This window comes from Colletotrichum siamense, assembly GCF_013390195.1.
Source record: "Colletotrichum siamense strain Cg363 chromosome Unknown KSG_Cg363_contig05, whole genome shotgun sequence".
Lineage (NCBI taxonomy): Eukaryota > Fungi > Ascomycota > Sordariomycetes > Glomerellales > Glomerellaceae > Colletotrichum > Colletotrichum siamense.
This window is the reverse complement of record NW_023501018.1, coordinates 1,481,053-1,584,690: the sequence shown is the minus strand read 5'-3', so window position 1 is coordinate 1,584,690 and position 103,638 is coordinate 1,481,053. Positions and strand designations below refer to the sequence as shown.

At 51.6% G+C, this 103,638-nt stretch overlaps 29 protein-coding genes across 29 annotated transcripts; 17 read left to right on the top strand and 12 right to left on the bottom strand.

Moving 5' to 3' along the window:
• Positions 1-7,620: 7,620 nt before the first annotated feature.
• Positions 7,621-8,082, bottom strand: CGCS363_v008050 (uncharacterized protein; the record flags this gene model as incomplete). Its single annotated transcript, XM_036639899.1, has 1 exon — positions 7,621-8,082. The coding sequence occupies one exon, from the start codon at positions 8,080-8,082 to the stop codon at positions 7,621-7,623; it is 462 nt and encodes a 153-aa protein (XP_036494438.1).
• Positions 8,083-9,375: 1,293 nt separating this feature from the next.
• Positions 9,376-11,748, top strand: CGCS363_v008049 (uncharacterized protein; the record flags this gene model as incomplete). Its single annotated transcript, XM_036639898.1, has 1 exon — positions 9,376-11,748. One exon carries the CDS (start codon positions 9,376-9,378, stop codon positions 11,746-11,748), a length of 2,373 nt encoding a protein of 790 aa, XP_036495079.1.
• Positions 11,749-12,000: 252 nt separating this feature from the next.
• CGCS363_v008048 (uncharacterized protein) lies at positions 12,001-13,722 on the bottom strand (the record flags this gene model as incomplete). Its single annotated transcript, XM_036639897.1, has 2 exons — positions 12,001-13,331; positions 13,389-13,722. 2 exons carry the CDS (start codon positions 13,720-13,722, stop codon positions 12,001-12,003), a joined length of 1,665 nt encoding a protein of 554 aa, XP_036495078.1.
• A 339-nt stretch (positions 13,723-14,061) lies between these two features.
• Positions 14,062-15,046, top strand: clpP (ATP-dependent Clp protease proteolytic subunit; the record flags this gene model as incomplete). The annotated part of the gene is made up of 5 exons (XM_036639896.1): positions 14,062-14,214; positions 14,270-14,288; positions 14,340-14,365; positions 14,421-14,562; positions 14,610-15,046. The coding sequence occupies 5 exons, from the start codon at positions 14,062-14,064 to the stop codon at positions 15,044-15,046; spliced, it is 777 nt and encodes a 258-aa protein (XP_036494412.1).
• Positions 15,047-15,918: 872 nt separating this feature from the next.
• CGCS363_v008046 (putative dihydroxy-acid dehydratase) lies at positions 15,919-17,790 on the top strand (the record flags this gene model as incomplete). Its single annotated transcript, XM_036639895.1, has 2 exons — positions 15,919-15,995; positions 16,059-17,790. 2 exons carry the CDS (start codon positions 15,919-15,921, stop codon positions 17,788-17,790), a joined length of 1,809 nt encoding a protein of 602 aa, XP_036494411.1.
• A 526-nt stretch (positions 17,791-18,316) lies between these two features.
• On the bottom strand, positions 18,317-19,369 carry vps66 (putative lysophosphatidic acid:oleoyl-CoA acyltransferase; the record flags this gene model as incomplete). The annotated part of the gene is made up of 2 exons (XM_036639894.1): positions 18,317-19,272; positions 19,339-19,369. 2 exons carry the CDS (start codon positions 19,367-19,369, stop codon positions 18,317-18,319), a joined length of 987 nt encoding a protein of 328 aa, XP_036495112.1.
• A 1,124-nt stretch (positions 19,370-20,493) lies between these two features.
• On the top strand, positions 20,494-21,140 carry CGCS363_v008044 (uncharacterized protein; the record flags this gene model as incomplete). Its single annotated transcript, XM_036639893.1, has 4 exons — positions 20,494-20,514; positions 20,589-20,811; positions 20,901-21,061; positions 21,138-21,140. The coding sequence occupies 4 exons, from the start codon at positions 20,494-20,496 to the stop codon at positions 21,138-21,140; spliced, it is 408 nt and encodes a 135-aa protein (XP_036494413.1).
• Positions 21,141-21,347: 207 nt separating this feature from the next.
• Positions 21,348-24,588, top strand: klpA (Kinesin-like protein klpA; the record flags this gene model as incomplete). The annotated part of the gene is made up of 4 exons (XM_036639892.1): positions 21,348-21,803; positions 21,860-22,772; positions 22,821-24,487; positions 24,541-24,588. The coding sequence occupies 4 exons, from the start codon at positions 21,348-21,350 to the stop codon at positions 24,586-24,588; spliced, it is 3,084 nt and encodes a 1,027-aa protein (XP_036494408.1).
• Positions 24,589-25,401: 813 nt separating this feature from the next.
• On the top strand, positions 25,402-26,373 carry CGCS363_v008042 (uncharacterized protein; the record flags this gene model as incomplete). The annotated part of the gene is made up of 1 exon (XM_036639891.1): positions 25,402-26,373. One exon carries the CDS (start codon positions 25,402-25,404, stop codon positions 26,371-26,373), a length of 972 nt encoding a protein of 323 aa, XP_036494407.1.
• Positions 26,374-28,438: 2,065 nt separating this feature from the next.
• CYP51G1 (Sterol 14-demethylase) lies at positions 28,439-30,154 on the top strand (the record flags this gene model as incomplete). The annotated part of the gene is made up of 3 exons (XM_036639890.1): positions 28,439-28,773; positions 28,850-29,864; positions 29,960-30,154. The coding sequence occupies 3 exons, from the start codon at positions 28,439-28,441 to the stop codon at positions 30,152-30,154; spliced, it is 1,545 nt and encodes a 514-aa protein (XP_036494410.1).
• Positions 30,155-30,885: 731 nt separating this feature from the next.
• On the top strand, positions 30,886-31,845 carry BOA10 (putative thioesterase BOA10; the record flags this gene model as incomplete). Its single annotated transcript, XM_036639889.1, has 1 exon — positions 30,886-31,845. The coding sequence occupies one exon, from the start codon at positions 30,886-30,888 to the stop codon at positions 31,843-31,845; it is 960 nt and encodes a 319-aa protein (XP_036494409.1).
• A 676-nt stretch (positions 31,846-32,521) lies between these two features.
• CGCS363_v008039 (uncharacterized protein) lies at positions 32,522-33,304 on the bottom strand (the record flags this gene model as incomplete). The annotated part of the gene is made up of 1 exon (XM_036639888.1): positions 32,522-33,304. The coding sequence occupies one exon, from the start codon at positions 33,302-33,304 to the stop codon at positions 32,522-32,524; it is 783 nt and encodes a 260-aa protein (XP_036494744.1).
• A 3,295-nt stretch (positions 33,305-36,599) lies between these two features.
• isp (Major intracellular serine protease) lies at positions 36,600-40,109 on the bottom strand (the record flags this gene model as incomplete). The annotated part of the gene is made up of 5 exons (XM_036639887.1): positions 36,600-37,595; positions 37,650-37,916; positions 37,974-38,160; positions 38,224-38,626; positions 38,684-40,109. 5 exons carry the CDS (start codon positions 40,107-40,109, stop codon positions 36,600-36,602), a joined length of 3,279 nt encoding a protein of 1,092 aa, XP_036494745.1.
• Positions 40,110-40,678: 569 nt separating this feature from the next.
• On the bottom strand, positions 40,679-41,746 carry CGCS363_v008037 (uncharacterized protein; the record flags this gene model as incomplete). Its single annotated transcript, XM_036639886.1, has 2 exons — positions 40,679-41,559; positions 41,626-41,746. The coding sequence occupies 2 exons, from the start codon at positions 41,744-41,746 to the stop codon at positions 40,679-40,681; spliced, it is 1,002 nt and encodes a 333-aa protein (XP_036494738.1).
• Positions 41,747-42,402: 656 nt separating this feature from the next.
• Positions 42,403-48,318, top strand: CGCS363_v008036 (putative ankyrin repeat protein; the record flags this gene model as incomplete). The annotated part of the gene is made up of 10 exons (XM_036639885.1): positions 42,403-42,572; positions 42,636-42,846; positions 42,892-42,963; positions 43,038-43,103; positions 43,158-43,397; positions 43,457-43,598; positions 43,661-44,083; positions 44,149-44,457; positions 44,692-47,759; positions 48,004-48,318. The coding sequence occupies 10 exons, from the start codon at positions 42,403-42,405 to the stop codon at positions 48,316-48,318; spliced, it is 5,016 nt and encodes a 1,671-aa protein (XP_036494854.1).
• Positions 48,319-50,106: 1,788 nt separating this feature from the next.
• Positions 50,107-52,091, top strand: MFS2-4 (MFS siderochrome iron transporter 1; the record flags this gene model as incomplete). Its single annotated transcript, XM_036639884.1, has 5 exons — positions 50,107-50,318; positions 50,383-50,653; positions 50,713-51,058; positions 51,111-51,486; positions 51,536-52,091. 5 exons carry the CDS (start codon positions 50,107-50,109, stop codon positions 52,089-52,091), a joined length of 1,761 nt encoding a protein of 586 aa, XP_036494240.1.
• A 4,194-nt stretch (positions 52,092-56,285) lies between these two features.
• Positions 56,286-57,467, top strand: CGCS363_v008034 (Zinc-type alcohol dehydrogenase-like protein; the record flags this gene model as incomplete). Its single annotated transcript, XM_036639883.1, has 3 exons — positions 56,286-56,876; positions 56,933-57,236; positions 57,286-57,467. 3 exons carry the CDS (start codon positions 56,286-56,288, stop codon positions 57,465-57,467), a joined length of 1,077 nt encoding a protein of 358 aa, XP_036494241.1.
• Positions 57,468-58,067: 600 nt separating this feature from the next.
• Positions 58,068-59,375, top strand: CGCS363_v008033 (Uncharacterized protein; the record flags this gene model as incomplete). The annotated part of the gene is made up of 1 exon (XM_036639882.1): positions 58,068-59,375. One exon carries the CDS (start codon positions 58,068-58,070, stop codon positions 59,373-59,375), a length of 1,308 nt encoding a protein of 435 aa, XP_036494242.1.
• Positions 59,376-60,536: 1,161 nt separating this feature from the next.
• CGCS363_v008032 (uncharacterized protein) lies at positions 60,537-61,763 on the top strand (the record flags this gene model as incomplete). The annotated part of the gene is made up of 4 exons (XM_036639881.1): positions 60,537-60,688; positions 60,745-61,102; positions 61,161-61,477; positions 61,592-61,763. The coding sequence occupies 4 exons, from the start codon at positions 60,537-60,539 to the stop codon at positions 61,761-61,763; spliced, it is 999 nt and encodes a 332-aa protein (XP_036494243.1).
• A 669-nt stretch (positions 61,764-62,432) lies between these two features.
• Positions 62,433-65,233, top strand: CGCS363_v008031 (putative transcriptional regulatory protein; the record flags this gene model as incomplete). The annotated part of the gene is made up of 7 exons (XM_036639880.1): positions 62,433-62,506; positions 62,559-62,582; positions 62,961-63,457; positions 63,513-63,805; positions 63,859-64,314; positions 64,367-64,617; positions 64,669-65,233. The coding sequence occupies 7 exons, from the start codon at positions 62,433-62,435 to the stop codon at positions 65,231-65,233; spliced, it is 2,160 nt and encodes a 719-aa protein (XP_036494244.1).
• Positions 65,234-68,118: 2,885 nt separating this feature from the next.
• hsdA-0 (3-alpha-hydroxysteroid dehydrogenase/carbonyl reductase) lies at positions 68,119-68,937 on the bottom strand (the record flags this gene model as incomplete). Its single annotated transcript, XM_036639879.1, has 1 exon — positions 68,119-68,937. One exon carries the CDS (start codon positions 68,935-68,937, stop codon positions 68,119-68,121), a length of 819 nt encoding a protein of 272 aa, XP_036494245.1.
• A 719-nt stretch (positions 68,938-69,656) lies between these two features.
• On the bottom strand, positions 69,657-70,823 carry CGCS363_v008029 (uncharacterized protein; the record flags this gene model as incomplete). Its single annotated transcript, XM_036639878.1, has 1 exon — positions 69,657-70,823. The coding sequence occupies one exon, from the start codon at positions 70,821-70,823 to the stop codon at positions 69,657-69,659; it is 1,167 nt and encodes a 388-aa protein (XP_036494916.1).
• A 1,351-nt stretch (positions 70,824-72,174) lies between these two features.
• CGCS363_v008028 (uncharacterized protein) lies at positions 72,175-72,573 on the bottom strand (the record flags this gene model as incomplete). The annotated part of the gene is made up of 1 exon (XM_036639877.1): positions 72,175-72,573. The coding sequence occupies one exon, from the start codon at positions 72,571-72,573 to the stop codon at positions 72,175-72,177; it is 399 nt and encodes a 132-aa protein (XP_036494915.1).
• A 1,212-nt stretch (positions 72,574-73,785) lies between these two features.
• On the top strand, positions 73,786-74,897 carry CGCS363_v008027 (uncharacterized protein; the record flags this gene model as incomplete). Its single annotated transcript, XM_036639876.1, has 4 exons — positions 73,786-73,845; positions 74,157-74,444; positions 74,508-74,533; positions 74,585-74,897. 4 exons carry the CDS (start codon positions 73,786-73,788, stop codon positions 74,895-74,897), a joined length of 687 nt encoding a protein of 228 aa, XP_036494895.1.
• Positions 74,898-75,132: 235 nt separating this feature from the next.
• Positions 75,133-77,275, bottom strand: CGCS363_v008026 (Uncharacterized protein; the record flags this gene model as incomplete). The annotated part of the gene is made up of 4 exons (XM_036639875.1): positions 75,133-75,566; positions 75,629-76,766; positions 76,823-76,983; positions 77,035-77,275. The coding sequence occupies 4 exons, from the start codon at positions 77,273-77,275 to the stop codon at positions 75,133-75,135; spliced, it is 1,974 nt and encodes a 657-aa protein (XP_036494894.1).
• A 5,145-nt stretch (positions 77,276-82,420) lies between these two features.
• On the top strand, positions 82,421-83,455 carry rntB (Ribonuclease T2; the record flags this gene model as incomplete). Its single annotated transcript, XM_036639874.1, has 2 exons — positions 82,421-82,719; positions 82,855-83,455. The coding sequence occupies 2 exons, from the start codon at positions 82,421-82,423 to the stop codon at positions 83,453-83,455; spliced, it is 900 nt and encodes a 299-aa protein (XP_036494893.1).
• A 4,944-nt stretch (positions 83,456-88,399) lies between these two features.
• On the top strand, positions 88,400-90,735 carry CGCS363_v008024 (putative sucrose utilization protein SUC1; the record flags this gene model as incomplete). The annotated part of the gene is made up of 3 exons (XM_036639873.1): positions 88,400-89,199; positions 89,262-89,703; positions 89,755-90,735. The coding sequence occupies 3 exons, from the start codon at positions 88,400-88,402 to the stop codon at positions 90,733-90,735; spliced, it is 2,223 nt and encodes a 740-aa protein (XP_036494892.1).
• Positions 90,736-97,049: 6,314 nt separating this feature from the next.
• On the bottom strand, positions 97,050-97,289 carry CGCS363_v008023 (uncharacterized protein; the record flags this gene model as incomplete). The annotated part of the gene is made up of 1 exon (XM_036639872.1): positions 97,050-97,289. The coding sequence occupies one exon, from the start codon at positions 97,287-97,289 to the stop codon at positions 97,050-97,052; it is 240 nt and encodes a 79-aa protein (XP_036494898.1).
• Positions 97,290-98,304: 1,015 nt separating this feature from the next.
• Mfsd1-1 (Major facilitator superfamily domain-containing protein 1) lies at positions 98,305-100,016 on the bottom strand (the record flags this gene model as incomplete). The annotated part of the gene is made up of 4 exons (XM_036639871.1): positions 98,305-98,653; positions 98,706-98,910; positions 98,961-99,614; positions 99,671-100,016. The coding sequence occupies 4 exons, from the start codon at positions 100,014-100,016 to the stop codon at positions 98,305-98,307; spliced, it is 1,554 nt and encodes a 517-aa protein (XP_036494897.1).
• Positions 100,017-103,638: the final 3,622 nt, after the last annotated feature.

The window sequence follows — 103,638 nt, the reverse complement described above, 5'->3', positions numbered from 1 at the left end:
ACCAAGCCCGTGTTTGTGGCCGGCCTGGGCTCCCAAATGATATCAGTCTCTGCTGCCACCAGCCAAAGAAACGTCGCCAGCAAAGTCATGGGTGCGCTATCCCGGGTCGATATGCCATACGAGGCTAGCCGTAGCTGGCCTTTAGCAGCTGCCATTGCCTATTATTTGTCCTTTCCCGCCGGGAACGCGCAAGATGCCATGCCATGCCATGCCACACTACCTACAGCAGCACTTCGGATGAGAACACTGGCCGTTCGACACATGGCCCTCCATTGTCCATTCAGGTCTGGCCTGGCCGGCCCTTCGTCACCTTACCTTCTCCGGACTGACCAAGGACAACATCCCACTCCTCGTTAGCTTGCAGCGCCCAGAAGGGGCAGAGGAACCGCAAACCTGTCTGCCCATCGCATCGTCTGTCTTGCTCCAGTCGCTCCCATCGCTCCAGAACAACGTCACTGTCGCAGACTGAGAAACTGGCTGCCGTGAGCGTCATCGGCTAGAGCCCTACGAAGGATTGCTCTCTTGAGTCCCCTTCACACCCTTTTGCTCGGCCTTGTCTCAAAAAAATGCCTCGGAGACGTTCATCACAGGCTTCCATGCGCTTCTCGAGCCTTGCATCTTGTCAAGCTTGGTTCGCATCCACCAACCGTGTTGCCTCTACCATGCATCCCAAGGGGGAATAATGGGCACGCATCTACCTTACTCGCAAGCGGCCGATGCATCTCGCCAGTGGCCAATGGAGGCCGCCTGCTTTGACACCGACTGTGGAGTCTGACTCCTGTCGCTCGAATTGTCCCGTTATCCGTCGCCGGCATGCCTGCGAGAGCTCCGAATTCGCCCTCCGCCGTCCAATGTCTACGGCGGCCGGCAATAAAGGCAGCAACAGATGGTTTTTCAGGGTCGCAGTCGACCACTGACGGCGGCCACGGCAGAGTGCGTGCATGACACCATTCAGAATCCCAGACGGGCTTCCTGCATCCCCCATCACACAATATCACAAACCGTCCGACTTTCAGGGCCATTCGACTCTCGGGACATGTGCCTCAGCATGCCATCCCACTCTCCCATACTCGTGATGGGATCGCCCGTCACCACACAAGGTCGCGTGTCAGCGGCCACACGAAGATCGGAAGCAGGTACGAACTCTCGTAATCACAGCCCCCAAACTCAAGCACCCACCAGAGATTTGTGTGGACGGGGCTTCAACATGTGCAAAAAGCCGGCACCCATCTCGCCGTCTCCTCCACGTGAAATATCTCACGCCGTTGTGTGGGATGGGAGGTTTGCATGCAGCTGCCATTGGGCCAGAAGACCCCGCCATTCAGGACCAGAACACAAGACGGCCTCCCGCGCCAGCAAATCAGACGAAACATGGCACGCCGTGACGACCAGTCAGAGAGGCTCAGCTGCAGCTAACTCCCAGCGAATGGAGACCTAGACCACGGGAGATTTTCTCAGCGGCTGCCGCATTGAAAGATACAGTGCTCGAATCATGTCGACCCGAGATATCCTGGCGTGAGGCAAGCTTAACAGATAGTAGCTCTCGGTCACGAAGCTTCTTCCAGGACATAACAGCTCGGAGCTATCACCAAGTACATGGGCAAGCTTACAAGTTACCCCTCAGCAGCACCTCACGACACCGTCGCCGCCGTTTCTGACTGGCGCTTGGCTGCCAACGGGGTTTCACGTTTTAGCGGTCAGCGGCGTCTGGGCCAATGGTTCGAGGGCGACCTAATCGTCCCGTCTCGTCTTGTCTCGTGCGCCCAGCGGGGTCAGGTCCGTTTTCTCCACCGCGGATGATCAGCTGGCTGGCGCCGCAATCGCGCGGGTTTAACAGCTGCTGTTAAGGCATCGCCCTGCGAGGCCTCAGCAAGGCCATCCCACGCTGTCTTCTGCCCACCTTTGCCTTAGCACCGCCGGTATCTCAGCTATCGGTCGATCATGGACTTTTCGTCCGTACTTGGTAGGGTTGCAGCTCGATCAGATTGGTGCGGGGGGTGTCGATCGGCCGTCTGAGATGCAGCAGGCTGCTCGCTTGTCACAGGTCAGTCGCTCACCCGTCTGTTCAGGGTGAGCAGTAAGACGGGCTGTGAGTGAACGGCGTGAGTGAGAGTGAGAACTGAGCAGCCAACGAGTGTGAAGCCGTGGACGACGAGAGGTGACTTGGCTGCACCACGTCTTCAGAGGTGATCCCTTCTTCAGAAGTGCCGACGTAGAATTCACCAGGGAAAACCCTCTTTCCTCCCGTGCAAATCATCAGAGAAAACCACTCAAAGTTGGCACCTCAAAACCAGGTCTTCCCAGCACACACTCACACGCACGGCGGAAACGGCGGTCGATGGCCTATCATTGAAAAGATTCGGCAAGGTATGCAGGTCAGTTGGATGGGAATTTTTTTCCGTTTCTTACCGCAGAGCGGGGACTCCGCCAACTGCCGTCGTCGCCAATCGAAGCCGCCGTTTCCCGCCCGGTCCAGAGCGAGTGTTCGTGAGGGGGGGAGCATGGATGCCATCCCATCTTTTCCGCCCAGAATCCAGGAACTCTGGGTGAAGCCGCTGCATCTTGGAAGCCAGAGCCGACGATCTCTCCAAGGAAAGAGCTTCCAGAAGAGCACAGAGGCATTTTATCAATGGGGCTTTCTGGGAGTGCCATTCTTGCTAGTGCCAGACTTTGCGATGTGTAGCGGTCGTTTCCTGGCTAGGACATCGCTGCCAGGTCCATGGCGGTGAACGTTCCTGACAAGCTTGGACGGAGGGGCTTTGGTAGAGCTTCGCTCAAGCTTCCATCCATGCGACTTCATGCGTTGTTCAATTGAGATTTTTTCGCAGTTGCCTCATGATGAGCCATGTGTTTTTTCGCAGGTCGCATCTCGATGGACTGATATCCTCGTGAGCAGACAGTCAGGCAGGGTCTCAGGTTCGCATTGCGAGCACACACACACACGCACACACGACCCCGCGATTCCGATCACATCACACTGGGCACCATGATCCCACTGCCCGCCGTCCTGGGCTCACCCACTCACACACGCACTCACTCGCAGAGACCCAGCACCCCTCCTCAGAGACACTCCGGGCCCCGCAGATGAGCTCATTGGCCGCGCAGCAAGCGCCGGCTGCAACCAACCCTTTTTGGGGAGGGAGGGGTGGTGGTGGTGCCTCTTCGCTTTTGGCGCCGCAGCCCGAACGGAAGGGCTGATGTCTGGGAATGTGTGCTATGTGAAATGTGCAGTTCTTGCCTTATACAGCCGCAGAGCCTGCTTGATGCATACGCCGTACAGCGCGTTAGGAGCAGTTCGAGTAGGCGGGAGGGGAAGCGTGGGCCATTGAGGGGAGGTTAGGTAGGTAGGTATGGCGCCGCCCCGACCAACCGGCTCGGGGCCGCGGGTATGTTGTGTATGCTTGGTATGTAGGTGCTATGTGCTGACGGGATATCTGTTTGAGTAAGCACACCCGAGAGGTTGATTATCCCGCTTCGTGAGAGTGGCTTTTTTGGCCTATTAGAGATGGGGGTGGGAGTGTGCCTGGGGAATCTGGCACTTTTCGGAGAGAGAGGGAGGGAAGATGTATCGTGGAGGGGGCGCCGTGGTTCTTTCTTGGGGGTGTTGGTTGGGCTGGTCGGTTTGTATGCGGCCTGAGGCTTTTGGAGAGGTAAGTTGTGAGAATTGATATAATTGTTTGTTGTCCCCTCGCGGCCTTTGGAATGGTCACCTTTGTGATTGATTGTGAGGGTTCAATGGATGTGGCCGTGTTCGCGGCCTGGATTAGGATATACAGTAAAGGAGGGGGAGGGGCCATCCGCGGAGTACAGGATCGAAGATGCGGGTTTGGGGCGTGGCGGGCAGTCCAAGTCGGGTCAGATCAGGCCAGGCACGGGTGGTTTGGATGCCTGATGGGATGGGTGGATGGATGGTGATGGCGGATGCGGGCTGGATTGGTTGGAATTCCCTGTGCTTTTGGATTGGTTCGGGGATGGGGTGAGATTTGGTTGGATGGAACGTTGTAGGAGGAGGACAGAGATGGACGGGGGCGGTGGGTGGGAGAGGCTCTGTTGCTTTCTGTCTGTCTGTCTGCGGCTGGGAAACTTATTTGGGGATAAGGGAGGCAAAGGCAAATGTCTGGCTTACATCAGATGGGTATGTGAGGTAAGCATGAGTGTCCTTTCGGAGGCGCCGTTGCAGGTCGTGGGGGTGTTTGAGGTTTGGGTAGGAGTTGGTGAGGACAGTCGAACTTGATACATGCTGTTGCCTTATGGGTCTAGAGGGTCATTGGCATCTGCGGTTGTTCCTCCTTGTCTCGGAGTTGTGAAGTCTTGAACGGATGCCTGCTGTTGAGAACTCTTGATGTTTCTTGATTAGGCAGGAGGAAAGTGAGGTTGTGTGGAGTGGTATGGGTTGAGGCTCATTAACATCTGTGGTTATCACTCCTTGTCTTGGAGTTGTGAAATCTCGCATGACTGCCTGCTGTTGGGAGGGTTGTCGTCTCTCGGATAGGCAGGAGAGGGAGGTTGTGTAGGGTAGGGTGGTATGGGTTGAGGCTCGGTGCAGATCATTGAGGCGCGACGAGGCTGCGGATGAGGGTGGTTTGCCTCGTTGCCTTTTCTCAGGGGTTGCAGTTTCGTTAGGTTCGGTGAGTTGGGTTTTTGCGCGGTTGCGCGGACGACTTTTGTGATTGTGATTGTGATTGAGGTTGGAAATGCTGTGCAGTTGAGATTGGAAGCTTGGAGGGGATGTTTTTGAGGTGAGGTAGAGGAATGAAGGGTGTGTTGGTGTGGTAGAGGATATTCCAGGTACCACTGATTGGATTGTTGGGTTGGTAAGCTTCTGGGTACTTTCGAGGTCCGCAAAGAGTGATGAGGATGGCGATTCTGGTATCGAAACTGGATGGCTTACTGGATGAATAGTTGATCCGGTGTGCGAGATGCACGTATCCCTCGGGCGGTTGAATGAGGAAGGGGGTTGAAGATGGGCTGATGTGGATGATTTGGTAGTTTATGAAGTGATCCCAGGTGATCGGGGGGGGGGGGGGGGGGGGGGGGTGATGTGTAAGATGACAGCTGCTAATCGGAAACCACTATAGCAATGACATCTTTGCTGATTATAATATAGCGATGTCAACGAGCATAGAGATAGTAGAGATGATGATAGGAGAAATCATAGCAAAGATAATGATGATGATGGTAGCAACGACGATAGTAGTGAACAAGCCAAGATGATTTTGATGAGGAGCGGATATTGGCTTTGTGAACGCTGTCCCAAGATAGCTCATATTTCTTTCGAATCCTTTCTTATCTTCCACGCTGTAGATATAAGATCGCAGATTTCGAACCGAAGAAGTTGATGTCTTCTCCGTCTAATTGCGTTTCTTTATCAATACTAGATGCAAAGTTACATATGACTGTCTAAACGTCATGGCGAGCTGGCCATTGTTTGGAATTGGCACGCCGAGACCCTATTCATCCCTCCTCGATGCTGGGGTTTTCGAGATGGGCAACCATTAGACGTCACGGATTATATACTGAGGATATCAAATCGTATCTTATAGTCTCGTCTCGTATCAAACTATGTGAATTCGCGACTCTAACCCCACCACAACACTGTTACCAACGCGATGAATGCTATGATGTCTCTGGTGTTCATCATTTGCCTTGAGATCTCCGGGATCCGTCATGCTAGGATAAACAGCCCTCGCATAGAGCAATTCCCCCCAGGATCCCTTGGGATTGCGAAAACCGATGGACCGCCAGATGCTGGTGATACATAGTTCGCGGTCTATTCTGAGAAGAAGTTTGTGGACGTTGGGAAGTTCACATTCGACGTACATCGCCTCCTTGTGCCTAAATATTTCAGGGAGATCCCAACAACTGCGAGCGTAGACAGGGTTCCATTCCTCGCTCTCGGGAGGATTGTCGTTGCACTGGAAAGTCGTTCCTTCATCATCAAGCCGGTTTTTGTCCATGGTGTAAAAAGCCTCAACACCTTCCCAGTAAGATTTGCTGAATTTAAATGTGAGATAGGAAATCGTTTTTCCATATCTTACGAATTTTTCGTTCGTCTTGATGTTGGCGTCAAATCTCCGGGCGGCGTCGTTGTCTAGCAGCAGTTGGATATCATAGCTGCGTGGGGCGCTGATGTCCAGCGGCCATTGGACATCATTGCTGCTTAAGATGACCGCCAGCAAGACATGAAACGGAGTGTCTTCATTTCCTGGAAACGTTCTTTGTAGACCTCGACCAAGGAATCCACCGGTGTGCATGTCTTCGTCAAATATGTACATTGGACGATGCCAGAGTTCTTGAAGCTCGTCTACCGCCAGTGACCGGTCGACTCGCGTTTCTTCCAGCGACTCCCACACCGGACAACGTTTGAAGTAAACCATTGGCTCACACAGAATAAGCGTGTGCATTCGATTCGCAACCTTCCGTAAGAAGAGATAAACTAGTGGTTCGTGCTTGTCTTGCCCCCCAGGAGTAGATGGACTAAGAAGGTATATTTCATCACCCTCTTTGACAATACCGGCTATGTTTTTGGAAGTCTGGACATGGAGACAGCACCGTGATGACCACACATTATCGCTAGGGTCCGTGTCTCGCTTTTGCAAATCAAATTGCATGACGTGTATCTTGATTGCGACCAAGGAGAGTGCGCCAGTGTTGTGGTCGACTGTGATCCGAGACTGACGCCAGGGTCGGCCGTATGGTGGGCCGAGTTCCCCATTGTTATACGTCATGTTCTTGACAGGGAAAGTCAAACCTGGGGGCTTGACCTGATTCCTGGAAGAAACGTTGATGAACCACTGCCAAAAGTTGTGCGTCCTCCAAGGTGGTATCCATGACGGTAAGGGATCTTCATACTCTGCAAAGGAAATACATTTTGCAGCAAGGAGAACGTTAAGATCATGCTCATGGATCAGAAGCCAGGCGAACATGCCTATCATCATGTGCTGGTAAGAAATTGCGTAACTTGGGGTGGGCAAACTGCCGCCGGATGCCCACAGCCCGAGTACACCGTACAGACTGTCTCGAGCGTCTGAACATTTTGACTGCGAGGTCATCCTCATGACTTCTGTCCAAGAATGATTGTGTGATAACCCTCGCGTGGCAAGATTGAGCCATGGCGCCGGGGATGTTGCCAGGTTTTCTGCCATGTTCTCAATGCTTTGAGGGTACACCTCAAAAACGTCGTTACCATAAGGCATGCTGATGCGAGGTGACAGAACCAGCTCCTGAATGACCCACACTCGAGTAAAGTAGTTTCGCAAGAGAATCTGATGGAGGCCTTGAAGATGTTCGAGAGGACGGCGAGACGGTAGAGCGGCTTGGTCATGAGACACAGCGTCTTGTCCAAGCCATAAGAACACTTGGTTACAATGGGAGTATATGTGACCCATCTTCAAAATTTGCTTGGTTTTCTCGTTCATGTCGGATTGGTTGATGCAAACGAAGTCTAGCCAGACTAATCTGGTGCCCCTCCAGGGACGAAGGTATCGCAGAACAGCCCAGCAATTTCGGGTTGTGTATAAAATGTCCCAGTAGTCGCCAATATAGATAAGACAGTTGCTGCGAGTTCAAACAGGTTAGTTGATTCCCGCAGTATGAGACTCAGAGTTTAATCAGGCATGCCTACTGGTCCCTGTTGTTATCTTCACCGCCCCAGGCGTAGGAGACTGTGTCGTAATCGGGATAGTGATCGTCCTCGAAAACTTCGAATGAAAGGTGAATTGGGTACGTGGTATCGGATTTGCTAGGCGTTGCAGAAATACATGCGAGTCGGAACTCGTTCGGCATTAAGGATCTCTCGTAGATCTGATTCCCGTGGCCTGCTGGGGAAACTGGCGGCACTACTGAAGCTTCTGGGATGTCGAACTTTGTGCCATCATTCGACGTATATGATACCGAAGGTGGCCACCATAGATTGAGACGTCTTTCCGGCTCGTCTGGAGGCAGCGGTTCCAATGAAGAGTGCGTATCCTCGCGACGGTGTCGCATCTCTTGTGCTGACTTGCCGCATCCTCTGCAAAACGGGAAGCCATCGTCTGCGACATGTACGTCCGGCTGGTGACAGGTGGGTGCGTGCCATCTCATGTTGAAGATGGTCGCCAAGTATGATGAGAACAAGAGGAGTCAGGTGTTGCGAGAGGTCAAGCGGGGTAATGTGCAAGATTCCTAGGGGTTCAACAAGACCAACAGAACCAACAAGACCAATTAGAAACCATGGAAGTCAATAAGCGATACGCAGTGGGGAATCTTGCAGGTTCACCTGATGCTTATGTTGGTTCTGTGATCAGGTGTTTTGTAGCCTTGCGACTGTGGGAATTCCCCAATCGTCTCATACACAGCGGAGACAAACACCACAAAAGGATTCATAGGATACAAGTGTGTCATATTCAGACGAACAATTAGAAACCTGGTACTCATAACTCTAACATCGGTGTTCTTTTTGATGATAAATTGGCCTCATTTTTAATATGTTGTGCTGGGTTTCTGAACACAAAGTGGCTCACTGTTTCGCATGGAAGTTAGAAAAGACACCGATGACGTGTTATTTTTTTTTTTTTTAAAAAAAACCTTCTAATCCATCAGATATCATACAAAGACAGAATTCTTTTCAGCTTGGGCAACTTGCACAAAGGATGGATGTCGATTTGATGAAGAATGTTTGCAATGCCTAATTCGAAAACACTGTTGCGATCAGAACTCGCAACACCATGCCGTTGACTATAGTCGCCGCTAATTCAGCCTTCAATATTCCTTTTGTGAGCCGCCAATTCTACGGCTACACAGTATGCCCATCAAAAGTGCATGTGTTTCTTTTTGGTTTCTCATCCGGCCGGAACAACCGGATAACTGGATACGGCTTGTCTGCCTTTCAGGGGTAGTCGCAATTTCACTGTAAGTTAAGACGTTTGCCGAGATAACCGAATACTGAATCTAGTAGTTAGCCCCCAAGGAAAGTTCTCGAGCGAGGTCAGTGTAGGGTGCGGCTTTGGAAGTCGGCGCGGACGGCCAAGCGCGCGCGAGAGCTTCTTGATCGCCCCGGATGCCGAAGCCGATACCACCCTTCCGAATTCATTCTCTCGCCCTTCAACTTCGTTGGTTGTAGGGCCTTGGTGCAGTCATTACTGGAGCCAAGTGAACAAAGCTTTTCCGCCCAATTACAAACAATCAATTAACCTTCTTTAGTGTAATGACTCGACTCAGGTGCACCCCTGTCCAACTCGCACATGGCCAGACACCAATGAACTATCGTCGCCCCTTCATCTCACTATGAAAGGTCCAAAAACTACATGAAGCGATGAGTTCCTTGGCCAAATGGTGTTCTCTCATTAGTATCGACACTTCGGTCCTCTACAAGTCCTGACAGGCACAGGTACCAAGATGCCTCGACACTCCTTTCTAAAGTCAATCGTTTTTTCTTCATTCGTTATCACAGCTCTGGCTGGCAGAGGCGACGTCAAGCACCCCAAGCCTTATCATGAGGTGCCGCAACTAGCCAGACATGAATCTTTTGAGCCTTTCAGCGCGCCCACCCTGGACCATCTGAACCCGCGCCAGGAGAAGACGGCCGATGGTCTCACCGCCATCGACACCTTCACTTACAACAGCGAGACATGGACGGCCTACGAAGACCTCACACGGTTCGACGGCCCTCTGGTTCTGGTCTCAGCTTCCGGCACACGCCGCGAGATCAAGCGATACGTCGAGGCCTCAAGCGACGAGGCCGTCTCGCTCAACAGGACCGTTGACGCGTACTTTGGTCTAGACCCCGCCAACGATGTGAATCTCAAGCAGAACGACGTTCTGGCGGAGCGCCTCCTCAAGGACGGCGAGCCTGTCGAGACACATGTCCGCGATGTTATTGATCTGTCCTTCCTCCCGTGGGACACGTACCTCGGCAACGTACAGGCGAACGACACCATGGCGCTGGACTGGCAGTCCACGACGAAGAATTACGCCCCGTGGAACGACCTGCTCGAGGCCGCGGATGGGACACACTCAAACTACAGCTTTGATGGGCTCCTCAGTGGCTGGATGCCCGCGTGCCGCAAGATCTACCGCGGGCTCAACGACGCAACGGACTGGGTCGACATCACCGCCTTCGCCGACGTCGACTCGCCCGACCCGGAGATCGTCCACGTCTGGTTCTCCATGACGTACATCAAGGGCGGCGTCGTCCGCGCCCACAAGTTCGCTCTGGACTACAAGCAATTCCTGCCCCTGAAGGCACACCCCACCGCCAACGACTTCTACCCGGCGCTCATCCGCTTTACGGACTACTGGACCTCCCACGTCAAGGACGGCCTCTCCCTCACCCTGCCCGACGAAACCTGGGCAGACATGGGCAAGCACGCCTTCGCAGCGGAGCTCGTCAACCGCGGCGGCGGCGTGTCCCCACGCTACGGCGCCTTCGAGCGCGACTACGGCGGCTCGGAGTATGACGGCTTCCAGGACATCCTGACCAGCTCGCTCACGGCGAACCTCGTATGGGGCCGTTTTGACCAGGCCAAGGCCGTGCTCGAGAATTACATGGACTGGTACGTCTACGACAACGGCGCGATCAAGATGCGCGGGCCCGCGGTGCCGCAGTTCGGCCTGTCGCTGTCCCTGATCGCGCGCTACGTGCAGTACACCGGCGATGCGGCCTTTGTGGATAAGTACAAGGCCAAGATCCTCGCGTGGGTGGGCATGCTCACGACGCGCCAGGACAAGAATCTGAAGCTGCCGGCGACGGACCCGTACTACGGCCTCATCTCCGGCTGGAGCGAGTCCGATGCGGCGCTGCGGAGCGACGCGTGGCGGTTTGAGAAGCCGTACTGGAACAATGCTGCCTTTGCCGCGCGCGGGTTGCGGGATCTGAGCAAGATTGAGGCGTTCGCGGAGCAGGCCAAGGACTGGAACGAGCGCGCGGATAAGCTGGTTAACCAGACGGCAGTGACTCTTGATAGATATGTACAGCGCAACTTCACTCCGCCGTATGTGCCTGTGCTCCCGAACGAGACGACGCACGTGCTGGAAGACCTGGCGGAGAAGGGGGATGCGTCGTCGCAGTGGTGGCCTCACCGTGTGTACTCTGAGCTGCTACAGGCGTCTGTTCTTTCGTCGAACCAGACGGACATGGTGATCGACTCGATGCGGGCATACGGCATCACGAGTCTGGGTGTCGTGGCGAACGTGACGCCCTTGAAGTCCGACACGCGAGATATTCTGGGCTTCATCTCGTACGGCTACGCGTTGAGCCTCCTGCTCCAGGACCGCATCGACGAGTTCGTGCTGTTCTTGTACACACACAGATACCACGTGCACAACCGCGGCTTGTGGCTAGCCGCCGAGGTCGCCGGCACCGGGGGCGGTTCGAGCACGTACTGCCAGCCGTCCGAGTTCACCATCCCTATCCTGCTGAGAGCCGCGCTGCTGCTGGACCACCCGGACGACGACGCCTTGTTGGTTGGACGGGGCGTGCCGAGGAAGTGGCTCAGTGAGGGCAAAGTCGCGGTGCAGAGGGCCCCGACGAAATGGGGACTCGTCGATCTGGATATGCAGCTGGACGAGAAGGCGAGCACTGTCACGACGACCTTGGGCTTTGATAAGGCGCCCCCGACGGAGGTGAGAGTCAAGATGAGGGTGCCGGAGGGTCGTCAGCTGAAGAATGTTACGGTTGGTGGTGCGGCGACGGAGTTCAAGGGAGAGGAGGTTACGCTGCGTCTTGGGCCGGATGCCCGCAATGTTACTGTCGTGGGAAGCTTTTCGTAGACACCCGCAGACCTGTGATCACGCTTACCTTTCCTTCAAGTTAGTCTCGAAACAATTTTCAGCTCGCATGTGGCCGTGAAAGCAGTGGGCTCTATCAAAGCACACTGTAGAACATGACCTCCCCTGACTGGGTTCGCGTCTTCCCAAAATGACGCAGAGATGCTTAGAGAGATGAGATGGGAATGTTGGGCGGTCAGGCCAAATGTATTCGTGCGTGTTGTGAACTTCTTGTCATCCCCAACTTGAATATGCTCATTCATCGGACCACCTGCCCCTCTCAATATCTCTGTGCAGCCTCATGTGTGTAGCTAATTCCTCCGTCGCTTCCCGTGCTCGCTGGTGTTTCTTTTCGAGAATTGCGTTTATCGCTTCCCTATCAGCTTCGTCCAATTTAGATAAATTGACACCCTTGGGGTTTCTTTTTGAGACTTTCTTCGGTTCGTCCTCTGTGGGATCGCGCCCTTTGGCTTTGTCCTTTTTAGACACGGCGGCTTTGTTTTTCGAGCCTTTCTTCGATTTCTCCTTCGAGGGCTGGCTCTCTTTAGCCTCTGCCGCGAAATCCGTGCTTCGTGTACACATGCCGCGTCTTGGGGCGTTGCCATCCAACGGGCCTCTTCTGAGATGACCCCTTTCAGCTTGCGGTCTCTTTCCTCGTCCTTCGGAGTGGTCTCCTGCTGATGGCTTCCCTCCCGGCGCATCTCTTCGCGAGAAACCCCTGCCATCTTGACTTTTCTTCATTAGCCCGTCGTTCTTTGCTGTTGCTGGACCAGCCTCTTTGGGCAGCCGTGTCTTCGAAGGAGTTTCCCAGAAATCTTGAGGGAATTCTGCCAAATATCCCTGTAGCTTCCAGAGCACAAGCTGCAGAGCTATTGACCGTCGCTTGCCCAACAGGATCAGCGAGTTGTCCTTGAACAAGGAATACTGCCTTAAAGTTGCCATGTGTTCGGGTCCCAGCAGTTGGTTGAGGTCATGAACGGCCAGCTTCTTCTCCCACTTGACGTCCGGGACGTCAAAAGTAGCGAATTGCTCCAACGGCTCCGGGCCGTCTCCGTTTGGCGGCATCCACAGCAGACACCCACGCTTCTGCATTTCGTGTACGTCCCGGAAGCTGCATGGCCTCAGATATCCACGGTCAGCGTCTTCCGACAACCGCAAATAATACAAGATGGTGTTGACCGCTTGACGCCTCAGATTCTCCAGCACGAAGTTGTCCATGTCTTGGCGCCATACGATCTGGTTCCTTTCGGTTTTCAAGTTCGCCCGCCTGGCGAAGACAGCCTTGGAGGTTCCAGAATATGGGCTCGAACCCGGCTTCTGCAACATATTGTAGATTACCCGTTTCCTGGCCATAACGTAGCCCGAAGGCGACCCCATCATGGGTTTCTGCTCTTGCGCTCCTTCGCCAGCACCCGGCTCTTGGTCTGCTGTATCATTCTCTGGTGCCGCTGATTCAATATCCTCCGGGATTGCCCAAAACTTGCCGGTTTCCAAGTTCTGAACGGCCTTGAACTTTTGGTGGAAGTAGGAGGGGAGACGTTTTCTAAAGACCTGACATATTCGGACGGGAGATGCCAAGGCATGAGCTGGGAAAACCTCGTTAGCTTCGTGACCAGAATTCAAACCAGCTGGGCACAACAGACCATATGCATTTTCATCAAGTTTCCTCCTCGCTCTCTCCTTTAGGTCCTTGACTTCGCCTTTGTTCGCCCTTCCCTTGTGATGCCTCCACCTCTTGGTAGTCTCTACGAAGTCTGGATCCATGAGGGGTGACATGGGCAGCTCGCCAACCGACGTGCTGATCGTTTTCTCCTCGGCGTCAAGCCTGATCTTGTTGCCTTCACCATCTTCCCCCAGGCCGCGATCGAAGTCGGCAGCCAATTCGTTCCTCTTCGTTGCGATTCGCTCCAGATCTTTGGGGGAGAAGTTCGCGATAGTTCGACGACTGCCGAGGGCGGAGAGGAGGCGACGGTTCATGGCGACGCCTGTCCTGACTGGGCGGGAAGCCATTGGGAACCGTCGAATTTGGCGCAGGGTGATGCTGCGTTGCTCGATTGCGACAATGACGTCTGAAGATTTGGGGAATCGGGCAGCTTTACACGCCTCGGGACATTTTTTAGGCGAGAGGCGCGTTGAAGCTCGGAGCTCGGGGGTTCCCCGCAGGGGGGTCACAGCAGCAAGCTTCTGCCGCGCCGCCTGCACCGCTGGGCGCGCACAAACGTCACCTCCACTTGCCGCTGCCAGCCGCATCGCATTCAATTCCTTCAGCTTCAACACCTGCTTTTCAGTGTGCGCAGCAACCCTTTTTGCGCCGTCATGAACTGCCAGCGCACCCTATTTCGGTCTCTGCGGGCCGCAGCGCCCCTGCGACGACATGCGAGGGCATTCACCAACTTCCCCGTCCCCCCGATGATGGGAAGCTCGCCACCGGCCGGAAACATTCCCCTGCCGTACATCACCGAGGTCTCGGTTCGTAGCACATGGTCTTGATGGTTTGGATTCGAGGAGATGGCTAATCGAGTAGTCCAACGGCTGGAGGACATGTCAGTACTGCAACACCCGCGACTGAAGTTCAACGCTGACGGAGTAGGCAGACGACATCTTCTCCAAGCTTCTACAGGTACGATCCAGCGATTCCGCAATCTCCGAGGCGAGCGACGACTGACGGCGGACAGGAACGAATTGTGTGCCTTAATGGCGCGATCGACGACACGGTGTCCGCATCAATAGTTGCCCAGCTGCTGTGGCTCGAATCCGATAGCCCAGACAAGGCCATCACGATGTACATCAACTCGCCTGGAGGATCAGTCTCGTCAGGTTAGATGGCCGAGCCCCGGCGGGGAGAACAAGGCTGACGGACTTAGGACTTGCAATCTACGATACAATGACATACATCAAGTCGCCTGTCTCGACAGTATGCCTAGGCGCCGCGTCTTCCATGGCTGCGCTGCTCCTGACGGGAGGCGAGGCTGGCAAGCGTTACGCACTCCCTCACAGCTCCGTCATGATCCACCAGCCCCTCGGCGGCACCCAGGGCCAGGCGTCAGACATCCTCATCTACGCGAACCAGATCCAGCGCATCCGCAGACAGATCAACGAGATCATGAGGCGCCACATCAACCAGTCCTTTGGGCACGAAAAGTTCAACTTGGAGGAGGTCAACGACATGATGGAGCGCGACAAGTACCTGACCGCCGAGGAGGCCAAGGAGATTGGCGTGATTGACGAGATCCTGACGCGCAGGGAGGAGAAGGACAAGAAGGAGGAGGGGTCGGCGGAGGAGCAGAAGACGAAGCCATAGAGCCGCGAAGCACACATGGAATGAGCCGTCACGCTGTCTGTGTGAGCGCTCTGAAACAGACGTCATGCTCTGGATACCCACCCGACGAAACGATTACGGGATCGGATTATGAGGATTATGGAGGCCGTATGCGCGTTGCCGGGTAGCCATTACCCACATCGCGGACTTGGATTCGGCCTGAAAAGAGGGTCTGGTCCGGAACCGGAAGCGTAGCGGGCTTTAGCGGAAATAAGACGTGGAAGCTAGAGCAGGAGCTGAGAGAATTGCACAACAGGTGTGGCCTTGATGTAATTGAGTTATTGTGAGTGAATATGAGAAAAGTGGAAGGGAAACCGTATGGTTGAACCGGCGATTATGTCTCCAGGGCTGGCTGATGCTTGTCTCTTTCGCTCACCTTGCTCACCGTGTTCACCTTGACAGGCCACCGCCTCAGCTCCTACACCGGCCCCTCGGCGTGGGCCTCACCGGGGCCACCTCGGCCAGCCAATCAGCAATTTCCTATTTCAATGCGGGGAGTGCGCCGGCGGGGAGCTCCAGAAATTTTACGCAGCCGACATCGCCCCAAATTTCCTGGGGGGTGGGACATGGCCTACGGGTATGGACCTAGGTCAAACTATCTCCAACTTCGTGTGCGCCGTGTCCCTGTGACTGTCCCTGTGATCTCAGGTCTTTCTCTACACCGCACCAGCCTTTCCGTGACTCACCTCCTCACCCTCACACCACCATAAAAAGATCCTGAGTCGAGAAGACGGGCAATGAATTGAGGCCTGACTTACTTCAATCGACACGACTTACAACTCTTTTCTTCCCCTCTCCGCCCCTCCTCCTCCGCATTCGCTTGAATATTGGGCCGGCGGTCCCTTTTCGACGCAATGCTCTCCCGGTGCATCGCCCGCCAGTCGACAGCTCTCAGAGCTGCGACGAGGCATTCGTTCGCGAGCAGCCATGCGTATGTTACCCAATTGACCCTGTAACAAGACCCAATCGCTGACAATGACTCCCCCCGGACCAGCCGCCTCCTCTCCTCCACCGCCGCCCGTCGCGCCGACGACAGCAAGCTGAACAAGGTCTCGGCGACAATCACCCAGCCCAAGTCCCAGGGCGCCTCCCAGGCCATGCTCTACGCCACGGGCCTGACGGAGGACGACATGAACAAGGCCCAGGTCGGAATCTCCTCCGTCTGGTATGAGGGCAACCCCTGCAACATGCACCTGCTCGACCTGTCCAACCTCGTCCGCGACTCCGTCCGCAAGGCCGGCCTGATCCCCTACCAGTTCAACACCATCGGCGTCTCGGACGGCATCTCCATGGGCACCAAGGGCATGCGCTACTCGCTGCAGTCGCGCGAGATCATCGCCGACTCCATCGAGACGGTCATGAACGGCCAGTGGTACGACGGCAACATCTCCCTCCCCGGCTGCGACAAGAACATGCCCGGCGTCGCCATCGCCATGGGCCGCGTCAACCGCCCCTCCATCATGGTCTACGGCGGCACCATCCAGCCCGGCTGCAGCAAGGCCGGCGAGTCCATCGACATCGTCTCCGCCTTCCAGGCCTACGGCCAGTACATCACCGGCGAGATCACAGAGGAGCAGCGCTTCGACATCATCCGCAACGCCTGCCCCGGCTCCGGCGCCTGCGGTGGCATGTACACCGCGAACACCATGGCCACCGCCATCGAGACTCTCGGCCTGACCATGCCCGGCTCGTCGAGCAGCCCCGCCGAGCACCCCGCCAAGAAGGCCGAGTGCGAGACCATCGGCGCCGCGGTCCGCAACATCCTCAAGGAGGACATCCGCCCCCGCGACATCATGACCCGCCAGGCTTTCGAGAACGCCATGGTCGTCGTCAACATTCTTGGTGGCAGCACCAACGCCGTCCTGCATCTGCTTGCTATCGCTGACTCCGTCGGCATCAAGCTTACTGTCGACGACTTCCAGGCCGTCTCCGACCGCACCCCCTTCCTCGCCGACCTCAAGCCCTCGGGCAAGTACGTCATGGCTGACATGCACGACATCGGCGGCACCCCCGGCCTGCTCCAGTTCCTCCTCAAGGAGGGCCTGATCGACGGCTCGGGCATCACCGTCACCGGCAAGACGATGAAGGAGAACGTCGAGAACGTCAAGGGCTTCCCGGACAGCCAGCAGATCATCCGGCCCTTCAGCAACCCGATCAAGCCCACGGGCCACATCCAGATCCTGCGCGGGCAGCTCGCACCCGGCGGATCCGTCGGCAAGATCACGGGCAAGGAGGGCCTGCGCTTCGAGGGCAAGGCGCGCGTGTACGACGACGAGGACGACTTCATCGCGTCGCTGGAGCGCAACGAGATCAAGAAGGGCGAGAAGACGGTCGTCATCATCCGCTACGAGGGCCCCAAGGGCGGCCCCGGCATGCCGGAGATGCTGAAGCCCAGCTCTGCCATCATGGGCGCCGGGCTGGGCAAGGACGTCGCGCTGCTGACGGACGGCCGCTTCTCCGGCGGCTCGCACGGCTTCCTGATCGGGCACATTGTGCCGGAGGCCATGGAGGGCGGGCCGATTGGGCTGGTGCAGGACGGGGATGTGATTACGATTGATGCGGAGTCGCGCGTGATCGACACGAATGTGTCCGAGGAGGAGATGGCGAGGAGAAGGGCGGAGTGGAAGGCGCCGCCGCTGAAGTACAGCAAGGGCACGCTGAAGAAGTACTCTCTGCTCGTGAGCGACGCGTCCTCGGGCTGCATTACGGACGGCAAGCTGCAGTAAAGAAGAAGAGAGGGGGGGGGGGGAAGTGAACGGGTCAGGTTCAGGGGGGAGCAAATGGGGCGGTCTTCCACCACTAGAGATTTACGCTTTGTTATACCATCTTACTTGTACGGCTTCGGAAAAGGTAGTCCAAAATCGGAGTTTTGTTTACGGTTCGTCTCTGGTGGTTGTACATCACTGAAGTGTGTATATGGTGTGGGGTGTAGAGCAAACTTCCGCGCGCTCAAAAATAAGAATTGGAATCGTGGTATATGGAAGCTCGCCAACAAAAACGTACAAACGTAGACATTACACAGCGGCGCGCGTCTGTAAGAAGACGGGGCGCCCGCTCATGACCTGCTTTTCTTCATCTCTTCCCCCCTCCCAGTGCGTTGGTGATTTCGAAACATGACGCGTTCAAGGCAGCCCCGGCTCCTAGCTATGCAAATACCCGAACAAGTTGACATTAAATCACTGCTGGCCGCCTTTCCTGCACATCCTTTTTTGTGTGTGTTGTAATTGGGTTTACTGCGGTGACGGAGGGATTTCACTTTTTCCTTCCGCTCCATGCTTCGACGAAGGCAGCCTTGTCTCTCAACGTCAGGCCCACACGTTTGTTCCGGCACAGCCTGGCCAGCGCCTCGGCGACCTTGTCGAGCACGCGCTGCTCCTCGGCGGAAAGCCCCGTAGGCTCGCCGCCCATGCGTCGCTGCGCGGAGGAGCCGGTGTCGTGGGAGGATGACACGCCGTTGGTCTGGGCGGCGGAGGAGTTGAGAATGCTCTCGGCGACGCGGACGCGGATGCAGGTGGTTGGGCGAGAAAGAAGATCCCAGAGGAACTTGAACCAGCGGCCGGGGACGGGGGTGGTGACGTCGGCGGGGGTGTAGCGGATGCTGACGGGGAAGATGTGGACGTCGGGCTTGGCGGCGAGGAGGGACGGGGTGAAGGGGAGGACGCCCTTGCCGTTTGTGGTGGTTGCCTCGGGGAAGACGGCGACGACGCGGTCGGGGTAACGCTCGAGGAGGGCGGCGAGGTCGGTGAGCTTTGCGCCCTGGCGGGGGGCGAAGCGGACGGGGGAGAGGGCGTAGAGGACGGCGCGGAGGAGGGAGATGCGTTCGACGGAGCGGGTGTTGGGGTAGGAGACGGTAAAGATGGGGTCGAAGATGGCGGCGAGGTAGATGGCGTCGATGGGGGAGGTGAAGTTTGCGGCGATGACGGAGCCCGGGTGGGGGAAGCGCTGCGGGGGCTGCTCGGCGAGGGTGCCGCGGCGGACGCCGTCGAGCTGGAGGTCGACCCACCAGATGCCCGGGATGCCCATCATGCCCCAGAGGAGGATCTTGCGGGCGGCGACGGGCAGGAAGGGCAGGTGGTGGAGGACGAGGAAGTAGGTCGCGACGTAGGTGATGAAGAACGGGAGGCGGATGAGGAAGAGGAAGGCGTGGAAGACGGAGGAGAGCGCGGAGAGCGGCGTCTTGACGGGGATGAAGGGCGAGATGCCGGAGCCTGGGTTGGGTGCGTGTTAGCGACGGCGATTTGAAAATAGTCGTGATCATGGGTAGGGGTGCTAACCTTTATCGCGGAACTGGCTGAACTTCTCCATGGCTGCGTTTGTGGTTTGGGATATGTGGTCGAGGATCGTGTAAGTCGGAGCAGGAGGCCGGAAGCGGGAGGTTCGGGGTGTAGATCACGGCGGCATGTGGCTCCGTTGCAATGCGATTCGTGAAGGGATGCGCTGCCGAGGGAGGGGGCGTCGCGGTCCGAGTCGAGCTTCGTCAATATCGGGATTGATGGCTAGCAATGAAGGATAGCCTTGCGAGAGAGGATGGGCAGAAAACGGCGTCGACAGAACAACAGCAGTGATACGCGTGCCTCTGCACGGCAGCCTTCGTGTCCTGTATGATCGGGCAGATTCCTCGTCGTCGGCGGGGGGGCGTCAAGACACAAATCTCTGGCGGGAGCTGGCGAATGAGCTTTCCAACGTCATGGTGCGACAGGCTGGTCTTCGTGACATGTGAAAAGGCCACACTGCGACCTTGTCTGCGCTGGGCGGTTGGCGGCGCAAGAAAGCTGCTGCTGGTCTGACCGCTCTGGCGACCGCTTTCCGTATTGGGTGTACTGCCCCGCTTTGTGACGGTAGAAATTCTGGCCTGACATTTAAGTCGGGAGGGCGTCGGCCTTAGGCAGGAACAAGGAGCTTCAGTTGGCGGGTGGCACCGGCGTCCCTTACCTAAGCGGCTCTCCTGGAGAGGTGTTCCTGGGTGGCTGGGATTAAGTAGCTTAGGTAAGGTACCTGAGCGAGGTATCTAGCTTAGGTAAGGTGCACAACTTGCACAACTCCGTCGCCCAGACAACGACAGTCACAATCCAGTGTAAACAGGCGGCCCCCTGTGAAGGCCTCCACAAATCCCAATCGGGAGGCGCAAACAAGCCGTCACAGCAAAAAGACAGCAGATTGGCACCTCGAGCTCGTGCACTCAAATCCACACCCCTCCCCATATTCAATCATAGCTGTGGACTTTTCGCGATTTGTATTTGCCATTTCGCATGTTTGCAGCTTCAACTCTACAACAATAACGAACGAACGAAGAAGACGTCGTCGCCGTCTCCCACCGCCAGCAGCGGCTGATCGCCACAGTACCTATCGCACATTAATCGTCCCAGTCGAGTCTGTCAACAAGCCCCGCCGCCGCATCGACGACGACAACACCACGACCGCCAGTCAACATGGACTCCTCGGAGAATACGGTGCGTTCTGCGCCTCCTGCGATGACATTCACGACAGGAAAAACAAAATTGGCTGACTCCCGACCGCAATGCAGCAGCACCAGTTCCGAACGTCCGTCATACGACCCCCCAGCGCTCTGCCCCGACCGGGGACGAGCATGTCGCACTCGTCGAGTATCCATTCGGGCGGCCTTTCAGAGATGAGCGATGCGCAAAACAACAGTCGGACGATGAACAACAATAGCAGCATGATTCCACCGCCATCATCGGCCAAGGTTGGCTCGTTGGTCGACCTCAAGCGACATGTCCCGCAGCCAGGTGGGTATTTTCCTGTTCCAGCTGTTCCAGTGCTGCAGGTGCTTGCCAGCGAAGTGTATCAAAGCCCGCTGACCGCTCTTTTGCTGCAGCCCAGATTTCGGACCCGAAGCGCGGCAAGACCCTCGCACAGCGCGCTGGCGAATACCCCGGCAGAGACGCCGCACACTCAACACACCCTTCAACGGCAGCAGCGGCTGGTGCTTCTGGCCTCACGAGAGCGGGTTCGGTGAGGGGTCAGACTCTCGCATCGGTAAGTCACCACCACCACCACAGGTGCACACACACTGTGACACCACTCGATTGATTGGACTCGTCACTCGCAGGAGTGAAATGGGTCCATTCTCTCTCTCTTTTTTTTTTCTGCCCTCTCATCCCGTCCACGTCCACGTCCACGTCCCGCCCCCATTCCCAACCAACCTTCAACCCACTTCAAGTCTTCCCCCCTCCCCCTCTTTGCTACTCCTACTCCCTGCGAACCCTCGTCAACCTTCGAATGTCCTTTACATGATCCCCCCCGAGCCGGCTCGGACGTCGCGATGGAGCTGTGTGCAACCAGCGTCGACGTCGACGTCCTCCGCATTGCTCACTGGATCTGTGTCCATCTTTACCGTGCCTCTCGACGAGCCCTGCGTACCATCATCTGCGTCGCCCCGCGGTTGTCTACCCTGCCGGGATTGCTGTTTGCCCTGTCGCTGCACTGGGACCACACCGACGTCCATCATCCAGGCCTGCACCAAGAGAGACAGCTCACCATGATCCGCCTCGACTCTCGACGACAGCTTCAGCCATTTCAACCGCTGCCACCTGGTCCTGGCCCGACCTACTTCCGCACCACCTCTGGCCGCTTCCAGCTATGTCTCGGCAGCCAGAGCGACAACGGCAGCTCCCGGGGCGTTCGTCTGTTGGTTGATGCAGAGGTGCACCAGGCGACTACTGAGGCGTGCATCACGGACATCACAGACGACATCGGGGACAGGGATGACATGCTTTCTGTACCACAGGCTGCTCGTCACAAAACCGACCTGTGCCTATGCTGACTCGTTAGCAGTTCAGAAACCCCGCCAGCAACGCCCTCGCGCGTCACAACTCGACCTCGTCGACGACTTCACGATACGGCCAAAACAACAACTTTTCCGCCAGCGTCGGCCCCGGCACCAGACAGCGCCATGAACGCTCACAGTCGTCGTTGGGCAATAGCCGGTCGGTACACGCACAGTCGGTCTCCGGACATCCGCGCTCCCGAAACGCAAACACCGCAAGACCTCGCACAGCTATCGGCAATCGAATTGAGGATGAATGTGATGGACCAATGGCACAACAGCATGGTACGACCAGTCAATTTCGTCAACTGAACTTTCAACGCAATTTTGAATTTCCGCACAACACGTCAAGACATGCCATTCCAGCACCCCAGATGAACCACTCGTCACGCAGAGAAGTATCTCTCACCAGCCGGTTCGGTGCACTGTCCATTAAGGACGACACCAGCTCGGATTCTGCCCAAGATGAAGATCAAGTGGTTTTCAGCCAAGAAAACAGCGTCAGCTCCGCGACAACGACTGCGAGCGGCGCTGCACAAATGGACAACGTCACCATGCGCTCCCCTCGCAAGCTCGCCATGAAACCGCCAGACCTGTCGCCGAAGAAGAGGCACGCCAGTCGCATGACTGACCCCGCCACGCCTTCGCCAGACTCTAAGCGCGTTAGAGCCGACATGAAAGTATTCGAAGAGGCGATTATGTCCACCATCAAAGAATCCAGATCCCCCGCCAGATGCCCCTCCCCTAGTAAACTCATGTTCTTGACCAAAGATTCTAACACAACTCAATTCGCAGCATGGGATGTCGAGGGACGCTTGGGAGAGCTAGACTCTCAGTTTAAGAAGGTGCAGGACTCGATGAACAGCATGATTTCCGACAAGGAGTTGATGGATGAGAGAGTTGAGATGTACAAGAAGAGAAGTGAGTCGGCCGATGAGAGATGAGATGAAAGTTGGCTGACGGTCGCAGTATCCGAGCTGGAAACCGAGCGAGACAAGTTCGCAGACCGAAATGAGAGCCTGCACTCGGAGCTCAACAGCATGCGGGAGCAGGTTTCTAAATTGACGATTGAATCAGAGACTGAGAAGCGCAGCCATAAGTATGAGCTCGAGGATGAGGCTCGCAAGCGCCGCCATGAGGTGGAGCAGCTCCGACGTGAATTGAGGGATGAAGTTGCACGACAGGAGAAGAGCCAGAGCGAGGCGTTGGCGGCCTTGGAGCGACATTACAAGGTCATGATTGAGGATGAGCGGGCCAAGCAGGGCAAGGAGATTGAGCACCTTCGCATGCGACTCGGAAACGAACAGCAGGACCTCCACCTCAACCTGCAGAAGAAGGACCGCGAGGTGTCAGAGATGCGTGCTGTGATTGAGGGGCTAAAGGGCGATTTGGACCGCGAACAGAGCCTGAAGAAGGGCCTCGAGGCAACCATCACCGAGCTCTCGTCCTCAACTCACCAACTTCAGGGCCGAATCAACTCCCTCACCGGACAAGTCGACTACCTCCAGTCCGACAGCAAGGCGCAATCCGACTCTTACACGCAAATGGAGGCGAGGCTGCAGGAGGCTCTTGAGCAAGCGGAGTTTGCCAAGGAGAAGCTCATTAAGGAGGAGACGGAGCGCCGCATCCTCTTCAACAAGTACCAGGAGCTCAAGGGCAACATTCGTGTTATGTGCAGAGTGCGCCCCGTTCTCAGCGCTGCGGAAGGTGCGCCGGCGCAGGTTGCGTACCCCGACGACAAGACGTCGGCCGAGATCGCCCTCGCGGGACCTGAGGAGATGAACAGCATTACCGGCAAGGCTACCAGAAAGAACTACAACTTTGAGTTCGACCGCGTCTTCGACCCCAAGGCGCAGAACCAGGACGTGTTTGACGAGATTTCCCAGTTGGTGCAGAGTGCGCTCGACGGATACAACGTGTGCATCTTTTGCTACGGTCAAACAGGTTCCGGAAAGACTCACACCATGTCGTCTCAAGACGGTATGATTCCTCGCGCGACACATATGATCTACGACACGGTCAACAAGCTCAAGGAGAAGTCGTGGACATACAAGATGGAGGGATCCTTCATTGAAGTGTACAACGAAGAGCTCAACGACCTGCTCACCGAGGGCAAGGGACGCAAGCTCGAGATCCGTCACGACGATGTGCGCAAGCAGACGACGGTCGTCAACTGCAAGTCGGTGTCGCTGGACTCGGCGGACACGGTTGAGATGATGCTCGACGAGGCGCAGAAGAACCGATCTGTGGCGGCAACCAAGGCTAACGAGCGGTCGTCTCGTTCGCACAGTGTCTTCATCCTCAAGCTGGTGGGCTTCAACTCGGCAACGGGAGAACGTTGCGAGGGCACCCTCAACCTGGTGGACCTGGCTGGTTCGGAGCGTCTGAAGCACTCGCAGGTCGAAGGTGACAGGATGAAGGAGACACAGAACATCAACAAGTCCTTGTCATGCCTCGGTGATGTTATTGAAGCGCTCGGCAGGGGGAGCGGACACATTCCGTACCGCAACTCCAAGCTGACGCACTTGCTGCAGTACTCCCTCGGGGGCAACAGCAAGACGCTCATGTTTGTGATGGTTAGTCCCTTGGAGACTCACCTCAAGGAGACGTTGACGAGTTTGAGATTTGCTACGAAGGTAAGCGGGATACTGAACCGTTTCCGGAAGAACAAGAGATTAACCAGGCACAGGTTCATAATACCCACATTGGTACGGCGAAGGCGACGAAGAAGGTTTAAAAGGCCAGAGGGCTGGCTACGGAGGCGTTCTTGGATGAGTGACACAGTGACACGGCGACAGGCGTTGGAGGAATTTTGCGCTGCAGATGGGGCATTGTCGAGTTTGAGTTTGTATATCCTAGAAATACGTACAAGTACGATTTCTACACACAGTCAATACAGCACGAAGGTTGTTCAGGCAGTCATTTGAGGTTGTCATTGTGAGGCTGTGATTGACGTGTTCTGGCCATGGCCAAGCATGGGTCTTGTCTTGGGGGCCCCCTTCTGTCAGCGGGCGCTAAACTGCCCTAGACCTGCATCATTCCGCGGCAGGCCCCGGGCCACACGGACGCTGCCCTGGCACACGGAAACAAGGCGCAGCCAGCACCTACCAGGCCGTTTCCAGGCGGGGGCCTTCCAACAAACGCTGAAGACCTCGGTGCAAGGCGGTGGATGGCATCATCCCCCACCCTCACCACTCCACAACCACTCCTTTAAGCGTTTCGCCGGCCGAGCAATTGGATCAACAAAGGACTGGTACTGGTGGCAAGGGAGCTTGCATTCTATTCTTTGTATCCCGTTTTGTACGAAAACATCATCACATTCATTCTTGGACATTGCTGCAATCAATTGTAGCGGTAGACCCGACAAACAACCGAACAAACGAAAGGTCTCGGCAGACCGTTGTCGACAGCTTCCTGACGACGAACGGAACGACCTCACGAGGCTACACTCTGCACTCGAAGCAGACCCGAACGGGCCACCGACTTCGAAATAGGATATCTCAAGGTGGATCGGGCTGCTTGCCGAGGACACAGCTTCCAGGCCGCCATAATGATGCGCCAGCAAAAGAAGGGCCTATCGAGCTCCATGTGGGCGTCCGAGGGAAAGTCCACGAGCCTTGGCCGTCCCTCGACCTCAAAGGCGAAGGCCCCGACGAGCTCGACGGCCAACCCCGTAGTACCACGGCAGCCCTCGCCGACCATCGCCGCCGAGTCCTGCTCCGCGGTGAATAGCATTCCCACCCCGCCGATGAGCACCTCGGGGTTTACGTCTACAACTCCCGCAGCGACGAAGGCAAAGACCACGACGGCGGCGTACAAGAGCAGTGACCCCGCGGCCGACGCTGCAAAGGCACACAGAGAGCTCAAGCGCTACGAGCAGATTGTGCGGCGGATGCAGTGGAAGAAGCCGTTCCTGAGTGAGGGCTACGACAAGGCGACGGTGAAGTTCGCGGACGAGAAGGGACGGGCGGAGGCGGAGATGATGTTCAAGCTTGACTTTTACGAGTACTACATGCTGCTGGAGAGGGCGCTCGTGCACCTGATGGGGGTGTTTGAGATTGGCGTGTCGCCGGAGACGACCTCGACGTGGGGGTGCAGCACCAGCAGCGGGAAGAATGGCAGAGGGGCGGACTTCTCGACAAAGCACAGCTTCCATGAGAACGTGATCTTGTCGCTGCAGAAGGAGGAGAACCCGCTGCACGAGGTGCTGGGGACGGGCGACGTGCTGTTCCAGCTGTCGAGGGCGAAGACGTTGCGGAACTGGTGGAAGCACGCGGAGGACGAGAGCAAGCTGGGCGCGCGTAAGAGGCGGGCGGCGACGGCGCCGTTGGAGAGTTTTGATCTGACGCTGATTTTCAATGCGGTGTTTGAGGGGCTGGATAAGGGGTATGTGATTGCGGACAGGTGGGTGGAGGTGCTGCAGAGCAGGATGAGCTGGGCGGATGAGGTGATGGATACGGAGTCGGATGGGGAGGATGCGTTTGACTGGATGGTTGACGCGATGGACTGGCAGGCCGTTTAAAGGTGGCGTATGAGCGACGCGCCGTTGGGGATGGACGGAGTGGAGGATGCATCGTTAGGCGATACCCTTATGGTTCATGCATATTCGAGCATGGCGTACGTTGGATAGGTTTATAACGCGGGTTTCTTAACTCTATGTTTCGCGATCGTGGCGGCGGTAGTGTTTGATATGTATGTACATTGCAGCCCCGCTGACGAAGTGGCTTGTGGGGTTTGAGTGAGACATGCAATGTGAACTGAACCAACTCCTTTGCCAAGTTTTTTTTTTTTTTTTTTTTGTCCCTGTATGGTTGTGTGACTTGTTCTGCCAGCTTTGCATATATCAGATGGGGATCCGGTTTTTTTAATATAATGACCGCGCCCCGAGGACACCGCGCGGAGACGCATGTGAGCGTTCTTGAGGTGGCCCGGAGGTGCATAGGTCAGTGGGGGACTGGGGAGGAGGGATTTGGGACTCCACTGCTGCATCGCGATTTGAATTGAAGACAGGCAAGGTCTTTTGAGTGTGGGATTTTTGGATATATGGATTTAGTCTACGAAGGCGTGTCTGAGAGAGAAGGTCAGTTGTGAGAGGTAGGTCGGCTTCGGGGCCGTTCATCTGTCCGGCATAGGCAGATGTAAAACCCAGGCTAAGATTATGTTTCTAGTCTGTCTTGCGGAAAAGAAACGGTTTGGCTTGGAGGGCGTTGGGCATGCGGGATGCGAATGTTGCGAGGGGAACGACTTTTTTCGTATGCATGTCTCATGGCGCAACAGGGACTGAAAGCACAATGCGAAGCTGGCGAGAAGGTCATTATTTGTATTCAATTGCCTGTGGGACAGTCAAATAGTCACGCTTTACAGGAAACATTGGGCTTGGCGGCTATTGGGAATGCGGGATATGCGAACGTTGCGAGCTGAACGAGAAAGGCACTTTCGTAACCCCACATAATCCAAGACAAACATGATCAACAGCGCCAGAGGGAAGCTTGTTGCCCGCTCCCGCCGCTCACTGGGCGTCTGCTTTAGCTAGCGTGTTATACGTTGCAGTCGGTTGCTGTATCCCGTTCAGACCGCAAGCACGGGGTGTGGGTGTCTTGTCACTGTCAGATTTACGTGGTGACGGCTGCACGGCATCGCGAAGCTATCTGATAGGCAAGCGGGAGGAGGTTCGGCTGGACGAAGATCGCAGAGGCAGACAACCGATGGCAAGGCAGAGCAGAGCAAGCATTGAAGCGGCTAAACCGTTTCGGTGGGCGGACACATCCTTGTTCATGTTCAGAGTTTCCACGCTCGGCTGCTCCATCTGCCGCGCACCGTCTCGTCGCTAGCGGCAGATCCAGCGGTTTGGGTCCCCACCGGCGCCGACCACCATCCTCTTCTCTTTCTTCGTTTTGGGTCTTTTGTGCCCTTGTTGAAATGGTTCTGTGCTGCTGCTAGTGAGAGGAGGTGAACATGGAGATCCTGGTTGGGTCCTGCTTGAAATTGTCTAGCCCATGATTGGACTGCTGATGCGTTTCGCTGCGGTGAGAACACACTGCGTAGAGTAGCAGGGGGTTGCAGTGATGTCTTGAACCATGAAAGGGCACAAGTCGTATTCGGAATCGTCATCCATTCTGGCGGGGTCGTTCGTTTGGATTCGCCCCGGGGGAGGAGGCATCCTTGCAAGGCGTCCAGACGAAGTTTGGGGATTGGACTAGGGGACCCCGTCCTGGATGGCCCGTGAAGTGAGGGGGACGGACGGGCAAAAAGGCAGAGCTGTTGTTTCTGTGTCTGCCTACGCCCTTTCTACCTTCTCTGTCGTCTCCTAGCGCGGCGTTTGAAGTGGTTGACGGCGCTGGACTGTCTTCATTAGTCGGTTCGAGTGGCGGGCGCCGGCCTTGTATCATACTGACGCTATCCCACGTTGTGAACATACTTTACCAAGTTGCTCTCCCACCTCGTCTACACCTTTCACCTACTCTTCTTCAACCCTCCGAGCAGAGGAAAAGCTTCGGTCAGAGCGCGACTTGAGCCATCACAAGACGAACCTCCTCCTCCCTCCATAGTCCACTTTGAGACGAAAAGACAGGCACAGACAGACCACGATGTCGGTCTCGACGCTCCTCTCGACGGCGCTGCACCCGCAGAACTGGCCGACGAGCATCTGGGTGCTCCTCCTCACGGGCCTGGCGTACGCGGTGGGCTTCCTCGCGTACCGGCCGTCGTTCCCGCGCAACGCGCCGAAGCTGTTCAAGAGTTACCCCGTGCTGGGGGCGCCGCGGTTCTTCACGGACCGGGGGAACTTCCTGACGGAGGGCCGGCGGTTTGGGCGGTCGGGGAACTGGAGCTTTTATTTTGGAAAGATGAGGATTGTGGGGTTGTCGGGGGAGCCGGGGCGGAATCTGTTCTTTGAGAGTCGAGAGTTGGATTTTACGAAGGGGTGAGTCTTCTCTTTCCCGATTACATGGTTTGGTAATGGAGGACAAGAAGAGAATGACTGACGGTTGGGATGTTAGATACGGCGCCCTCTTCAACGCGACACCCAAGATCGAGGTGTCCCCCGACCAATCCGTCGAGGAGGACTTCGCAGCCAAGTTCAACCGCCTCATCGTCCGCCTCCTACGCAAAGAACAGCTCTGCAAACGCCTACACCTCCTCGTCCGCGACACGCACGACACGACCAAACGCCTCGCCGCCCGCCCCTCCAAGATCAGCGACCCGTTCGAGGACATGTACCGGCTCGTGTTCCAGCTGACGATGCGCATGGTGGGCTGCGACGAGATCGCCGAGGATGACGCGCTGCTCGTCAAGACGCTGCGCATCTTTGAGGGCATCGACGCCGCGAGCACCGCCACGAAGGTCATGTTCCCCTGGATGCCGACTATCGGGCACTTCCGCCGCGTGTACTCGGGCGCGCAGATGTACATGATCCTGGAGCGGGTGATCAAGGAGCGCAAGGCGCGCGGTGTGGACGGGAGCGATGCGCTGCAGTACCTGACGGACGAAGGGTACACGACGGTCGAGATGGTGGCGTTTATTGTTGGCGCGCTGTTTGCGGGGTTGATAAACAGCGGGATCAACGCGGCGTATTTGCTGTGCTTTCTGGGCGCGAACGAGGAGTGGTATGGGCGCGTGCAGGCGGAGGTGGACTCTGTGATTGCGAAGCACCGGCGCAGCGAGGAGGAGACGCCGGAGGAGGTGTTTGCGAGGTTTGAGGTGGAGGACTGGGAGGCGGAGTTCCCGATGGTGGATTTGGGGCTGAAGGAGACGATTCGGCATACGATTACGGGGTGCGGGTTCCGGTACAACGGGACCGGGAAGGATATACCGATCGGGGACTCGGGGGAGGTGGTCCCGGCGGACGCGTTTGCGGTGTATCATTTTGACGATACGCATATGAGCGAGCGGTTCTTCCCGGAGCCGTTGAGGTGGGACCCCGGGAGGTTTTTGCCGCCGCGGGAGGAGGATAAGAGGGATCCGAGGGCATTTAACGGGTGGGGGAGCGGGCGGCATCCGTGTTTGGGGATGAGGGTGAGTTTTTCCTTTTCCTTCTTTTTGTTTTTGCTTTTTTGGGGATGTCTTGGTTCGTTGGAGATGAGGCTTGCTAACGAGATGCGCTGCGACAGTTTGCCAAGCTGGAGACGTTCGTGGCGACGGCGATTTTCGTGGCCAAGTTTGACTACTACCTGTGCGATGCGGACGGCAAGAGAATGGACAAGGTGCCGGAGGACTCGGTGGACCGCAACACGCACTCTGCGTCGAAGCCGAGGAACAATCTGTACTTGAAGTATACCGAGAGGACGCGGTGGGCGAAGGCGTGAGGATGTTTGGGGTGAGATAGGGCAGATTGGATAAGAAGAGAACATGTCTCGTTTTGAAGACGTCTGTGAGCGTGTCACGTCATTGCATGTGTTTCTTACCGTGAGAGGCCTGTTCGGAAGACTTGATGTAAAGTACCAGTTTCCTTATTCGAGCATCATGAATGATGACGATGATTTGTGTGAATGGTTTCTTTTCGTTTCCCGGCCACTCGTTCGGCGAAGATGTGACCAGCATATGAATGTCCGAAATGAGTTGTAGATGCCACCACCGAAAGTCTAGACCACCGAACGCCGAAGCGGAGGACGCCCCGCCACCCTGACCAGAACACTGTGATTGGCTGGGCGCATTGGGCGGTCGCTTCGCACCGGCACGTCACTGCGCAATCTCATTCATCTCAACTCAGTTCCGTCTGCACTCAGATCTGGACTTCCATCCCCCATCTCCGGTGTTTGCCCCCAACTTCACTCCTACTCTTGCGTTCATTTTCTCTCATTTGACTTACTGCGGAAGGCGCGAAGCTTTTACAGAACCACGGAGGACGTTGGATCACAGCGAGGAACCCGGCATCCGCGCTTTCATTGTCATCTCCATCGGATTCGGACCTCACAGCCCACTCAGTGAGCACCGTCCGGCCCGCAACTCCGACGAAGGGAGCTGGTGGAGGCATCATCACCCGGACATCTCCTCTTCGCCACATTCACCAAGCAAACCCCCCTTCACAGCACCAACAATGGTCGTCGTAACGTACCCCAAAGAATGCGAAGTCGTCCAGCCCGCCCCGCCGCGCGGGCGCGCCGCGACACCGCTCTTCCTCCTCCACGACGGCGGCGGAACCACCTTCGCCTACCACTGCCTCTCCCCGCTCGACCGCGCCGTCTTCGGCATCGCGAACCCGCGCTTCACCTCCGGCACGGAGTGGCCCGGCGGCGTGCCCGAGATGGCGCGCGCGTATCTGCGCATGATCCGCAACACCGTCGCGGGGGCGGAGTACCCGCCCATGGCGCCGTGCACTTTGACGAAAGACGGGCGGCGGCGGTGGAAGATTTTGTTAGGGGGATGGAGCCTGGGCGGGCTTTTGTCGTTGGAGATTGCGCGGTTGCTGGTCACGGGGAAGAACGAGGGCGGCGTGGACGAGGGCGCGGGGGACGGCGGGGACGAGGTCGAGATTGTGGGGCTGGTGATGATTGACAGCGTGTACCCCGTCTGGCCGGTGGGGTCGGAGGTGAAGATTGGGACGTGGATCGAGACGGAGGTGCCGGAGCACAAGAACCTGAAGCTGGCGCGGCGGGCGATGAAGCTGGCGGGCGGGATGGTGAAGGTGTGGAAGATGCCGCGGTGCGGGGCGGCGTTCCGGAACGGAGTGGACTACGAGGTGCAGGAGGAAGGGAAGGATGTGGAGAAGTCGTTTTACGGGAGCAGGGCGGAGAAGGAGACGGCCGAGGTCGTGTGGGATCGGCCGCCGAGGGGCGTGCTTGTGCGGGCGGCGGATTGTGTGCCGATGCCTGGGGAAGGGATCAGTCCTGTGGATGTGTATCGCGGGGATGCGAAGCTGGGGTGGGATGGGTACTGTCCTGGGTATGTTGAGAAGACGTTTGTGACGAAGGGGAACCATTTTGATATGTTTGCGTGGGGGTATGTTGATGAGATTACGGCGAGGGTGGCGGAGGCCTGTCGATACTTGGAGGGATGATTGTGAGGGATGGAGGTGATGGTTTATAATGACTTTGAGGTCGTAATACAGGCGCAGGGTTGGGTAATTTTGGATAGACTGCATACGGTGTCGGGCACACGGGACCATAGACGATATCATACTGGAAGCTCACGTAGATGTATCTTGCTTATGCTTAAGACCTTATCCTTTACGCAGCCTGTGGGTGCGATAGTCCTCACGAGTGACTGCCGAATGAAATCAGAAGCTGACAGGTGCTTTAGAACAAATAAAAAGACAGCTGGCAGCAAAAGATTGCGTCCGCCGGGGTTCGAACCCAGGTCCCTGGCTGTCATTCTCTGAGAGAGTGGGAGGCCAGAATGCTAAACCACTGCACCACGAACGCGCTTTGATTTGAAGATGCTGAAGGCGACGGCAGGAACAATGATAGGGAGGCGGACGCGGGAATGCAGTCGTTCTCGCTGAAAGGGGGAGTCGCCAACTGGGCGCTCCTGCCTGTTTGCTTCACAGAGACGAATCGGGCAGGCACGCACCGGAGTGGACCCACTCACCCGGAGGACCAGTGCCGTCCTATGGCCCGGGCTTCTCACCGCTCCGGCTCGGCGACGGGAGCATGCAGAATGATCGTTTGCTTGAATTTAGGACCTAGCTTCAACGTTTCGAAGCAAATAAGCCACACAGCTGCCCACTCGTCCCCTTAGTTTGCCCCCTCCAACCCCGTCGCCACCACAACCCTCTCCTTCTCAACAACAACCGCTCCCGGAACAGCGCCCTGCACACCCCCGATCCTCGCCGGCGCCTCCCCCCTCGCCCAGGCTTCAAGCGGCGTCGTCAACACCTTGCGCAGCGCCGCGAACCCGTACCCGACAACGTACATCATCAACAGACTGAACATCGCCCACGTCACCGAGACAACCTGGAAGATGAGCCAGGGACTGTCCTCGAGTGAGTCGCCGAACGTGAAGCCGATCTTCTCCTCGAACTCGACCAGCGCGGTGGTGAAGTTCTGCCGCGACTCGTCGTCGTGGAAGAAGCCCTTGCCGCCGGCGGCCGTGTCCTCCTTGTCGTCGGCGTCGAGGGTCGAGGCGAAGAGGAAGAGCCCGCCAAAGACGACGAGCAGGCAGAGCATGAAGAGGATGCGCGCGAGGTGGAGGATCCAGGTGATGGAGAAGAGGAGGAGGACGAGGGCGCCGTGGGGGGAGCCGTTGTCTGCTGTTGCGAGCCAGGTGGCGAGGTTGTCTTGGGACGATCGCGGTGTGTTTGGGGTTGGTGCGCGAGTTGGGGTCGAGGCGGCGACGATGAGCTTGGCGACGAGGAAGGTTAGGAGGGAGGGGAGGGCGATGAGCTGGAGGAGGCCTGGGTCCTGGCCGAGAGCGGTCATGGCGACGCAGACGAGGATCATGAGGGACCATGACCCGAGAATGGATACGGCGAGGCCGGTGTAGAGCCACGAGGTGGCCTGGCGGAAGATGTTGGCCATGGGATGGGTGGTAGACGCCCAGGTCCCGATGAACTTAGATTGATGACACGAGCTTGGGGATTGAGGGGTTCAGATGGCTGATGGCCTGGGAATATTGTCAGTCGCTGGGTGGTCATGATACACAAAAGGGGGAATTACCATATAGAAGAACTCTCTCGATCAATTTGTTCGAGTTCTTGGCCTGTGATTGACGGTCATCGTGGGATGAGATGGGAGGAAGGTGAAGATGAAGATGAAAAAGGGGGTCCACTGTCGTCTGCCTGGATCCTTCTGCTAACCGAAAATAGACTAGCGTGCGTCCGAAGTTCTGCTCCGATGACTTCCCCAAGTACGGATATCCGACACATATAAATGTGGCAAAGACTAAGTTCATCCGAATCCAAAATCTATTCATGCATCAAAAAGGGGGGTAATTGAAAAGAAAAAAAAAAACTAAAAAAAAACTGCAGAGGATATCTTCCTGGTTTGACTGAGCAGTGATCGTAAGTACTTGTCGTCCCAGTTGCCTTTCTTGATAAGCTTGTCAGCTCCATCGTCTACCGGTCACTCTCATTAGCTGTGAAACGCTTATACGGAAAATACTCGTACATAATGTTAATCTTTCTTCCCTTCTCGCCACAGCCTGGGCTCAACTCAAATGAATTCAAATTCAGTCAAATCGCTCTCATCTTCCGGCCAATATTCTGCTCTCATCACACCATCAATAATACTGGGTCCCACCAGAACGAAACTCGGCCCCTGGGGGCGAATAATAAACGGCAACGTGAGCCCAGCAAAAACGCATATCAAGTCACCCGGCTCGAGGCCGCAGGGACCGATCCCACAAGTACCATTTGTCGTGAAAAACGCCCTTCCCGTCCTGAAAAAGTCCGCAAAGTCTGCGTCGTGAGAGGCCGCCCCGTATTTGATCTTCACTGCACGAGGTTTTCTTATGAGCCTCAATGCCCTCGGTGCATTGCTTATAAGCGATATCAAACTCGTGAAACTTTGCATCCTCCTAGTCTGGTCTGGAGATGCGACCGGTTTGTCTCTCGAATCTTCGGCGTTTGGGGCACCCAGCTCGGATGCCCAGATAGAGATTGCACCCAGAACTCCATTTGCAACGGCTGGGCTGCAAGTCCTCCCGTCTCTTGCTTCTGGCTCGGACGGACGGTGAAGCCTGGGCCCAATGTGTGCGCTGTCTACTTCCCCAATGATTCGCCCTTCCAAGTAAAGCTTTTTGTTGTCTTCCGAGAATCTGCACCGATACTGGCTGGTGCCGGATGGCTTGAACATGAATGCTAGCGATCTGTAGTTCCAAAATCGCTCCGGGATGTCGTTGCCGGCCCAGTCGACCGCCCAAGATGGTAAGTCTTTCAATGCTGTCCAGCGGCTTGCCTCATACACAATATTCGACCATTCGGGCACTTCAAGCATGTACTTGGTTGCTTCCGTAAATATGGAGGCGGTGGAGCGGTTGTAGTCAACTTCTACCTTGCCGAATGTAACAGGGTATTGACTTCGTAATGCGAACACCTTGTCCCTCGGGTCGGAGGTCTTCATTGATATGAAATCCGCTACCCTGTACAGATGAATATTTCCGAAGTCAAACAAGAGATGTGATTTCTGAGTTCTGTTGAAGACGTCCTGATGGAACCACATCTCGCTGCGGATGATGTCTTGTCCGTTGCTAAACACATCGACTGCCTTGTACACCAAGTTCAGCCCTACGACTTGAGGATCTTGGCACAGGACTTTGACATTGACATGTGCAGCCTCTTGTAGAGTCCAAGCTCGAGTCCAGTAGGGCGCATCGCACAAAAGCTCAAGACTTTTCTTGTCACGGGAGGCTATCTCGTGTTAGCTGAGAAGCGCTATGGTCTTCGCAGTCTACATGGGCATTGGGAAGGTAGTACCTTTGACAAGAGCTCGACTTGCCATGTCTGAAATCCAGAACTTAAGGTCCTTTAGCAATTTCTTTTCGAATCCAGAAGTTGGGGGTTTTCTCAGGTCTTCGATCCATGCCAGTCTTCGGTGCGATAAGAAGGATATTGTCTTCATGTCCTTTGGTGCCCATTTCTCTCCCAGCCAAACGATCACGAACTTCGCCTGGCGATATATGTCTGCCATCATGCTCACTTGCACGTTCTTCTCTTCAGTGGCGGCTTGGTCGATACATATGGCGTCCACCCAAACCCCAGTTCCTGCTCCCTGCACCAGTTTCCGCAATCTTCTCAAAGCCGTAGCGCAATTAGGAGTCACGAGAATAGTTGAAGTTGAAGATTCAAAAGCATCTGATGCCGCGTCTTCTTGAACAGACATGGGCTGACTTGATGTTTCCCCGCCCCAGGTATATGACAGGGCGTAGTAGTCTTCCGGCTGATTGAGACTGGTCTCAGCAAGGCTGCAGGATAGAGGCGCGTTGTCCTCAAGACTTGGGTAGAGTATAACCAGACGGATAGCACGTTGATGTGAGAGTGATTGATAACAGTACGTAGTCATGTTGAGTGATGGCACAAATGCCGCCGACGGACATTAAAGAGATGACATGAAAGTATCCAGTTTTTTTTAGTGAAGAAGCCGTCGCGAGAAGAAGTGAAAATGAATCAGGCTGAGCTGGATGGTCAGAAACCAGGACATCACGTTGGGTAAGCAAGCCACCCTTCATGTAGGCTGGACCAATTAAGGTAGGCTCACGAGGCAGGCTGCCGGACGTAGGCCTCCATTCTGTGCCCTGGCTTGGCCCGAGGAGCATTTAAGAGAGACCCAGGAGAGTTCATGATGTCTTGGGACATTTCCACGACAGAAAATGGGCAAAAAAGCAAAAGATTCTGCGCCGAGGGGGAATCGAACCCCCGGCTCCCCGACGCTGCTGGATGGCAACGGAGAATTTTACCACTAAACCATCGGCGCTGATGATGTTGTTGTGTCTGCTGGAGACCCGGAATGACGGTGAGGGGTCCGCAATTGGAATATGTTGCGTTGTGGGTGATCGCGGATCCACTGCAATGGGCATGAGGGTTTGGGATGACCCCACCAGAGACGAACCATAAGGCCGACAAGGACAGCAAGAACAAGAAAGACGACTTGAATAATGGAAAAGATAGTCAGTGCAGCATGTTGAATAGGGCCCATGAAACATGGCAATTGAGCGCTGTGCCCTTGGGCCACAAGTCCGGGCCATGACATTAGAACAATGTTGAATATGAGATGAACATAAGCTGGTCTACTAGCGTCTGCAACTCTTGCAACATCACTCGCGACCCAGCTAAGCAAAACACCAAAAGATACAATTCCACTTTGTAAACAACAACGATCAGTTGATGCCAACCCCCAACTGGACCACGAGCTTCTCAAGAATCATCCATTTATCCTCGTCTTTCGCCTTTTCCATGTCATCTGCTTTGGGCTTGAATATTGCCCAGACTGGCAGATACTTGGCGTCCGTCCACTGACTGCTTTTGATGTTGTCGAGCGCCTGCTTCATGTTCTTTTGGAGTCGCAGCGCATCAGCCAATCCCAGGCACGTACTAGCCACCCGGGAGCCTTCCTGCCCCTGCTTTTCAGCAAGACGATGCTCTGTTATCCTGGCGCAGTACATGAGCAGAGACGCCAACCCCGCAGCGAGAGCCGTGCCGACTGATGACCCATCGTGATACTTGACTGGTTCCGATGATCTGGGATTCTTGGCCTCGGCAACTTGGTTACCAGGGAAGAAGTAGTCAATCCTTTTAACATCCTCAGTATGACCGTCACGCTGGCCTAGGTATGTTGCAGCACCGATGCGGAAGATGTACCCAGGCTGCTTCTGATACGGGAGCGTATCCATGGCGCCTGCTTGGATGTCGTCGCTCGCAGAGCAAAACATTAGAATTCCAGCCTTTGCTGCGTCATCGATGGCATCTCCGAGGGCTTGGATGTCACGTTGCTCCATGGACGGCCTGCCGCTAAAACTACCGTTCCTGGAGTCATTGCCCATGGGGGATGTATGGCCTCCCGTCATCGCGCTCTTTATGGCCCACGACATTGAGATGATGTCCACCTTTTTGTCAATGGCGTATCGAATGGCTTTCGCAGCACTGCCGGCGAATATGTTCCGTCCACCGTTTCGTGACGGACCGTCTTGCACCCTGACGACGTGCAACTCGACCCAGGGGTTGACTCTGACTATCATGTTCGCCAAGATAGTACCATGACCAGTACTAGAGCAATGCCAAGGTCCACCAGGGAAGTAACTAACTCCACTACTTGTGACGCTGCCGTTGTAATCGTCGAGGTTACCGAGATTGATCCCATCGTCAACGAGGGCGAGCTGGGGCGACGTGTTAACTATTGAAAACGTAGGATACTGTCGAAGAAACGTTACCTTCACTCTTGGAGCTTTGCTGCCCTTCAGATCTGGGAGTGAGCTCAAAGCTCTTCGGAATACGTCCATCGTGTCGACCCAGACGTGCTGCTTTTCAGCTGCCTCGTCGCTAACGGGACCTGATGCATCTTCAACAGTGTCCATGTTCGCCATCAGTCCCTCCATCCGAATGACGGTTTTCACCGCAACACCGCCGCCTGTCTTCCTCTGGACCTCTTGTTTGAATCGATTCAACATCGCAAGCATCCTGTCTCGAGTTTCGAGCCCCTAGTCAGATGCAGGTCAGAAAGGCAAAATAGTATAAGCCTTGAGAATGACACTTACTGGTGCTGCGTGAACAGTAACTCTCTTGAGCCTCCGCTCCGTTGTCACATATAGCCGGGGAATACCTTCGTCGCAGTCCCATGCTCTGAGAACAGCCTGATTTCCACTCCAGTAGAGATGCACATTCTCGACGGTAGGCGCAGCAAAGGCAATGACTTCAGTGCTCAAGTCAGGCTTCCGCCAATCCCTTCATGTATTGTTAGAGTTACAATACTCCTGACAATGACAAATGGTCATGAATGACACCCACCATGTCTCAACAGCTATCGGTTCTCGTCCTACCGTTCCACCATCTTTGAGAAAGGACTCTCGACCTTGTAACGCAATCTCTATGGAGGCATCCGTATGAGAAGGCGGGTGCCTATCTTCGACATGTAGGCGCAAGATCTTCTTGACCTTCAGCTCATGTAACTTGTCGAAAACTTTGACGAGCTCAATACGACCGGGTGACGGATTTTCAGTCAGGGAACTTCTTTGAGCTGCGCTCGCGTTTCGCCCTGGTGGCGTATTAATAGAGCTGTGACTGACCGTTGGGAGATGAACGTAGGCGAGAGTGTCGTTGAAGCCACCGGCGGACATGCGGCTTAAAAGATGAACTATGCTCTTCGCATCTTTCTGACCCTTCGCATCGAAACACAGGTTCTTGTCGAGGTCTTAAGCAAATCCAACGTCAACAACATGCCAAGTGGAACTCGGCGAATTTTACTAACCTGAAATGTTGCCTCTGAATATCAGATCTCGGGCTTCCATATCTGACCGCGTTCGGATGTAATGTGTGGTAATGAATTCGTCCAGCCCGCTCCAGCCCCTGAGTTTGGCCTCAAAAGCGGACATATTGATCGTATTCTCAGTCCCTATGTCCCTCAGTCTTTTCGTATTCGCGCGAGATCGACCGTCCGTTGGAGTCGAGGATTGAAGACCAGTTGGGGTTTGGGGGCGGTCTGACGCATGCCCAGCTGTGTTGGATCTGCTGATGCTGGGATGTATCGAAGCTGTTCCGGCCTTTGGGCCCTTCATCATTGGTTCCTTGACGATACCATCGGATGTTGCAGTAGTTCTACCCAAAGGGAGTGATGGCATTTTAACAATGCCTACCATTCCTGGATCCCTGCTGGTCGGATTGACGTACATATCCGCCGGGGGAGGTCCCATGGGTTGCTTAGGGCGACTGTCTAGAGGTGTTGTTTCTGGTGTTGCCGCATTCTCTAAATTCATTAACCCCTTTGACCGAAGCGCAGTGATTTGCGCCTCCTTTTTCGCCATTTTCCTCGCGGAGTAGTCTCTCTGGAACCTTTGATGGATCTTTCGGCCAAACATAACGGGAGACTCGCCTCTTTCGTTGAATAGTGGGCGCTGTTCCTTCTTGATGACAGCATCTCCGGCCTCAAACATTGCCTTCACCGCTTTGAAGTATTCATCGGATCGGTCCAAACACATCCGGCAGTCCATTGCGTAATGAACAGGCGTATTTCCGATATTGTCTGCTGTAGCAATAGTCTGTGGTTTAGCTTTTGAAGACAAGTGTGGGACAAGAAGGGCCTTCTTGTCGCGGATGGCCTTCGTTGAATCCCACGTGAAGAGATGGTGTAGCAGATTCTTGCCCTCTCCGTCTTGAACATGTAGTAGATCTGAGAACCTGTCTCCCAGACATCGCTCAACACAGTCGATGAAGTCGTCATTGTTGTAGTTGATGGCCACCAGAAGAAAAAGGTCTTCTTTCCCTCGGTGCTGAGGCCCCAGCTCATCGCATGTCCCACCTCGGCATTCTAAAAGGTAGCCAACAAGATTGGTCTGAAGGTTCTTAGGAGCCCTGGAGAAGTCTCTCTTGCTTTTAGCGAGAATATGCAGTGCTGTGGGCGCAACGCGATCTCGGTAATCCCTCCTCGACGCAATTGTCTTTTTCTTGTAGTCCTCGAGAAGCGGCGTCTCCTCGTCGCCTTCTGTATTGTCCCATCGCCTTTTCTTGTCGATCAAAAGATCCAATACATCTAGACACTGCAGATCCAACTCCAAGCTCTTCCATTCTTTTTCCACATCACTCTCTTCATATGTTGCTTTGGGATTGTCAACTGCATGGTTTTGGACCTGGAGGACGTCCAACTCGTCGAATTCGTCGTCCGTAAAATCGAATTCCATATCTATGTGGTTCTTTCACGTTACAACATGTACAGATGAAGGCTCAAAGGAGAACTCACTTGGTCGGCTAGAATAGACTACAAGGGGTGCGCTGAACTTGCGACTGGGGTGAAGAATGTCTGGCGCCAAAATCTCAAATCAGCAGAGTGCTGCACATAGCTCGCGAGGGTCATTGAGAGATGTCAAGCTCACATACTACGTAACCCCGCTCGCTGGATTCAAAGTTCTCACCAGTTTCTGTCTGCATGAACATGCAAGAATTTGCTAATTTTCTCTAGGATGATATGCATGTATCGTGCTGGGGCCCTGGTGCAGAAAGATCGACCGAGACAGGGCATGCATTCACGGCCGAGAACAACACGACTTGCAGGGCCATCTCCATAACTCTTGCTGAACAGCCTATCAAATATGACATGAGGAATTTGAGTTTCGGTGTGATTGCCATTTGTATCTGACCAACGAACCAACAGGGCCTATGCAGCGGCCGTCACTCGTTCGGCCGTACCAACCAACTACCAAGTGACAAATGACACCAACATGTCTGAATTTGGAACTCGGTTCTATTCTTATCATGACTCAGCCACTGCAACCTCGACAACTGTCGTCACCTTTTCAGCTTCCCCCTCGCGCAGCGACTGGGCCCTGGATGCCTTGACTGCTTCCTCAAATGTGTTGTGAAATGTACAGTCCCACAAACTGGATAAGTCCACCTGACCCAGGTTCCAACGCTTCTGTACAATGTCGTTTGCTAGCGCGTTCAGAGGCTCGCTGGCTGGTGCGAGTATGATTGGGTCATCGCTTCTTCTGAAAGCCATGAGGGAGCCTAATCTGGTCTTCAGGTCAGGTGTCACCTGGACATCAGGCAACAACTCGAAGTCTTCCTCTATATCCCTGGTTAGAAGAACACATGCTCGAAAAAGCGTCATAATCCCGTTCTGCTGAGACTCGTTCTCTTGCAGAGACCACTGCGCGAGGGGATAGTTGCTCCACTCGTCGCAGGGGTTGTTTCCCACAACCTTGGCCGCATGCGTGGTCACCTTCTCGACGGACCTCTCGGCACGTAGGTTGGTGTTGACATTCACAACAGCGCCTCCCGAAACCCCGCTCTCCCCTCCCACTGTCTTGGTCACCGTTTCTGTGGTCTGCATCATGACGTGTTTTCCAAAAGGCGCCACTTTGGTGACTGTCGGGCCTATGCTGGCGCTGCCTTTCTTTGCCCGGAACTCGAACGATATGTTGGCCTCCTTGATACGGGTCGATCGGTGAGAGAAGAACGAAAAGTCGTACACCAGCAGTGTTGCTGGTGTGTGGGAGTCTTGGTCTAAAGTGCCGTGAATGATAGCTTTGGCGATGGCACCAACGTTGAAAGCTGGCTTTCTCCTGGAACCCAAGTGGAATTGAGTTGCTACAGTTCGCTGGGTTTCGCCATGTCTGTTTCGAACATGGAAGCCTGCGTTCGATGAGATCAAAAGACGCTTCTGTGCGGGTCAAGGACTCGATTTACCTCCTGACTGACCTTGCGGTCTCATATCTATTGTAAAGGAGGTAGCATCTTCAGACATCGACTCATAGTCCTCGATTTTGTCTGATTCCGAGTCAGTACTCATCCAGAGCTCAGAATCGTCAAGTTCGTTCATTTTTGAGTTATTCAAGTTGATGTTATCGTTGGTGTCGCAAGGTAACGAAACCCCAAGGTGAAAACTTCTTTCCCACTGCTATCTCAAATATTACCGCAATGTACAGCTCATTTAACCTGATGACTGCAAGTAATGACGAGATCATCTACTCCGCATTTAGCGACGGGGCAAATTTCCAGGGAAATTTTCTATTTTCGTCGTCTCTGGAACCCGTTGGCGCTAGTGTTGGTCCTTCATGCATGGCGTGACGTTGTGACTTGGAGTGGCCTGCATGCTTGTAACAGCGTGAGTACTGCCCTCCCGAGGGGTTTTGCCTTGCTGCCTGTTGGCAGAAAGACACATCATCTGCTGCAAAGGTCTTTTGGCTGATAACGGGATTAGCAGTAATTTTGGGGATTTCTGCTTTGATCTCAAGGGCGTAGCGTTTGCGAACTCCCGCTGTCACACTTCCGTCTGTAGTCGGTTGAACGCCATCTGCCTTTGCAGACTCAGGTATGTGATAGCAAGATTTTATTCGTTTCCCAAGCTTACTGCTGTTTTCATACATTGAACGCTTATACGCTTTTGATCAGCTCCTGTCTAGCATGACGGAGCAAGTCCTAGCGCATGTGTTTGAAAGAATTGCCTGGGATCAGCCGTCAGAAGACAGTGCCGCCATGACTGTTGAAGATGTACCACCACCAGCATGGCATACTTCAGAAATGGAACCAAAACCCCATCCCGAAGAAGAGAATGACGCCGTCGAGGATGATATCGCATTGTCATACCTGCAGTTGAAGAGCAGCCACTCACCCAGGGAGAGTGAGGGTGGCTCCAATATCATCATGTACGCCGCGCCGGAACACATGAATTACCAGGTGGCCAGAACTAACGCATTCTTTCTTCACAGTATCGTACATGTCGCATGCTTTCAGCCTGAGGTTCAGATATTCAGCCGTGAGCACTTGCTCTCTGACAAGCTCAATGGGATTGAGACCAGAGAACTCGTGTTTCAAGTGGGGATCAATGACCTTCTTGTCGGGGAGATGGTGCAGGAATGCGTAGAGGATCAAGCCAAGTGCCTCCTCCGAGGGCTCCTGGCAATAAGGGCTGGTACCTCAGTAAGTCAAGTCAATCACCTAAGCGTCGCGCCTGATACTAAATAGCTCTTCATCAAGAACAAAAGCCGGACGATAATCTTCGTAGCGTATGATCTAGGATCTGTCGTTGTTAAGATGGTAAGTTAGGCCTGCATTATAAACCCAAATTTCAGTGGTAGTTACTCACACTAGGGACTTTGCTGGAATCACAGGCTCTCTACTTGGCAGCCAGCTTTCCAAGCATGTATCCGGATATCTTCTTTGATACCAGAAGAATAGTAAGGATAGAGTCTAGGATGATTTGATTCCATGTGAAGGCTAACGAAGTCAAGGTATTTTCAGGATGTCCACAACGTGGGGTGAATGAGAGCGAGTTGGCGGCTAAGCTCGCCAATTTTCTGGTCGATCAAAGCAACGAAAAGGTCATGTTCAGCGTCATTTCCATGTCTATACGCAGTCTTGCAGCTTGCGTCTTTAGGACAAATCAGCTGTTCTTGATGTCCAAAATCAGTCTTCGCTGCCTCATTATCAGCCTACATGCCCCCAGCGAGAAGCAGGAGACATTGCATCATGTGAGATAGGAGTTTTTGGACCGGATCTCAACAGCCGGCGATTCTGACAAGTGAGACAGACTCTGGATGAATTCACTGCGACTATGGGACTGCCATCTGAAGTTACCATCCAAGAAACAGTCAGAGTGCTATCAAAGAAAGAACTACCCATGGAGTGGAGGTTCTGCAACCTATCTGGAACGATTTCCAAGCATTTTTCAGGTAAGTCTGTTCACTACAGTGAGAAGAATTTTGCAAAGTATCAATGAACTAACTCATGTCAGTCTCTTCGTTGCCTGCCCCATGGGCCGCCACAGAGAAATCTCTCCTTTCCATTACTGCCCACCCGCGTCAGCTGCGTCCCAGGAGCCGGGATGAAGACACTCGCGGGCTAGGACTGAAAATTGAGTCAAGTCCTTCTTACCGAGAATGGACGAGCTCTATTGGGAGCAAGATTATCTACGTTCACGGTAACTCAACTACAACGACTCACGACGTGGCCAACTATATCTTTAATTCACATGTAAAGACTCTGAGAGAAAGCGAGACCTTTTCTCCGAATCGGGCCTACATGTATACATTTGACTCGCGAGATCCTCTTCATGACTCAATTCCAAGCATGGTTGCTGGCATGCTTCTTCAATCTGTCGTCAGCCGAGGGTGTCGAAGGGACGAGTGTCAACAGCTGCAAGAACCATTTCTTATGCGTGAGTAACCCCATTCAGAGTACTTCGTATGAATTATATTGAGTGCTAACTAATTGATGCAACAGAGGCTGGTTGGGGAGACACCTCATGCCAAGTGGCTCTAGAGACACTTAAGATGACATGCCTCTGTCAAGGACTAGTCTTACTTCTTCATGACTTTGATGAGTGCAACTCGGATAATAGAAGGCGATTCCTCGAATACTATGGAGACATGGTGGACAAGACTGAGCATGAATTCAAGCTGATAATCACTTCGAGAAAGCCTGATATTCTGTTGTCAGAGCTTGCAGCATGGCCTAAGCTGAATGTGGATGAGCTCCCTTCGAAAGCCACCACCCCAATCATCAAAGTCGTCCACAAATCCGATCAGTCGAGTACGATTTCAAGAATGGAAGATGCGGTATGGAAACATCTCCATGGTCTTCGTGCTCACCATGCAGACTCGACACTTCAGACGATCTTTCGAATCGTCCAAAACTACACGGGCTGGCCCGAACTCCGATCAAAAGCCTCTCTGACGGTAGCCTCTCGACTTTTACAATCTGTCTCTCCTACCGACACTGTCAGGACCTTTCTGCACAGATTACTCAAATCTAATGATCACTTAGAGGATATCAAGTGGGTTCTGAGCTGGTTACTTTGTAGTTATCGACCGCTGAACGTACAAGAGTTTGTCTTTGTCTGCAACAGGAGACGCCCTTACGAGCCGCGCGATGAAGAGGATGCTGGTTCACGCTGGGTTTCAGTTGATCTGGCATCAAGTCTACCGACATGGCTGATCTCTGTGCTTCGTATTCTCGTTGACACAGAGAAGGAGCCGGTTGAGATCCGTGGTGATGTCAGGAACCTTTTGGAGCACGACCCCGGAGCCGAAGAATGCATATGGGACGAGGTCAGATCGACGGCACATTATACCCTGTTCGAGTTCTGTGCCAACTATCTCACAGCAAAGCACACTGTTGAGAAGTTGGAAGTCGTGCTCAAGAACTATAACACACTGTGGCAAAACGATCAGCAGGGAATGAAACCCACTGCTCCCTTGGACTGCGACAACAATGACATCGTCTACTACGCCATACAGGCACTGCCTTATCATCTGTCCAAGTTGAGCGACTCTGCCACGGCATTGAAAAGATTTTGCGCTCACGGGAGAGGAAGAGCTTCGACCGTATGGGCAAAGTTGTACTGGGCAATGAGCAGCTTGCGAACCAGCAACCCACCAGCATCGGCACAAGGGGTTTTGGGTGGCCTTGGATTGACTCCTTTTGCGGAGATGAGAGAAGAAGCAATTGAAGTGAGGGCAGAATACGCCCTCATGAAAATCGTCCAAGGCAGAGGGGGCGAGATATGGTTGCTCCTTGATGAAGGGCCGTTCCCACTCTCTGCCTTGGAAGATATTCTCGCCACTTCCATTCAAGCCGGTGATGAAGAAACAGCCCGGAAAGCAGCCTCAAACATAACATCAGACACGAATTGGAGGGTCAAAGCCTTCTCGTCGATGGAAAAAGCAATATGGGCAGCAACATGGCTAGGAATGTCAGCCCTTGTGGATGATCTATTGCGCGCTGGAATTAGCCCGAACCTGACTTCGACGCTCCATGATGCTACGGACAGCACTGTGCGGCATCCTAGTCTCATGTATTTGGCGACGAGTTGTGGCCATATTGAAGTCGTCCGGTCTCTCTTGAATCATGGAGCGAAGACAGAGATCCCTGGGCCAGATCAAGAAGACATTCTCCTTGCCGCTGCGTTTTCCGGGCATCTAGACTTGATCCGGCTTTTCTTCAGTCCTACTGCGTCGTCTACAAGGCAGCAACACAAAAGTTCTTGTCTTTTCGTGGCAGCAGAAAGGGGACATTGGCGGGCCGTGAGCCTACTGATTCAACTTGGGGCAGATCCCAATTCATCCCTTGGCTCTCCCTCCGATGACTACCGCGAATGGAGCCCTCTTGCGATAGCATGCAGAAACCAGTGGCCAAAGACAATGGAGGCGCTCTTGCAAGGAGGCGCCGACCCAAACATCCTGGGGCCGTATGGTGTGGATACGCCGCTTTGGTTTTGCACCGTCGATGAGCCCAACCTCCAATGTGTTCGTTGTCTGGTGCAATTCGGAGCGGATCCCAACCATGACAACTTCTCTCCGCCGTTACTACACGAGATGGCAAAGTCGGCACACAAAGTCAACATTCTCATCGATATTTGCGACATACTCCTTTCAGGCAAGAGTGCGATCAACATTAATGCAGCAGCCGCCGACGGCGAAACTGCTCTCATGCAAGCATGCCGTACGGGAAAAATGCCACTCGTTCGCTGGCTACTTACAAAAAACGCAAACATCAATTCTGTCAACGATTCTGGACAAGATGCCATGAAATGTGCCATCTGGCATGGCCGACTGGACATCGTGGCAGAACTCCTCAAGCACAATCCTGAGGGGTGTCAACTTGTCCCGGCTGCTACCGATGATCCTATCAACACTTTTGGACCATTCACTTATCTCACTTTGGCTGCGCATAGTGGAAGGACAGAAATAGTCGAGCTATTGATGGCAAACGGACTTGATGTGAACCAGGCCGACGGTTGGCAGATGTCGCCTGTCCGTTACGCGATCGACAGATCCAAGTTGGTCAGTGATACGAGGCTCTTTCGACACCTGATCGAAAATGGAGCCAAGTTAGGCGATGTCGTGCACGGGGAAAGTCTTTTGCACCGTGCTATCGATGCACCTCTGGATTACCTGAAAGTTCTCCTGGAATTCCGAAGAGATATCGACATTGACGTCCTTGATTTCTCGAAGGCCACGGCGTTCCACTATGCCTCATCTTGCTCGCGGATGGATCATATGCGGATACTCACCAGAGCAGGCGCTGACATCAACATCGCAAATGGTCAAGGATATACAGCATTGCATGACGCTGCGTACAGGAACGACCTTGACGTCACTTCATTTATTCTTGCACAGCCAGAAGTAAAAGTCAACATCACCGCGCCCAGTTACGGCACTGCGCTTCATATGGCTTGCAAGAGGTTAAATGTTGAGGTCATACGGAGTCTCATATCTCATGGGACGGACACCAACGCTATTGCTTTCAACTACGCCAATGGCACGCCGTTGATGTCGACTATGCTATCCAATGAGGATGCAGTCCGCGATAGGGACGCCCAAAAAGTGGACATAGTAGTCCGTATGCTTGTCTCTAACAAAGCCGATATCCAACAGACTTTGTGCGGCTCTGCTTTCGCATTTGATACAGCATTCCAGGGTGCATGTTTCAACGCTGGTGTTGCTACAATCAATTTCCTTATTGATGAAGGAGCGTCTGTCCAGCATTCCGATTCCTTAGGGCGGTTGCCTCTTCACTTTGCGGCCGCAAACGGCATTGAAAACTTTCTAGCCGTCATGCTGACCTATAGGGGCGATATGATGGCCACGGACAAAGAGGGAAAGACTTGCTTGCACTGGGCAGCACAATTTGGAAATTTACAGACCGTTAAGTTCATCATAAATCGCCTCTGCGGTGCAGACGTAGACTGCAAAGATAGCGATGGATGGACTCCACTCTGCTGGGCAGCGCGCGGGTCGAAATCTGAAGACTTTGGCAAGATGAGATCAGAAAAGCCAGACTTCCTGAACGTCATTCGCACGCTTCTACGACACGGCGCTAGCCCTGAGACAGTATGCAACCTCTCTGACGACGAAGGCACTGGCACTATCCACAAGACACCACTGAATTTGGCCCGGCTGTGTGGTTCGGGCGTCGAAATAACTAGCGCACTGGAACCCAGAGTTTGCAGTTCAGGCAACGATACTGCATCATCAAATCGCCGATACGTCCTACAAAGACACATTTGCCACGCATGTTTGGTGGTAATGTAGCCCAAGATTGCCCCCCTCTACTGCGTATCTAACGAGCCTCCAGACGATCACAGGTCCATTATTCGGATGCAGAACTTGCAACGCCCTCGCCTTTTGTAATAAATGTGTCCAGCACTTCGAAACATACCACTCAAGTGAAAAGCAAAAGGATGGAAAGTTGCATGTTGTTGAGAAGAGCAACGTCGACATTTACAAGGATGCAATGCTCGATGTTGATCTGAATGCGGACCATGCGGCGAAGACATCAGCGCAAGAAGGACTGAGAGAACCATCAGAAAATGGGGGAGTGAGTGAAGAATATGATTCAAGTCTTGATCTGGACTTCGACTTGGATGAATTGGGCGAAGGTCTTTCATGAGCGTCCTCGACGATCAATCAGGTTCAGCCCTCATAGAATTCAAGTTCAACCATGAATACTTACGGCCCTTCATTCTGTTCCGAAATCTTGATGTTCTGTACTACAGTGCCTAGGCAGTTTGTCGGGATATGGTTCCCGATCAGCTTACACTCGCGGACAATGACATGCACGTGAGCATAACAATAGCCTTCGCTACAAGGTAGGTATGTTGTCCATAGCGAGCAAGATTTGTCCAGTTGATTTGACTTATCCTCTGCCACAAATCGAGCTTGCGGCACGAGAGGGATTCCAGACATACCTCCGTCGGAATTGAAATACATCCTCAAAGGCTCGAGTATAAGTCTGCTCATATACGACAGACGCCAGAGGTTGAAATTCGCTGCGAGGTAACTTTACGCTATCGCAGGCTATCAGCTGAAGTGGAGACAAGGGTTGTAATGTGGAAACACCGATGGACCACAAGAGAAGGCCGGCAAGTGGAAACTGTCAAATATGAAATATAGGTGGGTTCCATAGAAGCACGATGTCGCGGAGCTTTCGAGGCCTAGTGTTCGAAAAAATAATTGATATTGTTTCTGCTTTGAGCCCGTAATAAAACTCCGAGGTTTTGTCAGCGGATGTTAGAAAACGCTCACGTGTGGGACTGCATGTACAATACTAACAAGCTGCTGCTGCTGCTGCTGGGGCCACAAGTTTTGGGGACCACACACTACGAGCTCCTTTCCTGAAGAGTCAAAGTCATAACACCAAAAAGTTGATGGGGAACGCTGCAATGGAATCACAAGCGCTAAAATTTGAGCAAACGGGCGCCAACTCGAGCTTGTCGTCCAAGACTTAATCGACGAATGAGCGTATGCTTCCACATTAGTGACCAATGATGGTAGCCTGAAAGTCAAAATTGGCAGCTCTTGAAGGCTCGAATGTCCAAGATTTCTCAAAACCCGCTGCAAACGCAACTCGTCGACGCAGGGTAGTGGGTGGCCTCGGTTAGAACTTCCCCACCTCACTGACTCTCCTGGGAGGCTCCATCTTCATCTTATCAGATCCGCTCCCGCATGGCGCCAAGCAAAAGGCAAACTTTTATCTGATCCGTTGTCAACCGCTTGTGCCAAGTCGGCGCGATGCGATGAGGAAGAGGGTCCCAGGCGACCCCATGATGGAAGCTTGTTGGTCAGACTGGTGATCTACACGCCCGCGCGGGCTACCCTTCGGCGCGGAATTCCTGCAGTCTATGGTAATACGACGTTGGGTGTCCACCCTTCACTGACGAGCTCCCCTCTTCGGAAATCTTGGACGATTCTCACGGCGAAGAGTTCGCCCGACCAGCCAACAGAACAGCGTTGCCAAGTAATGTTTAGTGGACCTGTCTCGCGCAAAGTCGGAACTGACACAAGTTTGTTGGTGACAACAAGACCGCCCAGCCCTGGCTAGATGAAGTCGTTGAACATTTTTCTTTGGTGTGCCACTGATTTATCCCTGTGGCTCGTCCGATGCCGGCTGGATGGAGCTGGTCAGTCCAGAACCTCGCGTGGTCCTTCTCGTTCGGTTCACATATTCCGTGACATATTGGCGTGGTTGAGGAACGTTACGTAAAACATGCATGAACCTTCGTATAAGCTTCTTTTTGGACGAAAATTGGGCCGTAGCCTTACCTTGTGGATGCTTACATATAGATAGAGCTCCTTCGTCCATGCTTTTTTTCATGGGTTCTGTCCTATGGATCACCGTTCATCCTAAGCTCCCAAGCCGAGACCCTTCTCTTGGCGCCAACCTCAGCTGCCCGTCACCATGAGCGCACCCACAGTCCAGCCAGCTCCGGCTGAGAACCACAGCCAAAGCCAGAGCCTTGACGAGAAGAGCCCTGGCAAAACAACAACCGAGATCACCTCCGACAACTCTGACGCTGAAGATGAGAAAACGGAACCCCAAAATGGTGTCAAGAAGATCCAGGCCATTACTTCCGCGTGGTCGTGGAGAGCGCTGATTCTTACTTACATCTTGTGGGTTCCCTCAGAGTACCTTATCAATGCAATTGACACCGCTGACACAATGACATGATTGTAGCATCTGGATCACCTCCTACACACATTCCATGCAGCAGCAGATGAACAGCAACCTTGCCCCCTATGTAACATCATCGTTCCAGCGCCATGGCCTCACTGCCACCACTGGTATCGTCGCCTCAATCGCTGGCGGTGTTTCTCAACTGCCATTCGCCAAGATTCTCAACGTCTTCGGTCGTATGGAGGCATACATCCTTGCTCATGCTCTTTGCTGCTTTGGTCTGATTCTGATGGCTGTTTGCCGCAACGTCGAGACGTATGCCGCTGCACAGGTAAGATTCACTTGTCCCAAGCTATCAATTGCACCCAGTACTGGGCTAATATCTTCAAGGTCTTTTGGACTGTCGGAAGTGGTGGCATTGGCTACATTCACACAGTCATCATCTCTGACACGACTTCCATCCGTAACCGTATGATCATATACACCCTCAACTCGACGGCCTACATTGCCAACGCATTCGCCGGTCCCGTCGTCGCTCAGCTATTTGTCGAGAAGAGCAGCTTTCGTTGGGCGTTCGGAGCCTTCGCCATCATCTTCCCCGCCTTCGGAATGCTTATCACCGGCATGCTTTGGTGGAACCTCCGCAAGGCCTATAAGATCGGCAAAGGTCCTGAGTTGACGAAGAGTGGCCGCAGCATTCAAGAGTCGATGGTCTTCTATTTTAAGGAGTTTGACGGTTAGTACCCATCATTCATTGAATGTTTACGTTGACGCTTACTGTGGACCAGTCGTGGGCATGCTGCTGATCATGTTTGGGTTCTCTCTCTTCCTGCTGCCCTTCAGTTTGGTTCGGTATGCCGCAAAGGGATGTGTCTCTGGCCACATTATTGCCATGATCATCCTCGGAATCTTTTGCCTAGTTCTCTTCGGACTCTGGGAGAGAATGTACGCCGATACACCTCTGGTCCCCTGGAAGAACCTCAAGGATCGGACTATTCTTGGCTCTGCCGCCACTGCTGGTGTCATCGCCCTCAGTTTCGGCACTTGGGATTCCTACTTCTCATCTTACCTCCAAGTTGTCCACCACCAGAGTATCAGCCAGGCAGGCTTCATTGGGAACATCTACACCATTGCTTCCTGCACGTGGGGACCCATCGTTGGACTGTAAGTCGCTTCTCAACTCTCACAAGAGCACGTCGCTAACGGCTACCAGCCTCATCCGCCAGACTCATCACTACAAGTGGATTGCCATGGCCGCCATTCCGGTTGCCTGCCTCTCAACTGGTCTTCTTATCCACTTCCGCACACCTGATACCTACATTGGGTACGTGATTATGTGCCAAATCCTGAAGGCTGTCTCCTCTGGAACCATTATCATCTGCGAACAACTGGCGGTTATGTCTGTGGTCAAGCACAATGAGGTTTCGGTAATGCTGGCTTTGATCGGCCTCGCAACTTCAGTAGGTCGCTCCATTGGTCGTGCCATTTCTGGCGCCATCTGGACCAATGAATTCTTGGACAAGCTCATCCAGTTCTTGCCTAATGATGCCAAGAGCGACGCTGTTACAATCTACGGAGATATCAAAGTTCAGCTTTCATATGCTTGGGGAAGCCCAATTAGGGCTGGAATTATCCAGGCTTATGGAGCAGTTCAGAGACACATGGTTATCTGCGGTGCAGCATTCATGCCGTTGGCGCTGGCTTGTGTGTTTTTGTGGAAGAATGTCAACGTATCCAAGGTGCACCAGACAAAGGGTCAAGTTTTCTAGGGGATCTAGGATGCCATCAATTATAGAAGAGCTACAACTTGATCAATCAGAAGTCTCTTATCATAAAGTCTCTCAGAACTCTATCACCGTTGCTTGAAAGAATACCGCTTGCACTCCAGAGGTTCTTGGCCAGCTCCTCCGTCTCAATGGGAGGAAAGGAGTCAATACTGAGAGATGTCTTATCCGTAGAAGGCTTTGATGTCATTCCGATCTTTGCCGAAGACTTTCTTCTGAAGAACCGACTGAGCGAACGTTTTTCCGTGAGCAGTTTCAATAACGCCACCTTGTTCCTAGGTTTATTAATCGCAACGAGCTGACTTAGGCCAACGTGGTGACTAGAGATGATGTCAGATTCATTATATATCCAACTGCTGCGCGATTCTTTCGTCCTGAGATCAACAATAACTCTTAGCGATGGATTAGCTCCAGCTTGAAGAGCTAATTCCAGGACATCATATGGCCCCTCGAGCTCTGACTTCGCATCAGTCTGATACCCCAATCTGAAATGAGGTTCTGCGATGCGAGCTGCAAACTTGACTAGATAGGCTTCCCAGACAGAAATTCTGTATCGCTTTTGGCTGTGTTGAAGATCGACACAAATCAAAAAATCATCTGGGCGAAGTCCTTTCTTGTGTAGCCACTGCACAAGACCAATGTTGCCCGATACATAAGCTGATAGTAGGATACTTGTGTCGGGGGCGTCAATGGCCGAAATCGGACTCGGATTCGACAAGGCTAAGCGCCAGCGGACATAATTTTCTTCGCCATATGCTGCGGCCATATGTAAAAATGATAGTCGGACTAATGTATCCAATTGCATTGATTCAAACCTTCGTAGTTTTTGAATCTTAGCACCTGCTGTCCAGGCCGGTATCAACGGGCCACTGGCATTCGACGGAATGGGCAAAAGAGTTTCGGTCCCAGCCACCGCGTCACAGCCACTCTTTTCAATGTCTCCGATGTATTTCACAGGCACCTCATAGCTGTGTTGCAATCTGAACATTGACAACGTGTTAAAGATATTGTTATACATATTGACGATGTCGTAGGCGGGATCTGATGTCTGAAGGTTTGTCTGGGGAGAAAATTTCACCTCGGCAGACTTAAGCCGGCAAAATACTTCTGCTTGGACTTGAATCGATTCCAGTGGCCTGCGATCCAGATTTGGCAGCCATTCGGTCTGTAGAAAGTCTTTGACACTTCGATGGAAAAAGCCGATTCGAGATGAAAAAAAGGGTATGTGAAAGCTATCCTCAGGCTTTCCAACTTCCAATAACCCTCGTGTCAGCAGATGTAGTTGTTTATGTGCCAGAGAGACCCTTCTGTTGACTTCGTCTTCATTGTACGACAGTTTGGGGACGTTGAACGGAAAGTCAGAAGCCGTCTGAAACCAGTTGAGCTCAGGCAACCACGTAAGAGCGAGAGCATTGATACCGCCAATTTGAGACCACCATCGAACAGCCAGGTCGAACAAGAAATTCGATCTGAGTCTGAGAGATTCCGAATTGTGGATGCTACCCAGCATTTTCTGGAAGAGACCGTTGAGGTCTGTAGGACACTCATTCAGTAGTTGGACGAGATGTGTTTCGTCTTCGTAATCCAAGGCAGCATTGAGCAAGGACCTAACGACAAGGCTTGCCCAGAGAAACACTCCTTCTGATTTGTCCGCAATTTCCTCTATCTTTCCGATACAGGCGGATCGGACGCCATCAAATGCTGTATCTTTCAGATTATCCTCAAATTGAGAGATGGCGAAGCTCAGAATATCTGCTCGAGTGAGATGGTCCAGTTTGACAAAGAGGTCGCTTGATCGGAACACGTCTAAGAACGCCGTATAGGGCCTACCTGAGCAGATGATTTTGACATTGTCGGCCCGCGACCATGAAAATAGCCTGCCGGCAAGGTCCTTCTGGTCCAGCGTGTCCCCTTCGTATTCGTCAAGGCCGTCGATAAAGAAGCAGAAAGCATGAGTTGAGAACGCTCCAACTCGAACTAACCTATCAAAGGCTTGAACGAGATTCGAAGGCCTCTTTTTGTTCGACTCGCTCGAGTTGGTGCCAGTTAGCGAAGGAAAGACTTCCTCGATAAGCTCAGGGCTCTGTCGCAAGGTATGAAATAGGATTGTCCGATAAAATCCTTCCAATGACTTTTGTAGGTCTGTACCGGAGTTCCAAAAGAACATATTTACTCGGACGAGTTTTCTTCCACTTGCACAATCCGACAAGCCTTTGACTACCCGTTGATGATTTGCCAGAAACTTCATAAGTGTTGATTTTCCAGAGCCTGCCTTTCCTGTGATGAAGAAAGAACCTCCCCCGACCGCATTCAAGAAAGACGAAAAGTTCTCCGAGGCTGTTCGTCTTTGTAAACTTTCTTCCTCAAGCTTTCTTCGACGCTGTTGGCGCGAGTGAGGGTCCACGTTGTTACTTTTCAGATCGCTCTGCTCGGAATCGTAGCTTTGCCCCGAGCCAGAGTCTGTCTCGCCGCTAAGAGACCTATGACTTCGCGATTTGCCAGCCGACGACCTATCATCTTGGCAAAATCCGATACTTGAAGCCTTTGGCTCTTGAACCATCCAGGCAAAAGTCTCAACTGATGCGTCTCGTACAGCATCCTCTCTACGAAACATATCATCGAAATGCAAGGAGCTAAGGACACCGTTTTCGTTTCGTAAAGCATCAAATAATGACTTCAGCCCGCTCAAGATGTTGGCAAGATCTGCGAGTCCGCCCGATGCATCTGGTCTTTGTGAATTGAGTCGGTATGCTTCGACTTCCACGGCTATATCGAGTGCTCTTAATTCCCCTTCTGTTTCACGAGATTCGAGGACATCGGCGATTTGATTCGACTCTTTTGTCTGCTTAAAAGTGGCACTTGGCCTCGCATCGGTTTGCTGTCCTCTTAAAGCTTCTATGATCTCTTCCATCTTGGCGTGCGTCTTTTCTAATTCCGACGCATGCTTGTTCTGTAATCGGTTGCTTTCTTGTCTAATCGTCTCGAGCTGCGCGCGAATCGGTGCTTGGCTTTGACTGAACCCATTGTTAGCTTCTGCATACACTCTTTGCTAGTGTCATGTATACCACATACCAGAAAAGAAGGCTGAGACGAAGCAAAATCTGCTGCCTGTATTGATCCAGACGATGTTCGATCGAGGCAATGTCTTTTTGCTTGCGAGCATTTGCAAAGGCAGCCGCAAAGCTTTTGAAGAGAGTCTTGTCTTTGACTTGAAGCTTATCCAGAAGCTCAAGTAAATCGCGTGATAAGCTTTGACACTGAGCCACAAGGCTTTGAAGTCCTGTATCCTTATTTCCTGACTGAGAGATGCTCAAATAGCCAGAAGCTTTCTCCAGATCCAGGACAACGTTGGCGATGTGGTTGTTTTCTGACGTCGAACCAGAAGCGGACTTGTAGAGCTCATGGGCGCCTTTGACGATCTTCAAGGAAATGTCGATGAATGTCAGGATACTAGAGGCAAGACCAGCCGCTTCCATTGTGGTGTCGATTTCCACGATGGCCTAACCGCCACCCGTCTTTCTATGATCACTTTGATGCAGGAGAGAAGAGGCTTTCAAGGCAGCTGGGCGGGGGTGAGAAGCATCATCTGATCAGGCTGCGTAGAATGGGCAGCATGCGGCGTAGTCTGCATCAGCACCTGAACATGCGGCCAACGATTGGCCTTCATGAAACGTCCAACTTCATTGGAGGACACGCGACGTCAGCAACCACTTCGAACTCGGTTTTTGCGGTCGCATTCGGACTAATTAGAAAATGCCTCTTCTCACGTGACAGGTATGGCTGGGGAGAAATAAGTGGTAACTCAGTTGATCCGATGAACGCTGTGTACCCCAATACGCTACACAGACCAGGCACTTAGAAACACAAATCCGCGGCGATGGAAGCTGACTCAATCACGATATCCTGTCAACGTTATCACGCACAAATGCTGCCATATAACGACACAACCAAATAAAGCGTACACGATGCTCGCCGTGGAACCTGGATTATGCAATCAACCTTAGAAATTCACTCCAATGGAGATGGCGCGGGGCCGTTCCACGTCAAGAAAATACCGAAGTGGAACAGAATGGGAAGAGCGGCAAGAGCGCACCACAACTATATAAAAGACACCCAAGTTTCCGGTTTCTAAGTCGTTCAAACAATTTTACTTTTCGTTGTGCGCGCAAAACTGGAGAGATGGCCGAAATCCTAGCAGCAGCATGGAGAGTCCGAAAGAATATTCAAGGCGGCCTGACCGAAGAAGGCATCGACCTGAACCTCTCACTAGAAACAGTTCCTAAGCCGATGCCAGGGAAAGGTCAAGTCCTCGTCCAGATCCATGCAGCAACCCTCAATTATCGGGATCTACTAATCTTGACATCTGACCCCCGCTATGCAAGTGGTAGCCCTATGGAAGGTCTTGTACCCCTGAGCGATGGCGCTGGTGTCGTTATTGAGGTCAACTCCAAGTCGTCGCGATGGAGGCCCGGTGACAAAGTCATCAACGCAACCAACTCAACCTGGAAAGCTGGTCAGACTGCTGCAACTTTCAACAACAAAGTTGGCGGCGGATCAGGCGACATGGACGGAGTTTTGCAACAGTATTCTGTGTTCGACGAAGACGCGCTTGCGCCGATGCCATCGAATCTCAATTTCGAAGAGGCCGCATCCCTCAGTGGACCGTACGTCACCGCCTGGAATACGCTCTTTGGGGGCCCTCAGTATCTGAAGAAGGGAGACGTTGTGGTCATTCAGGGCACCGGCGGTGTTAGTATCGCAGTGCTTCAGGTGAGTTGTGCTCAGGTTGCTTGTATCTGGTGGGCAGAGACACTGACAGGTTCGAGATTGCTGCTGCAGTTGGGGCGGTGACCATTGCCTTCTCAACATCAGAAGACAAACTTGATCTCCTTCGCGAACTCGGGGCGACGCATGTCTTCAATTACAAAAACAATCCCAAGTGGAGCAAAGATGTCCTGAAAGTCACGGAAGGACGAGGAGCAGACCATGTCATTGATGTCGTAGGAGCCGCGACCATCGCCGAATCCCTTCGTGCGCTTCGTCAAGATGGTCTAGTCTCGGCCATTGGCTTCCTGTCCGGCTCCGAAAAACATGATCTGATACCCGATCTTGTTTTTGGTGCGAAGACGAGTATGTTTAGATTGATCCTTAGCGCAACACCGACTGACTTAGTTCGCAGTCCGAGGCCTGATGTTTGGGAGTCTGGGGATGTTCCAGGAGATGAGTGCGTTCGTCGAGAAGAACAACATCAAGCCGCCGGTCGCTGAGGTGTTTGGATGGAAAGATGCGAAGAAGGCCTACAAAGCTTTGTTCAGGCAGGGCTTTGTAGGGAAGGTTGCGATCAAGGTCGCCCAAGACTGACCGTTGAAGAGCATTTCTTAGGTAGTGATTGAGATACTGTAGGAAAACACGAGCCTCGTGTTCTCAAAAATACATCTGCTTTTTCAAGTACCTGCATTTGCAATTCCATGATAAATGTAGTTCAGTTTCATCGGCACACAATGTCCAGCGAGGCATGACTCCAGTCCAATGCACCGCGTTGGACGGCATCGGTCGAAAACGCTGTAGGTGCTGAGATACAGGCGCCTTCAGCGATCTTGAGGGGACATGTAACTAAAACCGATGTGTTAGCGCCCCATAGCGATCGCCACGCAAACGGGCGTGACAACTAACAGTGACGGGCGAAGCACAAGTAGCTACGCGTTTTGCAATTACAGTGTGTGAGATAAGAATGTAAGCCATGTCAGCATGCGGCAGAAAGTTGCCGTGTTGAAAGGATTCCAGCCTCATGACGCATTAGATTTTCTCGTGAAAGCTGTCCTGTTGCCTGATTAGATGTTGGCATTAGAATGGATATTTTACCGTCTGCGTGAGTCCTTTTCGTGGCATCGAAGTCAGCCATCAAATATCTAGTACTCGTACCCAGCTTTACAGAGGAGCAACTGCCTGCACCACACTATCATGGCACCCCTGGAGATTCTCATCGTCGGCTGTAGCATCGCCGGGCCGACTCTCGCCACTTTCCTCTTACTCACTGAGACACCGGCGTCTGAGAAACCTCGCATCACGATCTTGGAGAGAGCACCGGTTTTCCGCCCTCAGGGCCAGAACATCGATGTTCGAGGTGCGGGTGTGACCATCATTCGTAAGCTCGGACTCGAAGCCGCCATACGCGGTGCTACCACAGGCGAAGAAGGCGTACATTTCGTCGATAAAAATGACCAAATATGGGCCTCTTTCGGGGCTGACAAAAGCGGCAGGACGCAAACTCCCACAAGCGACATCGAGATTCTGAGGGGCCGAATGGCAGATCTGTTGTACAAGAAGAGTCGGGAGGTTAGCAAGGCGGTGCAAGATGAAGGTGGGGCCGGGATTGAGTACATCTTCGGAGACTACCTGGATCAGCTGGAACAGGATGGAGACAAAGTCCATGCCCACTTCACGAAGAGTGGTGAAAGACGGACTGTCGACATCGTTGTTGGAGCTGACGGTCTCCAAAGCGGGACCCGAAAACTGGCTTGGGGGCAAGAAGGTGACGAGGACAGGATGAACAGACTCGGCATGTACGGCGGTTTCTTCAGTATGCCGCGTGGCCCCACAGATTCGGAATGGCGCCGGTGGTTCCATGCCCAAGGCCGCCGTGGAATCATGATCCGTCCGTCAGGTTTGAAGGACCGTACGACGGTCTTCATGGCCATTGTCAACGACCAAGATGACAGACTTCGGGCAGCCGCAGAGCGAAAAGGGGGCAGCACTGCAGTGCAGAAAGCGATACTGAAGGAATATTTTGAGGGTCTGGGATGGGAGACTGATCGAATCATCAAGGAGATGATGGCGACTGATGACTTCTACTACGACACCATCAGCCAGATCAAGATGGACAAGTGGAGCAAGGGCAGAGTTGTTCTCCTGGGAGATGCAGGATACTGCGCGAGTCCGTTGTCAGGCATGGGAACGACCCTGGCACTGAACGGCGCCTACAACTTGGCGGGCGCTATCACACAATTCCCGAACGACTTGCAAGCCGCCTTTGATCAATATGAGGAGAAGATGCGGCCGACGGTTGACAAAGCGCAGCGTTTGGCACCGGGCATGCCTCACCTGTTTCACCCAGAGACGGCCTGGGGAGTCTGGATATTGAACATCTTCGTGTTCTGCCTTTCATGGTCAGGACTGATGGCGCTTGCGGTGAAATGGGGGCCGCCGGCTAACGAGGTTCCCGTTGAGGAGTATGGCTTCAGATCTCCCCCAGAGGAGCAAGTGCTATGAAACCGAGGGATGCCGTTGTCCGGTGACTGCAAGTGACTTATTATGATATAGAAGCTCCGCTCATAAACTTGCATCCAACTCATCGAAGACTCCAGCGTACTCCGATTAAAAGTTGATTGTAGCCTAATACAAATGATATCATCGCTGGGCCAAACAGCATCCTACGGTTGAAGCCAAGCATCACCAAGTGAATGAAAGTTGCATGCCAGTGTCATTGCTGTGTCGGGGAATATTTCCCAGCACCTAAAGATTCCGCTGTTGCTCGGATATATACCAAAGTCCGCGAAGGAATTAGGCAAACTATTCAGTCGCGCAAGAGGCTCAGCTTTGATCCGAGCTCATTGTTGACATCCCGCACCGCGCACCGACATCCCGCACGTGGAAGGCAGCAAGTTTGGGACCTCAACAAGTGCTTCGAAAATAAAAAACCCGAATTCACTGTTTTTGGTTAATATTTTGGGACGTTCTCATCACTGAAAGATACCAAAGAGCCGCCCGATCACTGCCAGAGTGTCACTGGAATTGAATGCTTAGTTTCCCCCTGCATCAGGGAGGCTATGTCATCTGAATATAATGTATAATGACGCGAATTACGGCATAGTAAACTTCGGACGAGTGAACAGCATTATACTTTGTCTAAATTTGAAGTTGAAGCTGGTTCGGACGGCCGCTTCTGCTCGCCCCTCCGTCCCGTCTTTTCGAAGCCCGGGCCAACCACCCCACACGAGCTACCAGTAGACTAAGAATCTCGGACGGTCTTGCGCAACCCAGGAGGAGCATACGACAAGCTAAGGACAGTTGCATTTTTGGATTGGTTTTCGCATGGTGGGCAGAAAGTAATCTTGTTGTCTGGGTGAGAGGTGCGATATGCGGTGCACATCCAAGAATACCCGCGCCCGTTATGAGGCACAGAGTCTGATGACAACATGAACCCGGCATGCAGGATCACGGTCTAGACTTGAATCCAATCCAGACTGCTGTGCCCACAAGTTCTCAAACAATGCAATCGGTGATGTTTATAAAGACCTCTTGTCTCCAGCAGAATCCAGATCTTTTCTCCATCAACTCACCAGCAGTACTCAGCAAGTTCTCAGGCCAAGACCACAGTCGTTTCTTTTTTGATAACTCCATTTAGCCCTCGAAACGCTACAAAGACGTACAATGTTATCCAAGTGTTACACGGCACTTGTATTGTGTGCCGCGTTGCTCACCGGCGGAGCTGACGCACAAGGGGCAAACTGGGGAGGGTTCAACACAATCCGTAACATCTGGACTGCTGGAGCGTCTATTGATTACATTGGTTCCGGCGCGCTGTAGGTTGAGAACTAAATTATTAGCAGGCCCGTATATTGACGAAGATGCACTTCAGGAGCTACAGCACAACCGCCAATGGTCCCAACCACATCAACTACATCGTCAACGCGCGAGGAGCTAACAACGTCAACCTCAACAAATTCGCCTTCCCCGGCGCCGTCACCGACAGCCGGTATGCCACGCCTACTTCAGTTCTAGGCTTCAACCCTATTATCAACTGGAACGACCAGATCACCAACATCGCCAATGTCTTCTCAGCTGCTCGTCTGGCAGGCAATGCCTCATCCAGGGACTCTCTGTTCATTTTCCTTGGTTCCAACACTGGAAACGATGTGCTCAACACATACAACACCACCAACCAGCCTCAACTTATCACCAACCTGATTGGCACGATTCGCACCAAGTTCGACCAGGTAAGTAATCCCATCAAGGTAGCCTAATCGCAGCGTCGATCGCTAATGAAACTTGAAGATCTACAATGCTGGTGCCCGCAACTTCATTTTCCTCTCTGTCCTGCCTGCGGAGCTCATTCCCCTCATCCAGAGCCGCGGTGCCACCGACATTGCCAAGGTTGCCGACTTTGCCCGCAACTACCAGACGGCTGTCGTAGCTCTGATCAACGAGCTCAACAACAACACCAAGTACCGCGGACAGATCACCATCTTCTCTCCGGACTTCACTCAGACTCTTCGTGACATCAAGAGCGGTGCGTTGAGGACTGGACCTACCGCCGGATACCTGGACCGTTCCGGATACTGCGCCGATGTTGGGCCCATTGGCGAGTTTGTGTAAGTCTCCAAAATTTGCGACATGTCGATTGCATCTCAGGCAATGGCACCGAGTCTTCATACTGGAAGATTTGTCATTGAAACATCGGCTAACGTTTTGTTCACAATGTCTAGCCCACCCAATCCCGACTACACTTCGCCTAACTGCCAGTACTCGGCCCGCAAGTACCTCTTCCACGACCAGATCCACTTCACCTCGCCAACCCACTGCGAGTATGCTCTCAACTCTCTGCGTGCCATGGGAGTTACTGCAACTCCTCAGCAGCTGTCTTGTCAATTCGCTTAGAGGACATTGGCAGGATCGGAGGACAGCCGATTGTGTACATAGAATGCAAACCATGTTGCTGATAGAAGAGCCATCGTGACTCACTGCCGAACACGAGATCTGGGTTTCGAGCAGTTTTACAGGCTAGAACGAATATGAGATAAATTGCTAACTCGAATGAGTGTAAAAACGTGCGCAAAAATATTGACGATTTTAGCGCTTTGACAAAAATCTCACAACTTATGTCAGAATATGCAACGATGCAAGGATCATTTGTGCAACTAGAATGCCAAGAGCCCCATTAATTCCCCAATCCAGGCAATGTATCCCGTACTGGGGCGCCGCGGACAGAAACGGGTCGCGCGGCCTCCGAGACCCAGCATGCAAAAGAAATAAAACTAAAATAACGACATATGGACAGATGCTTCCTAGAACGGTCGAAGACACAAACTGTGCTGCCTTTTCATATTTCGGGCCCCGACCTCTCCTCCCCCGAAGACAAAACGTAGGTTGCTTCCAGTCTCGCGGATTCGAATCGGCTCCCACGGTACGCGAACATTCATATTGACTGGCAATCCTCCGATTGGCGACCCCCACTGATCGAGTGCCACTATTACACGCCCCTGGGGAAGCAAGACACGAAGGATTACAGCATGGACGACAGCCAACTGGACGCCAGTGGTCATGAAGATGCCCCAGATGATGGCCCCGAAGAGGCGCCTGACCCGACCTCAGCTAATCAACAAGTCACTATTCGCAGAGCAGTAGGTAGTTGCTGATCTATCCACGAAGATGAAGCGCTGATTTGGAGCCTAGTGCGACGCTTGTAGAGCAAGAAAAGTGAGTTGATATACAAACAGCTGATGTCTTGGACCAGCCCACATGCCCAGAAACGACGATGTGCATCATTGCTTGGCATCACGTCAGACTTGACAGCACCGACCGGTCACTCAAGAACGAATGCTCACCTTATTTCATGCATAGATCCGATGCAATAGAGAATCACCTTGTTCTTATTGCACTCATGCCAAGATCGAGTGTACCCATGCAGACAATAAGCCCAAAGAGAAAAGGACTAGAATCCTCATCACCCCACAATAGTGAGTCGATCCCGCCTGCAACAAACATCTCACCTTGGGCAAAGCGAAATCTACTCAGAGCTTGCTTTATTGTGAACGTGCTCCTGTGAAGCACATGATGATAACTTGCGTGCTACAGTGAAAGGAAGATTGACCAGATTGACCGTCGACTCGAGACGGTTATCAGGCTCCTTCATGATATGAAGGTCAACCCCTCGGCTGGAACTACCAGCAGTGATAGGTCAGGTGGAGTCTTGGGAACACCGCCTACGGAGGGAATATCACTATTCTCCCAAGATGGGCCTCCTACATCAACAAATACGCCATCGAGCCACGCTCTCCAGGCAGACGAAGAGTCGAGCGCGGTTGTCGAAGGAGAATCCTCTCTGGCGGCCCATTCGGTATTCGCGACGGAGTTCCTTCAGAAAGTGGTGAGCACCAAGTCACTGCAAGATTCAAGTCTCGACTTGGGGGAGACTCTGGAAGCGCTATCCCAGATCGTCACAGCTCTCAAGCAGCAGCCAGTTGCGGGAGAGATGACATATCCTCATGCAAAGCCTGTTCAAAGACAACGCATCCAGGGTCTTGAGTTGCCACCCATTCAGAAAGCTGTGAACACCATTCGCGTTGCAAAGAGTAAGTCTCCTTCCCGACGTATGTTCAACGAGGAATTGACTCATGCGAGGTGAAGGCCAACGACTTTCTGGAATGGCATGGATCTACGACTTCCTGCCAACCCGTCGATTTCCAGACCTCTGTCTTAATGTCTACTTTTCAGAAAACCACTCCGAATACGACTTCATCACTGTCAACGGCGGTCTCTACTCACTATTCACCGACTACGCTGCACAAATCTCACCAGAAGACAAGAAAGAGTACCAAGAGTATGCAAGAATGTGTAGGACAAATTTGGAGACCAGCTTGTCAAATCTTCCACTTCACTTGCCAGCATCTGCCGACGTAATTGTAGCTCTTCTATTCGGAGTGAGTCGACTGAGTTCCAGGTCTCTCCCACGCGCAATCGCTGACTACGCCAGACATTCCACGCTGTCGAGATTTCAAAACCATCACTTGCATGGACGCTGGCATCAAAAGCCTCAGAATTATGTCAGACTTTGGGCTACCACAGAGTGGAGTGCCTGAAGAACACCAAAGATGACGGCAAACCCAGGGTTCGCGGCATGCACTGGCACCAATTTCTCTTCTGGAACGTGTACTACATCGACAAGAGCCTTTCACTTCGCCTGGGACGCGCATCAACAATCCCTGACTGGCACATCACCATGCCAGAGCCCTCATTAGAGGATCCCTTGGAGGACCCTCTACTACCGTACTACGTCCTATGGATCCACACCGCCAAGTGCCAGGGAAAGATCTATGAGATGTTGTACAGTCCAGACTCAATGGCACAGCCTTACCATGTCCGCCAGACTCGCGTGCATGAGCTTGTCTCCATGCTCCATGACGTGGAAACGCGGACACAAGAGGCGAATGTGAGTATTTAGACATATTACCGAAGCTGGACAAGACTGACTCTCATAGCAGGCCAAATGGGGTGACAGGGCCCGAGAAATGGTGGAAGGGGCTTTCGTCGATTTCTGTCTCATATCTGACTCGGTTCTTCGTCTGTCAATGTTGACAATGGTATACAGAGCTGCACCACGTGCTGAAGGTTCTCCCACGACTTTCAGCCCTGAGTGCATCAAGGCCGCTAGAGCAGCTCTTGAGAAACATCAAGAGTGTGTTTCGGTCATGCGGAAATCTCATGATGTCTATTTTGCGACTTACATCCACTGGTTAGCTTCTCAATCTCGAGCTACTACGGATCGCTGCTAACACTATTGTAGGACTATCATGTTCGCGCCATTCATCCCCTTCATTGTACTCTTCTGCCAAGTTATCGAGACGCAAGATCAGCAAGACTTGGCTCGCTTACATGGCTTCATTCTCTTCCTTCAGGAAGCAAACACTCTCTCCGACGCGGCGCACAAGATGCATCGCCTATTCCAGGTGCTGTACAGCGTTGCTCTCCGGTTTGTCGAATTCCGAACGTCCACGCCACAGGCGCAACAGACACAGGCGAGCGCTGAGATGGACGCTTATCTTGCTGCCCTTGGATTCCCTGCAAAAGGAGGCAGTGGCGGGAATCAGCAGGTTCAGCAACAACCGCAGCACCAACAGCATCAACATCAGATGGACTTTTCTCAAAATGCGACTCAGGCATCTCAAATGGCGGGGGGCACTGTGATGTCAGGTATGGGAGGAGACACGATGGACGAAGGGCTGATGAAGCCTGGAAACCCAATGATGTGGATGACGAATGCGGCCCAGCTGGAGGACTTCTTGTACAGCAACCAGGCCATGATGGACCTGCTGCAAGAGCCCAATTTCGAGTCAGGCCAGCACCCTTGACTTGGTTTTCTCTCGTGAAAGTCAAATAAAGGTGCGGGCTTGCAAGCTGTAAGATGAAATCACCGAGCATAAAGACAGTAAGAGAGAACGGGGGCCTTTGTATATTACCTAACGACGTTTAACCAAAATATCCCCTCTTCTCTCATATCCATCTCATGAGCACAGGTCTGCGTCACAAAATGGCTATCTTTTCCTCGGCTAGAACCATAGGCTTCCAGACACTTTCAAACCAGTGATCCCTTTCTGACTGATCCGCGCAAATGACTTCAAGTGATCCAACCCGTATGTATGCGCCGTCGGAGCTTTCGGGGTCCTTGGTCACCACCATGAAAAAGTCCCGCGTCCTAGTCAAAGTCAGTTGGTTCTTGTCTGTCCTCATTCCCCGGATATACAGAAGTGCTGCCGGAAGAAAAGCGCAGTGGGTGCATAATCCATAGTTGTAGTGCTGGCCTTTACTTCCTCTGCAGATGTAACTCTTCTCTAGCTTTTCGACTGACGGATCGACCCATAGAGATGATCTTGCAGGGCCGAACTCAGGCGGAGGTTCTCCACTAGGGGGAAGGCAATCCTGTTGCCATTCCCGATTGTCTTCACGAGCGTATAGAAGGAATTTCCCATAGACGCGGTTCGTCCAGCGCCTCTTGACGTCCCACCGTGAGCAAGGCTTCTGAATGAAGACAGGCATCCGGCACGCCTTTACCTCAAGGCGGCCGTATGACACTGAGCCAGTCGGATCAGGGCCTCGCGGTGGGCAAGTGACTTTTGCTGTCTTCGCGATTCCAGCGGTCTTGTATTCGAGAATTTCGGCTCCATTGAATATGGGGTATTCGACTTTGCAACCACTCCCAGTCGAAGCCCACGACCAAGACGGCGCAACCCACTTCCGACCCAAAATAGTTTCGCGTTGTTCCCGCCAGTTGGCCACGGTTGACACATGCCACATTAAATCCTGCTCCAGATTATTTCTCCAAAGCCCTGCAAGAAATGTGTCTTTGGTGATTTCAGCCATCTCACGGGCCAGGCCAGAGAGTGCAGGCAACATATCTGAGGTCTTGGTGAGATTAAGACAGGTGTACTCGCCTACTACCCGATGCCACCTCTCATAAGGGTCGATCTTTCCGTTCTCTGTGCGAAGGGCTGATGACGATGTGGTCGTGCGGTTGTTTAACAACGCGACATACTTCGATCTCGAACGCAGCGGGGTGTACGTGCCAGAAAGACCAACGACGTTGTTCCAATCATAGTGCTGTTTACCACCGCATTCGCATGTGTACCCCTTCCCGCAGTCGAATGCAAGCTCTCCGTAGTTGCAGTGAATGACCCGGCGAGAGAGAAGCCGCTCTTGGAGGCACCAGGCTCTATTGAAAAGCGGAAAGTATCGTTGAAGTTTATCGTGCTGTGCCAAGTTCCGAGTTGCGCCTGTAGCTAGCGCAATGAGAAATTCGTCCCCGGTTTGATTCGTGACCTTGAAGCATACTGGTGGGGAAGTCTTGGAATAACATCCTCCCTTTGAGTCATGAGACCAGCTGACTGCGATGGTTGCATATGAGTTGCGATAGATGTCGACCATCTGTGCGGCTTCCCTCTCCCAGTCCGCAGAGTTGTCTTGAATTATACAAAGAGAGTCAATCCACAAGTATTGGACTCTCAATTTCAGCGTGATCTTGATTGCTTGTTGGAAGCTCGGAGGAAGCAAAGACCATGGAATAAAATTGAGCCTCTCCTGGAGAGTTGCGTTCTCCGTTTTAGATCTGATTGGGGTCTTACCCCAGCAGTGACTGAGGCATATATAAGTTCCTCTTTGACCTCTTGTGTTCACAAGACGTACGCCGTCGATTCCGTTGTCCGAAACTCCGGTCACGTCGATGAGACGCGTTGGAAGTTCCAGCTGGGTCCCTTTGCCGCAATCCTTGTGGTTCGCTTCGCAGTCTCCGATCCAGGCTCGGGCGCGTTGAAGACTCAAAGAAGATGATGTGTCTCCTACAATCCCATTGGTTGTGTCCATCCGTCGAAATGTATTGCATGAGTTTGACAGGTTGAGGATTCTGACGCATGTCTCCTGTCCGTCTGGCACCGTGACTTTCAGCGTGCCCTTGTGGCCTACGATCCATCTGATTGTTGAAGAATGAGAAAGAGATAATGAATGTTGTGCCTCAGCTTCATCAAGCATCAGTCTGATAGCTCCACAGGTCCCACATCCGCTAAGGGCAGATTCTGCCAACTCGTGGTACTCAAAGGCCTTCCCTTGAGCAACGCGGTGCTTGCCTCGTCTGACGATCTCTTCGTGTGATGCTTGTGAGTTTTTGATCGCTTCTGGCGAGATGCGAATTCAGAGCAGTAGAGAAGACAGCCTTCGGTGCCAAATGTGTCGAAGAAGTCAAATGTTTTTGGTCGAGTGTCATCCGCCCAGCGGGTGCTGAGAGCGTCCTCGAGGATAATGAACGAACTGAACAATTCATGTTCGCTCTGCCTAGATCATAGATCACATGCAAATAGGTTCAGTCAGGCATTGAGTCTATTGGAGAGTATGACATGATCAGCTTTGTACGTCGCACGATTAGGCAGCCAGGCTGCCAAAGTGCGGCCTTTTGTGACACAGTCACACGTGCATCATCGGGGAAAATCTACCAATTACAACTCTCCTGCAACAAGTATATGTTCATTATCCCTGCTACCCTGCTACGAGCGGACTCGATCAATCTTTCAAAGACCACTAAAACACATCAAATGTTTTTGGCGATCGAAACAACCCGATCTCATCAACATCGTTTCATGGCAGAACTCACAATATAAGTACTAGTTCTTGCGCTCATTATTGTTCACTCATATGCTTATTAAACACCCGAACTTCCCGCTATCCTGCTGGAATCTCACTCCGCATCCCATCACTCCGCATCCCATCTCATGGAGGAGACAATGCCACCGTCCACCAAAATGTCCGTACCAGTGATGAAGCAGGACCCAGGGTTGACAAGAAATGCGACTGCGTTGACAATGTCTGCCGGCGTCACAGCCCTCCTAGCAGGAGATATCCTTACTAGATTATCAACGGATCCATCCACCCCGTCCTGATCAGTCCGAGCAGGAATCACTCCAGGGCTCACACAATTGATCCTGGCCCCCCTTGACCCCCAAGCCGCGGCAGAAGCCTGCACCCGAACCAGCTTCCCACGCATGGATAGACCGTATGCCGCGGCCGCTCCTTGTGGGCCCGGCTCATTGATGTTGAAGTCGGGATGCGCCAGGAGCCGTTCCCGTGATGCCGTGGCAAGGTGACGTTCGAATGCGGGATCTAGAGGTGGACAGAGGTGACCCGCCATTCCGGAGATGCAGACGAAGTTGGAACCAGCCTGCACGATGGGAAGGAAGGCATCCATAACGTTGATGGTCCCGAGCAGGTCGATTTCGTAGACGGTGCGGGCGCAGTCGGCTGCTGGACCTACGCCAGCAGCGAGAATAATCGTCTCGACGGGGCCTATGACAAAGGCCTTTTGCGCAAGCTCGTTGACCGAGTCGAAGCTTGAAATATCCACGAGTGCCGTATGAACAAAATAGCCTTCGTTGTGTAAGGCGGTTGCGGCAATGGAAAGCCTATCGGCCGAGACATCCGCGAGCAAGACCTGTCGGCCGATGCCCAGACGGCGGGCGCAGGGGAGGCCCTTGCCGCCGCATCCAATTACCACGACCACATTCGAGGATTGCATCGTGTTTTTCTTGCCAAAGATAAAGTATGCTTGATGTTGTATGCAATTGGAAAGAGGACGCGTTTCATAGTGCCATGAGCAAAGCTTTCGATGTTGGTCAAGCGATGGAGTCATGCTGGACTTCGCTCTCGCTCTCGCTATCGGTATTGTGTACCGCTAAAACTTCAAATCCTCTATATTCAACGCTAAATCTCTTGTTGGGTTGTAAATGTATCATTCCGATGTCCACAAGCCTTCGTTGTCACAGCTGACTTTAGTTAAAGGATTACGGACGGCGACAAGGACGTTAACGGAGACAACAACAGAGATAACGGCTAACGTGAGGATAGCTACGAGTGTAGAGACACTGAAGCGAAATATGCCATTGAAATTATTGAAATTACTCTTGAAGACCTGCAGTGAGACCATACTGGGCATCACGAACAGCATTTCGGCGATTGGGCGGCATCTCGTAAAGGTGAAAGACACGAAAGAAGAACTACAAAAGCCAAAGAAATAGCATGAATATTAGAAGAGCAGAATGATACATGCAGCACTTCTTTCACTTCTCCGCCCGAATTGAGAGATTTGTCACAACAATATGGGATGTTCAATAACGTACGAGATAGCTATGCCAATTAATACATCGTAGCGACTACCAATGCAAAATCTGCTACTGTGGCATAGGAGGCGGGAGGAGTGCTATGGATGCTACGTTCCTGCTTAGAATACTGAAGACGCTAAAGCTCTGGTGAATTCTCTCCTTCTAGTATCACGGCTGTGCGGGCAACAACCGAAACGATAGGCGACCACTCCGATAGGACGTTTTTGCCATGCATGAGGCCATTGTTCGTTCGGACTTGATACTGGTATTCGACTCCATCCTCAACACCCATCGTATCATGTCGGTTTGTGTCTTTGCGCCAAACCTCCCACTCCGAAGTCTTGTCGGAGCGGCATCTCACGTCATATCCTAGAGCGCCGTATACGCGATCCCATACAACCGTGATCCCCTGCGGCTGAGCCACTGCAGTGACGTTCACTGGAACAGGACTCGGTCTCTCTGGGATCTTCTGCGGTATGACGATTTCCCTGGTGCCGATGCTGAAATGAGACACCAAGGTTTGAGAGAATGCTCTGGCAATCTGGAACTCGCCAAGGGCGTTAGGATGTAATCCGTCGTAGCTACCATCAAAGCAGTCATAGATCTCGCGTATTCTGACCAAACGAACAGGAGAATCTCGATTATCCCAGCTGTGGATCGATGGCTCCAGGTATTTGTTGTAAGTGTCTACCATCTTTGCCAATTGCTTGGTGCCTTCCATGGGAGTTCGTTGAGGGACACTTGCGACGGCAAACTTCAGGCGTGGACTGGCAGAGCGGGCGTTATCGAGCAGCTCCTTCATGACCTTGATAGTGTCTTCTGGTCCTCTGACGCCCCATCCCATGTCGTTGAAGCCAAGCATGACAAGTAGCAAGTCTGGTTCGTACGTTGCCACCTGCTGGCGGATCGCCTCCGCGCATTGCCCCGTTTGCTGTCCCCAGACTGAGAAGTGCTGAGATCCAAATTTCATTCCGTCTGCGTAACCACCGTTGTCCATGAACTTGCAAACCTCTGGTGATGCCTCATTTGACTGTTCTATCGCCAGTAGAGACGGGCTCGATGTCTGTGATTCCGAGGGTTTGAAGGTGCTGTTGCACGGACCAACAAACTCAAAGTTGAGATTCTCCTCATTGAGCCATTCCCATAGCCTGTACCGCCAGGTGAAGTCTCCCTCGCGGCCGTGAGACATCGAGTCCCCGACGACCATGATCTTGGAAGGGTGCTTGATTTCCGTCGAGTGACCGGGCATAATAGTCAGTTTTTGTTCTGATGGTGTCAGCATTGATGTCATCGTAGACTTCATGGTGGCGTACCGAAAAGGTGCATCTGAGTCCGGACGAAGCTCAAAGCAAAGCGTGAATATCCTAAAGCAGGTTGATGTTGCTGTGGGATTAAAATGGTGAAGTTGCACATCAAAATTCGAGCAACGGCTGTGAAAGGATTGAACAACATTTTGTAGGCTGCCTGATAGGTCTATACAGCGCAGCACTCAGGATCGCTAGTGTTATGTCGTTGGGGAACATTGGTGTCGTCATTGGGCGTCGGCAATTTGAATCTAGTTGACTTTCCGTTCAGCGGGGAAACTCACCTTCCCTTGCACTTTCTTCGACGAACACCTGGTCTGTGAGGCAGGCGGCACCTTCCCACAATTTGCGCTGTTTCGGATCATTCATGACAAAGTAACGTAGAAAGTGGTTTCCTCGGCAAGTATGTCGTCTTGACTCTTTCCATGATTAAGCCATGAACTCGTTAACAGGAAAGGGTCTGAGGCGCTCTGTAGGAACTCACGGTCCGAAGTAATCAAATTACACTTTGGCCTCAGCACACATTGAAAGCAACCGGTTGATCTACTGCAACTCTCTTAAATCCTTAAAGACCTCAATCTAGTTGTCAATCCCCTCATTCAAATGGCGAATACCTCTCGTCGAGTAGTCCAAAGCCAGCGGTCCATGCTAAAGCCCGGCATATTGGTTAGGTGCTGCTACCTGGGGGCACTAAAGAAGCAGAGTGGAGATGCAAATTGGAGTCGTCGATGGGTCTTGGCGGATAAGTGCAGCAAGACGGGTTAGGGCTGATCCACCTTTTCCACCATTGGGACATATTTGCAAAATTGTCATCTTCTCTCATCAAATGGCATCCGATATGGTGTAGTGGCCAACATGATGCCCTCTCATCTCGTGAGAGGTTAGGCATAGCCCCGAGTTCGATTCTCGGTTTCGGAACGTTTTGCTTTTGCTCCGGCTGGGTGCCGGCCCCCACGATACCTGTCTTATATGGCCGAATCACAGAGGATGCTTGTACTTTTGTCTCTTTGGTTGCAGTATTCGCAACTTGTTTGTTTCAAGCTTGGCAAATCTAACTAGATATGAAAGCAAGTGCATGAGCATGTACAGGAAACTTCACAGTGGCGGAACCAGTCTCGTTTGTGACAATATGCGATGCTGAATTCAGTATTTTGTGACTCGGATTCCTATTTTCTAATTCTCCCGAAACTCATGAGAGCCGTTCGTAGAATGTCCTTTTCCAACTACACGCTGAACCTCCTCAAAAGCTTTCTGAAGCCACTCTGCCCTCGTGCGACTACCACTGACCTGAAGCTGTCACGGTTCTCGGGCTTCTTAACCTCCTGATGAACATAATAGACATCATTCCATCTAGCTAATGATGTGAGGGCTGATCGGTGGGCCGTATGCCTCGACAGTCTCGCGCTTCTCCTCCACAGCCGGGATATGAGGGTTTATGGGAGGACCGTAGGCCTCGACGGTATCCTTCTTTGTCTTGGAAATGATGTGGGGATTCACAGGAGGCCCGTAGGCCTCGACTGTGTCTTTCTTCGAAATGATATGCGGGTTCACAGGCGGGCCGTACGCTTCGACGGTGTCCTTTTTGGAGATGATGTGCGGATTGACGGGAGGTCCGTACGCCTCCACGGTGTCTTTCTTGGAGATGACATCCGGGCTGGTAGGAGGGCCATATGCCTCGGCGACAACTGGCGCACCAGAGGCGAACGAGACGCAAGCTGCGACGGTGACAAGAAGACTTTGGACACGCATGATGAATAATTGGTATGATAACCGGCTGTCTGAGGGCTGCCAAGTTTGTGTTGGCCTGGTTGATGACTTGGAGTTGATATAGACCACTGATGATTGCAACGGTCGTCGCTTTATACCGTTTCTTCAAGCCTGCCAACCTCCTTGGTCTATCACCTGGGTCAAGACGCCTTCAATCGTCAACGCTAAAGAGGTATTCCGCTGTCCCGTCGCGAAGATAAGCGCCCATTCTCTTCGATATTCCGCCCGACGTGCTCGTAACCAAGTAGCGCTTGGTCCTGGTAGGACTAAACTGTGTATGATACCATTGTCGCCAATGTGACACGAAATCCATCGCCAATCCTACTCGAAGCATCATGCCAATGAAGGCATGTCGTATATCTCACATGACGTACTGAACACATACTTTACATGCCGTTTCGAGACAGTCCGAGATCGTGACTACTGGGCTAACTCCATCGAGAAGGTGTACAACCGCCCCCAAGTGCTGGGTGGATTTACAAGGGGTATCTGCAAGCGCGGAATCCCACGCTTAGCAAGGGCCGTTGCCAAATAGACTCAATTCCTGTCTACGCGTCGGATCAGTGCTGCAACCTTGCCGAAAGCTCTACTTCATCTGCGTCTCACCCTAGAGTGTCTTGTTCCGCTGAGGGGCGATCTTTTGGGGTCCTAGAGGCACGTCTTATCTTTTGCCTTCACCCCATCCTTCCGCTGTTTGAGAGTTCATCGTCAGCAGATTTCATGTGCCAAGTTGACATTCGATGGCCTATTTCATTCTCAATATTCGGGCTGTTTTAATGCCGCGAAATGGGCTACATCAAGACATCTCACTCATTCGTACTGCCTCGTCGCTGAATAAGTCCGGTTTGGTAGTCAAATCTCACTTCTTGGCATAATCCTGGCGGTCTCGGCGCATCCTTTAGCTGCATTGTGTGATTGGGCAATGCGTCCCATGCAACCGCGAGTTCCTACGCTTTATGTAGGACGTGAAGGATCTAGATGGCTTTTCGATTTCGGGCAGGTGGAAACATTTTATCTTACGACTTCACTCGGTCTGGACAGTCTGGCAGAATCCTTCATTTTGCCATCGCTTACGGAGCACTGCGACTTTGCCGACGTTGACCCCAATGAGCGTGCCAGGAAAATCAACATCTTCTGGTACAGCCCATTTGCTTCGCTTGCGGTAGACTCTGCTTTTCAGTTCAACTCACAGAAATGAGAGAGATCTATCACAACGGCCTTGAGGAGGACTCTGCCGAGAGCCTTTTGGATGAGGTGAGCAAAACACTTGTTGCTGCCGACTTCTGATGAGGAAAGCTAAGGATTGGAGTCATCGAAATTGAACTGGCCCTCTCAAGTTCCTCCGAGTAGGCAGGTATGGAGCTATCGCTTGAAAGCAATCACGATCCTCAATGTTTTCTTCTTCGTCTTGTCGTGTGGAATGCTGTTTGTCTCTTGGAGACTACTGCATGACCCCATTCGGCTGATGAAGCAAGTGTCACCTTACAGTAAGTTCATGCTATCTGTCTCAAATCTTGATCTCATGCCGCTCTTCAGGTCCCATACTTGACGATCTTCCAATCAAGCTCGAGACCGTCGAAGTCAAAGGAACGCTGTTCAACGACTACACTCCATCCCGCATTTGGCGACAGCCGCCCAGCGAAGAGGTCGACAAAGCATGGGATGACATGGCGCGCATCGAGTATTTTGGTGTAAGCGGAGATGCACTCAGAAAGATGGGCAAAGATCCCAAGATTTCTGTGTCTATCCCTGAGGACTGGGGCGTGGGCCCCGACAAGTATCTCGTCGAGATTGACATGCAACACCAGCTGCATTGCCTCAATGCTATACGTAAATATGCCTACTGGGACTATGTAAGTTCATCGAGGTACCTCCATGCCGAAGCATCCTAGACGACGGGACTGATGCAATTTTAGTATTACAGTAACTCATACAAGAACATGTACGTTTCGGTGGCCCTTTTTGGTTGGACGTGATGCTGACTTTGAACAAGTTCAATGGCACCGAAAAGGCATCAAGCTCACTTAGCACACTGCGTCGACATCATCTTGCAGGCATTGACATGCAACCCAAGCCTAGATCTGATATCCCACAACTGGATGAAGACTCAAGAAAACCCATACCCTGACTTCAATATCAAAAGGCAGTGTGTTGCTCATGATCCGATTTTGGAATGGCAGCATAAAAACGGCATCTCTGAGCAAATTTTGAAGTTCAAGAACCTTCCCAGGCCTGTGAACTTTCCTGAGGTGGAGCCGGAACCTTCGATTCTCCTGATCGGAGAAGATTTGGGGTATCATGATTGATTGTATCACCATTCGTCGTCATGTAAAACCCGTGCAGCAGGATATTCTTTTCGCGTTTGTTCGACCTGTAATTATAACAATGGAAGCAGACCGTTCAAGGCTCGAAATCCAAGCTAATAGTTCAGTTGCAATAGAATGCATCAAATTCAATAGCATTTCAATTTTTTTCGAACTAGATGCACTGTGATGACATAGAATATTTTAAGTTAAATGAACGAAATGTGCTGCTCGTGAGCTACAGGCCGCGCCACTCTGTTTCGTGGTGATCTTGGACCTTAGGGCCCTTGTACGTCGCCAGGTGATACGTGGTGTGATCAGGGTGAGCCTTCAGCTTGTGTTCGGCTTCGATTACCTTGTACATCTCTTTCCACTCCTTCTTGTTCTTGATGACGTTACCATGCTCATCTTTCTGAAGCAGGCAAGGGGATTTGTCGCCATGATTGTTTTGCGGCATGTAATCGTCGTCTGTGTAAAGCTTTTGGATAAGTGAGTGGTGCAAGATGGCGTCTCTGGGGATATCTCGTGTCTGGCCCCTGTTGAGAGGGAATCGAACCCATTCCCATGTTTCAGTGTCCTTCACCGGGGCGTTCACCCTGCCCCAATACCAAAATCGATTCCAAGCGTTCTCACCATGGGTGAGTTCCCATCGCTTGATCAGAGGGAATATTTCTGCAAAAGGCATACGTTAGTCTTTCAGAATCTTCCATATGGGGTGAAAGCATGGATCTTACCCAAGAAGTTCCAAAACAAGACGGTGCCGAAGCCACTTCCGAACCCAAGCATCAAGGTGTCATGAACCGAACCCTTGACTGCCGAATCTTTGTTGTGCTCCAACCGATGCCTGAACTCATTGACCTTATCTTTCCGCCATTTCACATGGCCATCAGCCTCAAGCTCCTTGATCATCCACATGAGTGGGACATCGCTCAGCTGGCAAGGCTCAAACTTCATCATTTTCGGCTTCCTGGTATGGTCCTTGTTGTTGCAAACAATGTTCTCGTGGCATGCGGTGCACTCGTTCTCCGAGCAATTGTCGTGCTCAGATCTGCACTTCGACAGTCGGCAGTCCTTGCCTTTGCAGAGACCGCAGTCCTTGCACACGTGGCAGTGGGTTTCGCCGTGAGAGTTCTTGGGTACCTCGCGGTTGTTCCCACTCCACCAGGACCTCCATCGATTCCAGAACCAAGCATTCTTGTTGTCTCCCCTGAGATGATCTTTGACGGGGTCCCATCCTCCTCCGACGTCGCCATGGTTACCGGGGAACCAAACTTCCTTCACGTCCTCGGAGTCGTGATTCTTTCTCTTGCCCTCGTCTTGCTTGAAAAGAGCGGCTTTAAATTTGACTCGGCGCTCATCAACAGCCACAGCATGACGAATGATGCGTGCAGTGCCTTTGACAAGCACCTCCTTAGTCGCGTTTTGCTCCATGACAGCGACTGAGTTGACGCAATCCCAGAGGCCTAGGAAATGAACCTTAACATTGGTTTCCTTGGACGGATGCCGAGGCCGGTCGGGGTTGTAAGTCCACTCCTGCTTGCAAAACGTCTTGCTGAACTTCCTGAGCTCGCGGGTTCGGTCTTTGCGTTCCTTCTTTTCCAGCTTCTTCTTCACCACCTCAGGATCCTCATTTGGCTTGGGGATATCATGCTCCAGGTCCTGATCTTCGTCATCGGAGTGTTCGTCCTCGCCCTGACCTTCATGTTTCTTGCATTTGAGTTTTCCAGCAAGGTAGCGGTCATAAAGTCGATAAGCAAAAGGAACCATTTCCTCATTGCCTCGGCAGAGCAGGCCTACAGTGTAGACCATTCGAGCAAGGAACTTGGCTGTATAGGCTCCTCGGCTGAACCCGAACATGTAAATCCTGTCGCCCTACACACGTAGAATCAGCAACTGGGGCCCGATTTGAGATGTGGTACGCCACTCACAGCTTCATAGTATCGCATTAGGAACCGGTAGCCAGCCATGATGTGAGCATCAAAGGTACTCGCAAACCCTTCATCAATCTTCTTCTCGACCGTGCTCCAAGCCTCCTGGAAACCATTCTTGTGAACAGTCTTCTCGTTGACAGAGTAGGTACCGATACCAGCTGTTGCCATGGATCAGTTACAATGTTATCATCTAAGCAGAGGGGACATACTCTGGTAGTAGTGGAACTGGTCCTCATGGTTACGATCAAGCATGCTCAGCAACTTAACGACGTTGGTGTCTTTCTCCGTCGCGGAGAAGTCATTGCCGGTGCCATCGAAGCACAGGATAAGGTTTCTCTTCGTCTTTCCCGGCTGCCGATCCCTGGGAAATTGCTGCTCGGTGGGGCTGTTCTGAAGCGACGACAGAGCCGTGTCCACGGAGGCTTGAGACTGGTCGGAAGGGAACGACATCTTGACTATGAAGGATGTAAACTTTCGATATCTTGTGACTTGGGTGATTCCTGTCGAATTAGTTTCAAGGAGCCAAGTCTTTATATCAGTTCCCTGTCTGTAATCAAAACAGGGTGCTTCTGCTGTTTGCGCTGCCTCAGCATCGTTGGATATGCCGCTGTATCAGCACATGCCAGCGAAAGCCCAAACATGCGAACGGAAATTGAATCTTCGGCTACTCCCTAGCAGCATGTTTAGCATCATGAAAACGATTCCACTGCAGATCCCAGTTTGAGACGTTCGTCCCGCTAGAGCCCGCGCGCTCAGCCCAAGGAACACCATACTCACAATCCCATCCTCATCCTGATCGCAGATTTCCTTCGCGCCTATTCTGTTACGGTTTAGGCTCTCAGGTAGCCACATGTTCTTCAACCTCTGCGTTTTACTCCGGTTGGAGAAGTGGTTTCGCCGAACAGGGCTAAGCGCCACGGGCTGAGAGTCCGGTTGAGACATCGCACGAGACACTGTCTGACTGCCCAAGTCAGCTCCGTGTCTTGCAGCGCGATTCGTCGAATCAAGAGGCTCTGGCGGGTTTCCCCGCTTTGTCAGTCAACTGTCCCGGGTGCGTCTTCCCGAACTGAGACGCGCTTATGGCTGTCTGGGGCATTTCTGTGTGATGATCTCCCTGCCCGACTCCACGTTCGCGGAGACTTGTTGCAGAATCAGCAATATGAGCCAAGCCACTGGGTCGAGAAATACGAACGCAATCATTCCAGGTCTTCAGCCTTCCTGGTGATTGATATGTCCCTGGTGTTGCAGCTCCTGAGATAGAAAACTTGAGGCATGTGCTGTGATGAGAGAGCACAAATCGGTAGTCATTATTCGGGGGTGTCTCAAGTCTTTCTCGGAGTGTTATCTTGCCAAGATCAACCCGGCTATCCGGAGTGACTGAGAGAAGAAGTACCGTCAGCGAACGGCAATTACCTGCCGAGGAGCCATCAGATGTCCGTCCAACATTCTTGTCTGGTTCCTCTTGATTCATAATAGAGCGTGCGTCGTCCATTCAAAGAGGGCCGCGAATTTTTCATACTTCCTCCAGATACCAATCCTAACAAAAGGCAGACCTCATCTTGGACTTCAACCTTTAGGGACAGAAGTGCACGTTCCAAGCTTCGGTGTCTGTTCTCTTCGTCCTCGTCAACTCCAATCGCGTGCTACCTCTTATGGTTGTCTCTCTAGTCATGCTATGAATTCCTCTTGTTTTGGGTTCAACCTGAGCTAGCGAAGGATTCACGGCGATCTTGGCCGTTGGTAACAGATATCCTGCTTATCAAAAGCCTTCCAGATTATCTTAGTTCGTCTGAGACCTGGTCCTTCTTGCTGCATTTTCCTGGTTGGGCAACCAGAATGGCTGATCTTCGCTAGTCAGTATCTTCAACCAGTGGTATTCACGTGTCCATTTTGGGCAGAGCACATTTGGCCGAAATCGAATGTCTCACATCACGTATCCCCCACCGAGTCAACGCCAGCGCTGGGTCAAGACATGTACCAACCGCAGCCAACCAAACTTTTTGGCATCGGACCGGTAAACGTTCATTTGGCAAAATATGGATCCTACTAGAACTCACGGAAATCATACGGCCCAGTCGGCTACGTTGCTTGATATCTAAACATGGTCTCTAATTCTCGGGACCTGCCGATTATGTCATGAGTATTGCTATCCGGGTGGATGTAATACAGACGCTGAATCACTGTTATCCTCCTTCCATCATCAACACTTTCTCAAGAGCACTTGCTCTGAAACCAACTCTGAACCGCGCACAGTTTCCGGGCTAATGTGGCTCTGTCGGCACCTCGGAGAGTAGGAATACGAGTTCATGATCAGAGGGCATTACCCGCTTCCAGAAACCTGACTGCATTGACGTCGAGTAGGTAATCTGGTTGATCTGTGGAGATAAATAAATAGCAGATGCTCGTTGCGTAAGCGTTTCCCGGTAAAATGCACTTACTGTAGGGCAGTTCATGTCAATGTGAACACCACAGCGGATTCCGGGAGGTGATGTCCAATGCCGCTATATAAACTCACTGGCTCGCGAGGCTCATTCCAAAGCAACAATGGGATGCATCATTCTCCGCGAGGCAGCAAGAACAGAGTGAATGCATGTCCCGGGCGGTAAATCTCATGTGCGTCCAAGACCATATCCCATGCTCCTGATGATGGAGAGCCACTCCTGTCTCCTCGCAGGTATTTGCGTCCACATACTTGCCAGATGGTATGACAAAAGCATACAAGCATGCATGCTGTAGAGAGTGGCAGTCGCTCTGCCTGGAGCAAATATGTGGCCTGCTAAACTCTTCACAAGACTTGCCATACATTTTGTCGTCGCTTGCGTCAAACCTTGCGAACAGTATCCTTCGGGTGCTTTTGTTTCCAACCGCAGCCTCTGTATATCCTAGTTTGGCAGTTCCAGTCTCGTCTTAGATTGCTGCATGCTCAAGCGCATACCCGCCGGCGTGTACGTCCGTCCCCAGATCGCCAGCGGCAAGGTGATATGTTCCAGGCACTAGGTATGTATAAAGGGCGCAGGTCTTGTTACATTGTGAGTTCCTCAAAATCGACCGCCTGTCGATCATTGTGAAACTGGTTCAGGATGAAAAAGCTGAAGTCTCTTCCTGCAGTATTTAGGACTCAATGAACACCACGCATCTCGGTAATCGCTTCGTCTTGCCACCTAACACTGCTTCGCCCTGTCAGTGTGTTATTCTACTCGAATCATCAAACTAGCTAATTTGAGGAAGTTCATTAGACATCCGCGTTGGTGCTTGTGTAGTAGACCCGCATTCAAGGTGTGTTTCTCGCCATTACGGACAAGCACGAAGGCTGGAAAGCTGTGGAATTGGCTGCGAGTAGGTTTTTCTCGCACAACCTGCTTTCATTAAATAAGTAGCAGTCGAAGTGGCATCCAGGGGCTTGAAGAAATGCTGATGTCTTGCGGGGATGGGAACACAAAATAGTCTGCTGACTTCTCAAATCGCTAATCTCTACCCAAGGCAAAAGGAACCTGAAAAGTGCGCACCGTCACACAACCGTTGTAACCCAAACGGAGACTATAAATTGAACACAATTTGACTTCAAAGGACGCTCAATGATGCAATAGTGAGAATACTGTGTCTCTGGTTAAGGCACATCAAACATTATCGACGACAACGAGCGACTTCAATAGTCTGCTCTCTCGGGATTACATGTCGCATGGACCTTCGTCCTTCCTCGTCCATGGCGTCTGTTGAATATGCCGAATAACACACAACCACAGACGACATTGTAGGCACCGATGTCTTGCGCATTTCAGAAAATTCACGATGTATCAACTCTTACGTTGATACTGAGACATCTGTGGACTAATTGCCCGCCTTATTTATTGCCATTGGCTCCTGCCATCGTGGAGATAGAAAGTCCATGACAATTTATTTGCTTAAATAAAAGAAAACCCCTGTCCCCAGCTGGGACCTAGCGAAACAAAAAGCGCCTAGAATGACATGGATCAAGCTATCTCAAGATCACGTCCTGTGTGCTTCAGAACACGACTTACCGGCCATCCTCCCAGGCCTTATTTAATTTCAAATGTGGCAAAGACAGTTCTATCAATGTCGTCATGAGATTGGACGGTTGAAAATGACAGGAGAACCGCAAATCGCATACGTCAGGCCTGAGATATAACCTGCTAGATGAATCACGCCTAAACGTTCAAATTCACCACCTTCCGTCACTGCCTCTGGTACCAAAGTATTCTCGACTTGGTAAAATGATGAGGATCGTCTGATCGTCGACGCAGCTGGCTCGCCTCCACGATCCACGTATATATGATGATCTCCAGCTCGCACGCGCACCATTCCGCAGCGAGATTCCCGCACGACGCATTCATCCTTTTTCAATAAGCGAACCGTAGGGGCATGAAATAAACTAAATTTTATACCCCTCTTCATGGCGGAGTCGTACTTTGTCAGCGTAGCAGCGCCCTAAACCGCATGGAAGCGATTCTCGCAAGGACAGAATCATGTATAAATTCAAACTGACATGCAGTCTTCTGAATCCTGCCCACGCCTAATTGCAACTTCTGCTAAGACTTGTTTGTTTTGCTTCTTGAATCGCCTGTAACCAAAACGGTCAAAGTCGTTCGACGGAATAGAGCTTCAACCTCGAGAGCCACTCTCGCGATATTTGCAGCCCACACGCCGTCCGTCATCCTCGCCGTCCATCCCGTGGTATTCCAGACATATCCTCCACCATGCATCAAACGCTGCCCGAGACGTATGGACCGATTTGAAAAGAATGTAAATGCCGGAATCCCAAAAGGGTACCTTGCAGGAAAAGGAAGATAGCAAAGGTCACAAGTTGGGCGTCGATTTGCCCTGTGTTTTTGAGTTCGCAAACCTAGCAAAAGCGTCACTATTTATATGCAACCATGCCTTAGACACTGAAACATCTCCCAAACTCGAAGAATCGAATAGCTCAAAGGGTACGGGGTGGTCCATACTGGCTTTGCACCTTGTTGACCTCCAAGATCAAATCCTCCAGGGCGAAATGGGCAAACCAAAGCGGCGCATCTATCATACCGTCCAGATTTTGAAAACCAAGCGTTATTTACCACGGAAAAGCCTCGATGGCTGATGCCGCAAGGAGTTGTGGTGATGGCAACGCCAGCGAAACCATGACGAACATCGAAAACAAAACATTACAATAAGATCTACCGAAATTCAACAGCATCCCTCACCCTTCCCAAACCCCACCAAAAGAAACAAAATTCAAATCCTCTACCTCAACTCTCCCATTTACCTCTCAAGCAATACCTCCCAGGTCCTCATCAACCCATTCATCTGCCCTCATCCACCCACTTACACTCCAAACCAACACCAAACCCACGTGCCCTCCCCTGCACGTCACACCCCCACAAACCCCACTCCTACCCATCCCATCCAATCACATCCCCAAAACCAAAGCGGTGTCCCCCCCAGCCCCAGCCAAATCCCCACATGACACGGCAGAATCCCCCGGTGCAGCTCCCCAGACAGCTCCGCCTCGCAACATCGTCACCACCTCCCCTCCCTTGCCTCGCCTTCAATCCAGCTTCAATTAATCAACCCAGCAACCACAATCAACCCGACAAAATGCCGCCGTCGTTCAAATCCCTCTTCACAAGCTTCACCTCCCTCCTACCCTTAACCCACCACCAACACCCGCTCTCACACGACGCAGTAGCATGGAAGGGCGAAGTAACCCCCTACGAGCCCCTCTCCGGCGCCCCCTCCTGCCCCGTCGACGGCCCGACAAGCTGCTCCAGCCCGGGCTCCGGGACCGACTCGTGCTGCTTCGTCGCGCCGTCGGGGCGGATTTTGCTGACGCAGTTCTGGGATGACACGGTGCACACGGGCGGGAGCGAGGAGGACTGGACTGTTCATGGACTATGGTACGCTTCACCCTCCTCTCTTCAATCTAAGGCTACTGCGTATCGTCGCTGGGAGAATCACATCACAGACAAAAACTGGCGGAATTGACTTCAAGACCCCTCATGCAAAACACGCACTGACACTGAACCTTCCAGGCCGGACCTCTGCGACGGGAGCTACAAGGCCTTCTGCGGCATGACGCCGCACTTCAACAACATCACCGATATCCTCCGCCACTACGGGCAATCCGACCTGCTCGCGTCCATGGAGCGGTACTGGGTCGCGGCCTACGGGACCAACAACCACCTCTGGGCGCACGAGTACAACAAGCACGCCTCGTGCATCAACACGCTCTCGACCCGCTGCTACGGCGAGAGCTACGACGCCGGCGTCGAGGTCGTCGACTACTTCACGCGCGCGTTTGCGCTCTTCAAGCAGCTCGACACCTTCACGGCGCTCGAGCGGGCGGGCATCGTGCCCTCGCGGGAGAAGACGTATCCCATCAAGGACGTGACGAAGACGCTGGAGAGGCTGAGCGGGGGCAAGGTGGTGCTGCGGTGTTCGGGGCGCAAGAGGGATGTGCTGCACGAGGCGTGGTATAGCTACTTCTTGAAGGGCAGCTTGCAGACCGGGCAATTTGTTCCCGCTAGCGAGCTGGGAGAGCATGGGGACGCGAACAACTGCGCGGACAGCGTGCGGTATGTTCCGAAGCGGTGCAAGGGCAACTGCCCGCCCAGTTCATACGAGGATCTGTAAGAGTATATTATGGGACATTGGTCTGGATATCTTGGCGTTAGGGAATGTGGGGATTATTCATGAACTTCCTCCTGTCCGGAGCACATCGTCGGCAGTTGAGCTGTAACAACATTTCTTCTTGATCAGTTCGCAGCATGCCCGGTGCTCTCCCTGCGAAGTGTCTGATATGATGGCCGGCAATTGACCTCCATGTTTCAGCCCTGGGTTGCCGGTCGGAGGTTGGGAATGTTAACGCCGATCCAGCTGGGCCATAGCCGACAACAGCCTGCCGTCTCATGAAACCGCGCATCAGAGATGGGATGGACAAAGTCTAACCAGGTGGTCGGGGCGCCCTGTCACTGGCGAACTCTGTCGACGACCACGGCGGCATCTTCCGCGGCGTTGGACAAGAAACAAGCCGCGGAAGGCATCCAGACCTTTCTGGGCCGTGTTTGCGAACAATCAAACGGTTGTGCAGCCATGTGTTGACGGCGGTCTAGGATGCGCAGCGCACGAGTGTTTGGGGCGCCACGGTGTAGATGAGGCAGCTGTCTGTGTCTGTTCCTCAGCCTTGCATGTCACTGGCCGCGGGTGCTGAAGAAAAAGAGGCAGACTGCAGTAGCGCCTTATCGGGCCGACCGACAGCGCTAATCCGGGAACGGGATGGCGCATGTGGAGGTGGAAAGTGGGCTGAGAGCGGAGGGGGGACGCACAGAATCATTCCATCGGATTAGGGGGCGCGGTGCCGTTCCGCCTGGTTTGGTGAAAGCGGCCTCCGCAACCCCGGCTGCTCGAGCGCTGGTTCGCTGGCTCACTGGCCGGTACTTGGGCATGGGGAAAACGGCGGTGGAGCTGTGGACGGACGGCGATGTGCTGATGCAGCCATCTTGGGCTGGGCGCTGTCATGGAAGGGATCAGAGCAGGGAGAAGACGCCGTGCGCCTGGGAACTGGCCCTGTGGAATTGCTGTTTGAGGAGATTCGCATATCTCTCTGCCCAAAGGACATGGGCATTTATGGCGGCTGTCGTGCCTCTGGTGCCACGAGGGGGATGCCAGGGTCAGAACAGGCTCTCCAGCCCCGTTGCGACTGCGTATCCGTCGAAACGTAGCATTCCTAGATGCTGGGACTGACACGATTATGTCGACTCGCATGTTTGTCCTCAGCTGCTGTGCCACGAGGGACTTTTTGCCGCTGACATAAGAGCAGTCGCCCTCCTCCGGGCGTGCCGGGAGGACGGCATTTGCAGACAGAGGCGGTGTTGATGCACGTTAGCGGCGGCGGGGAGGCAGGCGGCGGACACTAACACGCCGTCTCATGTACGTGTAGCTGTAGCGTTGGTTTGGCCTCCGCCACGACGGGGTGGTTGCCCTGATGTCTGACTTTTTTGTCATGATCAAAATGAGTCCTGAATTGGATGTCAAGGCCGGCGCCAGAGACAATGAAGTTGAGATGTGGTCGTCATGGTCTGTATCTGGCACAAGAAGACCTTAGAAATGCCTCTAGATGGATTGGCAAACATTTGCTGGGCAGAAGTAGACGACCTGCAAGGCAGTTGACGCCGTGACAGGCTGCAAACGGCGAGCTGCGTCGACCAAGGAGGGTGGTCGAGGGCAAGACGTTGTTTGATAGGCGGACTGGAGCGAGTAGAAGCACGGTGGAAGACAATTTGGAAGGTTCCCTGCTGTGTCGCTTGAGGGCGATCTGGGGGATGACAGGCCCAGGGGTCATTGATGGAGGGTGACTGTGACTTGTGAGATTGCTTGCGAGTTGCCAGATTGCCAAGACCAAGCCGTGTTTGCGTGTGGACAGTGTGCCGACAGGATTGCGGAAGCCATCATTGCCCAGCATGAAGCGCTGGGGATTGTCTGCTACGGCGAGCAAAGGAACGGCATCTCGATCGATGCCCATGTTGTGGGTTATCGAAGCATGCTTGCTGCATGGCCATCATAGACCGATTCCAGCCCCGTCAGAACACAGGAGCCGGTGAGAACTTTTGAGGGCTGGTCGTTGGGTTAGAGGAGACCAAGTGCTCGGTCAGTGGGAACAGACGCTGCAGGCTGTAGTGTTGGACGGCGCCTTCAGCCATCCCAAGTGTCGGACGATCAGCATCTCGTCGAGGCCAACAGAACAGAGTTCATGCTCTGCTGAACTACTGGATGGTAGTGGCGTCGAAGATTGGTCGGCATTGACCCGAGCCCCATCGAGAGTCGAGACAGCCGGTGTTGAGAGGCTTTTTCGAGAAACCTGGAATGCAGCGTCCCCGCCATTGACAGAGACAGCAATAAGCAATTGCAAGCAATGTCCACGGACCGGCAATACGGAGGCAGGGCAAGACATTGCATCCCGGGTCAACGGTGTCCCTGCGTCCAGCATCCCCATGGGCGCATCAGTGCGTCTGTTTGTGGCTGCTGGCGTGGCTGTCGAGGTGCGGCGAGGGATGTCCCTCGCACAGGCGGTTTCGTGTGCCTCAAATTTCGAAATGTCGAGGAGCTGCAAGACAGTTGGCAACGGGCAGGAGATTTGAGTGGACTGGTGCAATTATGGGCAGAACGCAGTCGATGCCGGCTTGTTGGGACGGGACAAAAGGCTGGAAGTTGGCTAGGGGCCCCAGCAGGGCCAGATCAGATCAGATCAGACAATGGGCGGTAGCGCGCCATGGCCCATAGGACCCAGTGAAAACAAAGGGACGGCGTGGCGGGCTTGGGGTGCTCGCAGGCGGTTTGGCTCGTGTTCTGCTGGCGTCGTCGTTGTTCGTAACGAGTGCCGGTGGGCAAATTGGTGGTGATGAGGGTCGAGTACGGGAATGGCGGAGGGGCATCACGAGACCAGCAGCTGAGGTGATGTGGCTTGCCCAGCGAGCGTCATTGTCGTTCCGCGGCTTGCGCATACCGTGAAAGATGCGTCCTGAACGGCCACCACAGAAGGAGGTCGAAAGTGAGGCGAGTATTCTGTAAAACCCTGACCTCGGTCAAGTTGCGACTGAAACGTCGAGAAAAGGACGGCGGCTGCCGTTGCCGTTGGGTACCGCGAGAGAAGAGGCGACTGGCATGCAGCAGCTGGAGGAGCAGGTCAGCGGACGGCTCAGCACTGCAACGGCCTGGACGTGAGTCTGGACAGCAGTCGGAGTGCATGTACTCTCCGGCGGATGGATGGGCAAGAGGTACATCGAGGGCATTCGTAGGCGCAGTTGCTGACTGTCTGTCGCTGAGGTGGACTTCCAATGGGAGGTACAAAGTAGCACCTGGCCTCTGCCTCGGTTTGGCGTTCCTTGAGGTACGAATACTTGGACAGTGACGCCTCCCATTGGCCTGCTCGTTACGAAATGCCATGTACAGGCAGCAGCTCCAGCCTTCGTACGACGTTGCAGGCGGCGTCTCCCGCGCATCGCCCTGTGTTGCTGCTTCTGCCAAATATCCCTCTCTGCCTCTTGGCCATGACGGTCTCTTGCCCTCATCTCCAGCAGTTCCGTGCAGCCGAGCTCAACAGCAGTAGAGAAGAGGACTTGCTGGCGTTCGGGGCTGTTTCCAGTGATTCTTCAGAAATATCAGGGACCCCTTGGCTCCTCTGCATTGACCGTGGAAATTTGCACCATTTTCACAATGGAGAAGAGACACAATAGGCGATGGAGTGTTGACAGCAGCAGGTAAAAGGTACGTACCGGGTACAATGCAGACAATAAGGACGAACAGACAGAACACAGCAAGGAAGGCGCCCCCTGCGCACAGTGCCGTTGGTCTGGTGAAAATGACGCCTCACTGTGGGGAAGCACCCGAGGAGAAGGTGCTCCTGCCCGGTTTCGTGGACTGTCACCCCAACTCCCTCAGGTACTGGGTAATGCCCACCGTGTCTCCCCACAGTGTGTCTGACAATTTTTTCATCTCCTCAAGGCTGTGACCTGTCTCGTTGCTAGCGCCTTTTTCTCTGCCCAGTGCTCGTCTCCTCCCCCGGGGGCAATGACCAGTCCAGAGGCCGTCTCCCCAAGCCGCGCCTCTCAGTCGGGCTAGCGTCTTGCTGCAAGAGGCCTAGCAACCCAGGCCAAGCCCACCAAACACACTAGGAGCGCCCCCAAGTATCCGTACACCGCAGAGGTACCTCTTCCCGTCACCTCGGGCACTGGAAGGAAAGTCCTCTCCTCTGGCCTCTCGTCCTCTCCTTCCCGTCGATTCGATTCCCATTTTCGTAGCAACAAGTGCAAGTGCGAGTGCCCACCACCCTTGTTCATCTTCAGACTCTCGCGCGCCGCTCTTTCCCTTATTCTCCACTCGTTGACCACCTAGCTCGCACTACACCAACTTCCTTCCAGCCCGTGCCGTGCCTGTCCTCTTTTCCTCTTCCACTTTCCCTCTTCTACCTTACATAATATGTGACTTCCCTCAGCCCACTGCGGTTCCATACATCCATCCTCCCTCGCCCACCCACACCCGAACTCCTCTTCCTCACCAACCTACCGACCCTCACCGAGAAACCACTCCCAGTCTCTCCTTCAACATCGCCAGTTGTGTTTTTCTCTCGAGGCAAAAGCGACAAACTCCAGACGAAACAGCCACCGTCGACGTCCGGCACTCGATTAACGCTTGCTATTCTTCTGCACAGACGACTGGAAAGGGTTGTAACGGGCGTTGCAGCCCCGGATTTTGGCACCATCCCCCGCGTTTCGCTCCCAGCGTGTGCATACAGAAAGGGCCGAATACTGCGATCCATCCTCACAAACTCCTCCACGACTCCCCCTTCCCACGCCTACCACTTCCCTTATCAGTCCTCTTTCCCCGCAAAACTCAATCGTCTCTTGCGCCCGCTGGAAATCTCGCTGTCGATGCCATCACCCGCCGCTTTCAGCCACAGCCGTGCAGAGTAATCGCAGCAGACCCATCCCTAACCCGCGAGACGACGACACCCGACGACGCCCACGACGGGACCCCGACACCAGCAATACCGCAACCACGTCTTCACCGCACGTCGCCAACATGACACAGGCCGTCAAGCGGGCCTGTGACGCCTGCCATCGTCGCAAGGTCAAATGCGACGGCGTCAACCCGTGCCGCAATTGCCACACTGCCCAGCTGTCCTGCACCTACAATGCCATCCCTCAGAAGAAGGGCCCCAAGGGCTCCCGCGCAAAGGTTATTAGCGAGTTGAGGGAAACACAGCGACAGACGAGTCTGTCGGCAAAGGTCCAGAACCGCATGAACGGCATGTCAGGCCCTCCAGGACCCGTCAGCCTCGCCCCGACCCCCGGCCTGCTCTCCAGCGAGCTCGTCAAGGAATGCATCGATTTCTACTTCGCCAACCTCTACGAGAAGATGCCTATCCTCGACCGCCACAAGATCGAACAGCAACTCCCATACATGGAGCGCGACCCCGACACCTACTGCCTGCTGACCTCTCTGTGCGCTTTCATGATGCTCCAGCCCGGAATGTCCATGCCCGCCGGCGACCCCTTCAACCTCGACGTTATGCCTGGTGCCTCCATCGTCGCCACCCAGTTGCTTTTGGAGGAGACGCTGCAGGTTCGCAAGGGCTACGATTACCTCACCGGCCCCTCGGAAGGCCCGACTTTCAATACCCTCGCCACAAACTTCTTCATCTACGGTTGCTACCACGGCATGGAGATGCACAACAAGGCCTGGTACTATCTCCGCGAGGCTTCCACCATGATGCACATGAGCGGCATGACCAAGGAGGAGACCTACCGCAGTCCCCAGTGGGACAACGCCGAGTCCTCTCGGAGAAGACGCCTCTACTGGCTTTTCTACGTGATGGAAAGGTAATGAGCATTTTTCTTATTCCAACGCCATGTTTCATCACTAACGGGCGATCTTCATTCAGGGCCCACGCTATTCAGCACCAGCGACCTTTGACACTTCAAGCCACCATTCAACCGCCTAACTCCGCCGATGACCCGAGCGACCCACTCAGCCACCAGCTCAACAGCTTCATCATGCTGGTCAACCTGTTCCATCCCTTCGACGACGCCTTCACAGCCGTCTGGAACAAGACCCGAAGCAACCTCTACGTTTCTAACCTGCAGAAGCAGTTGAACGAGGTCCTGCCGACATACCTCTGCCAGGATGGACAATTGTCCGACTTGCGCACGAACCAGCAGTGGCTGAAGACCACCGTCTGGCAGCTGACCCACGGCAGCATGAACTCTCAGAACGAGGAGAGCATGAACAACTTCCAATACCCCGTCGACTTGTCACGCGAAATGTTGATGAACCTCGCATCTCACTTCCCTGGACAGGGCATGGAGCTCATGGGTTCCGGACTGGTAAGAACCAAACTTCGCTGAATGAATCGCAGTGAGCTGACTAAGATACAGATCGAAAAGCTCTTCCAGATCACTTGCAACATGACCGACTTCCTCGCAGTGCAACCCGCCGCCCGGGACCCCTTCACTGTCGGTCCCCGCGAGCAACTCAACCAGACGCTCAACATTGTTGCCGTCCTCCGCCACAGCGATTTCCGCTTCCTGCCCCTACTTCTCAACAAGGTCGCCGACATCATGCCTCGCCTGACCAACCCCATGCTGCAGAACGCCCCCGAGAACGCCAACCTGGGCGCTATTGACATTTTTGACGGCTTCGGAAACGCTGGCATGGCGCAGCCTCCCCAGATGCAGATGCAGATGGACACCGACTATGACCGGAAGTTTTCCGTTGCCGACTATGACAAAAAGTATGGCATGTCGGACATGAACAGCAACGTAAGCGACGCCAACGTCTCCACTGGAGCCCCGTCCGTTTCCGTGCCTGCCACGACTGCAGACATGAACTCGCCTTTCGCGAGCTCGCCAGCCATCATGTCTCCACCCATGGAGTACCCACACAACGGGATGAACGATTATGGATGCGCGCAAATGCCCGATATGGTCATGAGTCCGATGGGCCAAAATGGATCGTCGATCGGTGGTTCGAACCAACATCAACAACACCAGTCGCATCACATGTTGCAGAACCAAGGCATGAATCAACAGCAGATGCAGCCCAACATGACCCAGCATCACAACCACAACATGCAGCAAGGCCAGAATATGGGCAGCATCAGTCCACCGTCGTTCCAGGGACAACAGCAGATGAACGCGCCGTCAATACCGACATCCCATCCAATGGGTCCCGGTGGGAACAACCTGATGAACTCCATATCTCGGCAGCAACCCCAGCGGGCCAACAGTTACGCCATACCACAACAGCCGTTGCCGCGGACTGTCGGCGAAACTTTTCACGCGCTTCAACGAGCCAACTCGGACATGCCAGGTATGACTGGCATGCCTGCTGAGATGGACTTCAATACTCTTCGTTGATCTTGTGCACATTACTGGCCCCATTTATAAGCATTTAGTTGACGCAGATTGTCACATGCTATTAATTTCCTATGTCAAGCGTCGGCTTCTTCTCCTAAGACCTTTTTATTTTTACTACACATTTCGGCCATCCTTGCGATGGGGCGCGGGTCGATACCGCAGCCACTTGAGGAGAGTCGGCAACATAAAAGTGCCTTGGATTGGTTTGGGAATCGGGATTGCGAAAATACGGACTTGTGTACAGGCTAGGGACGCGGAACATTTTGCATCTGCCGATTGGTTTGACATCGGCCAATGGGTGTTTTGTTTGGGAGTTCATGGATCTATCAAACGCACGCAATATCAAGAGGAGGACTCGGGATATATATATGAAAGCATTGATGGCCGGCGTGGAAGCTATTGTATGGTCCGACTACGGCCGAAGCTTGGTAGCCGGATCGCGACCACGCCGGGCCTCGTATGAGAATTATGTGTATGCTGTCGGCAGACTGGATACTCGATAAGATACTAGATGAATGAAGAAAGAAAACTAGATTGAACTTGTGTGTTTTGTTTGGTGTTCAAGCGCTTGGCTCCCGCTGTGACATGAATATTGCTGGCGCGAGACATGGCTCTCTACGGAACAGTGGCAGCGACGAGAACGGCGACGGGGATGGGGATACGGGCTGATGCTCTCCAGTTAGAAGTAAACTTCGGATGTAATTTGAGTGAGAGCCCAACTCTTCCCCTTTTCGTCATTTTGTCAATGTTCTCGGCCGTTTAGGAATACGCTGGGAGTTTGTCATGTGGGAGACGGTGGACGACGATGAGGGAGCGATCGCGGGGGATCGAAAGCGCCGTGACCGTATCTATGCAATAGATTATCTGAGTCAAGAAACAGCAGAGGCTGAGTAAAGGTTTCGGGGAAGAAACTCGGAATCATGGATTCATTGCCTTGCGGGAAGGAAATGGTCTGGCGGTGGCTTTTATGGGAGGTCGTTGCTGGTTGGAGCATGGTGTTGGCGTGGTGTCTGTGATTATAAATGATGCTTGCGTTCTGGGACTTGCGATTCTGTACGACGCAAATGTAAAAGTTCGCTCTTCGAATGCCGTAGATAACATGTCCTTCATTGCAGAGCCGTCTTCTGAGGTTCTCTCGGTAGTGAACTGGACTTTGCGTGTTGAAACTGCGTGGGGCGTTTTGTTCTGTAGGAATATGCTGGAAGTGAGGTGCGTCAGAGATGAAGGATGGTGTTAAGGGAGCGGCGGCAGGATGGCAGGCGATATGACGGCACCTCTGTGGACTATCTGTGAAATTAAGGACGCCGCATAAGTCTAAGCAGAAGATCACCAGATTGCTGTGTTCCAAGCGAGATGCGATGATGATGGCTCTTATAATCCGTTGGTGGAGTCATATCTACGTTATTATCTTTCCATGTATAAAGGCATGCTGACTTACTGAGAACTCCTGTGTCCGGCGCAGACAATAGCAGCCCATGAATCGATTTTGAGCAAGCTCTAGTCGTAAGGCTCTTCTGCTATGGATAAGCTTTATTGTCGGCAACGCCAGCCCATCGCAGCGTTAATCGAGCTGGGCGCGCCTTACGTAATCGGCGATTACGTAAGGCACCGGCCTCCGCGATCAACGCCGCGATCGCGGCCGCTGCCTCTAACGCAGTTAACCTCATCCACATCACCACCAACGCAGTTAATATAATACGATATTTGCTGCCCACAGTGCCCTACCAGCTAGCTGGTCCTGTGAGACCAACATTTATGTTGCGCTCTGAGGTGTGCAGGTCTGGTTATCGGAGCTCGGTTCCTTGTGCTAGAATACCTCCAGAGTGAGGCATGAGGGAGACGACGGACGACGGTCTGGTGGGGGTTGTAGCGGGATTAGGGACGGGGGAGAGGTGTTTCGGGGTCGTTGGGGCTGTTCCGGTGGGGATGTTGAGTCGTGACAACTTCCCATTGGCCTTTGCCTGTCAACATGCGAAACAATGGTTCAATTTGGGTTATGGTTTAAGGGTTTGATGTCGTAGGTCTTTATATACTGCAACAACCTGGCTGCATGCTTTGGGATGAGCGTGAGGAGTTGGGAAAGTACATATATTGCCAGTCAGAGCAGGTTTTCTTTCTAGAACGATAAATGGCCGGCCTTGATTGCTCTGGTCGTGCTTTCCAACGGATGGGGGTCTAATCATGGTGCTTGCTTGCCTCGCTCCGGTGATAGAATGGAGAGGTCTGAGAGGTCGTCAGTATGTGATTCAATGGATTCTGAATTTCCGTATGCGGAGGAATAGTGTGAGAATAGGAGAGAGCACGGACGATGGAAGTGTCCACATATGGATTGGGTTCGGCGAGGAGTGTCACAGTAACCATATACGTTAATAGCTGGGCATTCAAGCCAAGGAAAGACTAAGGAACAGTAATCACTGCGTACGAATTCGACTGATTGTCTTGGCTGTATAAGATTAGACCTGGTGTGCTTTAGAAGGGGCTATTCATGTTTGAAGTTAGCAATGCATGGGGTGCGGCTCGGCGACAAGAGAGTTTGGCTCAGGCGAGCGATGAGAAGAAAGTTCAGGAGGACGGCGCTTTCTTTTAGGGGTTGTGTATGAGCCTTTAAAGCCCGGTGTGGTAGCAGATTTCCTTTTGTAAGACGCCAATCTGCTCCGCAGTCAACGTTAAGTCAAACAGATGATTCGAGGGAGATGGTGCAATTCTCGCCTCCATGTTTGAAGCTGTAAATGCACCAGGAAGCTGTTGGGCTATTGCGGAAGAAGTGGACGCATGATGTTGTTCCAGATGGAATACTAGTGGACCGAGAGAGACGGACGGTGATGGCATAGAAGGGCATTATGAGGAAGTGAGGATCGGAACCGGGAGTTGTGATGGCTGAGCCACAACTTTTAGTCAAGAGAACATGATCATAACCGAACCATTATTACTTCTTTGCCCCTTTTCGACAGGATCTTAACAGCCCTTGAGATAAATCAGTATGCGATGAGGGGTTTCTTATATAGGCTGTAATTCATGACGATGAGTTGATGCAGTTGCGAATGTGGTTCTGGAGGATCATTGGGTCTTGGCGCGTCTGGAGAAGGGTTTAGAGAGCGGGCTTTGGTCGAACTTTCGTCCCACAGCGCAATGAGGGGTTGATTCTTTCCCGTGGCATCTTTTTGGCTCGTGCTAGAGACAGCCTGATGTGACGGGGTTGAAGGCGTTTTCTGCGAGTTGGCATCCTCACAAGTTTGCGACCGGATTGCACGGTGGATTGGGCTGGAATACGTAGAAGATAAGTGCGAATGGAGAAGGGTGAAGAACAGAGGGGCAGTGGTTTCCTTGCCTTGTCTTGATATCAGTTCGGTTGAGACTCCGACTCTGTACTGGGAAGAGGTTTTGGTTGGCTACTGTTGGAACCGAGGAAGACGCGTGGTTGAATTGTTAGGAAAGCTTTAGAAAGAAGTTTCTCTCCTTGTTTTATACGCTTGAACAGGTGACCACTCAGTGAGGAGAACCATCATTATTGCTCTGATGTACTTATGGGCATTTCGCGTTCTTGTGCGGAGGCCTTTCCTACAGGTCGCAAGCTGCACCGGGATATTCTTCTTACTTGATGACTTACATAAAGTTGATGGGCACTTTATTGCTACGTCCAATTTCATGCAGCTTTTGCCAAATTGTATTTGTTTCAATCTTTTCACAGTGACGGCACGCCTTTCGATGACTTATCTGGGCCTGACAACGATGAAACTTTGATGCAAGCTCGAAAAATGCTTCTGGGAGCCTTGAAGTCTAGGCTTCCCGTGACTGTGAAGATTAATACGCAAGGGAGTGCGCTAGATGACGGACGTGGATGGGGGCATGCTCGAGTGTGGCTTGGACGGCGGCGTACGAGTTAAAGGGATGCTTCATTAGAGGTAGCATAGCTCACGTCAACATTAGGTCTTTTCAGCCTAGTCCCGATTCTGAATTTGACGACCCAAGCACGTATTTGTCTCGCGCTGCTCTAGGCTCATGGCGGTGGTCTGCTCCTTAAATGCATTCCATCGTGGACGATTGAACTCTGGGCTGTGTCCCCCCTCAAGTTGCAGGAAGGCCTTCAGCATGCGACAGGAAGAGTGAAATTCGGAGATCTTGATCCGCTTGAGTATATATTAGTAAAGACATCTTCCTTGTTAATGGTAGTCTTCCACAAGAAAATCAAATTCTCTGAGTCTATGTGAAGTTGACGATTCGGCTTCTACTTGCCTGGCTTAGTGTAAGGTGTAACCGTAGGCTGTTCAAAACGACCATTCTGTTATTTGTATCAGACAAGAGCCGTGATCATATTCCGGATACTTTGCCTCAAATACTCTGCAGATAACGGGGCGGCCTGCCAGCGACGTGAATAGAAGCCCTTACCTTCAGAATTGAGATGTGGAAGCCAACCAAAGCGAACGCTATCAATGAGTAACATAACGGTGACGTTTGTGCTGCTGGAATGAGAGACAGGCTTTCAATACCCAGTATTGTTTGTAGACAGCATAAGCTCTGAGTAGACCGCTTTTTATCGTTGATCACATGACATGAAAATACCTAGAGCACAATGTATAAAAATTGAAATGCATTGAAGCCATCATGTTTTCAATGTTTCTGTGTCTGATGATCACCTCTCCCGAAAAGAACGATAGTACTAGGGCGTCCAGGTACAGCATGCCAAGGCATGTAGGGATGATGTTATGGCGGATTTGCGCAGATGGTCGAGTCATCATTAGAAGGACGTCTGATTATCATGGACAGAATAAAATGGGAACGCGTCAGATCAGTGACAACAGTTTTGGTGGAATTTTGGACATCAGTGCGATCTGAAAGCATACCGATCTTTGTGTCCGCATCTCCGTGGGAATGAACTTGGGACTTGTATAACCGCTGCTTCTAAGTAGCAACCCTCCCAGACGATCGCTGTCTAAAAGGTTACAAGTAATCGCTGCGAAGCCTTAAATATGATCCACCCGCAAAGATACATTCTGGTAATGGTTTACAGTCTTGGTCAAGTCCGAACTCGAGACGGGTGTGGTGCGACCTTTGTGATGGGAGAGGGTCCCAGTTGGGGCTGCGAAAAGAAAACACAAGAAATGTTTCATTTTGGAGCCTTGGTTCCCAACCAAATCAGTAGGGTCGATGATCCCAATCCGTTTCTATTGAAGAATAAGGTAGTCTTGTCTGATCAGACATTATAGAGGCGAAATCCTGCGGCTGCACATGCTGGGGCGCCATTTAACTGCTCAAGGCACGCCTTATAATTAGGACTGGAATACCCTAATGACAGGCAAAATGAAAGATGATGACATACTTATTTTTTCAGGACCGGGACTCGAGGAAGCTATACAGGAAATCACAGAACAACGCCAGGGCCACCCCAAGCCGGCTGGCCCACCTCCTGCGAGAGCTGAGAAACGGGATTAAAGGTTCGTTGGTAGAACCTCATTTGTGTAGTTTATCGATACTTGCTCATAGAGAAAGGGCTTTTATAGTTGGGCTCTCTCTCGGAAGTTCATGTCGACGAAGTAAGGCAAGTTAGTGGTTTCTGTCTGGCCCCTGAGTAAACCAATGCAGCGCTCTGGTGGCATATGGTAAGTGGGGAGGACCTCGACTTGATCCTCACAATACATTTGTCTCCACTTGCGATGAGGCCGTGGGTAAGTTCCTGACTATTTTGGAGATCCCCAATCATTGTCGTTCATTGCCCTCATTGTCTGGGTAATCAGAAGTTGACCAGAAGGTTCCCCTCCGACTTGGGTCGTGTACATATATCCCTACTGACAAGGCAACTTTGTATGTACCCATACGGAGGAATGTACGGTCCTGAATATCTTCCTAAGGTGCTGAATCGTCGGAGAACAATACGATTCAAGTCGATTAATGGAAGAATCAGAACTCGTTCTGAAAGAATAGCTGATACAAGACGCTTAGACAATAAAGCATGACGGCGATATATAATTTGCTTCCGTCATATGCGCGCACATTCGAACAGTAGAAACAAAGCTGCCTAGCAGCGACAGCTGGACCTCAAGTCGATAAGTATATCTCAGCTGATACCTAGCTATCCTCATTCCCTGATTCTCGTCCTCGACATATCATGCTTGTCAAGGCTCCTGTTCCAAACTCTGCTTTTATCCTTCTTCCAAGGCCCCTGTCACCTTAGATGAAAGAGCGTGTCATTTCTAAATAGTGACTGAAACTGTTCCTCTCAGCAGCGGTATGTTGACACAGTTGTCCATGACAAGTCGCCCGTATCATTCATCACTAGAACTGTCAACTTCCCAAAGACACAAACATGGAAGCCGTAATTAAGGCGAAGATGGATAACATACGATGCAGTGGGCACGCGTAAATCTGTACGTCGTGGCCGAGATGCAGTTAGAGGAGCCTCCCGCATTGCAATAGACTTTGTTGCCCAAGTTCGTTTCCCCGTAGACGGCAGTGCTGCAGACGTCATCGCAAGTTCTGCCGTTTGCATGCACTGCGCAGCAGTGGCTTCCATCCGGCCAATGGCACTGGCAGTAACCGCATGCTTCGACAGTGGCCATGGCGAGTGCCAAGATGGAAAGAATGGAAGCGAGTTTGACCATTGTGCGCAAGTTTATGAGACTTGAAGAAATGCAATTGTATGGGCAGTGACAGGGAAACGATTGACGATGTATGCAGGTGTAAGGACGTAAGTAGGTAGTGGAGGACAGAGACAAGGACAGAGACAGAAGTAGAGGATTGTTATCTAGCACTTCTTATACAGTTTTTCTTGGTGCTGTTTCAAATATAGTGCGTAAAACAGGAAGTCCTCGTCACTCAATTTCAATTGTGGAAGAGTCATGATCCTGAAGTGAGTTTTCAGGACGGCGGTTTGATGAACGCGAGCTGCTCGCATCAGAATCTGCCACCGCTACATTTCGGCAAATTTAAGCCGTATCAACAAGCTATGGGCAGGGTCGCACCAGAGGCGGTGGGTAATAATAAAATAGACTTTATCAACATCTCCGTGTTCACTCATGGTTTTAGTCGGAATAGAATCTGGGGTCTCAGTGATGATTGCTTTGATCTTGATGCTGGGTCCAACAATGTCAGCGACTCAGTCGGTCTAGCGTGTGCCCGTCAATGTACGAAGGGAAATCAACGTAAGGGAGCTCTTCGCTGGTTAGCTGAGCGAATAGAAGCTATCTTAATTTGAGGTCAACCTGAGAGGGTAGGCATGAGGGCAGTCCACGTGAGTGCATGCGGCAGGGCTGACTGAGCCACGCTCCGATGGCTGCGCTGAGTGATGGGTTATTTTTCAAGTACTGCTTACGATGATGGCAAAAGTGATGACGAAGACGACTGTTGCACGTGTGTCAGAAGATGAAGAACAAAGTTGAATGAGATTGGTGGGCTCGAAGGTATCTCAGTAACGATCAATGGTGACATGGGAGAACAGGTTGGGAGGAAGATGGGGAAAGCCATTAGTTTTCAGTTGGATGGTGTTTCAAAATATATGACATCTCTGTGCATTTGCTTTCTTTCTTGGTTATAACTTTATAGGAACTGGAGGGATATTGAGGCATCTTCCACCGTTTAGTCATTGTTTCCAGTTGCAACACCCCAGAAGTAAGCTGCCCACGCTCCTAGGATCAACAGAACCAATCCACCGAAGCAGACCTTGGAGATCAACTTGTTGCGGGCCCCGTTCTCCTCGTGGAATGCCCTCTTCCTCTCATTCCAAAGGTCGCCGTTGGCGATACGTTGCTTCCTCGTCCATTGCAGGTTGCCCAGATCAACGGACCACCATGAAAGTCCAATCAACGCGATGGCAACCAAGACTGATGCAGCAGCCAGGATAACGTAAACAATGACGACGTGTTCGTAGCCGTCATTGTCGGCATCCTGAATGGCGCCAGTGATGATACGGACGATGATGTTCATGCTGAACTCCGATTAGTCGGTGCTTCATTGAGAGTAAATGGAGGCAAACTTACGCATTATTCATGGCAATCTTGACGGCGTAAGCTGAGCCAAAGACGGACTGGTGCCACATGGACGTGCGAATACTGTCAATGATAGGGGTGGGACCGAAGGTAGACGAGATGGCGTAGATGCCGAACGCAGCGGCGGTTCCGGCCTTCTCGGAAGCCCAGTTGACAAGAGCCATAGCCAGGAAAACACCAGTTCCGCAAATAGCGACTGGAAGATGTTAGCATTATACCGTGTCAAGTCAGGTAAGGTCTACTCACGCAAGGTGATACGGTTGCCCAGCAAGTCGATGAAGGCACCAATGCATGGGACGAGGAAAAAGCCAGCGTACTGCAGGGTAGCAGAGTACCAGCCGGCGGTGATGGCGTCAGTCTTGAACCGCTTCTCGGCCAACTCAGTCGCGTTCTGGGTGAAGACGATCGCGGCACTCGTCTGGAACAGAGAAAAGGCCATGATCGCCCAGAAAACCCAAGGAAGCTCGAGGACCTTCTTAGGCTGGAATTTCTTCGACTTCTCCGTCAACTTTTCGCCGGTAGCAGGGTCCTTCATGTTGCCGAACTTCTTGTGGGCGACGCTGTTGAATTTGTAGAAGCCGGCGGTCATCACGTTCGTGAAGATGTTCATGAAGACGGCAACCCAAAAGACCCAAGCGAAGTTGCCGGTGTTCTTAGCAATCACGTTTGCTGAAGACTTGCCGACGAAGCCGCCAATCTTCTTGATTCCGAGTTCCAGTCCGAGAGTCGATGCAAAGCCGTTGTTGGGCGAAAACCAGGAGCTGAAGACCTTGTACTGGGCGACTTGGGTAGCGATGTCGCCGAGTGCGAGGATGACACGTCCGCCAATCATGAACTTGAAGGAACGGGTCTGAGCCGCGGCCGCGACCAGGATGGAGCCGATGGAGTAGATGATGTTACCTGAAGTTGTCAATCACGAGTCCCGATGCATTCTAGAGTTGCCAATTTTTACTCACCATACAGCATGGCGCCAGCTCCACCAATTCTGTCGGTGACGATACCACTCGTGAGAATGAGCAGGGTGACCATGAAGTCCTCACTGGCCTCAAGAAGGGAGAACTGCTTGTTGTTGATGTCAAGCTCCTTCTTGAGGGTAGACTTCAACGCGCCGGTAATGCCGGAACTCCATGATGAACCGAAGCTGATGCACGAAATCATGATGACCGCGATGAGCTTCCAGTACATCGGGGGTTGCGGCTTGTTGCTCTCAAGCGACGTGGAAGGGGAGAGCTCCGGGAGGTCGTTAACAGCTTCGGTGGGCTGCTTCTCCCGACGAGACTCGACGTCTGAGCGTGACTCCATGCTGTCAGAAGTTCCGATTGCTCGGTAGCTGGCAGGAATGTGAGGAAGGAGATGCACGAGGAGAACTCGAAATCAGCCTGAGAGCTGACGTTGAAGAAGTTCATATATCCGCGGGCATCGTCAGTTGGAAACGACTATTCCGTAAAAGTGGGAGCCAGGATCAGTCGGGAGGATTTGCTCACTGTGAGAAAACGAAAAAGGAGCCCAAAAGGGGTCTAGAAAACGGGGGTTTTCGCGCAGGATTTTTCTTTCCCCAGTCAAGGTTTTGCGCTCGCTAGCGCGCCAAGTCCAACGATGGGCTCGGAGATGCATCTGATAAGATTAAAAAGGCAACGGACCCCTTTACGAGTCAGGGATATGCCAGACTACACTCCGTTGCATTGACAGCGTCCGCCCCCCTTTTTTTTCCCCGCTTATGCAAAAACATAAAAAAAAGCTAATTTTACGCTATGATACGTATTTCTCTATATTATATATAAAACGTATTAAAGTTATTATTAATACTTTAATTACTATTAATTACTATAGTCTTAATAATATTTAAACGTATAACTATATAATAGAGATATAAAGTATATATTTTATACTTCTATAATAGTTAATTTACTTATTAAAGTATTACTAACCTAGCTAGTTACTTTATTTTTATACTATTTAACTAATAAAAGGTTTATTTTTATTATAAGAGATTAAGATAATATTTACTAAGAAATAAAAGAAGAGACTTACTATATAACTTTATATATCTACTTAGTATATAGTTTATATAGCTCTAAGTAATATATAAATATATTAAGAAGTTTAATATAGTTCTTTAGAATAAATACTTTAGTAGTTAATAAGATTAATAAATCTCTTAATAGCTTAGTTTATTTATAATATTAAGTAAAAGTCTATTACTATATAGATTATACCTTATTACTTATAATTTATTACTAGTTAGTATATATTTATAATTTATTATATTAGATATATTAAGAAAGATACTAAGTAATAATAATAATATAATAGCGTTTAAAATATTAAATCTATAGCTATTAATAATTATAATAATACTACTATTTAAAAACTAAAAAACCTATAAACTAATAAGTATTATTAGTTATATTAAACAAATAATTTAATAATATAGATTATAATATAATATTACTAGTAAAATATAGAGATATAAGAGGTACTACTAAAGTTAATAAAAGATAGAAATATAGTATTATATAAAGTTTCTTAAACTATTATAATATTATAGTAATCTATTTCTTAAAGAGATATAAGATTTCTTATATAAAGCTTTTAAGATCTAAATTAGTTATTCTATAATTAGTTAATAGTTAAACTTAGCTAGCTAGATAAATAAGAAGTTTAAGATTATTACTACTTAGTAAAGTAATAATTTATAATATAAATATTTATACTATATATAATAATATTACCCTAATTAGCTAATATTTATTAATAAATTTAGTATTAATAAGGATATTAAGATATAGAGGATTAGATAAGTATTAAAAAAGCTTATTATATTTTAAACTATAGAGATTAATTAGTTTTAGAACTTTTATATATAAATCTTATTAGCTTTTATATTAAGTAATATCCTATATTTAACTATATATTATAGTATAACTAATAGTAATAGGTTTTTTTATTAACTATAAGAATACTTTATCTTAAAATATAAGCGTTTTCTAAAGCTAAACTCTATTATTATTATAAATAACTTCTCTTATTATTATATACTTTAAATTAAGATATTATATTAAGTATTAAATATCTATTTTAAGTTTTTACTTCTATATTTACTAAACTTTAACCTTATTAAAGAGTACTTTAGTAATCTAAAGCGATATATTAAGAAAATATATTTAAAGTAGAATAATAATAAGAATAATACTTAGGATTTTATAGAATATCTATATAACTACGCTATAGAGATTAAGTATTATCTACTTTAAATTAAGGGCTATTTCTACTATTTATTTATTAACTTTAATAGGATAGAGTATATATTTAATAATATTAAACTATAAAAAGGAGGATAAACTATAGATATTAAATATTAATAAGTAATCTAAATTTTTATTATATATTTATATATAATAAATCTTAATTATATTATTATATAATAGTTAATTATTAAATCTATAATTATAGCTAATAAGATTATTAAAAAGTTAGCTATAAGTATATTAGAACATAAAAAATATACTATTATCTATTATTTTTATTAGTAGCTATATATATATATTAATTTTACTTATATAATAGCTGAAATGCGTTATTAATACTTATAATAATAATTTGTGATAATAATATATTATTATAATTAGAGACTTTAACTATAATTAGAGACTTTAACTACCTCTAATTAGTATTAAGATAGACTGAAATATATTATTTATAGATCTAAAATAATAGTAATTCTATTACTTTTATATATATAAAGTAGTAGTATTAAATCTATAGCTATAAGTAGACTTTTCTATAGTTAAATATATTATATAAAAAATCATATATATAGTTAAACTTTATACTACTCTTATTATATTACTCTTTTTTATTATCTTCTTCTAAGTAATATATCTCTATTAATAATATATTACTTAAGATTTTAATCTAATTATCCTTATTACTTTATTTAACTTTATCTTATTTAATCTATAACTATATAGGTAGTATTTATAATACTAATAGTAGTAGTAATAAAATAAAACTAAAGAGTTTTAAAATACTTATAAAGTTAGCTATATTTAATAATAAATAGCTCTATATATACTTACTATATTAACTAACTTTAATTAGTATACTATAAATTTCTTACTTAATAGATTAATATAGTATTAAAGTGTTAATATATTAGGATAACCTTAATTTACTTAAAACTAATACTATAAAGTTTTTAATTAGTACTACTATTATCTTTTTTAGTAATTTAGTATATATTTTTATATAAATATCTCCCTCTAACTCTTAATAGTTTAAATAAAGTTTAGAATAAGATATTATATTAGAGAGGGTATTAAACTACTTTCTATAATAAGTACTATTATCTATAAAGGATTTAATTAAGTTCTTAATATCTTTAGTAAGATATTAAGTAAAACCTTATTTAGTAAACTAAATATTTAATAATTTATAAATTACTTATAAGTTACTATTTACTAATTATAGTTTCTATAGCTTCTTTTTAAACTCTTTATTAATATTATATTACTTATTATAAATAGATATAAACTACTTAATAAAGCTAACTACTTAATCTAAAACTTTTTAAGATAAATCTAATACTATTAGTAAGGATAAATAAATTAAGAGTATAATATTTAGTTAATAAGTATTTAAAATATTTAATAATAGAAAAGTTAGTAATAAATATTATAAAATATTTATATATAGCTAATATAGTAGTAGTAGCATTATTAGTAGTAATAGCTATATATATAGGTTAAGATATTAAAGATAATAATCTAATACCTCTATATTACTATATATATTAATAATAGCGTTACTATTAGTATTAGTTAAGCTAAATCTTAACCCTAATAATAGAAATATAATATTTTTAGCTTTCTCTTTTATTATTATTATTATCTATTAATTATTATTAACTTTAATAATATTCTTA